The 108,173-nt window shown below is 31.7% G+C and overlaps 2 protein-coding genes and 1 long non-coding RNA gene across 8 annotated transcripts; all 3 read right to left on the reverse strand.

The window, feature by feature from the left end:
* Positions 1-8,200: 8,200 nt before the first annotated feature.
* LOC145324254 (uncharacterized) lies at positions 8,201-26,380 on the reverse strand. Its single transcript, XM_080166877.1, has 11 exons — positions 26,309-26,380; positions 22,311-22,349; positions 16,577-16,647; positions 15,388-15,458; positions 15,129-15,200; positions 14,659-14,724; positions 13,895-13,942; positions 11,731-11,770; positions 11,521-11,572; positions 10,132-10,173; positions 8,201-9,129 (listed from the first exon to the last, which is right to left on the reverse strand). The coding sequence occupies exons 1-11, from the start codon at positions 26,361-26,363 to the stop codon at positions 9,005-9,007; spliced, it is 681 nt and encodes a 226-aa protein (XP_080023003.1). The 5' UTR covers positions 26,364-26,380; the 3' UTR covers positions 8,201-9,004.
* A 14,588-nt stretch (positions 26,381-40,968) lies between these two features.
* LOC145325202 (uncharacterized) lies at positions 40,969-42,120 on the reverse strand. Its single transcript, XR_013881415.1, has 2 exons — positions 41,807-42,120; positions 40,969-41,248 (listed from the first exon to the last, which is right to left on the reverse strand). It is a non-coding gene; the product is annotated as an uncharacterized LOC145325202 (long non-coding RNA).
* Positions 42,121-43,700: 1,580 nt separating this feature from the next.
* On the reverse strand, positions 43,701-107,384 carry RhoGAP93B (MyTH4 and RhoGAP_KIAA1688 domain-containing protein RhoGAP93B). 6 transcript variants are annotated; one of them, XM_080168086.1, is made up of 31 exons: positions 107,136-107,384; positions 106,186-106,304; positions 88,810-88,862; positions 82,400-82,484; positions 67,551-67,727; positions 67,032-67,116; positions 61,294-61,415; positions 60,645-60,701; positions 59,704-59,957; positions 59,296-59,431; positions 58,894-58,998; positions 58,400-58,575; positions 57,884-57,973; positions 54,344-54,551; positions 53,754-53,829; positions 53,198-53,421; positions 52,699-52,769; positions 52,232-52,329; positions 51,423-51,516; positions 50,899-51,072; positions 49,552-49,851; positions 48,796-48,961; positions 48,472-48,562; positions 47,987-48,060; positions 47,515-47,597; positions 46,914-47,090; positions 46,084-46,217; positions 45,535-45,689; positions 45,151-45,248; positions 44,279-44,923; positions 43,701-43,846 (listed from the first exon to the last, which is right to left on the reverse strand). In XM_080168086.1, exons 1-30 carry the CDS (start codon positions 107,175-107,177, stop codon positions 44,607-44,609), a joined length of 4,041 nt encoding a protein of 1,346 aa, XP_080024212.1. In that variant the 5' UTR covers positions 107,178-107,384; the 3' UTR covers positions 43,701-43,846; positions 44,279-44,606. The 6 variants fall into 6 exon arrangements, with proteins under 6 accessions (XP_080024212.1, XP_080024211.1, XP_080024217.1 ...); XM_080168085.1 differs by having other exon boundaries at positions 58,370-58,575; XM_080168091.1 differs by lacking the exon at positions 50,899-51,072 and having other exon boundaries at positions 51,432-51,516.
* Between the last annotated feature and the right edge of the window lie 789 nt (positions 107,385-108,173).

Below are 108,173 nucleotides of genomic sequence, written 5' to 3' on the forward strand. Positions count from 1 at the left end.
ATTAACCCTTTACAGTCGGGCCCCTTGCCGCACCTTAATCAGTCGGGGGGGGGGGGGGGGCGTTCAACGCCCCCCCTTATTATATCAGTTCCTATTAGAGCTAGAGGGCTAAATTTTTTTTGATAATGAATTTCCGACCTTTTATAAGTCTAAGTCAATTTTCGCTTCCTTCACCCTTTTATTTAACAACCTTTGTTTTTAGGTCCTTTTTTACTTAAAAATTTCAAACGGCTGTAATTTTTTTATTTTTAAAGCTAGAAGAAATTTTTTTTGCAGAAAATGTTTATTTTTGTGTAAATTTTCATCATCATCATCATTGCCTTTTAGTTCTTGGCAGAACGTAGGCCATGCACAATGGTTCTCCAATCTTCCTTTGTTTCGGCACGTTTTGAGGCATTGCTGAAAGATGGAATATCCTTAGCTTTCAGTTCACTTAAAAGTTCCCTCCTCCAGGTTGTTTTTGGTCTACCTGGTTTCCTCTTTCCTATGTGGGGGTTCCAAGTCAAGGCTTGATTGGTTATATCATCATGACCTTTCCTTAGAGTGTGCCCCAACCATCTCCACTTTCTCTGTTTTATTGTCAGTTTAATGTCTGACATATCACTGCGCTCTAGAAGCTCAGCATTTGTGATCTTATTTGGCCAAAAGATCTTGTGGATTCTCCTGAGACATTTATTGACATATGTCTGTAACTTGGAGACCACTGCTGTGTTTAGGAACCAAGTTTCAGCCCCATACAGCAAAACAGAGAGAACATTTGACTTGAACAGTCTTAACTTGGTCTTTATGGAGATGTTGTTGGAATTCCAAATTTTGTTCAGGCTGGCAAAGGCTGTCCTAGATTTGTTAATTCTAGCTTTAACATCTGTTAAAGTGCCTCCAGCTTCATCAATTTTACTTCCAAGATACTCAAAACAATCTACATCCTCAAGAATTTGGTCTCCAATAGTAATTGGTTCTTGGGAATTTGCATTTAATCTGAGTATTTTGGTTTTAGGAACATTTATTTCTAGTCCAATTTTCTTGGAGGTTTCAGCTATCCTGTTAGTCCTTCTTTGCATTTGACTTCTATTGCTTGTTAACAAAGCAATATCATCAGCAAAGTCCAGATCTCCTAAATATTTGGGATTGCCAAATAGCTCCCAGCGAATGCCATCATTACTTTCACAATTCTTCATGATCCAGTCAATGGCAAGGAGGAAAAGGAAGGGAGAAAGAAGGCATCCTTGTCTGACGCCTGTTACAATCTCAAAAAAGGTTGATAGTTTACCTTTATACATTGCATTTCCACCTCCTTTATGATAGATAGCTTTAATGATATTGATTATCTTTTCTGGAATGCCATAGTGTCGGCAGATTTTCCAGAGAGATCTTCTGTCTAAAGAATCAAATGCTTTTTTGTAGTCAATGAAGTTTACAAAAAGCTCAGAGTTCCATTCCTTGGATTGCTCTATGATGATTCTTAGAGAGGTTATCTGATCAATAGTGGAACGATTTGGTCTAAATCCAGCCTGATTAGGTCTTAGCTTTTCATTAACCTTCTTCTTTATTCTATTAAGAAGAATCTTACTAAGGATACGGCCAGGTACTGAAAGGAGCATTATCCCTCTGTAGTTTCCACATTGGGTCAAGTCTCCTTTTTTGGCTAGTATTGAAATATGTCCATTCTTCCAGTCCTCTGGGCATAACTCATCATTCCATATCTTTGTGATCAAAGGTAGGAATGCCTCAGCAGATGTATCTAGGTCTGCTTTTATGACCTCAGCTGGGATGTTATCAGGTCCAGCGGCCTTGTTATTTTTCAAACTTTTAATGGCCTCCTTGATTTCCAATAGATTTGGCGCTCGACAGTCAATGTCAAGTGCATCTGAGGGTGGAATCTCAGTTTCTTCCTCTGGAACTGGAAGATTTAGCAGTTCAGTGAAGTGCTCTGCCCATCTATTTAGAATATCTTCATCAGTTTTAAGGAGTGAACCATCCTTGTCCCTGATGTGTGATCCTGATTTGTGTACTTTACCTGCAATGCTCTTAGTAATCTTATAGACATCTTTCATTCTATTTTGATTAGCAGCATTTTCTGCTTGCATAGCAAGGTTTTCCAAGTGTTCTTTTTTGTCAATTCTGACACTTCTTTGGATTTCCCTGCTAAGCATCTTATACAGGTCTTTATCTTCTGGAGAGTTTCTAGAGAGTGTCTTTTGTCTTACCTCTCTTCTTTGATCCATGAGATCAATGGATCTTTGAGTGATCCACGGCTTTTGGTTAGCCTTTTTGAAACCTAATTTTTCTTGGCTAGTATCATTATAAACTTTTTTGATACCTTGCCAAATATCTTCAACTCCATCATCCTCTTGAAGAGTCAACAACTCAAATCTGTTCTTTAGAGTGAGCTTAAACTCTTGTAGCTTTTCAGAGTTTTGAAGGGTTGTTAAATTATACTTTTTCCTGGGCACGGCTGGTTTTTTATTAAATGAATAAGTTAGGGTACAATGTTTGGCACTTTCGATATAAGTAAATGATAATAAAAAACCCATAGAATGCGATAATAACTTCAGAAAAATCGAAGAAAATAGTTTTCATACTTAATTAACGTTTTTAAGTTTTTCTTCAAAAAGTTTAGATAAGATGCCTTTAAAAGTCGTCTATGATTTTGTCAGGGATAAAAATGTAACTTTAAAATAAGAATTACAACATATTTTGTCAATTAGTACAAAGTAAAATTTTGAACATTTTATTGATCAGTATATTTTTTAAAATGTGAAGTAGAAACCTGAATATTTTATCATGAAAATTGTGTTATGATTTGATTGTCTGCTAGATTACAAGAAAAAAGATACTGACAGTACTTGTTGGTTCTTTAAAAAAAATTAGGTAGATTACTTTCAGAACCCCTCTTTTTGCAACGTTATTTTAATAGAACAGAGACGTAATCTTAGTGTACTCAATATCTAGACAGCCAACCATTGTTTTAGAATTGTTCAATTTTTTTAACTTCTGATAAAAACAGAATTAATGGTATTTTTGTAAATATTATACCTCCAAGAAATGGCTATACTTCCCAATCATATGTTGTGTGATATTTAAGAGGAATTATTTTGATATAATGTCATTAAAATATTCGTTGAAAAAAGTGCTATTCTAGCTTATACTTTACATTTTAATGTGTATGATAATTCAAATAAAAGATAATGAAGATTTATATTATATTTAATTGTTATAATTATAAAGAAAAACCTGGAAACAGTAAAAAACTGACTTTATTTTATTGACGTAGGGAAAATTTTGTCAAATATTTGAATAAAAAAGCAATATAAAACAAAATAAATTATTTTTAATATAGTCACAAAAAGGCTTAATGAGTTTAGGAAATATTTCATTCACTAATCATGTCATTTAAACTCTATTACATAGAATACAGTGTAAAAAGATGTTCTCGTTTTAATTTTAAGTAATTTCAAATGCATTTTAATACCTTTTAATGATTTATTTTTTGAAACATCTTTTTATAAAATGTTAATGATTTTTGAAGTTATATGTTAAAATGTTTTTAAATTATGTTAACATTTTGTTTTAAATGTAGAAAATTGGTAATTCTAAACATTCTAAAAATGATTTTATTAAATTTTCATCACTTAAATTGCATGTTTGATGAAATTTTCAACTGATAATTCAAGAAAAATCGTTTAAGTTTTATTATATTTTACTTTGAAATGTTAAAAAAATATATTATTGTCAAAAATGTGGAAGTTATACTTTCCTCAAAAAAAGACCTAAAACATGCAAATTAACACGTGTAATGAGATTTTTTTTCTTTCAGGTTTAATTTTAAGTAATTATTGATATTTTTTGTAAAAAGGATTTTATATAAAAAGTTTTAAAACTCGAGTTATGTAGTGGTTCTAAAAAAGGTTGCGAATTTATGCAATTTTCTTGCAAAAAAAATTTTCTAGGATTTTAAAAATAGCAAAGGATGTTATTAGACGTACTTACAGATACAATTGCTAAGTCATTTTGGCCAAACACTAAAATAAAGTTTTGACATCTGAGGGCCCATACGTGTGGGGTTATGCTTTGTGTCCTGCTTTTTAAATCTAAGCTGAACTTTAGAAGATAGAAGATAATGGTCTGAATTAACATCAGGTCCTCTTTCAACCCTGACATCAAGGAGAGACCCTTTAAAACGTCTAGATATACAGATGTGGTCTATCTGATTAAAGGTTCTTTGATCTGGTGATTGATCTGGTGATCTCCAGGTGGCAGTATGAATCTTTTTGTGTTTAAAGATGGTTCCACCTATGACAAGTTTGTTTTCAGTACAAAAACTTACAAGTCTATCACCATTGTCATTTTCCTTGCCATTACTTAAGCCTAGGCCATATCTGCCCATGACTTCTTCTAAATTCTCATTATTACTCCCCACTTGAGCATTGAAATCTCCTAGGAGCATGGTCAGGTCCTTCTCTTTATGACCATTCTTAAATACAGAGTCAAGCTGGTCATAAAATTCATTTTTGACCTCTGTATCTGCTTGTTCTGTAGGAGCATATGCTACTATTATTCTCAGATTGATGTTTTTATCTGAGGATTTGAAGTAAGCCTCCATGATTCTTGGACCATGGGGTTGCCAACTGATCATGGCCTGCTCTGCTTGCTTGGTCAGCATAAGAGCCACCCCTTGGTTATGTCCTAGATCCTCATTCATATGGCCTGAGTAAAGTATTTTCAAGCCAGAATGATGTTTAAACTCTCCATTATTTGTCCACCTTGATTCGGTGATAGCCAGGATATCAACCCTGGCTTTAAGCATTTCTCGGCAAATGTTTTCTGTCTGGCCTGACTGAAACATTGTCCGAACATTCCAGGTGCAAATTTTTGCTGGTCTGCGGGAATTCAGAATCATCCGCCTGACTGGTCCTTTAGCGGTTTCCCAGCCAAACATCATATTGTTGTTTCCAACCTCTACTTCGTTCCCGAGCCCAAAGTTAAATTGGTCTTTACTTTGTGCAGATTGAACGTGAGCAGGTTTTTTCTAGGGAAGGATTGTTAGCCCCACCCAAACCCCCTGAACTGGGGGAAGTGACCAGAATTCAGTCTGGCATCTACCCTAAGACCTTTCCAGCACAGTAGGACTCTTCTGGTGTAGCTCCTAGGGTCATTGATGCACGGTGCAGGATGGACGGCGTGCACGTAACTGTGTAAATTTTACATTAGAAATATCAAAATATAAATTTCAGCGGCCGCAGCTGTACTTGGCAGCTACCAGCCGCCGCAGTCGGCGGTCGGCGGGAAAACGGCGGCGGATCTTCATGAAATTTTAATACGTTATGTAGACATGTAAGAAAAGCTTAAGTTTAAATTTGAAGTCTCTAAGTCAAAAATTGTGGCCACAGGAGCCTTTTAAAGATTTCTGGAGACCTGGAGGATCAGGACCTGCAGGATCATACCTGGAACCTGAAAGTTACTTGAACACCTGTATTTCATATAAGGATGTACTCCTAGAGGATTTTTTAGTATTTTGGTATGATAAAATGCTTTGTTTTAGTCAAAAAAATATTTTTGCTCTTTACCTGGATGACCCTGCCAGGTTTGCTGGCATCCTGTGCCTGCCAGGATGGAGATATTCAAAAAATTCCAACTCTCAGTTATGTGTCATACCCATACTTAAAAAGTCAAGCAGTTTGGGCTCTTTATCTTTCACACACAGAAAATGAGATAGAAAAAACCGGAAGGGGGGGCGTTCAACGCCCCCCTCCCCCGACCGTTAAGGGTTAAGAATCTTTTCTATGATTAAGGTCTGTCCGTCCGTACGTCCGTAACGGATAATTCTTATCGTTACCTTAGCCTTTTCAGAATTATCCAATCAAAATGAAACTTGGTATGAGTATTCCTGTAACAGTTCATAGCTGTTTACACGTGTAGCTACTCTATAATTGTTACCCGAAGAGAGTCAGTGGGTTCATTTACAAGATGTTGATTTTTAACTCCGTAAATCCTCAAACATATCCCATTTTTAGCAATTTTACAACAAATTTACATACAAGTGTGTATTCTGCTAATTAAGTTCTGACACTCTATAAGTGTTAATATACTTCTGTCTTACCGTATGATTTTTAAGCCATCGCTTTGGTGGATGTTGTCATCCTTGTTTTTAAAGTTTTACAATTGTTTAGCTCAACAACACAGCTTTTATTCTGTTAATAATATTCATAAATGTTTTTCTCGTATTCATTTGAATCCGGTGGATAGGAACCGGTTCTCATCCATACGAAAAAACCATGTCTAGCATCGTATTATATCCAGACTTCTACGATTATAAAAATGTACAATCATAAGATTAAAATTAGTTTTTTAGCCGGTGCCGAAGGCACCTCGGGGCTAAAAAAAACTAGTTTTAATATTATAATTGTACATTCTAGATCCGCGGAAAGCCGTTTATAATACGATGCGAGAAATAACTATTCCTTTAAAATGTTGTTAGATTGTTATTGCTGCCCTATACATTGACATGATTTTTTATGTTTTATTATTATTTTTCTTCTCTGTTTTATTTTTATGATTCTTGTTCCCTGTTTTAACAAATAAACTGTGCTAGACAACGGTCAATATTAGCTTTATTACATTTTTGCATTGATAAATGGTGTCCAATCCCTTCCACATAAGTATCACATTGACAAATTTGCAGAAATTCAACGTATTATAACAGCATAAACTGCAGGGATCTAAAACAATGGCCGATAAATTCATGTATATCCCCAATGATGATACACAAAATTACAGCTTCTGAAGATTAAACTTAAAGAACGTTTGGACACTCAACTTTATAAACCAACCAATAAAAATTCGATGAAAGTCTCCAAAGTTGTTAGGTTAACCAATAACAATACGTTATTATTCAACTTTGGGACTAGTGTAATGAACAGTCAGTTGTCCTCTCTCTCTCTCTCTTTCTGATAATTGCTTCTTCTACTACGCTTCATTCTCATAAATAATTTGCCTATGAGGTTAGATGCCAATATAAAATTTTATAATGATGTGATAAAATAAATCTAAAAGGATGTCTCTCAGTAGCTTAAGATATCACTGACAGCTGAACCTGCATGGTCCTCTTTAACTATCTAGGGATCTTTATTCATTTTATTAAAATTGTTGGTTGAAAAGTTTAGACACTGATAGTTTGTACCAATCAATCAAGATCTAATTAAGTTTTTAGCGAATTAGAGAAAGTGTTTATAAAACTTACAGTCCAATGCAACAACCCATCTTATTGATTGTACGACCTTTGTCGTAGAACTGTGCATGGTAATGAGTTGCCCCTGTTTATGGCTTAAGGCAATAACCCTTCTCAAACTATTCATGTCGCACACCTGACATAACCATTTTAAACGTCTTTAGTTATGACGCGGTGTTGGGCCGAGATTAGAACCTATCACCTCCCAGACGAGGTAAAGACAAACCTCTAAAACAGCTGAAATCATAAATCCTAAAATAATGTTCTCGAATTAATTCACCTATTCCTGAGTGGATGTTACCATCCTTGTTTACAGTTTTAAAGTGCTTCCCTACAATAATATACTTTTTATATGTATATTATATTTTGCAGGATCTAAAGGGAAACGACAATGACCGATAAATTGATGTACATACCCACTGATGATACACTATATTACCCCTTCTGTAGATAACAATTAGTGGTTGAATCGTTTGAACGCTTAATGAACCACCAATTAAGATTCATTAAAAGTCCAAAGTTTTTAATAAAACGTTATAATAAAACTTTGGGGACTAGTGTAATAAACCATTCAATGTCCTCTGGCCCCCTGATATTTTGGATAGAAAACAAGGTAAGAGAGAAAAACACTTAACACATTTATATTTAATATATTTCTCCACATATAATTTTATTTACATAGGCATATAGTAAAACAGGTACAAAAACATCCATAGATTCAATAGACATCTTAAAGAATAGTTATTTCTCGCATCGTATTATAAACGGTTTTCCGCGGATAAAGAATGTACAATTATAAGATTAAAACTAGTTTTTTAGCCCCGAGCAGCCGAAAGCACCGGCTAAAAAAACTGGTTTTAATCCTATGATTGTACATTTCTATATTCGTAGAAAATTGGATATAACGATGCTAGACATATTTTTTTCGTATGGATGAGAACCGGTTCCTATTCACCGGATTCGAATGAATACGAGAAAAAAATATTATGGAATAATATTGCAAGAATATGTCAACTGAAGGTAAATTTATCTTCCCCGCTTCAAAGTTAAAATATTTTTAATTCAAATTTGTTATTGAATGCTCCTTCCATTAGAAAATACTAGTGGCTTCGCCCCTAGCCTCTAGGGGCTTTGCCCCAAGAGGTTTAATCAAACCAATTTTTCGTATTTTAGATTTAAAAGAAAAAGAAGAATAAAAAAAAAATTTGGTGGGGGAATTTATTTTTTTTTTGGGGGGGGGGGGGGGTAGTCGAACCAACTATTTTAATTTTAGTTTTAAAAAGAAAAGAAATCTTTTTTGGGGGGGGGGAATTTTTTTCATTTTTTGGGGGGGTTGGGGGTGTCCCACCCCTCAAGAAAATAGTTATAAACCTTCCCTATGAGAAGCTACCCTGTACAGGAGAACCCGATCGTTTCAGCGGTTAGCGAGATCCTTCCCTACAAACAAACAGACAGACAAACAGACAGACATCGTTCTACTTTGTATTATAGATATTGAACTTACAAAAGTCTATGCTTGAAATTATGATATTAATATATTTTTTAAAGGTTGAGGGGAAAGAAAAATATACAAATTCTGTTCAGAACTAGGATATGACCGAAAAATTTATTTCCCCTTCCAATATTTTTAATCTACTCAAAAGCAGAATTTTGTACTCTTTAAATTGGAGGAAACTTTTCATTGTCCTTCAGAAGTTTTTCCATAATTTACATTTAAATGAAAAAAATTTTATGAGTGAGGAAAGAATATAATTTTAGAGATACCTTGTATCTTATCTATAGATAAACTAAAGAAAACACTAGCATACTAAAGAATATAAAAATATTTGTGTAGGGGGAACAAGAAAGAGTTGTGGCATAGTTGCATAGCTGGCCAGAGCACAGGCATTTCCGTGGACTATCTACAATATAGATAGATACATAGATAGATAGATAGATAGATAGAATAGATAGATAGATAGATATATAGATAGATAGATAGATAGATAGATAGATAGATAGATAGATAGATAGATAGATAGATAGATAGATAGATAGATAGATAGATAGATAGATAGATAGATAGATAGATAGATAGATAGATAGATAGATAGATAGATAGATAGATAGATAGATAGATAGATAGATAGATAGATAGATAGATAGATAGATAGATAGATAGATAGATAGATAGATAGATAGATAGATAGATAGATAGATAGATAGATAGATAGATAGATAGATAGATAGATAGATAGATAGATAGATAGATAGATAGATAGATAGATAGATAGATAGATAGATAGATAGATAGATAGATAGATAGATAGATAGATAGATAGATAGATAGATAGATAGATAGATAGATAGATAGATAGATAGATAGATAGATAGATAGATAGATAGATAGATAGATAGATAGATAGATAGATAGATAGATAGATAGATAGATAGATAGATAGATAGATAGATAGATTAATAGATAGATAGATAGATAGATAGATAGATAGATAGATAGATAGATAGATAGATAGATAGATAGATAGATAGATAGATAGATAGATAGATAGATAGATAGATAGATAGATAGATAGATAGATAGATAGATAGATAGATAGATAGATAGATAGATAGATAGATAGATAGATAGATAGATAGATAGATAGATAGATAGATAGATAGATAGATAGATAGATAAATAGATAGATAGATAGATAGATAGATAGATAGATAGATAGATAGATAGATAGATAGATAGATAGATAGATAGATAGATAGATAGATATATAGATATATAGATAGATAGATAGATAGATAGATAGATAAACAGATAGATAGATAGTATTTAGATAGTATATAGATAGATAGATAGATAATATAGATACTGATAGATAGTTAGATAGATTAAATGGTTTTATATTTACCTAAACTTTTGGAATAGTAGCAAATTGAAAACCTTTCTCCTCCTAAACATAAACAATAGATTAATTAACTAGCGGCTGCGCTCCTAGGAGCTGTCGAACTATGGAACTCAATCGGTTCAATAGTTATCGAAATCTTAATCTACAGACTATTTTATGAATTATTGTCTATTCCTTGTGGATAAGGACGAAGTTTCCATAGCACAAAAATGATTGATTTTACCATGTGTGGTAGTACATTATTTATTTTTGATCACTTGCTCAGTATAATAAATTATACCCTATTTAGGAGAGTGGCTGCTCTATAATAATGGTATGTTTGTATTCTGCAAGTCTGTCATATTTTTTTTTCTATTTCATGTATTGTCACATAGCGTAATGTGTTAGCTTGCTGTCGGGAAGGTGTCGATTTCTAATAGCTACTGGTATCTACTGCTGCTATGTCAGGCAAGGGATATAAATTGCAGAATGGAGAGAATTCCTTGGCCCATGAATAGGGGCAACTTATTATGATAATACAGTTTGGACTTGCATACAAGGATTATGCAATTAAAGAATTCGATGTCTGTTGGATGATACCTAAACCTCATACTCATGGTTGGATGAACGTTTAAACCGCAACACCAAAACGGGGATCATTTTTCCTAGGGTTGATTGAAAGATGGAAATACCTTTCCCTAAAAAAGTAAAAAACCTTCCCTGGAACTATAAGGAGCTTCACTACAAAGAAGAACCATATCGAGAATCTTAGCTACAAACAAAAAAGCTTACTACTTTATAGGATTAATCTCCTTCCAGATATTTGCAGCTACATAAGGTTACAGAGAAGATTATTTGTATAAAACATTGTAGTCCTTTGAAAGGTTTCTATTATAGAGTATGTTGCTACGCTTATAATATTCTTGTTGCAGTATAATTTATCAACTTGGTACATTATGTTTGCCATTATTTAAATTATTATTTTTCCAGTACCAAATAATACAATAATATCCTTCCTTATATTACTAAAGTAACAGATGTTGTCTATCTGTCGAATATTTAGATTTAATCCCACATAACGTCAAGGCACTACAAAATTGTAAGGGGATTCCCCCCCCCCCCTCCCCATAAAAAATAATAATAAAAAACTTTGAAGACAATTTACAAATTTTATTGGTCGCTTCGCGCCATGGTTCAATACCCTTAGTTTCCTTTTTTTAAACCATGTAAATTTAGGATTTCACAAAAAAATATAGGTTTTTATTTCTCCAAAAGAGTTAGAAGGGGGAGGGGGAAGTATCCTCCCCTAATAAATGTTATTCTCAGGTTAAAAACTTAGGGGTGGGGGGGGGGGGGGGGGAGATAAATTTTACACATAATTTTTAAAATAAATTGAATACAATTAAATTGTACCTGTATATGTTTTTTCACAATTTCGCACCACAGTATTGTTGGGGTAATCATACTAAAAACAAGAACATCTAAATTCATACTATCAAACTTGTAGATTAAATTAAAATGTCCTATTTTAATTTTGAAGTAAATGTACAGTTGAGTAAAAATTATGACAAGGGATATAATTGGACGTCATTGTCTCTTTTTTAAAGAAAATTTAAAAAATACCTTTATACAAACCCATTCTAAGCTTTCTGATACAGATAGCCTAAAATAATAATAATTAGATCTTAAAATCTTCAACATGAATCAAGCAAAATCTTGAACTCATCATGCGGGGCCTATACCTGCAGTGCCCTAACCCTACAGGGCTACCCAGTACCCAATATAATCTAACCTAACCTTACAAAAAGTAATAAACAAATGAACGAAAAACTTCTCCCCTACCAATTTTAAATTTATTTCAAAATAGTAGAGGTGTTTCTGTGCTACACGAGGCTCTCTTTATGGTAAATGCCGAAATGTTTGTGTGTTTGTTTGTATGTTTTTGTGAAAAAAGACAAATAATAAACCAGCTTTTCTTGTAAAATATCTAGTTCTTTCATTTGTATTCCGACGTGCAAGCACAACCCAAATAAATTTCACTGGGAAGATAATAATATCAAATAAAGTAACTTCTAAAGGATTGAGGGACAGAAAAATAAGTTTTTAGCTAATCTTCTCTATACAGATGAATAGTGGTTCTTAGATGCCAATAATTCAGAGGTTAGTCTAATATATAGTAAAAAGCAAACACATAATTCACATTATTAATTAAGTACATAAGAGATAAAAAAATTAAAGCAAATGCCCGGATTTAACTTTACGTTTCTCAACTTTTTAAAATTTCTATACCATTACAGTATTATAGTTTGTTGATTTAGTCTGTACTATATTCTAAATGCCTATAGAAAGGAGAAAGGAGGATAAGTCGACTTTCCATTTTAGTTCTAAATAGATTTTCTTAATTTGGAGGTTTTTTTTGTAACAAAGCGAGAAAATATGTAATAGAGAACCATATCGGTCCAGCAGTTACATGCAGACGTAAGGACGAAAAAAAAGATTATATTATTTTCTATTATCATATCCCTTACACCCTGAGTGAATCCGCAGAATAATGTTGATACTTTTTATCCATTTCCTTCATATTGTGGCAATTGTCAGGGAGAGAGGGATAGATAGAAACCATTGTATTTGGTTAATATTATAAATAAAAAGGAGATATATAATTAAGTTGGATGATTATGTTGATATAGAAGAAGCAAAAAATAGACACACTGGGTGCGCAACAGTCTTAAACGCGCGTTTAACTAACATCGGAGTCGGAGTCACAATATCATTTAGTGCACTGTTCCAATTAGAGGCATTTAGAAATTTAGGAGTGTAAGATAGCCATAAAAAAAACAAGATAAAAAATAGGGTAATTAAGAACCCTATTGTTGACTGTATTACAATCCTTTTAAGCTCCCCACCCCTTCACCCCCATCAATTTTGGATTTAGTGGGATGTTAAAAAATCATAATGTGTTGTCAAATTTTTAGGTGTCACTCTGACAATATCCTCTACCCTCTTCTGGTTCCAATTGTGTATAGAGGCATTTAGCTAAAAGCTAAAAGATTGGCTTGTTATAAATTATAAAAAGATACTGTATAAAAGTAACTGATCCTACATCTTTGGGGATTTAATATTGATAGCAAAATAACAATTGGCAAAATATCCTTTAATATCTTTCAATCTTCTTCTATTTGCCATTAAATATCATCATCTATTATCTATTGATATTGTTTGGTGGGATTTGGTTTTTAGATTGTACAGAAAGAATGTACTGATTTTTTCTCATTTTATTGATAAATCATACATTGTAATTAATTATGATAAATATTAACAAAAAGCTCTTAATTCTATAAGAGATAATTTAAAAAGATGTAGGGTAAGTGCTAGGTTCAAATCCCAGCCAAAGACCGTGTTATAACTAAAAACGTTATAAATGATTCCTTCTGTTGCTATATCAGGCGAAAATCGTGGACAGTTAGGACTCCCAGACAAAGGTTGTTCAATCACAAGGTTTGTTTTCTGTGGGACTTTTAGCCGTGTATGTACTTTATTGGTAAGATTTGGTTCAGAGTTACACCAAAGTAAGGCATAATGCTGATCAATAGCAAATTCTAGGCTATAAAAGAGTTTTTTTTTAGATTTATTAGTAATAATTCTTTTTTTTAACCCATTACATTTGTTTATGGAAACTAAATCGATATCTTTAACCTTTTCATGTTATGGGCCACCTTTCACCCCCAAAATTTGAACTCCTCTGTGCATGCCTCTGGTAGCTACACTAAAAAAAAACAATACTTACGATGAAGACATTCGATAGATTTTCTCAACCAGCTCATATCTACTTAATCTGAAATAAGGAAAATCATTTGTATCTTCAGGTGTCCGTTTTTTTGTCTGTCTGTTCATTTTATGTAAACTTATTTTTTTTTCATCTGATTTATCTTTCTGTGTATCTAAAATTGATCCTTTGTATATATTGTATGACGTCTTTTTAATAGGCACTACAAAGAGCTTCTTGTGTTTTGTTTCATATCTATTTAACTATCATTCCAGATATTTATTTACCCTTCCTTTGAGAATCTTGTAACATCTATCTTTAAACCTATTTGGAAGGCTGTCTATCAATCTTTATATCCTTCTATCCACTTATGAACCGATCTATCTAGATTTTTGTCTATTTATCTAATTGTCTTTTATTTATATGATATCCAATCCATCTATCTATCTAGCTATCACCTATTTAAGTAAAGCATAGGCCAAGCACAATGGTGTTTTAGAGGCTGCACAATTTGAGGTATTGCTAAGAGATGAGATTTTCTCATTTTTAAGTTCATGTAGATGTTCTATCCTCCAGGTTGTTTTTGTTCTACCTAGTTTTCTTTTTCCTTATGGACCACACATCAAGGAATCATTTGTGGTATCATCATGTACTTTCCTTAGAGTGTGTCTCAACCATTTTAATTCTCTGTTTTATTGTCACATGTATATTGCTATCTATCTTTTAGTGTAAATAAATAACTACATTATCTATCTGTCTATCTATCCATTGTTCATAAACTTTACCTGTCTTCTAGATCTTGTTTGATACAATCCACAGACTTATAATTATCATTTACACCACTGTAACACCTAAATTCAAAATCATTGCAATTTTTCTAAGCGAAGCTTTTCTATAATTATGTTCGGTCCGTCAGTGCGCCCATTTAGACTTTTTTGAAAACAACTTATTATATGATATAATTATCCTATTCATTTGATTTCTGGAATAATGATTCCTAGGACAACGAGGTAAAATATTATATACAAAGCAACTCTATAATTGAACTCTAAAATGAAAGTATGTCCTCAAACCTGCAAAAATACCCAATATAATATAACCTTATCTTTCACTCACAGTCATATTTCCAATTCATTTTAAAACAAGGGGGGATGGGTGCTGTTCTCGACAAGGCACTTCAAGAAAAATTGCCGAAAAATTAGTTTCTTATAAATACATAATTATGTCACTTGAAGCTTTCCTGAATAATACTTACATAAATTTTCTGTTGACTTGAAGGTAGCTGAAATCACAGGCATATTCGTCAGACCCATCTTGACAATCATGTCTACAAATAAGATCCATCTTGAAAAAGAAATAGTTATAAAGTGATAGAAAGAAAGAAAGGTAAAAAAAGAGAAAGCCAAAGAGAGGATTAAAGAAGAAGAGAAAGAAAGAAATATAAGAAAGAGAAAGAAAAAGAAAGTAAAAAATTAAAAGATAATATAGCCATCTATGTATCCATATATCCATACCTTCCATCGCATCTATGTGAAAGGGGAATACATCTTGAACGTTCTTTGTTGAAATCATTGATGGTTAATATCTAAATTATAAAAAAGCGTCAATATATCTATCAATGCATCTATCTATAATTATCTATCAATGCATCTAACCATATATATATCAATGCACCTGTCCATATATCAATGCATCTGTCCATCTATCAATACATCTATACATCTATCAATGCATCTATCCGACTAATGCAATCAATGTATCAATCCATTTATCAATGTATATATATATCTATCAATGTATCAATCCATCTATCAATGTATCTATCTATCTACCAATGCATCTGACCATCTATTAATGTATCTATCAATCTATTAATGTATCTATCCATCTAACAATGTATCTATCCATCTATTAATGTATCTATCAATCTATCTATCAATCTATTAATGTATCTATCCATCTAACAATATATCTATCTATGTATATATCATCTATTAATCTATCTATCAGTGTATCTTTTTGCATCTATCCTTCTATCAATGTATCAATATATCTATCAATGCATTTTTCTATCTATCAAGTCATAGATCCATCTCTAAATACATCTATCCATTTACCAATAAATCTATCCATTTATCAATGTATCTATACATCTTTAAATGCATCTATCCATCTATCAATGTGCTGATCAATCTACTAATGTATCTATCCATCTATCCATCTTTCAATGTATCTATCCATCTATCAATGTATCTATCAATCTAATAATGTATCTATCCATCTAACAATGTATCTATCTATTTATCAATGTATCCGTGTATCTTTTTATTAATCTATGCATCTATCCATCTATCAATGTATCAGTCTATCTATCAATGCATCTATCAAGTCATACATTCAACCCTAAATACATCTATCCATATACCAAAAAATCTATCCATTTATCAATGTATCTATAAATCTTTAAATGCATCTATCCATCTATCAATGTGCTGATCAATCTACTAATGTATCTATCAATATATCATAGCATCTATACATCTATCAATGTATCTATCTATCTATCAATGCATCTATCCATCTATCAATGTATCTATCCATCTATCAATCCATCTATCTATCAATGTATCTATCCATCTATCAATCCATCTATCTACCAATGTATCTATCCATCTATCAATCCATCTATCTATCAATGTATACCTGATTATAGTTATGATTTTCGCAAGCAAACTCGTAAGGCTTGCACTGAACTTTGGGTTTGTTATTCAACCCTAAGAATAAAATGGTTGAATTAATCCTGGAAAAAGGTATAGCCAACAAGCAAAATAAATCTAAAATAATATTTTTTAAGGGGGTTTGCAGAAACAAAGGTCGTCTTTACTACATAAAATACTTTCCTTTAATTAATACTGGGATGAAATATACATACTAATCCTGTGCAGGGAGGGAGGGGACAATGGTCTGTTTATAACACTAGTCTCCAAAGTTTTTAATACTGTTATCTTAATCGTTGGTTAAACAACTTTGGGAACTTTTAATGAAGTTTAATTGGTTGATTCATTTAGTTGAGTGTCCAAATGTTTCAACCAATAAATATAATCTACAGAAGAGGGAATTTTTTGTATCATTGTGGATGTACATCAATTCATCGGCCATTGTCTTATCCCTTTAGATCCCCGGAATATACTACTCCTGTGACATGTTAGGTAAACTAACACTATACTAATTATGAATCTGACATGAGGAAAATTTTTGTTTTGGAACTTTTTTCAGGGATCATATGATAGGTCAATTGGTTTAAAATCAGTATTTTGTTATTTTGCTCTCTATCTCTCTTTTTTCTCTTTCTTTTTTCCCTCTCTACTTATCTTTTACTGTATGTCCTTATTTTTTTGAAATCATTATAAAAGGCTTTGCTCAATTTAGATTTAAATTTCTTTGACTTAATTAGTCGCTATTTTGTTTACATAGTTTTTTATAGGAACAGCGGCTAAACATCTAGTTATGTATTTAAAGGGTAAGAAAGTGAAGAAAAAATAGTCTAAAACCATCTTAAAACTTAAATCTATAATAACCCCCATTAGACATATTGGAAGCTTCTCTAAAATAAAGAACTCAATATATTCAGAAATTATCGCATTCTTATGCAACAGACAATAAAACCGTACTACTTTATATAATTGGATTACAAAACACGATAATTATTTTTTTCAAGCAACGTGAAGATAGAATTTAAAACTATTCAAAGTAATATAATCTATCTTGTATTTACCTACCCCTGAAACCCCGAAACATTTACTAATAAGACTTCTAAGGAATAACAAAATGAAAAAATAAATGAACTTTTTTATGTGCACAATTTTGAGTAGGAAAAAAACGGATTATTACTTTTTTTATTTTCTGAAGGTTTTTTTGCGTCGTTAATTATAAAAAAACATTGGTTTTGTCCATTAAGGCAATGGAGTAAAAAAAATTACTATAATTTTTGTAATGTTCGTTTGTCCGCCAGTTTTTTTTTAACCGATATCTTTGCTAAGAAAAAGATTATATAAAAGATAGGACTACAGGTAGTAGATCTGGGGAAGCCTTTTTTTATTAAAGAATTCATTCATATTTACTGTTTTTTTTTAATTTCATATTTTAAGATGTATTTTTAGTCGCTTGCCTTTTTCCGAGTTTTTATTTATGATAAATCCATAATATTATCATAATTATAAGAAAATATCTATAAAAAATTTTACTTCTATTCTTTTTCATCTACTAGATCTTTAAAAATGTTGCTAGTAGAATGTATGTATTTATAGCATTTTTGTGATTAGTTTTGTCTTTCCTTCTTTAACAAGGCTGACTACATCCAAAAAATAAACAATCAAACAAACTAACACCGACAAATAAATAGTCACAGTATTGTACATTGTATATTATCTAAAATTCAATATTATTTGATACAAAAAGTCCCATAATCTTTCCAAAACGTACTAAAATTTAAGAGTTATTAGGTCATGTGAAGGAAACGAAGTTGCGGGTTTCGTCCTATATTAACAGTAGACTTTCTCCTTTTTCTCCCGGGGGGCTCTTACCCTGCAGTGTCTACTTCCTAACCCTGCTGGGCAATCATTAATATTTACTTTATCCGCTATTTCGTTTTCTTTCCACGATCCAAAAAAAATAAAATCTAGTGTAAAAATCACATAGATATATGTATTTCTTATTGTTACAGAAATCCCTATAAACACAGTAGCAAAATTCGAAACTTACAAGCTATCCGTTATCTGTTGACGGACGTAAACGACCTAGTTGTGGGAAAGATTCTTAACTAACATTGAATGTTTTATTGACCATTAGTTACTTCTAAAGAATAGACAAATTATTTGTGTTTAGTCTTCCACTATGATTTGCCAATCTCAGCTCAGGTGGGTTCTTATATAAAATTTGAGGGAAAAGATCTTCTAATACTATGTTTCAAAAATTGTGTGATATCTAATAACCTTTCTATATAGTTTTACAACACTTTTTTAAGTTTAAAAAGGAATTATACAAAAATAATTTTGTGGTTCGGTTCATTGATTTTATTCTTTAAGGACCCGCCTCAGGACTTTTATAGAAGCGAAGCTACTCTAAAAATAAAGCAGTATAAAGTTTCTCTGATTTAGTTTCAGTATTTGAAGCGCAATATTCCCTTAAAAATGCAGCAACGGTAGATGTAGAACATACGTGGATATTATAACTGGGGAATATAGGTCGTCAATTTAGCTTGCAACCATAGAACTCGCTCATTGGTCAGTTCATAAATCCAGTATGAGAGAAGGGGATGGGGTAAAGGTGGTGGAATCGTTATTTTAGCCCTCTGCAAGTTTCACTTAATTAGAGAACATAAAAAATCTGGCGTAAGATCCAAGTAATAACAAGTAACAACGCAAATTCACAATCTTACAAAATGTATTTGTAAATTATTTGCCACTGTCGGTCTATATTTGGCGGAAATTAATTATATTCGTGAGGGGTATATTTGTTATAGTATGACTGAAAGGTATGTTCTCTTATATCAGTCCAGAGGTTAGCGTGTCAGACAGACATTTAAACAAAATTTTGATTAGTAATATAGATTAGTATGCCCTATGATGTACAAAGTTCTCCTTGTTAAATATAATCTTTAGATATTTTTCTCGTATTCATTAGAATCCGGTGGATAGGAACCGGTTTTAATCCATACGAAAAAACTATGTCTAGCATCGTATTATAAACCGCTTTCTACGAATATAAAAATGTACAATCATAAGATTAAAACCAGTTTTTTTAACCCGTGCCTTCGGCACCTCGGGGCTAAAATAACTGGTTTTAATCTTATGATTGTACATTCTATATCCGCGGAAAGCGGTTTATGATACGATGAAAGAAATAACTATTATCTCTTTTACATAGTCAATTTGTCTTTTAAAGTTCCATTATGGGGAAACAATATAGGGATATGTAAATGGCTGTTCATTCATGCCAAGTCCTAAGATAACTAACCAGGATTTTTTTTATTCCATGCAAACACTTAGGTTCTTGAATAAGGTATAACAAACAAGCGATAAAAAGGTAGTCTTTACTACAAAGTGTTGCCATTGTTAAAACACGAAAAAATCTGATGAAATTGCCAGTTGTTTGTAACAGCTCATTTAGGGTATAATTTGAAGTAACACCTTAGAGACAACCAACCGTTTGATTCAATTATCATTACACATTATGTCTTTATTTCACAAAAAATGGTATATTTCATACTAGCGGCTGCGCCCCTAGCATCTAGGGGCTCCCTATATGAAGGGGCATTGAAGGGAAGAAAAATAGCCTAAAACCATACCCAGACTTTTCTTTATAAAAATGGAACAGTCTAAAACCAACCCAGGATCTATAAGAAGCTTCACTGTAAAGGAGGACCATGTCGGTTCAGAGGTTAGCGAGATCTTTCGCTACAGACAAAAAAAGCTTATTACTTTATACACTGTTAAATAAAAAATTTTTTTTTAGCATCAGATAATACTATATATTCTTCACATTAATGTATAGTATCAATCCGTACATTATAGGAAAAAAACCTCATTACGATACAAGGAAGTTTTCAATACTGTATTGGGTATTAGATAATGTACTGTGGAGTAACATGTAGTACTAAATAATGTATTTGTCTGTAGAGTATTATCCAATACGCTCTTGGGAATAAAATTCAATATGGTAGAAGTAAGATTTTAATACTCTCCTTTGCAATTTTTGATATCCTCTATCATAATTTTTGATACGCTGTACAGTATGAAACTGTTTTACTTTGAATGAAAGATCAGTTTATAATATATGGTTATTATATGTACATATACATTTTGTTATATCAACAAACATACCAAGCAGAGCAATAAAACATTAATTTAAATGTAAATTTAGTAAAAAAAATGACTTTAAAGATGTTTAGGACTAAACATGATCCTTAAAAATAAAAACTATGGTCAGTCATAATTACAAAAATTAAAACTATAAATGTGAGCATAAACAGTAACTTTTCATCTTTGTCTAAAACGACCAAGCAGAAACACTTCCATGAGAGGTATGCACCAATGGTGTCTGTTTCAATTATTCTTTACAGTACAGATTGGTACCCTAGAACATATGAATAGTTACTATCTTAATAAACCATTCTCTTGCGTATTGTCTGATATGCTACAGCGTATGAAATAGTACTAAATTAAAAAACTTTTCTACTGCGTATTTTCCAGTACACTAGAGTCTATCAAATAGTACTATTTTAATAAACATTTCTGTACCGTATTTTCCAGTATTCTAGAGCATATCAATCGATACTAAAAAAATGTATGGGTTCTGTATAGTAATAATTATTGTGTTATATAGTATTACATAGTGTTATATATTAATTATATAGTTGTAGCGTACTTACGGTTCCAATACTCTCCAGAGTATCAATTGATACTAAATAAAAAAATTATTTTTAACAGTGTATAATAGGATTAATAAAAACTAATTTATCTTTAATTGTTATATTTCAATTCAAAGAAACAGCCAACTATATTTACAACGTGGGTCCATAGACGTCCAAGGGGTGGGGGTAATGGGGCGGTTACCCCCCCCCCCCCCAAACGATTTTAGGGGTGCCATAGGCACCACCAAAAATTTTTTCATTATACCCCCCCCCCCATTTAAAATTTACCCCTACCCTTTATTTACCCCCCCCCCAAATAATTTTGGGGGGGTAAAATCTCTAATAATAAATTTACCCCTGCCAACAAATTTCAGGGGGGGGAAATAACCCCCCCCCCAATCAAATTTTACCCCCGGTGTAAAAATGGGGGGGGGAATTCGGCCCGCTTCGCGCGCCATTTTACCCCCCCCCCCCCCCAAATACGAATTACCCCCCCCCCCCTTAAAATTTTTTACCCCCTCCCCGCTAAAAAAAAACTTGGACGTCTATGCGTGGGTCTTCATTTTTTTATATATCTATCTATTTATTTTCTATATTAAACCAAATTATCTCTCATTGAACTATCCCTTTAGCTCTATAGTGGAATAGGTAAATAATGAGAAGATAAATCTTGTAGTTGATTATCCTTTGTCTATACTATAATCTAATGTAGTAAGTTGTATGTCTGTTTGTGTGTCATTTAAGACCTATATTGCAGGTTGTGGGAAGAAAGAACTTGTCTGTGGTTTTTAAGGAAGCTTAGTATTGGTGTTATGGCAATTTAAGTATATTTAAAACTTTGGTGTCGAGGTAAATTTTGTCTATTATATCTAAAGAAATAAGACAATGGACGATAAATTGATACACATCACAAATGTTGATGAACAATCTATTACCCCATTCTGTAGATTAAAATTATTGGCTGAGATTAATTGTTTTGGCACACTATCAGTTTGGAACCAATTAATTACAATTTTCAATATTCACCTGTTTTGGAAGATTTCTGACAACCAAGGACATAAGTTCCTGAAAAAATAACAACATATCAGGGTCAGCTCTCTACGGGAAGGTAAATTGATATACATTCCAATTAGGATTAACAAAATCAGCCTTCCTCTAGATTAAAATAATTACTAAACAGCTTGGGCACTGCTTATATTAACTTCCAATTGTGCGGATAAGACAATGGCCGATAAATTGATGTACATTCCCAATGATGATATACAAAATTATCCCTTTTGTAGATAACAATTAGTAGTTGAAACGTATGGACCATCCAATAAAAATTCGATAAAAGTCCCAAAAGTTATTGAGCCAACGAATAAGATGTTATTATAAAACTTTGAAGACTAGTGTAATAAACAGCTTAATGTCTCCTCCCTCCCTCCCTGGATTGAGAGAAAAGCCTTGTTGATCCAAATATCTGGTTTCAATGTGACACAATCTACATTATTTTTATATTTTATCATTAAAGATAATTTACATATACGTCATTATCTTTTTTTATAACTTCTTTGTCCTTTTTAAAGGCGAAGGTAACGGTTAACTTTTTTTCGTTGAATTCAAACTTTGCTTCCTTATATGGATGTTGTCATTCTTGTTTTATTAATACTAATATTAAACTGTATTGATAGTACACATATTGTTTTGCTTGCCTCTAAATTAGGGTACCACAATTTTGGTAAACTTAATAGACAAACAGACCCTATAAAAAATACTTCAAGTTTGTTGTGGATTGTGTGGTTTAAAATATATATGTTTTTTTGCTACGCGTAGCCATTTTGAGTTAAAGATCGCTATTAGGTGAGCGGCTGTACCTCTGACAGCGGCGACGCCTACACTAAACGATTTAAAGATCCATGGTCCGGTTTTTATATTCCATTAAGACCAGTGGCGTGCGAAGCACTTTGTCTAGGGGGAGCATTTTGAAGATTTTGTAAAATTTTGCCCCCCCCCTAAATCAAAGTGCCCCGGGGGGGCACTTTGCTTTAGGGGGGGGCATTTTGATTATATATACTAATTTTAAATAAGGGCGTTTTAAGGGATGGGATTATTTGATTATGGGCCTCCTGGTCCTTTTCCCTTCTTCCCCATCCCTTCCCCCATCCCTATTTCCCATTTATATCCCCCACCTCTTCCCCCCCCATCTCTTATTCCCTATCCCTTCTCCCCACCCTGCAATGACCGAAGGGAAGGGAGCTAGAAAGCATCTTCGAAAAAATAGTACAGAAGATAAATTAACCTATTTATTACACTAGTCCCCAATATTTCATAAAAAATTTTCTTATTCGTTGGCTCCAGGGGCGTCGAAGCTTTTTTTTGGGGGGGGTGTAAAAAATTTTTAAGGGGGGGGGTAAAATGTGCGCGCGAAGCGCGCCGCAAATTTTTTTTACCCCCCCCAAAATTTTTACCCCGGGGGTAAAATTTGCTTTGGGGGGGTAATTACCCCCCTGAAATCTGTTGGCAGGGGTAAATTTAGTTTACCCCCCCCAAAAAAAAATTTACCCCGGGGCGAAGCGCACAAAAAATTTTTTTATTAGAGATTTTTTTATTTTGGGGGGGGGGGGTAAATACTCCCTCCTAAATGGTTGGGGGTGCCTACAGCACCCCCAGGGTAGGGGTAAATTTTAAATGGGGGGGTAATCGCCCCATTACCCCCCCCCCCTTGGACGTCTATGGTTGGCTCAACAACTTTGGGGACTTTAATGGAATTTTGATTGGTTGGTTAATTAAGTCGAGTTTCCATACATTTCATCCACTAATTGTAATCTATATAAGGGGTAATTTTGTGTATCATCATTGGGGATGTACAAAATTTCTTTGGTAAAAAGTTTATATTATACAAAATAAAATACTTCCTATAACCTGGTTTGTTATGTTCAGTGAAAAAAGATTATAACCTAATTTCTACACTAATTTAAAAATTTGGTAAGGTTAATTGAATAGTAACTGTCTGTTTGGCGCGAAGCGCCAAAATTTTTTTTTGGAGTATTTCTTGATCTTTTTTTGGAAACTGGGATAGTTTTGCTTTTTGTAGGGTAGGGGGCAAAAAGGGGCATTTTTGTTGACCAGGGGGGGGCAAAATGGGGCATTTTTTAACATTTAGGGGGGGGGGCAGGGGGGGGCGGTTGCTAGGGGGGCAGGGGGGGGGGGGCGTTTTGGTCGCTAGGGGGGGGGGGCGATTGCCCCAAATGCCCCCTTCGGTTCGCACGCCACTGATTAAGACCATAGTTACAGGTTTTGTAGTGTAAATGAATATTTATAACAAACTAATAAACTTCTTCCCAAAGGGACTTTTGTTCATCTTATAACAATTTTGATAGTTATTTATTGCATCGTATTATAGAATTATATAGTTTTCCGCGGTTATCTGTAATACAAAGTAGAACGATGTCTGTCTGTCCGTCTGTCTGTCCCTTAAGATCTCGGTAACCACTGAACCGATCTGATATTGGTGGTTTTAAGCTATTTTCTTGGGGGGTGGGACACCCCCAACCCCCCAAAAACAAAAAAATCCCCCCCCATTTTTTTTTTGCTTAAGATTTCCTTGGTCCTTTATGTTTTGTAGAAGATTTCCTTGGTCCTTTATGTTTTGTAGAAGATTTCCTTGGTCCTTTATGTTTTGGAGAAGATTTCCTTGGTCCTTTATGTTTTGTAGAAGATTTCCTTGGTCCTTAATTTTTTTTATCACCTCTTGGGGCAAAGCCCCTAGAGGCTAGGGGCGAAGCCGCTAGTTAAATAAAAAATAATAAGATTAATATCAGTTTTGTTAGTATTAACATTATGATTTTTATTTTACTATTCTTAGAAAATTGTCTACAATACTTCACGGTTCATGATTTTTCAGTATGGCTCAGAACAAGTTTTAATCCATACTGAAAAAGATATTATGTAACTGAATTATTTCTATTGGTTCATTCTAATGTGTCTTTTGAGCGTTAGAGTATATAATGTTAATTTGCTTTGGAATTACATATGTTATTGTGACCCAATATGGATAATGGATAAGAAAATTGGACAACCAATTCATGTATATCCCCAATGATTATAAACTAAAACACCCTTCTAAACATTGGACTAACCAATTGGGATTTAAGTTTTCCCAAAGTTTTTGATCCAACTTATAAGAGAATGTTTATAAAAACTTTGTGTAATGTCCCCTCCCTCCCTACCCAAAATGTGTGTAATGTCCCCTCCCTCCCTACCCAAAATGTGTGTAATGTCCCCTCCCTCCCTACCCAAAATGTGTGTAATGTCCCCTCCCTCCCTACCCAAAATGTGTGTAATGTCCCCTCCCTCCCTACCCAAAATATGTGTAATGTCCCCCCCCCCTCCCTCCCTACCCAAAATGTGTGTAATGTCCCCTCCCTCCCTACCCAAAATGGATAATTGTATTTATTTTTGATGGACAATATGTAAAATTTTCTTCTAGTCTTTTATGATAAAACCTTACATGGGTCTTTAGTTAAGGTACGGTTTTCGTACTTTAAATCTAAAATTTAGTTTTCAAATTTCAATTCAGTTGCATAAAAGAACTTTGTTCTAAATTCATAATTCCATTTTGAACTTCAAAATATTGCAAACATATACATTTTTGCATATTTATCATGCAAAATAAGTATGTATGTATTTTTTATCTTTTTTTATTTTAAAGTTTCAATTGAAAATCTCTAGGGGATGTATGTCTTCTTTTTCAGATGCGAATCTACTCTGTAATGTGAAATTCGTCTGTCAGCGTGTAAGAAACCGTTTAGGGGAAACGTAAGTTTCTCGGTTGGTTAACATAGACTGCTGACTTTCAAGTTGCTGAAAAATGGCCTTCCATTTTTTTTTCTGTTTGATCAAAAATCTGTCATTTCTTGGATCTTAAGACAAAATGTATGATGCAATGAACTTTTCATGAGTTAAATAATAATTACAAGTAATTTTAATGATAGTTATTAAAAAACAGAAAAGTAATCTAAAGATTAGTTTTGTTGACTTACCTATCTGAGAAAGAATTAAGATGTTAAAAATGCTTTTCACCCCTTCACTCAACATCTACAGTGTTTTAAACCTAGAAAAAATACATTATGGTCAAATCTAAAGAAAACAAGGTTAACAACATCCAAAAGTTATAGAGCACTAAAAAAAGGACAAACAGACAAAATGATTTCAATAATTCTTAGAAACCACGAAACCTTTTTATAATAGTAATAATAAATATTTTCAATGTCGGTATCGTTATTTTAGCCAGCTGCGAGCATTACTTCATCAGAGAACATGAAAATCTGGTATAATAATTCCACAACATTCATAATATTAAAATATTTCATATCTCGACAATAGTGTGTAATAGACCGACAGATTATTCTTATTAGACAAGAGAATCTTTACAAGAAAAAAAGTATACTTTTGCCGTACGGACAGACGGATATATGGAATCATAATGTAACTATACTAGTAATAATTGTTATTTGTCGCATAGTATTATAGACAGCTTTCCGCGGAAACTAAATTGAAAAAATAAAAGATTAAAACTATTGTTACCTCCGAGGGGACAAAGCCCGAACCATTTTATTTTAAAATTTGTGGAAATTATATATGATGTAAAATGATACTATTCATGATTTTTCAGTATGGTGAAGATCCGGTTCTAATCCAGCGGATATTAATCGGTTTCGGGGCCAGGAAAAAAGTATTAACTGTTAACATAATTGTAATTGTTTCTATAAAACTTATATCATATATAACAAGGATGACAACATCCATAAAATCGAAGCACTGAAACGGTAGGACAAACGTACATTAACACTTATATAGTGTCAGAACTGAACAATCATAATATAAATGTATAAGAGTCAAAGCAAAATTGTAAGTAAATTTGTTGAAAAACTGCTTGATTCAGGATAATGTTATTGTTTATGGACATACTTACATTTTTAGGACTTGATTATAGAGTTGCTTCGCTTATTATGTTATACTTTGTTGTCCCAGGAATCAATATACCAAAAATCAGATCAATCGGATGATTAGATCACATAAAAATTAGTTGTTATAAAAGTAAAAAAAAACAACATGTTTAAAATGGACGTATGGACATTTTGGTGATGATTATAGAGTTGCTACGCTTACTAAATCGTACCTAACTATTAAAGGAATCACCATACAAAATTTGAAATCGATAGGACAATTCTAACATGCCTAAATTAACAAAAAAAAGCTATACGTTACGGACGGACGTACGGACGGACCGACCCTATTTATAGAAAAGCTTCGCTTTTAACAATTACCCTTCATTTATAAAGAAATAGTACTTCTTAATAGCACACTAAATGACAATTAAGAAACATTAACAATGAATAACAAATTTGTATTACTTTTTTATATAATTGTACAATTTGTTCTGCTATAAATGATATATTTTTTACAATTTTGACAAACAAAGCTACTCTATAATTATAAGTTTCCCTCCGTTTTTTCGTCTCTGATATCTTTGCTACTTTGAGAGAAGCGCATTTTTTATGTTGAAAATTTGCATGAATAAGGGGGGGGGGAGTTCTGACACTTTTGCGTAAAACCTGGTATATAGGCTTTATCTTTGGACTGAGAGGATCGGTTATTAGGGATAAAATCATTCTTATATGATGAATTTTCCCAAGTTTTGAATTTTTTTGGATAGGCCTCCAGGTTCCGGAGCTCCAGGCCTCCAGGTGGTCTCTGTACAGGTAAAAATGAAAAAAAATATTTTTTTTTTAAAGAGTTAGAGGTCAATTTATAAAACAAAATATGCATCTTTTTGAATGTTATTCACATATTTGAAGAAAAAACATGCATATTTTGTTTCATAAGCTGACTTCTAACTCTCAAAAAAATTTTTTTTTTTCATTTTTACCAGTACAGAGACCTCCTGGAGGCCTGGAGGTTTACGCAAATGTGTCAGAACTCCCCCCCCCCCCTTAACTCACTCATCCATCATTAATATACAAAGAAGATACTTAATCTTATTTGGTAATATATGTGATTTAATCGACAAGCTTCAGACATTTTTGGGGAGATTCTCTTGAATAGTCATTCTGAATGTCAGATTTATATGTATATCTCACGTTTTATCTAAAAATAGCTTTTTAGACTTTTTTTATTTTAGTGTAAATTCTCTATAGCATAATTGTGAACAGATAATCATAACAACCAACAAATAAGTTATGCAGAGTAGCTTTACATTAAATTTTAAAATATGAATAATTTGAAATCAAATGGAAATACTAATTTGATTTTTGGCAATTTTGATTGCAAAAAGCTTCCAGGTTTTTGCAATATTTATTTAATTGATTAGATTAATAAATATATGAATATTAAATGGATTTTATTATCAGAGGAAAAGACAATTATTTTTAATTCAAATAAAAAGTTTTTGATTATATACGTGTTATGCATGGAGACATTCGACTGCTATAAAAGATAATGGGCAATTTTTTTGTTATGGACGTTATCGACAGGGCTCGGCAGCCGCGCATCAGCCACGTGTAAGCCTTAGTGAAATCCTCATATCCTCATAACTTCAAAAATTTAGCTGGATGTCTAAACCTATTTCTAAACAGACAATCCATATTTTCAGAATCTTTTTATGCACATAAGCGGGTTTAAATTTGAGATTTATGCTTGGCTTAAAGAATAGCTTTGTTTCCGCCAAGATAAAAATATAATCAACTTGTCAACTTCATATTGCTTTTACCTCTTTATTATTCATAAAATAATGTCAAGAAATAAATCAATAATTATCATGCATGAGAATAAAGATTCGTTAAAACTAAAACAAATATCATATTGAAACTAACACTAGGACCGTAAATATGCAAAAATCCTGTACCTTAAAATAGAGAACTCAATTGGTTCAGTTGTTTACGAGAACTTTTAAAGAAACAAAAAACCAAAACGTTTTATAAAGATGCTCCTAGAGACATCTTTAGGAAATGGGAGGGGGTCTACCCTCCATTTTAGTTTTTTTTAAAGTAAGAATTTTTGGGGGTATGCTTTTTCAAGGGGCAATTTTCTTATGAGGTGGAGGTACCCTCACCCAAAATAGTTATAAACATTCACTGGAAATAAAAAAAAATCTCAGTCCAGCTGTTAGTGAGATCCTTCGGTACAGCCACGCAGACATCCTGTTACATTTATTTAAGGATAATATAAATTATATGCAAATATGAATACCTCACCAACAAATATGTCAAATTTTTGCACAATAATGTACAATTATTTATATATGAAAAATTTATGCATTTTTAAATATTTACATATAAAAAACATTTATTGTTAAATTGCAGCTACTCTAGGATTACTTTTTAAGTGTTTTTTTTGTAAAATAAAGGAATTTCTAAGGATATGCAAATACTTTATAAGTAGCGAAAAACATATAAAATGCTTTAATGGCAGGGCTAACAAAACTGGTATTAATTTTATGATTTATATTTTATTATTCTTGGAAAATTGTCTGTAATACGATGTTGTACGTGATTTTTCAGTATGGCTAAGAACTTCGGATATCAATCGGCTTCGAAGCCATACTGGAAATTTTCCATAAAGCATCTTAGTAATGTAAATTCAAAAAGCATTTTTTTGTAATAAAACCATGCACCATAAACTATGTATAGCCTTAAAACGAGAAGGGCATTTTTGTCTGCCCTTAGTTTGTGTGTGTGTCTGTGTATGGGTCTGTTGAAATGAAAGAGCAAAACAGAAATGGATTATTCTTAAAAGCAAAATTGTTTGCTATACAGATTTGGATTTACTCTTTCTTGTTATTTATTTCATGTTTATGCAACTTTAACAATTGATTATGGTATAGTGATTTTTCAATGAAATATGTTTGTATGTGCAAATTTACATACAATAGTAAGTATCCTACAGTAAGTATAAGTAATTGTATAAAAGCTTTTCCAGTATGGCTTCCAAACTGGGTAAAATCCGATGGATAAGAACCAGTTTTCAGCCACAATGAAAAATTATATCAAGTTTTCTACGAATATAAGAATGTACAATCATAATATTAAAACCAGTTTTCTTATCTCGCGCTTTCGGGCATATTTGGGCTCATAAAACTGGTTTTAATCTTATAATTGTAAATTTTTATATCCGCGGAAAGTTACGATGCAATAAATAACTATTATAATAATTAAATGGGAAGGTTGCTGACGATATCGACATATTCCTGTATAAAAGTAAGAGGATCTATGTCTGCCTGTCTGTCTGTGTGTACTAGATCTCGATAACCACTTAACCGATATGGTTCTTCTTTACTGTGTAGCTTGCCAAAGGTCCTATTTTTAAGGAGGGTACCACCACTCTCCCAAGAGAAATCACCCCTAGAAAAAATGCACCCCCCGCCCCCCCCCCACAATTATTTTTCTTTTTAAATCTAAATTTTAGCACAATTGTCCCAGAAAAAAATCATAGGATTAATTCTGTGTAGTTGTCCCCGATGAAAAAATCAATCATAAATATTATTTTTCATTATTCGGTCCGCGGATAACTATCTATAAAGCGATGCAATTAATATATTTTAAAAAGACTATCATAATTTAACCACGGATCTTCAGGAATAAGACATTAGATGATACCATAAATTGCCCTTTCTGATTAAAAAAATATGCACACTGGAGGTTTGAACAACACAATTAAAAATTAATACATCGTTCTAGGTTTTTCAAGCAAACGTGTTTATAAAACTTTGGAGACCAGCATGATTTAGAGTTCAATGAATCAATATCCCCTCCCTCCCAGACTTTAACAATTCATCAAGCCTTCATGTTTTAATTTAATAAATCAGATTTTGTTTTAAAAGTTTTAAAATTTGAATAATGATAAAAGTGAAACAAACTTGAAATTATTTAAACAGCTTGAATCCTTTTTTTGGGGGGAGGGGTATACTTCTAAAACTATAATGGATATAAAGACCAAGTAAACAGCAAATAATGATTATTTTAAACAATTTTAGGTACTGCGATAACAATTGAATACTAGAAAAAAATAATGCCCCTTTATAAACTCACCTTAGATTTAGCTTAATTTGAAATCTTTTTTATAATTAATTCGAAACCGATTAATATCCACTGGATTAGAACCGGTTTTAAGTCATACTGAAAAATCATGTATAGTATCATAATATGTAAATATTCCTAGGCCCCTCAAGGCTAACAAAACGGGAATTAAACTTTTAAATTTTTTTACTATACGGGAAAAGCTGTCTAGATTACGACGCGATAAAAAAAACTATTAAACGTTTTAACAAATATTCAATGTTCAACATTTTGTATATGAAATTGTTAGCTCTGAAGTTGACATATTAATATTTCAAAATTCATACAAATATTTCAAAATTTAAAATATATTTACATATTTCATTTAATACTTTTATAAAATGTAAAGAATGTAAAAACTATTGAATAGAAATTTTATAATTTCTGTCTAAATTAATTTGTATTTTATTTAAGTCATTATTCTAGAGATTTTTACATCATGTAACATCAAGGTATAATCTGAAGTCCTTGCCTTCATACTTAAAAAGTTTCGTACAGTCTAGGTCTATTGGGTGTCTGTTATCTTTTTAAAAGCGAAGCTTTTCTATAATTAGGGTCTGTCCTTCCGTACGTCCGTCCGTCCGTCCGTAACGGATAGCTTTTTTCGTTAATTTAGGCATGTTAGAATTGTCCTATCGATTTCAAATTTTGCATGGTGATTCCTTTAGTAGTTAGGTACGATTTAGAAAGCGTAGCAACTCTATAATCATTACCAAAATGTCCGGACGTCCATTTTAAACATGTTGATTTTTTTACTTTTTTAACAACAAATTTTTATGTGATCTAATCTAATCTAATAATGTTATAAGCGAAGCAACTCTATAATCAAGTCCTAAATATGTAAGTATGTCCATAAACATTATCCTAAATAAAGCAATTTTTCAACAATTTTACTTACAATATTGCTTTAACTCTTATACATTTATATTCTGATTATTCAGTTCTGACACTATATAAGTGTTCATGTCCGTTTGTCCTACCGTTTCAGTTCTTCGCTTTTATGGATGTTGTCAACCTTGTTTGTATATAAGTTATTAAATTATCTTCTCGCAAAAAAGTTTTTATCTCTTTTCAGAGAAGCAATTCTTTTATCCCAGTTAAATTATAGAAATACGTCAAAAGATTTGTTAAAGGTAGAGCAAAAAATTGAAAAGTCTTTTAGTAAACAAATTTTTCAAGATTTGAATACTTTTTCTATTTCATTCTTTTCTCAACAATACAAAAGAAAGTGCTCATTCTTACAAGTAGCCTATGCCATAAATACAATACAAATAAAAAACCTAACCTAACATTTTTAAAAATCTTAAAGCATCAATAAAAATGATTATGGCTGACATATCATCAACATTGAATGAAATTTACAGTATGGCCTCGAATCTGATTAATATCTGCTCGATTAAAACCAATCCTGACCCATACTGAAAAATCATGTATAGCATCGTGTTACAGACAATTTTCCATGAAGATTGAAATAAATCATAAAAAATATTACCCTTCGGCCCCTCGGGGATAAGTATTCTAACTTTCAATTTAAATATCCGCGAAAATCTGTCTATAATACGAAGCGATAATAACTATTATGTCATTCCAAAGATATCATTTTAGTTTAGATAAAGTAACAGAAAATTGAAAAACCTAACTTATCCTTTTACCAACCTAAGGTTTTTTTTATGACCTAGTCTAATTTAAATTTAACTCTATTTAAATTCTTTTTTATTTTCCACATATGCTCACAAAATAGGAGACAATTTTAATGTCCTATTTCTAAACTTCGCCACTTGAGGCCTATATTTAAGTATTTTTAAAGGCTAAGTCTTTAAATTCTTTTTTTGCTGTACCTAGATGACTTAGTTATGTTAATTAATGTTATGTTAGTTAATGGGAGACAGTGTTAATAAAACTAAGGATAATTGTGTAATTTACTGTCCAATTTTACTTCCCTCTCTAATATACACCTCCAATTTTGATTTTTTTTATCAAATACATTAATTGTAATACAACTGGCTGCACAAATTCCATTTACAGAAAAAGTTTCTTAAAAACTGTTGAAATAAAATTCTGAAGCCTGTATTTTAAAAGCGACGCTTTTCTATAATTAGGGTCGGTCCGTACGTCCGTAACGGATAGCTTTTTTCGTTAATTTAGACATGTTAGAATTGTCCTAACGATTTCAAACTTTGTATGGTGATTCCTGCAGTAAATAGGTACGATTTAGAAAGCGTAGCAACTCTATAATCATTACCAAAATGTCCGTACGTCCATTTTAAACATGTTGATTTTTTTTACTTTTTTTAACAACTAATTTTTATATGATCTAATTATCCGATTGGTCTGATTTTTTGTATGCTGATTCCTGGGACAACAAAGTACATTATTATAAGCAAAGCAACTCTATAATTAAGTCCTAAAAATGTAAGTATGTCCATAAACATTATTCTATATCATAGAGAAAATAATAAAAGAGAGGAATCGAGGTATTTGAAGGACTAAAATAGGCAGTGGGCCTAGAGGCCTATATTGAGCAATTGCCGCGCTGAATTTTTAATGTTATTCCACCACTTTTCAAAATGGGAATATCTTAAAATTAAATGTAATTTCAAGACAATTATAGTTGCTGTTTGAAGCATACATCTGATTTTTATAGGATGATACAGAAATATTTTGAATTATCATCCATTCTGATGAAACCTTATAAAAGAATATAAAATTAGGATTATTAATTTTTCATGACTTTGCTACTGACTTTAATCATAACACTCATTATTAGCTTATAAGATTTACATTGCAGTCTATCTAACTTTTATTTCTTAATAAATAAACGTTTTTACAAATTTAATTTGAACATTTGATTGTAAATTATAATAATCAGTTTTTCAGTGCCATCTAGCTTTGGATATAGAACTAGAATATCAAAGCGTACATCAATTTTTATTTTGCCTGTATTTTTCTTGTTTTGGATTTTTGTCACTAAAGGGCCAAACCCTGAGGGGTAAATAACATCACTTGAAAATGTTAAAAATATTGTAAAAACGAGTATTGTCTTAGAAAGAACATAGATAGCATTACAGATTATTCACTTATTTAGATTATTCAGTTATGAAATTTTTTATTTAATATTTAGCCTTAGTTATAATGTATGTCTTTGAAGTAGACAACTAGCGAACCTGGTGGCTGAGAGCTAAACTATTAATTTTTTATTAGTAAACATTTTAAAGTTTTATCATGTTAATTAGATTTAAATATTACATTTTGGCTAATTTGAAAAAAAATAAATTTTTGATCAAAAAAGGTGAACCCTCCTTTTTTTAAACTAGGTGAAACATACTTTTCTGCTGCATAAAGACCGCCCACGGCTGTTTGTTTTTTAAGATTCTAAATCAAATTGTATTTTAAATATTTTCTTTAAATTTTTTTAAAAACATAATAAATTACAGAAAAATAATTAATAAGATAAAATTTTTTATATTTTTTTTACATATATAGAATAGGTTATGATTAAGATGCAAAAAGCCGCGGACGGTTTAGATAAATAGCAGACAAATTATTTTACAGCTAGGGGGGAAGTAATATTTTACAATGAAATTGGGGTGAGTATTCATCCTCTTATCCTTTTTCCTTATGTTCTATATCAAACAGTTTTTCAACAAATTTACTTACAATTTTGCATCGACTCTCAAACATTTATATTCTGATTATTCAGTTCTGACACTATACAAGTGTTAATGTCCGTTTGTCCTACTGTTTCAGCGTTTCGCTTTTATGGATGTTGTCATCCTTGTTTTTACTTAATTTCCTGTACGGAAAGAGTTCATTTTAGAAAAAAGATAAAGTTTAAAAACTGAATAAAATTTTTCCTTGTGGTAGAAAAAGGAAAGATTATGTTCATTGGTAGCAAAGCTTACATAATATTTATGTCAATATATAAAAACTATTGGCTGAACCCCTATCATCTAGGGACTCTTTATTCAAAGAGGTGAGAAGGCAGAAGATAGCCAAAAACCATACCAAGGCCTAAATATAGAAAAAAAATAGTCTAAAACCATCCCAGGACTTATATAGAGCTTCCCATAAATGGAAAACTCAATGAATTCAGAAGTTATTATTTACTTCTGTTGATTACAATTAGTGAAATGTTTGGACACTAAACTTAATGAAAAAACAATCAAAATTCAATAAAAGTTCCAAAAGTTGTTAAGCCAACGAATATCAAAACGTTCATATAAAACTTTGGGGACAAGTGTAATAAACAGCCTAATACCCCCCCCCCCCTCCCCCAAAACAATCTTACTTGTAGAGTAGCGAAGGTCCGAATATATATCATATTATTTTATTATATAGCATTGTCTAGTTTTACAGAGATCCATTGTAATAAAGTTAGTATCATATATCAATGAATGTAAAAATACGTGGATATTATGACAAGGAAAAAAATTCTAGTCAATTTATGTTGCTAACACGGATACAACTGTTTGGTACTTTGTTCATCCAGTAGGAGGGAAGGGGATGGATCTTTAGTTTAGCCAGCAACAAGTTTCACTTTATTAGAGTACATGATAATCTAGTGAAAGATCCAAGTAATAAAAAATCCATTCATTTAACATGATATCATTTTATCCTTTACTGCAGTTTTACTACTTATATGTAATAATGCTTTTTAGACACCCATTGCTGCGCTCCTAGCATCTAGGGATTTTATTCAAAGAAGGAATTAGAGGCCCATAAAAATATTCTAAAACGGAATTAAACTGAAATTTTAAAAAACCTATAAAAAGGACCTATAAAGCTTCCTAATAAGAAGGGTTCAAGTGGTTAGTGAGATCTTTCCGGACAAACAAACAAAAAACTTTGCTACTTTACATTATTGGACTAGTGGTTGTGTCTCTATCCTCTAAATAGAAAAGGTTGGACTTTTGATATCTTTGTGCTTTCCTACTTATGAATGTTGTCATCCTGGCTTTTAATTAAAAATGCTTACCAATTATTTTTTATAATATAAAGATTTTATCTGTATCATAGCATTGCATTTTATTTATTCATGATTAACATTTAATATCTGAAGATATAATAATAATAATATAAACTATATTAACTGTAAAAGCTTCTCTTTAATTTAACTTTGAAAGTATGTCTGTCATTTTTAAGTGATTTTATATTTAGGTTCAACGGTAGGAAACAATTAAATTATTAAACACTAGCGGCTGCGCCCCTAGCATCTAGGGGCTCTGTATTCGGAGGGCACAAAAATAGCCTAGAAACATACCCAGACTTATTTAAAAAAAAAAAAATAGCCTAAAACCCTCTCAGAGCCTATAAAAGGCTTCACTGTAAAGAAGAACCATATCGGTTCAGTAGTTAGCGAGATCCTTCGCTACAAACAAAAAAAGCTCATTACTTTATATTATAGGATTATATGCTTTGATTTTTCTTTTTTGCTTTAAATACATTACATTTTAACACCTTTACACTTTACTTCAAAATGGTACGCTTATAATATAGCCATTCTTGTTTTGTTCGTTTCATGACATTTTAGATAAATAAATAAACATCTTGCTAAATATTGAGGTTCTTTCATAAGATGATATTTTGTTTCATAAAAAAAAGAATTTTTTTTATATTTTAGAGTACAATAATGTTTTTTTTTAAAAACTGCAGTAATGGATGATAAATTGTCGTACATGCACAAAATTATAATAAACAAATATTACGCCTTCTATTATTAGAAAAGTGTGGACACTGAAGAATGAATTAGAGACTAGCAACAATTTATAATCCAATGTCCCCTCCCTTCCTTGATAAACATAATGATTTTTTAAATGTTAAATTTACATCAAACGCTTTGTTAACTTCAAACTGACTATAATCAAACTGCTTGCTATCTTAATGGATGTAGAATATACGTGGATATTATAACAGGAGAAAAGTTGTCATCAATTTAAGACGCTAACATGGACATAGTTTATTGGTCAGTTCGCTCATCCGATAGGAAGGGAGAATATGGGGTAAAGAGGGGATAGTTATTTTAGCAAGCTACAAGTTTCACCTAATTAGAGTACATAATAATCTAGCTAAGATCCAGGTAATAATAAATCCTTTTTGCCATCTTTTATTTAAAATACAATTAAACAAATCATAATAGTTACCTAGGTACCCTATAAAAAAATAAATATTTTTTTGCAATTTTAAAAAATCTGCTGTAAACGATTAAATGAGTTAATGGAAGAAATGTTTATTACAATTAAACGTATTTTAAAATTAAAAGTTTTACACAACTTTTGGATGTTGTCATCCTTAATAGTCCAACAGTAAAAGAATACTACTGTACTTTATACGGCAAGAAATAATAGCGTTCCGCAATTTTCTGTAGTAAACACACAACCACACACACACAAACACATACTAGCACACACACACACCTATATGTATGTTACACTCGGTGAAAACCATTCTCTTCCACTCTCTCTCAATCATCGAAGTTTTTTTACGAAACGGCAAAGTAGAGAAATTTGATCTAGTACAGTTCACGGTAAAATGTTCCTGGTAACGATTCCATATAATGACAATATACTAATCTTCAATCTAATTATCATATAATTATTTTTTCTCAATATTCAATATAAAAAAAATCTGATTTCTTTATTGTTTTATTTGGTCATTAAAGTAAAAAAATAGAGGGGGCACGTTCTATGTAACTCTACCTACGGAATGTTGACCCTGTGTCGACATTAAATGGGTCTTTGAAAATCAGCCAATAACATCGAAATATTAATATACAGCCATGTCGCTACAAAGAGATGAAAGCAACGAAAAAAGGTACCCAACACTTGGGCCAGGTATTTTTATGGGTTATACAATATAAATCTATACTTAAATATTTATTATTCTGCTAGGATTTTCCATACGATCCCCTCCTTGTAACACTAGTGATATGAAAAATGCAATTCTTTGAAACATTTGTAACTTTATCCTTGTTAACTAAGTAATTCATCTAAGTACTAAAGTGTAATATGATATCTGGGGTATAGTCTCTTTCGTGGCAACGCACCTTAAGGGGCGATTCTCCGTATTTTTCACAGTGATTTTCTTCTATTTCTAGCCCCTGCGGGGGACTCTAACCATGCGGGCCAATTGCCTAACCCTATGGGGCAATTACCTAGCCCAATATAACCTAACCTAACCTGAAATAACAAATAAAGTCATTTTAAAGATACGACAAATCACCCCTTAAGGGGCGTTGCCACGAAAGGGACTATTCCCGATATCTATGTAAAAATATTCCTAGACATTCATATTGGTATATGTATTTGATACTCCAATAACAAGTTGTCTGTTTCTGGACCGATACAATTCTCATTTACAATGTCTCATTGGTTCTGGGAAGGTTTATAATTATAAGGGGGGGGGGGGCAAATCTTTTCTTATTAAAACTTAAATTAAAATATGGAGGGGGGGGGGTGCTAAATCCAACCCCTACAACTTCAAGTACCTGCTCCATGTGTCTCTGCGCATAAAAGATTATGTATAAATAATAAAGAATTGTCCATAATATAAAAACGAGAAGTTTCAGCCTTCTATCTTTTATAGGAGCCAAGAAAATAACGTTTCCTCTTTTTGTCTCTGGCAGACGGACGGACAAATATAGAGTAGCTTCGCTACAAATAAGTGATAGTGTACATATGTGTACTAAAAATTATCTGAGGTTTGTTTTTATGGGTGGGGTTTACCATGTTTAAACCCTCTAATAAACGTCCTTGGCCGTGAGTACAACCTTAAATAAATGTAACAGGATGTTTGTCTGTATGTGTGTGTGTGTAACGAAGAATCTCATAACCGCTGAAACGATGGTTCTTATTTACAGTGAAGCTTCTCATACGTCCTCGAAAGGTTTTAATTATAAGGGGAGGGCACCACAATCATCTAAGAAGAAATTAACCCTGAAATAAAACCCCCTCCACCCAAAAATATGATCTACTAATTCTGTTTGGCATTATAACTTTTAAGGATGTTATTTGTCTCAAAATCTTAGCCTGCCTTATATGTACTATCATTAAAAAGTCTGTCGACATGTACGTACTATCATTAAAAATTTCTGTTCCTAAAATAATCAAGAGCCTAAAATAAACAATTTCTACAGTGACGTATGTATATGTTCAAAAGTAGATTTTAAAATGTAATCGGTTTTAAGTAGGGATAATGGCATTTTAAATAACAATCTATGTTAAATATAACAAAGATTTTAGTTGAAGTACTTATTTTAAAATAGAGAAGTTTGAATAACAATAAAACGTTTATGTCTATAATACAAAGTAGAATAATGTCTGTCCGTCCGTCCCTTAAGATCTCGGTAACCACTGAACCGATTGGATTCTACTCTTCAGGGAATATACCTACTGGTCCTGTTGTGATTTTAGGCTATTTTCTTGGGGGGGTGGGACACCCACAACCCTCCCCCCAAAAAACAAAAAATCCCCCCACCATTTTTTAGGCAGTTATTTCAAAATAAATGGTAGCACCAGAAATACTTCATTTCTTTAAAAATTACCTAGGGGCGAAGCCGCTAGTCATAATATGACTATAATTATGAGAATCACAATCAAGTTATATCATATGTAAATACTGAAATAAACTTTTCAGCGCTTTCACACAAAGTACAATGTTGATCACTAATTACCCATCTCTTATTTGTTAAAAAATTTTATAATAGGGAGAAGTGCAGTTTTAAGTTTTGTCAGGTTTTCTCGTAGGAAAACTCGTAGCGGGCTATAATGGCAATACTACCTATCCACGCCCTCCACATTCCTACTGGATGAACGAACAGAACAATTAATGAGTTCTACATGCTATCAACCTAAATTGAAGACAATTTTTCGCCTCTCATAATATCCAAGTATATGATCCTATATCCATTGATGTTGTGGACTTGGTTTAATAATCTTTCACGTTCTCAAATTTTCATTTTTAGTTTTGTTTCACCGTCCAAAACAAAGGTAGACAAGATCTTTTAGACATGTAGGTAACACATAAAATAAAAAACATTGAATGATATTTTACAAAAAGAATTTCTAGAAGACGACAAAATGAATAACATTCATCATATTTTCATTTTGGTATCCGACTAATATCTGCTGGATTAGAATACAATAACTACTATAGATAAGGGTTGCTAACCCATAACTAAACCCGGGGTTTATGTGGGTTTGGGTAGTCATAAAAACTAATTGGGTTTTATATTGTATATACCTATTACTTAAAGTTAGTAGTAAATGGAAATGGATTCATATATTATTTGAATTGGTTGAACTAAAAAAACGGTGTTAAATCAATAAAACCTTGTTTGTTTGCGGATTCGGTCTGAATTTTGATTTAAAAAAAACTGCTTTGGCTACAGGAATGTTAGAGAACTTTTTGGAAACCTCGTTGAGGCGACTTTGATAATCAAAAGGTAAACAACAAAATAGCATCCGTTTATTTTGGACATATTGCTTATATTTCAAACAGCTCCGCTTGCAATGACGTAAGCGTCCTTGTTAACGCATAGACTAGTGCTTGTAGAGTATATTTGCTACAAAATATTATTCAAATAAAAATGATACGGTCATAAAATTTATTTATTAATTTTATACAAGAATTACTTAATAATGAAAAGTATATAAATGGCAGATATTAATAATAATAATTATAGTTATAATTTTAAACTACCTAATATTACAAATATCAGTACAGGGGAGAATAATGAAAAAAAAACTTATTTCAATAATAAATTAACATTGCATATTTATAATTAACACCAGATTTTCAGATTGTTGCATTTTCTAATAATTTTTATAATAATTTTGGATACAAAACTGGTAAATATTTACATTTCAAAGCCTTTAGAAGTTGGATGGCTGATAATATTTATTCTCTCTAGAAGCAAATTTGAAATATGTAAAATTACTTGCATTGTGACTTAGCAGGTTGTATCATTATTAAAGGTTAGGATTATAAATCATTTGAAAAGGTTTTAAGAATAATTATTTCTCGCATCGTATTATAAACGGCTTTCCCCGGATATAGTCGTACTGATTTTAATCTTATGATTGTACATTTTTATATTCGTAGAAAGCTGGATATAATACGATGCTAGACATAGTTTTTTCGTATGGATGAGAACCGGTTCCTATCCACCGGATTCGAATGAATACGAGAAATGTTAATTAATTAAAAATAACACAAAACTCGAAATTTTTTTTTTATAAAAATTTGTCTATCTATCTTTTGATTTTGAGATATTTTAATATTATTAATAAATAAGATTTCAATATATATTACAATAGAGCTTCTTAAATACCTGTTAATGTCAATCTAAAATCATAAATTCCAATCTTAAACTGGTTAAAAAAAATTTTAATCTTTTTTTCTATTTAAGAGAGGCGAAATATTACCAACCTTCCAACTGTAAAATATTTTTTGATAATATACTATTAACTATAATACAAAATTAACTGAATTTTTTCAAACATAAGAAATATCACATAATAAACTAGGCAATAGATTTTTTTACCAAACGATTTACAAATTTTACTTTAATCTTTTAGGTAAAGTTTTATTAGTTTATAAATACTGTTTACTTTAGAGGTATTGGGTAGACAATTGAAAATTTTGTGATGCTTTTTTTAAAGTTAAATGTTATTTTCAAGTCTAATTTAAAATGTAGAAAAAAGGGCTTTGATTTTTAGAAAGCCGAAACAATATTTTAATACCTTATTAATATAGAACCAAAAGAGGATATATATTATAACATTTATAAGATTAAATTTTTGAGATCTAACATTAGATTAATTAATTTATTTACCAAAAGTGTAAACTAATCATTTTTGTCATGGCACTGCTAAGTTTAAATCAGACTAATAAATATTTGAATATTCCTAAATTTTAAAAATTATTCAGCATACCTATTAATTCTTTTTTTCTTACCCTGTAATGAAAAATAATATTTTTGCCTCCTTAAATAAATGGCAACTTACCTTTTAAATAAATAATACATTTAACTTTAAAATGAACATGAGAAAAAAGTTAAAATAATATTACTTATGATATATGAACAAAAATTAGTACAAGATTATAAATAATCAGAAACATAAAAATGATTCTGATAATAAAAGATAGAATAGAGCAATAGCATACCCAGATTTCATTAAAATTCCATAAAACAAAAACAATTTCTAATTCAAATACTGAAGTGCTAGAGATATTAACCTGAAAAGTTTACTAAAATTTAACTTTTCTGTCCTACCATTTATTATCTAGAATCTTTTATATTGCCTCTGATTTTAATAACAATTTTTATACTGAGACATATATTTTTCATTTTTGTCACCAGTGTTCAATTTAAAAATGTGCATGGCAGTTGTAGGAATTTTAACAGTTATGATGTTGAAAGAGCTATTATTTACATCCTTTTAAGTTGAATATTTGAACTTTTGAATGAGGAAAAAAAATTTAGTACATATTAAGTAGAGGTAATTTAAATTGTAAAATCAAAAATATCAAAAAAATGGAGAGAATAAAATAACAGGATTTTATTGTACTAAAATGTAACATAGCTTAACAATAGCTTTTTCAAAATCTTAACTGATGAAAACAATTTTATGCTTAATACATGTTTCTTAATGAAAAAAATGAAGCAATTAATTCTTTCAAAGATTTTGCTTTTAAATTATGTATTTCAACAAAAACTAATCACATAGGTTGAGCTTTGTCAAGCAAACTAATCTTAAGAGTAGATGTTAGAATAGGCACCTTAGAATACATTATATCTTAGTATACTTTATTTAGAGCCTTAATATACAAAACCAGCTTTCTATACACATGTTCTTAATAAAGGGATGGCCCACAAAGTGACTGATATTTTAAAAAATTTTAAAAATGACATTAAAACATGATTACTGATTGTAGATAAAATATAAAAGAACATAGATTATAGGTAGAAAATTGTAAAAAGGTTAGCAATACAAAAAGAGGTTATTTTAGTTTTTTTTTAAAATAACATTGAAAGATTGAACTTTTTGAGGTGGAAAAATAAGGACATCAACATTTAATATATCAGCTTTATAAGCTCTGAATTAATAAGAAATTTAAATAAAATTATTTGAAGTTTGAAATACTTTTTAGGTCTTTGAATAACGTTGTTTAGGTCATAACTGTTAGGGGATTTTTAACATGAGCAAAGCTTTAAGCCATATTGTACTTTTATTTTTAAATTTAAAGTTTCAATTATAATATCTTTTTTTATTGTATGAAATCTTGTTATTTAAAAGAGAAATTAACAAGATTTTTAAAAATCATCTTTGGTATAAAAATTGCAAATTTTTACTTAATTTTTCATTTCTAGTTATTTATTTTTAAAGCTCGAGTATAACAAGTTTTACTTCCATCACTTTGTGTAGAAAATCATTATGCTTTATTATCATAATGCCACTTTCATTTCTTGTATAAAGGGGACTAGCCATGAAAGAGATATTAAGTTTTATTTTTGTCAATTAACGCAATAAACCAATCGTATTATAGTATTACATAAAAAAATATAAGCTTTTTTTGTCTGCAGCGAAGACGCTAACCGATGAACCGATATGATTCTTCTTTACAGTGATGATTCTTATTGTTCCATGGAAGGTTTTTAAACTATTTTGGGGTAGGGTATCTTATCCTTCCAATTAAAATGACCCCCACCCCAAATAAGAAATTTTGAATTAAGAAGTATTTAAAAGAGGGGCCGGGGTCAACATTTCCCCATCTCATCCTAAGTGCTCCTAAAGGCTTAGAGGGGGCGAAGCAGCTAGTTATTCATATAAGTTATTGAGTATACTTATGACTTTTGGAAAGTGAGTGATGACTACAATCACTTTTCAAATCTCTTACATGGAAAGTCTCCTTTGGGGAAGAAAAAGGGATAGATTGATTTTGAGAGGTATTATCATTTTTAAATTACACATACATGAAATAAGGGGGGTGGAGGAGGTAAATGATTGATAAAAATGCAGGGTAAGACAAACAATGGCAGATTTTTTAAAATGAGATTTCCTGGATTTTTTTCTGGTAACTTTCTATTTATTGTGATGTTTATTGTTTTTCTTTGAGTAATTTTATTATATCTATGGCTTTAAATTCTCTTAGAGAATAAATACTTGAAATCTCTTGATATTTATTAAATTTTGAGACTAGTTTTGTGTGAAAAAATCATTTTTTTTTACAGAACACCTCGCATATTTTCAGTATCCAAATTATGAATTAATATCTTAACAAACGCCATCTCCTTGCGAGTATTTTCCATAATAACCACCGGGTCAGACGACGGACAGCGCAGGAAATTTGGCGCGAAAACCATTGACAAATTGGAGGCGTCCATCTTGGTGACGGCTACCACATCTGCGCGGGCAAACAGCTGGAGAAAGGAGATTAGATAGCGGAGAACAACGTTGTGCAGCTCGGGCAGGCGGTCCACGACGGATAGAGCGGCTTTGGCATCGTCGCCAGATTGTATGGCAGCGCTGTATAACTCGTCATCTGGAAAAAAAAATTCTAACAACAAAAATATAAACTTACATTCTTGATAGAAATATATATAATATTAATGGGATAAAAGAAGGTTATGTTAATAGAAGTCAAAACAGCAGGGATATAAAGGGATAAGACAATGGCCGATAAATTGATGTACATCCCAAATTATGATATACAAAACTGACTTAGGGTATATCTCTTACCCAGCTCATTTTAAGAAAATCATATTTTACCTGGTATGAGGGGGATATAAAGTTCTCTAAGCCATAGTTTAAGCAGGGCTGCTGGCACATGGGCGTCAGAACAATTTGTCACCTCCCATTGATCATACCTTAACAAATATTAGTCATTAATCTTGTACCAACAGCAATAATTACGGCACAAATTATTATACAATAAACACAAAATATCCATCAAGACCCTAAATACGTATCAGGATGTATGTATTTTCATGGGATTTAAATTGGTACAGGAAGGTTTCAGGCTATTTTTAGAGAGGTACGACATGTCCCCTTTGATATGACCTCGTAAAAAATTCAAATAAAGGCTATAGACGAATGTATTAGTAATTTTAAGTGTTGCAGCTCTATTGGTAACTTCTTTAAAAATGTACATACCTGCATTTTGAACTGGAAACTTCATCAAAATCTGCAGGTATTCTAAAAATGCCCTCAGTGGTGAGACCATTGAGCCCCAGGATTTGTTGAGTGAGAGTGGTGAGAATCCAGGGTAGCCGCCGCGTCGGGAATTTATCCTTCTGAATGTCCAAGACCTGAGAAACACATGATTATTTTTTGAGAATTCAAGGCTTACACGCACTAGGAAGTTTTACCTAGCAAAACTATAAATAATGAATATTGTGTTTTAATGTATTTTATCAATGTTATTCAAAGTATTTAATGTTTTCAATGAGTTATTTCATAATACAAATGAGAAACACAGTCTTGATATTTTAAAAACTACGTGGTAGAAAATTCAAATTCTTTCAAATATAGGTATACAATATAAATGTAGTTTAACCAATTAACTAGAAAAAATATGCGGTTCACTAAATTAAGTTCAAATGCATTTCATGAAACTACCCCTTTAGCATAACTGAATAGGTATTTAAATCCCAAGGTATTAAATGTTCGAGCGATAGCTCATCAATTGTGAAATAAATTTACCTCTTCCAGAGTGCCTCCAAACATGCTCTGTCTGAATATTTGTAATCTACTCTGGTCAATATCCTCTTCTGTTGGCTTTTTGGGATTCAACTTGCCCCCAACGCCTATTCGGCCCAGTCTTTTGCCACATATAGCTGAAAATCATAAAAAATAACATATTAAAATCCCAGATTTGACTTAAATAGTCGTCTAACAGTAATAGAATATACTTTCATTTTAGGATAAAATTTAAAGATGTCTCGCTTATAATGTTGTACCTTGTCCTAAAAATTATTATTCCAATAATTAAAATGGGATAAAAAAGGTAGGTAATGTTTCAAATCGACGTATGGACCTAAATGTTATAGGAATCAACACGCAAAGTTTAAAATCTATAGGACAATGTCAAAATTAAGAAAAGGGCTAACCTAAATGATGGGCGGACAGCCGGACCTACCATAATTATAGAAAAGCTTCATTTTTGGGAAAGGGTTAGTTGTCTGATTTAAATGAAACATCTTTCTTCACTTACTAGATCCTTTCTTCAAAAAAAGTTATATTTAAATACAATTTTTACAGTGTATATAATATGGTTGATAATTATGTTTAGGCAACTTTTTCTTTATTACTTTTTATGTGTCAATTCAATTCATTGCTATTTAAATATGTTAAGAAAATATATACTTTTATAATATTCATCATATATCATTTTTTCCCCTTACTAAATTTGTTAATTATTTAAAAAAAAAAACATTTTAAAATCTTTTTGTCTTTTAAGTGTTGCTATTGATGCAATTTTGCCAACAGACAGACATGATGAACATTGGAGTGGCTTCGCTTCCAATACTTACATGCATAATGAGAAATCTGAGCATGGATTGACCAGCGCATTCCTTCTAGGCTGTCGTGATTCATCCCGTTACCGCCGAAACTGCTAACGCCGCCCCCCGCCTCAAAATGACGCTGAATGTAGCCCAATAGGTAAGGTTGGAACCCGGCGGATGGAGGAAAGAACTGCAGGCACATTGCTGAAAAGAAATGAATTTATTGAATATATTAATAATACCTGGAAAACCTATAGAGGGGACGGTATACACTAAACCGACTCAAAATGAAAAATTGTTGGCGCACATTTCTAACTCAGTTCTTTTTATGGTATAGACATTTGATACCAAAAAAGTGTTCTGGTAGCTTTTTTTCAGCAATATGTCAATTTTGATTTTCAAAAAAAATTGGGGGGGGGGGGAGGGGGTCCCCTGTTTCATTCAAATATTGCTTTATATACCTATCTGAATTCGTCTTGAAGAGTATATTAAGAATCAAAAAACTTTTATTAAAGATATTGATCTGAAAGACTGAAAAATTTTGCCGTTTTATTGAAATCAGCTGATTATGACTGTTTTTTTTAAGTTTCTTATGGCATAATTGACCTAGCTATATAATTGAACTTACCCATAAGCTCCCAGCCTCTCCGTAAGCTTTCCTTCCTTGGATTTTCTGATGTCTGTTTGCACAACTGTATGTAAATTTCATCTCTGAAATATTAAAATAAGATTAGTATTCATAAAAACTTGCATCCCTTGAACTTAAGTTATTTTTCTACTATAAAACCAATAGAAAGACTGTAAATGATAAATAATATCTTTTTTAAAAATAAGTATTAAAGGAATAATACCTAAGAACAAATTTCAAACAGAAAGACAATGAATTTTTTTATTTTCTACCAATCAGTAGGAATAAATATTCTTTTTAAACAAGCATAAGTAAATACTTCTAAGTACTTCATAGAACTCTAGAAATCATTTTCATACTTTAAAACCAACTAAAAAATTATAAATCCGACAAAAATAACCGTTATACACAAAATTTATACAGACATACAGCCAAACCGGTTAGACATCCTATTACTTTCAAATTTGCTTACCTTAAGCCTGGATGCATGACACCCTTCTCTGCAATATCCAGTGGGACAGAGTTGATAGTCATGTCCATCTTAGCCTTCAATCATAGAATAATAAGTATTACAATATAATATAATATTAATCAAGAAAGTGAGAAGAAATCAGGGATCTAAAGGGATAAGACAATGGCCGATAAATTTAGGTACATCCCCAATGGTGTTACACACAACTACCAATTCTGTAGATTATTATTAAAGGTTAAAATGTTTGGATAATCATTTAATGAACTTACCAATAAAAGTTTAATATAAGTCCCCAAAGTGGTTCCAACGTTTAAGAAACATCGAAAACTAGTGTAATTAACAACCTAATGCCCCCTCCCTCCTTGGAATAAATATCTATAATCTACCTACTGTATCAAATGCCCTGATTTAGTCATAAGGACATTAATAAACTGCGAATCTTTTGTGTGAAAATATGCTACGAATCTAATATTATTAATCTATGCCTTGCGGTCAGTCATGTAGATTTGCACCAGCTTGAACACATTCACCGCCTCTTTCTTTAGCTGCTTCTCTACTATGGGGGTCAAGGGTTTACTGAAATTTTAAAATTTATCATAAATTACTATCATAATTATAATATATAGCCAGTGATAGGCCAGTATACATTTATATTGGCCAATGTTAATCATTGGTCATTTGTATAGTATGACGTCATTTTTTATCAGACACTTTAAGCCGCCTAATTTCAGTTTTGCTGGAAGGTTGGATTTCAGAAAATGAAAACTTCCCCCCTGGTCCCGCAAAATCAATACAATCTAATATTTTACCTGATTCCTTCCGCCTGCCAGGAAAGGATATCCTTCAACGAAACCTTTTTCCTGAACAATCCTTTCTTCTGTATGTTGAGGTTGCTGGCAGCAAAGTTCTCCAGGTCTGCTAGAGTGCTGGCGGACAGGGTGGAGTGGATACTTGCAGATACTGATAAGGTTGAACCTGCAAATAAAAAAAATAATAATCAATAAAAACAAATAACGAGTTTGTTTTGTAGAAATCATTAATATCTTTCTAAAGATTGCGAAAGCATGATACTTTAAGCTAAAGATAAATGAAATTGAAGTAAAACGTTGTTTTACTACATGATATGTCAAGCTCCATAGAAAACTTTATGTAGAGAACTCTTGGCTACCTTAGTAAACAAAGATTAAAAATTAATAAACTATGTAGGTATTTCAGTATTTTGATATTTTATCATTGTTACGTAACAAACCCATATTTTATCTTTTCGCATTTCAGAGTTATTTCCAAATTTTTCCTGCAATATTAAGGTACAAGTTACCAGATGCATGAGTTTGTATATTTCATACCAATGGATATAGAATACTTGGATATATTGACAGGGGAAAATTTTTCGTCAATTTAGGTTGCTCATTTATTTGTCAATTCATTAATCAAGAAGGGGAAGGGAATTGAGTAAAGGGGTTAGATGGGGGATATCGTTATTTTAGCAAGCTTCAAGTATCACTTTATTAATGTTCATGGAAATCTGGTGCAACATCTAAGTAATAATATATTGATTTCCATACCTGAATTGTTTTCTGAAATCTGCGAGGTTGACATAAGATCATTCCGTCCGTCCACAAAATCTCTTGTAGACGGCAGCTGCGCTACACTTCCCGGCCGCAAGGAACCACCCATTCCCCCATTTCCGCCAATCCTCTTTCCCGGCGTTGAGGACCCGATGGAAGACGACGTTGGAGTGTTGGCGCCCATGGAGTGCGCAGGACGCGGCATTGTTGAGCTAGCGGAGCCTGGTGGTGGAACGCGGCCATAGCGCATGCGTAGATCAAATTCTTCCGAGAAAGCGTCAACATCAAGCGGGTTTTCTAAATAAAACAAAATTAAGAAAAATAAATAAAAACCATTTTGGCTTAATTTATGCCCCGCTAATTTTTTTTTTCAATCAAACCAATTTGTTTACAAAAGCAAAAAGATTAGCATAAGGAATATTTTGTTATGAAATTCATTTTCACAAGTACAAAATTATTTTTACACATAATGTTAGTAAAATATGTGGGTATAATATTTATGGTTAGTTTAAAGCTGACACACAAAACCAGGAAAACAAACTAATATCATTTATTGTCCAAATTTAATGTAGTACTGTTATTTTTATTAGGCAATATGTTACAACGAAGCATCTCTTTAATCAAGTTTTATAGTGTAAGTTTCTCTGTGTTAAGTATCCTGTATTTTGAGATAGATTCACATGGATTTTTTTTATAAGATTTATAGGCATTGTTGAATATTGAATACTTTATTTTTGTATATATTTGCACTGTTCCTTAGTCTGTCTTTTTTTCTGTTCTTTATTTTTAGGGATGTTGTCATTCTTGTTTAATAAAAGAAGCATACAATGTAAGGTATTAATTTAATCAGGTTAGAACAAAACAACGTCTAAATTGCAAAAGTCATAAAATCATGTAGAGAAATAAAGTTCCGTTGAACATATATTGATCACCCGAATAATATTAATCAGAGATCTAAAGAAATAAGACAATGGACGATAAATTGATGTACATTCCCAATTATGAAACACATAATTACCCCTTCTGCAAATTACAATAATTGGCTGAAAAGTTGGATACTCAACTAAATGAACCAACTTATCAAATCCATTAAAAAGTCCCCAAAGTTTTTAAACCAACGAATATGAAAACGTTATCATAAAACTTTGGGGACAAGTGTATTAAACAATGTCCAATGTCCCCTCTCTCCTTGCGAATATTTATGTTAAAACAAATAAAAAACACACCCATTCAACACTAGATTATGTGTAGGTATTAATTTCCACTATTCATATTGATCTTTGTTAGAAAATAAACATTTGTTAGCCAATCACAAAAACCCGCACAATCACACATATTCAGAACCTGGGATAGCATACACATTGCCGACAGAAGCATAAATATTCGGTCTGGACGAGTTGATGCTCTGAGAGGAGCCATAGTTGTTTATGTAGGCCCCGTACACACTACTCTGGGAGCCGTACACCCGCCCAGGGGAGCTGTACATACTAGTCTGGGAGCCATACACCCAAGGTTGTCCTTAAATTCAATTCAGGAATAAGGTATAGCCAACAAGCGAAATAAATATAAAATAATATTTTGGGGGCAGATAAAAGTTCGTCAATTCTACTATGTGTTGTCCCCCAACGACAGCTGAAAATCACGTATAGGTTTTGTGATTTTCCCCCGAATTAATTTCATTTTGGTGTAAGCTGAATTCAATAAGTTTAGGAGTTTGTAGATATATCATTAGCTGCTATCAACAAACAAAAAATGATGAAAACAAATTTTTTCATAACAAATAATATTTGTCATATTTTTTATGTGGCCGATAAATAAACCAACACATAAGACTTGTATTGCAGATTGTCTGATAAAAATAAACATACTTCTCTTACCGATTGGAAACCCATGTCGTTGAGCCCAGATTGGATCTAGATTGTTGTATGTGGGCTCCGTCAAATATTTGTCGTCCTCTCCCACCTAAGAAAAAGATAAATTGTAGATAATCACGGTATCATACATTTCTGGAAAAATGCAGGAATCAAAAAGGATATTAATTTTAAATTAATTCGTAGTTCCATAAAAAAAAATACATATTGGTCACTTTGATCTTTAGGGATAAGACGATGACCGGTAAATTAATGTACATCCATAATGATGATAATCAAAATTAACCCTTCTGTAGAATACCATTAGTGGTTAAAAAGTTTGGACACTAAACTTAACAAACAAACACAACAACCAAAATTCAACAAATGTAACTGAAGTTGTTTAACCAACGAATAAAAAAACTTTGAGGGGCTTAGCGCAATAAACAGCCCAATGTCAGGTATAAGGTATAACCAACAAGGGAAATAAATCTAAAATAACATTTGAGGGGCAAATGGAGAGGTCGTCAATTTTACGATGTGTTGCCCCCCAACGACAGCTGAGAAACACGTATAGGTTTCGTGATTTTTTCCTGAATTAACTTCGTTATTTGTATAAGCTGGCCCAATGTCCCCTCCCTCCATTGAAAAAATGCATGGGTGGGCAAGGTTGATAAATATTTTGGGAGAGGGTACCTTCACCATCCCAAGAGAAATCGCACCTAGAAAAGTTCTTCGTCTTATTTTCTAAATCTAAATTTAAGGGTCGACTATCCTCCCCCCTTCTCCTAACAAGGCTCTAGTGATACAACAACTACAACTCTTACCGAAGAAACAGTGGAAACCAGGGAAATATCATCTCTCTCCTCATAACCCCCATCACTAGACGGAGCTTCGTCATCAGCGAATGCGTCGCTATCGTCACCTGAAAGTACGTCAAAATTTAACAAACGTTGGTAGTTTTAGTGTCAAGTGAATATGATAATGTATATTAGAGAAATATTAAGCATGACAATTCCATTTCCATAGAACAATTGAAGAAATTTTTGGAATATACAATTTACTCCAAGCAAAGCTGTTTTCCAGGAATCTATTATTTTACAACTGACTTATTATATGGATAAAATAAAAACGCTTTTTTTGTCCCAAAATATGTATCTACACAATTTGCTTTATTGAATAGTTTTATGTGATTCGTTTTCCGAATCAATGAAATAATCTGGTTTACCAGACATCAACTTCACAATTTGCTTTATTAAATAGTTTTAAATACAGATTAATATCTATTTCTTACCAGTTTTATGTGATTCGTTTTCCGAATCAATGAAAGAATCTCGTTTACCAGACATCAACTTATCACCAAATCTGAAACAACAAAAAATTGTTAATACCTTAATATTTGGAATACTTTTCAAAGTTTGCATAATGATCCCTACGACGATGAGGTAAAGTATTTGATAACATTAGGTACTTTTGTTGTATCTTGTTCTTTTTAATGAGATCACAAGAACAACATCATCATATGTAAGAATTATTTTTCAGTATAGCTTAATCAGCTGGATTTGATCCGGTTTTCTGCCTTACTGAATAATCATGTATAGCACCGTATTACAATTTTCCACGAATATTAAAATACAATATAGAATTCGTACAAGTTTTGTTAGCCCTGGACTTCGGCCCCTCCTGTCTTGCAAAACTGGTTTTAATCTTATATTTTATCACTTTAATATCCGCAGAAAACTGCCTTCTATAATACGATTTATCATAACATTTGAATCCATGAAATATCATACCTGTACCCAGAAAGCTTTGCCTGTTCAATCATATACTGTTGCAACGGTGATATCTTGCTCTTGCTTTCCCCAGACTTGCCGCCAGCCAACTTGCCATCCGCCTTGAGCGGCTGCCGGCCGTTACCGGTTTTAGACGGCGTGCTTTGTATTGATGATGGTAGGGTGGATTGGTCCAGGCTGTCACGGGATTTATTCTTGCTAGCCTTGTTCTTCCATTTCTTTACCTAATTTGAAAAAAAAGAGTTTCATTTTTTTCTCGTAATTCCGTAAAGCTAGGGTTAGGTTATAGCCAAATGCTGTTATCAAGTCTAAGTGTTCTTAATTACAATCAAATGTATATAAATTAAATGGTCTATAATTAAGAACAGTTCGACTTAACCCAACATTACGGAATTACCCTATTTTTAATATAATTTTTTGAATATCAGTCAATAGCTTCGTATATAATATATTAACACAGCCAAGTCGCTACAAAAGGGAGAAAGCAATTTGCCAGCTGACGAAAAACGTTCTCAACACTGCATGTATCAAGATAGTTGCTTTAAATAAAAATTACCTGTAAAGATAAAGAAGTAAGAGATCGTTCTTGTTTTGGTCTGGTAGGAGCTTCCATGCAAAGGTTTTGACTAGATCTAAATTAGTTAGAAAATTATTATATGCAAAGGAGGATAGAAAAGCAATTCAAAATCTGTAAAAGACTTTTATAATTTATCTTACACAAGATTATCATGTACTTTAATAATGTAAAAATTGTAGCTGTCTAAAATAACGATAACCCCCTTTCACCCCTTTTCCCCAACCCTTTCCCTCCTACTTGATGAACGAACTGACCAATACGCGATGTCTTGTCCATGTTAGCAACCTAAATTACGACAAATTTTCCTCTATCATAATATACACGTATAACAAAAAACATAACAAAAAAGATAAAAAATTTCTTTATTCATCGATTTTCACATTTTCGATACATGGATTGTGTAATTTTTTACACTTACTGTATAGGTAAGATTGACAGTTTTTTTTTCGTGAGAGATTCTTTGTAGAGATCATAAATTTGGAAAATTGTACAGGCGATCTACATTGTTATTGCAACACTATTATTGTTATTGGTAAAATCTTTAATAGTCTGCATGATTTTTTTTGTACCTTTTAACATCAGAATGGTTTCTCAGCTGAACCCCAGATGCCAGCTGTTCAGCCGCTGCTCGCCGTCGGTCCCTGTGCGGGCTGGCCGCAGCAATAGAGTCTTCAGACTCGCTGGTAACCGCCGTGCCCACCGATGGCGGCTGAAGGTGAGATGAGTTTGGCGGCGCACCGCCCTGCCGCCTTATGTCAACCGGGTTTATGCTGTGAACTAAAATAGAAGAAAACAAGAATTAGATTTAGAAAGAACCATAAATATTGCCTATAACATTTTACTTAAACCAATTTTTGTTTTGCTTTTAAGATTTTCTTGAGGGGTCTGTTTGAAGCACTAAAAATGCATGGAAGTACAAACAGACAAAATTAATTATAGTGATGTTCAAATGCAATAATTTATAGAAATCACGAAACCTTTCTGACAAAAAAAATATTTTTAATGTCTTCTTATGCATGACCGACAAATTGACGGACAAAGTAAATTATACACTTGATGCTCATTGATAAAGGGAATCTTTACCAAAAAAATCTGCCATATGAATTTAATAGCAGCGAAGAAAATAGCATTTCCCCATAGCATTACGGACGGACTGACAGACAGACAAAATGAATAAAAAGTTGGAGATGTTTAAGATAAACATAAATATTTGCTTAAGCGTATCAAATTAGCTTTCTGAAATTTCCAAGCAGGTCAAATATTTCAAGAAAGAAGGTGATAGGGAACACGGGGAGGAATAAACATAAAAAAAATCTAAAAAAATCAAAGAGAGAGGGGACAATGAGATATATATTACACTAGGCCCCAAAGTTTTATAATAACGTTTTCTTATTCGTAGGCTTAACAACCTTGGGCACTTTAGTGGATTTTATTTGGTTAATTCATTTAGCTAACAGTTCAAAAGTTTCAACCACTAATCTAAATCTACAGATGAGGTAATTTTGTGTATCATCAATTTGGATGTACATCAATTTATCGGCCATTGTCTTATCCCTTAAGATCCCTGAGGAGAGATACAATTGAAGAATTTATTTATTGTTCATGTTCTAAGTTATTAATAGACTATGTTTTAGTTGTTATTATCTTAACAAGGATGACAACATCCATAAAAGCGAAGCACTGAAACGGTAGGACAAACGGACATTAACACTTGTATAGTATCTGAACTGAAAAATCGGAACATAAATGTATAAATGTCGAATCAACATTGTAGGTAAATTTGTTGAAAAACTGCTTAAAAACAGGATAATGTTTATGGACATACTCACACTTTTGGACTTGATTATAGAGTTGCTTCGCTTATAATACTGTTCTTTGTTGTCCCAGGAATCAATATACCAAAAATCAGATCAAACGGATAATTAAAACACTTGAAAATTTGTTGTTAAAAAAGTAGAAAAATCATCATGTTTAAAATGGACGTACGGACATTCTGGTAATGATTATAGAGTTGCTACGCTTTCTAAATCGTACCCAACTACTACAGGAATCATCATGCAAAGTTTGAAATCGATAGGACAATTCTAACATGCCTAAATTAACGAATAAAAGCTATCTATCTCGGACGGACGGACGTACGGACGGACGGACGGACCAACCCTAATTATAGAAAAGCTTCGCTTTTAAAAATCATACTTAGCGTGCGTGCAGTGGCGTGTGACAGGGGAGTGTCAACACCGTACCCCTTTCCTCTAATTCAAACCGTAATGATTTCAACCCCCCCCCCCCCCTCCAAAAAAAATAAAACGCCGCTAGACGTCGCTAGTTATATTTTGCACTTTTTTTTGTGATTAATCTTGGGAGGGTGGTTCCTCACAAATAGTTTTAAACCTGCCCAGGACCTATGAGAAGCTACACTGTATAGCCCCATTAGAAACCTTTTTCCTATGTTAGCAAGAATATATGTACATATCCGTTGTCGGTAAGGAATTTCTATGCTTGTGCGTGCGTGTAAATCAATATATTGCTAAAAAGTAAGACAAAAATCTCAGGGATACAAAGAGATAAGACAATGGACGAAAAATTGATGTACAATCCCAATATTAAAACACAAATTAAATCTTCTGCAGATTATTATTAGTGGTTGAAACGTTTGGACACTTCACTTATTGAACCAAACAATCCAAATTCATTAAAGTCCCCAAAGTTAGAAACCAACGAATAAGAAAACGCTATCATAAAACTTATAGACAAGTGTAATAAACTCCAATGTCCCTTCCCTCCCTGCAAAAATGTAGAGGATATGTCAAACGTCTGCCATAAATAAAGGAACCGTAAAATAAGAACGTAAATATTTTCAAAATTTCAAAAGCAAAATGAATCGAATATAATAAAATCAATAGATGAAGAGTTATGTAGCTAATCTGGACTGAGTAGCCCAATTTAAAAAAGTAACCTATCCCTTTTTCACTACGTGTCTTGTCTACGCATGTGATTGCTTTCTAGACTAAAAACATTCTTGAGAATAATCCTTAAAAAAACATAAGAAAAATCTATAAAAAAAATGATAAAATCGTCTAATATTCTTTAACTTTACTTCCAGTGCAGTGTAAATGAATCTTTTTACTGTAATGAATGTAGTATATACTTCGATATAATGACAGGGGAAAAATTGTCATAATTTAGGGTTGCAATTTCTCCTGTCATTTAATTGTAAGTTTGTGTATCCAGTAGGAGGGGAGGGGGAAGTAATTCTAGTCCACTACAAGTTTCACTTTATTAGAGAACATAAAAATATGGTGCAAGATCCAAGTAATAATAAATCTAGTTATACTGTATATTTTTTCAGTTTAGGTGACAAATGCTAATAAAGGAATACAAATTTTTAAGTATTGGACTCCAAGTAGATAAAATACGAAAAAGTGTTCGATAGTATCTACGTCAAATTAGCAACGGGGGCTACATAAACACCACTCAAACTCAAGGATCTAAAGGGATAAGACAATTGCCGATAAATTTATGCTCATCCCCAACGATGATACACATCATCATTACCCCTTATGTAGATTACAATGAGTAGTTAAAACGTTTGTACACTCAACCTAATGAATTAACCAATCAAAATTCATTGATAGTCCCTAAACGTTATTAAAAACCTTGGGGACTAGTGTAATAAACAGCCCATTATCCCTATCCTTCCTATACATTTACACTTTACAAACTATTATAACAAGGACACATATTCTGAAAGCTAACAACCAGGAAAAGCTAACAACCTGGAAAATGTTTATACTATCTCCTACCCTATGTTATGTTCTTATATGTCCAATTTATTGTTATCTTCTAAACGTGTTGCACAATCAAAAGAATCAAATATTATGCAGAAGAGAAGAGGACATTGGGCTGTTATTCACTAATCCGCTTTTTCGTTGGCTTAACCATATTGGGGACTTTTATTGAATTTTGATTGTTTGTTTCATTTAGTTGAGTGTCCAATCGTTTCAACTACTAATCTACAGAAGGGTTAATTTTGTCTATCATCATTGGAGATGTACATCAATTTATCGACCATTGTCTTATCCCATCATATCCCTGAATCATGCTTGTACCTGTCCGCCGGTTGATCATTGGCGTAGGGAAACCGTCCACTCCAGAGTGAGACCCATTCCCTGCGGGACCGCTGCCCGACTGACTCATGCCTAAATTTAATCAAAATAAATCACTAATATATTATATGTAAAAGCTATTGATCCATCTCAACCCAAGACTACTTTATCAAATTAACATCTTTATGTCATGAAAGAGCTATCTAAGTAATCTAAACGTTGAATAGTTACTTTCCAAATTAATCACAGGAAGTATTAACTATCCGCTTAATTACTATATCTAGTCTTTATTACATAAAAGAGATAAACTTTTTTTATTTTGTTACTCTAATTAATTTCTTTGTTAAATTTTTTCTTCGCTCTTATGAATGTTGACATCCTTGTTCGAAATTAAATCATACGTTTACCTACTGTAGGCCGAAAAATTAAAATGAAAAATCTACCAAAAAAAAAAATATTCTGAAGGTGTTAATAAAAGTTTGAACTTACTAGCGGCGTTCCATATTTTCCTTAATATACCTGGAGCCGCAGGCAGCGTGCTGGCCGCTCCAGGATAGAACTGCGAGCTGCCAAGACTAGATATAGAGCTGTTCCGCGAGTGGCGGTGGTGCCCCCCTCCAGAGGATGGCGGCTGATGCGGGTGCTTGGAACTGCTGCTCCCGCTGATACTCCCGTCCGGACTCATTACAGGATATCTAAACACAAGAATGAATGCAAATGAGAGAGGGAAAGCTGATTCATAACCTTTTAATATCATCAAATTACAGGAATTTTGGATAAAACAACTTGTTGGTTAATATAACCTACAACAATCTAACTTAAAAAATCTTATTTTTATCTATTTCTTAATCTAACTATTTGTATATCTGTCTATAATGTTACTATCTATTAACCATCGATCATGTTTCTATCCATATGCATCTGTAGTCTGTACATTCATATATTTCTGTCAGCCGTTTGATTTATCAGCTGTCTTTCTATCTATCTAAGGTCAATTTCTATTTATTTCCTACCTCCTGGCAGAGTTAGGTGTAGATTCAATGGACCTGCGTCCAGAATCTGGATCCTGGTGTTTACCATCCTCTCCATTCCTCCGAGGATCATTCCGGGCCATGAAACTAAATCATTACAACGAGATTAGTTTTTACAAAAATAATTTCAACAAAAAGAAAATATCCATTCTAGATAAAACCATAAAAATACCGAACATCATTGCAAAAGTTTTTAGTCGTATCGTATTAAAGACAGCTTTCCGCGGCTGACGAAACTGGAATTAATTTTAAGATTTTTATTTTATTATTTGTGGAAAATTGTCTAAGTATGGCTTAGAGCCGGTTCTAATCCAGCGGATATTAATCGATTTCAATGTCATAGTGGAAAAGATATTCTTAAATAATTTACTAAAAATATTCTACCTTATAGATCTTGATAGAGAGCTTTCTTGGCTGCCCATGGGAGACTTGATGCTCCCCGCAGGGCTGTGAAGGACCTGCCTCCAGCTGTCACCCTCTAGGCTCCTCTGCTTGGACAATGGCACTTGGTAAACGTAACCTAGAATGTATTGCAATAAATTGTTGTGAAACAACACCATAGTGAAAGGCCAATTTTAAAGTTGTCTTGCTAAATGATGGTTTAACATTTCTAACCTTAATTAGCCAACACTGGTCTCCAAATGGCAGAGTCTTTCTTAAATTAACCCCAAATAATGAAACCATATGACAGTAATGTTTTTTGCTATAAAACTCTTAATTTAAATTACAATAAAGTAAAATCATGTATTTCATATCTTTTAAACAATTCTCATAACTTCAAATTTTCAATACCTGAATTAGCGGAATATCTAGCAGAATTTCCCAAAGCGGGTGGGTTACTCGCCCCCGACTTGGAATAATGAGAATCTCGATGGTTGGCATACTTCACCACGCCGTTGTACAACGGTTTACCGCCATTTTCCATGCCTGATCCGCCGCCAGCGCTATGCAAGGAAAGACGGTCAGCGGCCATATGACCCGTACCGCCGACAGAAAGACGATCACTGCCCCCACCCACTGATAGTCGGTCACCAATCATTGATAACCTAAAATAAAATCTACATGAAATATTTATTAGGGAGGGAGTGAACAATGGACTGTAAATAGAAGTGGTACCCAAAGTTTTATTAATGAGCTTTATCATTCATTGGTTTAAGGTACTTTTATTAAACTTTGTAAGGTTAGTTCAAAACTAAGAGTATTCATATCCAAACTTTTCAACACATAAATATAAACTACAGATGGGGTTATTTTGTTGATCATATTTGTCTTATTACATAAGAACCCTAATATGTGAGTCGAAAATTTAATTCTTCTTTTTTACTCCTTTCTTCAAATATTTTATTACTTTTTAAATTAAAATATTAATAATATTATACATCTATTGTTCTATTATTTATGTTACAAATTCTTAAACTAGCTATATCTATTTACTAAAACTTGAAATAAATTAATTAACTCAATAAAATTGCTTTCAATAAACAAGAATGACAACATCCACAGCGATTATAGAACTGCAACGTCTTATTAATTGTAGTTAACTGTTACAGAAATCAACAGGCCACTTTAAAAATCGATAAGACATTTGTAACATGCCTAAATTAGCGATAAAAGCTATTCGTTACAGACGGACGTACCTAATTATAGAAAATATTCGCCTTTAATAATCCTTATATAAAATGAGAGGGGGGTTAGTTAGCATATAAAATGCCTAGAACATAATAAAATATTACCTATCAGAATTGATATCAAGGCTTGTTTGTCCAGCACTATTTCTCTTTCCTCCTTGCCTAAAATTATTGGTTTGAAAGTTTGGACACTTGTAGTTAATACCAACCCATCAAGATCTTAAAACGTAGCCTAAGGTTTTAATTCCACGAATGAGAATATGAGAGAAATTTGGGTACCGGTATAATTTATAATTTCAATCTCTTTATCCTTGAGGTAAAACAACAACCGTTCTTTAATATTTGACTCAAGTCTCATTTTTTGCTATCGCCGGTTTTTTAAATTTTGGAAGCTTAATTTCCTATATAATTAGGTAAAGTAAAGTTTCAGTCAGCCCAGCTAGTTAAGGGTTCCCAATAGAACAAGAGACAAGTTTAGATTGAAAAAGAAGGGTGATACGATTGTAACGGTGATCAAGTAATCTATGGTAACTTCAGGGACGTCTAAGCTTTTTATTTTTAGGCGGGTAAAATGATGTGTTTTAACTTTTAACGGTTTGAGGGGGGGGGGGGGGGTAATCTTATGCATTTTTCAAATTTGAGGTCATAAAATGAGGGGTTTCGAGTTTAAAAGGGTGTAAACACCCTTTATCCCCCACCCTTGCGTTGCACATCTATGGGTAAACTATAAAACCTACATATAAAAATCCCCTACCTACTATTACTGTTGAGAGAAAGGGAAGACTTATCACTAGAGATGGACACCCTGTCACTATGATGGTGATCATGGCCGTGCTGCCCAGAGTGGTGACCGTGGTGCGTACTCTCGGATTTACTCTGAAATTAGTTCAAATTATTAACTCTAGGTGTCTCTATTTCAAACTTAAATCTTGAAGTTTGTACTCTAAAATATGCTTTTCATTTGCAGACACGCGGTATTTCTACAAATGCCCATGTCTTCCTCACTTAATGACTTGCAGTTTCACAGTCTAAATCAGATTTCAAGCTTTTTGGTAACTTATGACTTTTTTAAAAGCATTACTTAAGAAATTCTACATAAACTCCATTTAACAGTTAATATTTCTCCAGCCTTTTTTACTTATTTTAATCATTGTATGATTTAATTTAAAGGGGGAGGTCGGGTCTGGCACTTTATGAAACCCATACTAAAAGTCAAAGAAACTCTTCAAAAATTCAGTACTGAAACTCTTTTTTGTTGAGTTTCTTTGAATTTAAGTTTTCGTTTCAAAACGTGTTACACCCAACCTTCCCCTTTTATTTTATTTATTAGCTCTTAAGTCTATACCTATGCAACTATAGTTGATTTTACTCTAAAGTCTCTAACTTTTTATTATAAATAATATTGAAAGATATCTATATTGGAACATAATTTGAATACATTAAGGCATAACCGGGCTCTTATGCATAATTCAATTATGTAAATCCACTACACATATATTCTCATAGCCACAGAGATAGGCATAATGATACCAGGAATAATTTGAGAACAAATAAAATATCTTATTCTATCATACGTTGGTAAAAGTTAATGAGCATAGGTTTTTATTGTAGATTCTTACAATCCAAGAACAGAAGTCAGTAACAAATGTCACAAAAGCTACTTTGTACATAGTTTCCTATGAACAAGAATAATCGAATTTGAAATCTTTTTGAACAGGTCTTCGATTTAAAAACCTTGGATGGTATGGTTTTTTTTACTTTTGGGACAAATAAAAAAAAATATATAATTGTCCTACAGAAATTTTAAATACAAATTCCTAAGACAATTAGCCACACTTTAGTAAGAATTCTATTTACACTTCTTGGTATTAAAAGATGAGCTATCGCTCAATATCTTAATAATCTTGGGATGTAAATGGAATATTCTTTACCCTCTCCCTCCATATGCACCCATATGATATATTTTGGTAGTGCAAAATAGAGTATATTGTAATGAATACATCTATATTGAGTGTACCTCAAGAAATTAGTAATAGGTAGTAAGTCAAAATAGAAACTTTATGCACTAATTAACCCAACAAGAGATTCATTACTGTTTATTACATTCCTAAATGTCAGTGTTTAAAAGACATGCTATAGTTCTAGTGAATTATTACATGATTTTAAATAGTATATTATATATACATTTAAATTGTGTACTTTTAATCTGTATACTACATATTACTTTATTCCTGTAAACCTCTAAAGTTAACCTAGAAGCCAAGCTAACCCAAACCTATATTAATTACTTCTATATATGTGTGTTTTTAGTTACATGTCTGTGTTTATAAATGTAGCAATTTCAATGTTACATACAGTATATCAAATTATACCTGTGTAATGATTTTGGGTAGGAAGGGAGTGGGAAGTGGGTTGTGGGGGAATTTTTACTTAAAATTGTTTCCTAGTCCCTTGTCACTGGAAAAATATTTATTTCGTCTTTTAGTCTAAAAGTTGATGGATTAATCCATGATCCCTGACTGAAACTACATTGGCTCTTTTTGCTCTATTTGCTGCTTTTTAGCTGTCCCTTACATCCCTGTTTAAAACTTTGTCGGCTCATGAGATAAATCTGCAGAAAAAGTTGCTTCAACTTCTTAACTTAATTTCTATATACTCGAAACTTTGTTCAAAATCCTTTTTGGTATTTTTTTTTTCATGTAACCTACTTTTAATACATTTTTTTGTGTACAGGAATAATTCAGATCAAAGAAATTACCCCCAAGAGGACGAACTATCAAACAAAATGTAAAATAGGATCCAAAAATGTAAAGAAAACTCATTAAAAGATACAATCAAACGCTTTATTAAAGTCAAAAAGAACACAAATTAAAGTTTTGTCAATAGCATGTCCTTAGACTACAATAAAAGCAATTCTCCTGAGCCTATTTGGTTGTGCTTTTCAGGTAAGCTTTATTTAGATCTAAAATAGTGGTTTTAGGACATCTTTCTCCACCATTTTAGAAGAAAGGCTACTTGAGCTTACTAACAACACACATTTTTAAATAGCTTTATCGAGATTATAGGGGGAGGTTTAAATAATTACCATCTATGTTCAATTTATTGAGACTTTTATATAAGGATAGAGAAGGAATATTTTAGTATATAAGATATTTTTCAATGGATATAGAATATACGTGGATATTATGACAGGAATAAAATTGTCATAAATTCAGGTTGCAAACATGGACATAATTTATTGGTCAGTTCGTTCACCCTGTAAGAGGGAGCGATGGGGCAATGGGAGTGGCATTGGTATTGTTATTATAGCCAGCTACGAGTACATGATCATTAAGAGATATAAGTTTTCCGGAATTTTAATGTAGGGAGTAGATTTGAAATCTGCATCAAATTTTAAGGATTTTTTATAAAATTCATTTTTTGTATAATTCTTTATCTAAAAGCGGAAATACAAATTAAGTTAATTAATTTTGGCATCCGTGATTGGTGGATTTAAAAAATCTGCGCTCTGATTGGATGTCGTACATCATTCAACCAATTAGAGCGCAGGTAGTTTAAAATCCAACTATCCTATTGGTCAAAATTAATTACCTTAAAATGTATTTTCGCTTTTAGATAAAGAATTATACAAAAAACGAATTTTATAAAAAATCCTTAAAATTTGATGCAGATTTCAAATCTACTCCCTACATTAAAATTCCGGAAAACTTATATCTCTTAATGATCATCTGGTAAAAGATTTAAGTAATCATATATGTATTATTATTCTAGTATTTATTCCATATTCTATGAAGTTTAGAAAGAGACACATTACACATCAATTAGGAAATTGAATATAAAGTTAATTTTCTCCCTCTGTAACGTGAAACATTTCTTTGTTTGTTTATAAAAAAATCTTTGACGGGTGTAAAGAAAAAAGGCTTCTGTTTTTTTTGTTCTTGGGAAGTTTTTCTACAAATGAGTTATGTTTGTCTGTCGTTAATTTCAGGTACAAGTCCTGCTATGTGTAGATCTTTTTTTTTCTTCAAAATTTTAGTTATTTCTTTACGAAGCTTTGCTACTAGTGGAATATTCTTTTTCATGTTATTATTATTGTTAGTTAGGCTGTTAAAACGTCATAATCTCATGTTTCATTAAGGGATGAAAATAATAAAAATACTTGAATTTCTAGTTAACAGCTTTATCCATTTTCATCTAATACAAAAATATCATTACTAGTGATTGGGTTTAAAAATAAATTTTGGTATTAATGGGGTTTGTTCGTCTGTCTGTCTAAGCAACTTATGTAGATTATTATTTTTTCCTATGAATTTTCTCTTTTCTGTCTGTATAATACTTTACTTTCGTCTAAAATATTGCTGCCTACGTATTGCTACTCTACTAATAAGTATATAATTTGTCCTCAAACATTCTCAAAAGATTAATCAATGAAAAATAATATATTGGTTTACCAAAAAATAAAATACACAAAAAAACATATAATTGAATAAATAGGAAAGCTGCAGTAAAAAAAAGGCAATGAAAAATTTAATTTTTATCTGCAGCATAATAAACAGTAGAAATACAAATCCTAAAACACAGGGAATAAAGTATTTGTAAATAAAACATTTGATTTCTTTGGATTTTCTGGTTTACAGAAATTAAATCTATTTGTTAAAGCTCTCTATTTGCCCCCTTCTTACTCCTTTGAATACAGAGCAACTATAAGGTGGGTTCGCAGCCGCAAGTATATATCTCATTTTATAAAGTAGTAAGATTTTCTTGTCTCTAGCTGTGGATTTTGCTAACCGCTGAACAGATATTGGTCTCCTTTACAGCGAAGCTTTTTACAGGCCTAGAGCAAGTTTTTAATTATTCTACGAGAGGATATCTCCAACCTGCCAAAAAAATGCTAACCTACTGAAATATTTTCTTTACAAAACTTAAATTGAAAATGGGGATATGGATTAGAGGCCTCTAGGGGCGTAGCCGCTAATAGTTACATATAACATTGCTTCCTAACTTATTATCAATCCATTAACTTAACCCTTTATCCCTGCCCTTATTACTGCAGAGCAAGGGAAATCTAAATCTAAAGTTCAAGGGGAAATTTGGATCTAAATTAGTTTAATTCCTAATCAATACGGTTGCGCCTCTAGTCTCTATGGGCATCGAATTAGTAATGAACAGAACCATAGTTTTTCATAGAAAATGAAAAAAAAATATTTTTCAAAGGGTTGGCCATGGGTAAAAACTCAACTGAATAATAGACTAAAACCTCCCCCTTGCCAATACAAAACTTCACAAAACACAAAAAAAGATAAATAATTTAACAAAGGGATAGAAAATCGACAATAAATTTATCTATCCTTCTAAAATTATGTGTGCATCAATTATGCCCATGGTATATGATACAGACTATACCTAAATTAATGAATTGAATATATATAAATAAAGTTAATTTCCCCCATTTTGCTTTACAATTTATGTTAGTTTACTAAACACATATTAATGGGCAATAGTCTCCGTCTAAAATCAACAAAAATTAATATTTCCGCAAAATCAAAAGGCATATCATTGTATTGTCAAAAAGTTACCTAGATATTAGTTATTAATCGCATCGCATTATAGACAGTTTATTGCAAATATTAATATTTTGTTAGCACCTAAGGTCCTAAGACCCGGGCTAACAAAACTGGTATAAATTTTATTTCAATATTCGTGGAAAATAGTCTGTTTTACGATTCTATACATGATTTTTTTAATATGGCTGAGAACAAGTTGTAATCAGCGAATATTAATCGGTTTCAAAGCCATTCTGGAAAACATCTTAATTTAAGTTTGTCGCCTGAAATAATGTTTGGACTTTTTTGCGATTTTATTAAATTATTTGTTTTTGTGTGTGCGTGGAAATGATGGCCAGCCTTACTAAACACATATCATGTTACAGAGTAAACTGTTAAAAATATGCAAATTAGGTTCTTCTTTATTTTTTAGCTCAAAATTTGAGTTCTTTTCAATATAACAAGTCATTTTAAGTTTTAATACAAATTATGTAATCCAAATAGAAAGGTAACAGGATGTTTGTCTATATCTTTTTACCGGATGCTCTCGCTAACTGTGAACCCTCCCCCCCCTAAAAAAATGATTTGGGATTCAACTCCCCCCTCCTCAAGTGCCCCTAGAGGCCTATAGGGAGCGAAGCCGCTAGTAATCCTTACATAAAAGTAACAGGATGTTTGTCTGTCTATATGTTTGTACCGGATGATCTCGCTGACTGCTGGACAGATATGGCTCTCCTTTACATTAAAGCTACTCATAGGTCAAGGACAGTTTTAATTCTATTTAAGGGGAGGGTATCACTACCCTCCTAAGAAAATTCTCCCCCCAATATTATTTTTACTTTCAGATTTAAAAGAATTACGCCCTTGGTTATAAATTCAGCAATAACATTAAATTTGCTTAAGCAAAGCCACTCTAAAACTATGACTAAATGTTAATGTATGTACGTACCTTATGATTAGATCTGGAGTTGTTAGAAGAAAGTGAGCAAGTAGTTGAATGAGCTCTACATCTTGACCGCTGATATCTTTTAGATCTACAACAAAATATTGTATTATTTTTATACGGAGCACTAGAAAAATTAGCTAACATTTTTGGATGTTTTCAATGAAAGATTTTCTTTCTCTCAATATTTTTTAGTAGTAGAACATTGAAAAAAAAATTTAAAAACTTTTATAAAATACAATAAACCTATTAACATGTTAATCGTTAAAACGTCCTAGTACGTGTAAACATTGAAATATTAAAACATTAAAAACCTAATCTTCATGGAAATCGCTAAAACTCCCTAAAGGCCCAAAGGGTGTAAAAATGTTAATGTTTCAACTACTATCAAAAGACATTGATAATGTTAAACCCAACGTAGTTAAAAAAAGCTTGACATTACTGCAGAAAGGTGCTTTAAATAATGCAATGTACCTTTCATATCCTTGCTTTATATTTCCGCATTTAATGAAAGAAAAAACTCACTTGTTATGCTGGGTAGATGTTTGAGTATCATTATCAGTCACAAGTTTGGTCACGGACTTTCTGGCTGACGCCTGCTGACTGCCAGGTGTCCTGCTGGCGGGCTGGCCTGCCTGGCTACCTGTCCGGGCCAGGTCAAGGTTGGGACTCCCAGTTCGAGCCTCAACACTCTTGTTCTCTCTAAAAAGAAGAAATGGTCAATAAATTAAAACTCACTTTCTCCGTATGGTCTCATTTTAAATTGCTTCAGATATGTCTTTTGCACCTAACGGATGTTATCATTCTTGTTTCTATAATATTATTTTTGCAAGTTTATCTGATATAAAACTAATTAATCTTTTATTAAATAATTTTTCCATCTCAAGATTGAGAAAACATAGAAAAAAAAATCAGGGATAAGTAGAAACGTTAAAAATTCACAAAAATCATAGGTAATCAATTTTATCCAATTAGATTTTTGAAAACATAACTTTTCTTTACTCAAAGATATTTGGAAAAATATTGTGTTATCGTTATGAAAATTAGCAGAATTATTCTTTCATATAAAGTATTCGGGTTTTTTGTCTGTAGCCTAAGATTTCAGTAACTACTTAATCGATTAGGTTCTATAGTTTATTTATATTGTAATTACCAACATAAAACAAAAAGAAACCATTTTTTGTAATTCTTTTAGTCGTAAAAATTTAACACGCATAAACATATTTTTTGAATACCACTGTTTTAGAGGCTCCTAGATAAAGAAGCAATTAAATTAGTGGAAGAAGTAAAATCTATATGCCATTTTTAATGACATACATGAACAAGATGCACATATGGCCAAACATCTATGACAGTTTGCTGTCTTGTTCAATTTACCAATCCCTATTTCCACGAGAAGGCTCACACACTACAGATATGTGAGGAAATTAATGTTGAAAACTTGAAAAATATTAAATTTCGGAAAGTGATTTTGTTTCTAAAATATAATTTTATTTTTAAAAAGATTGATAATTCTTTAGAACTTATTATCATGTACTAAATGTACAAATGTATTAAGCTTTTGCTTCCTTACTTAAAATTGTAAAGAAAAAAAAATGTAAAATTTTGTAAAGTTTATTCAAGCCCTAAGTAACATTTTAATAATATGTACTCAACAAAATATTTTTAAAGAGAATATACTTCTCTGCCAAAGAGTAAATGTATGACAGCTACAAATTTTGTTTTTTAATGTTGATTAATGCATCTTTTTGACAACACATACAACACACAAATACACTTTTATTGCAGATTTTCATCAGGACTCAGCTGCTACATTTACTTGCTTTAATTTAGTATAATTTTCAGCTGCAGCCGCAAAACGTGGCGGCTGAAAGACAATATTCAACTCGGTGACATATCTGAACAGCTTACACATACAACAAACAAATACACTTTTATTGCAGATTTTCATCAGGGCTCAGCTGCTACATTTACTTGCTTTAATTTAGTACAATTTTCAGCTGCAGCCGCAAAACGTGGCGGCTGAAAGACAATATTCAACTCAGTGACATAACTTAACAACTTTTGCCGGTTAGTCCTTAAAATCTTTTTGAATAAAAATAGAATTAAAAAATACTAAAAAATATCAAGCAGTTTGAAGATTTTCTAAATAATTTTCACAAGATTTTTAAAAAGTAAATAATAAAAAGGGTAAATTAAATCCAGCCATGATTTAAAACAGCTTAATCTAAAGACTTTTTCCCTAGTAAAAACATTTAGTTTTAGTAGTTTGTTCTCGATATATATGTTTCCTATTTTATGAAGAAGTAAAGATATAATGTATTTCTTTTAAGATCTCGATAACCACTGAACCCATAAGGTCTCTATTTCATTGGTTCTGGAATGATTTTAAGGCTTGATTTTTCTTGTGATGGTTTTGGGCTATTTTGAGCCAACCCGCCCCTAATATTTTGTATAGCTTTTTCAAAGCACACAAATGTAATTTTAGCTATTTAATACATATGCTTGCATTGTACAAACATTTAATATTATCAGTTATACACTTAATCCAATTCTTAACTCAATAAACTTGTCAAAAAAAACAAGAATGCTTAAATACAAAGTAATAATAAAACAGGCGTTTACCTCAAAGGGCCTTATTTTTTTAAATTGAAACTAAGAGGTGGGGGCTGGGTTACATTTTAGTTTGGTTGGTTTATTTATTTAGGACAGGCCAGGTTGGGTTAAATTGAGAACCCCCCTCCCCCACTTTTTTTAATTTGTTACAAAATACGAGGCGGGATGGATGGAGCGACTAGGCACTTTAAGGGAAATCACCAAATAATCTTTTACCCATTATCAAATTTCGTACATCTCATTTTTAAAATTTTAACAACATTTATTAATAACTAAAATATTGGGAGTTAAATAAATGTAAGTCATGTAGTAGCTTTGCCTCTACATAAAAGTTGTCAGAAAAAGTGGAACCGTGTGAAATTACCGCATCAAACCCCAGGAAAGGAGGGGGGTAAGTGAATAATTAGAAATCATATAGGTAGTCAGAAAAATAAAAAAAATCTTAACATAAAAAGGTCACACAGATGTTTTGATATTTTAAACTAGGGAGTTTTTCATTGTTTCAGGTATAAATCGATAGGAAATGCCTAAAGAGGACTATCCACGAACTAGAGCAAGTGATTCTAAGCATCTTCCAGCATTGACCCATAGTATTTTTTTAGTGATTATACTAGGTTTATGTTTAATATTTGCTTTATCGACTTAAAAGTTAGGTTTCACCATGGTTTTGTATGAAAAAAAACTTTGAAATGTATAGCAATTTTTAAAGCAATATCATCAAATGCTTTGTTGAGTTCAAAGGACAAAATAAAATAACACTACAGAAAAGCATTAAATGTTGTAAATTGCAAAAGTACAGTGATTAAACTGTTTACAAGTTACTAACCATTTTTCTAAATATACATTTTTAATCACAATAATATACTTTTGTGTCAAAGCTATTAGACAACAGTTTCAACTCATCAAAACATTCAATGATATAAATATGCTTAAAAATAAATAAATAAAAAATGCTTAACATTTCATTTTTTTTCATATAAAACCATGGTGAAACCTAACTATTTAGTCGATAAAGCAAATATTAAACATGGATAGTCCTCTTTGGGTATAATTAGAGCTTTATTAGAAAGATTTTATATCTGTATTGCTATCCCTCTTCCCTGATAAAAACAAACAAACCAACTGTTTTCTCTGTCATTAATTCTGCTGTGTTTATAATTCTTAGTATTTCTAGCCTGAATGGACCTATTTAAATGAAATTAACAAAGGGGGTAATTCTTCATAATAAACAGAGATTGGACAACGGAAGTTATATCCAACTTCCATCAAATATTTATCTGAGTGTAAATTTTGCCTCAGATAGCCTGCCTTTATTAGAAAGGATTGTAAATTAAGGTTATTATTCCAAATGCAGTTGCTGTAAATTAATGTGTTCTAGGACTTTAACATAGAATTATAACAAAAAGAGTTCCCCTTCCATTTGCACTTAACACTTATGATTTAAATGGTAGAATGAGTAGTAACATGTTTAAAATATCAAATAAATTTGAATCGCTTATTGTCTATATCTGTCCCGGGAGGAAAAATAAGTATATTTATTACACTAGTTCCCAAAGTTCTATAATTACCTTTTCTTATTCGTTGGCTTCACAACATTGGGCGCTTATATTTGATTTATTGGTTCAATAAGTTGAGTATTCAAACATTTCAACCAATAATTGTAATCTACAGAAGGTTTTATTTAGTGTATAATCATTGGGGAGGTGCATCAATCTATCGGCTACTGTCTTTTCTTTAGAACCATGGTATCTGTCCCTGTAGAGAACAGTAATTTAAGATTTTAACTCGTTGTAGAAGGAAATTAGCCTTTGTTTACATAAAATTGCATTTTATTCACTTTTTATATCAAGTATTTTGTTACAAAAAATTGTTGAAAATCTAATCCAAAAGATATATAATATGTATGTATCACTTATTCATCCTTATACTAAAGTAACAGGATGTCTGTTTGTCTGTGTGTTTGTACCAAAGGATTTCGCTAACCGCTGAACCGATCGGGTTCTCCTTAAACAGGGTAGCTTCTCATAGGTGCCGGTAAGGTTTATAACTATTTTGAGGGAGGGTACCACCACCCTCCCAAGAGAAATCTCCCCTAGAAAAAAATTACCCTTCCCAAAAAAGAGACGAAAAATAAACCAATTATTTCTCTAATTAGATATTTGTAAAAGCATTCAAAGTGCCACTAGAGGCCTCTAGAGGCGTAGCCGCTAGTTGATACATAAAGGCATTGGCACAAATCTATAACATAAAATAGTAAGGTTTTTGTTTGTAATTTAAGATCTTACTAACGAATGCATCGATTGAGTTTTTAATTCAATGTAGCTAGCTTTATATAGATTCATTATTAAATATAATGGCTCTATTATAAGCTAGGATTGTAGCCGCTAGTTATAAATTAAACTAGACCAGATACATCTAATAATTTTTATTATCAATTTGCCACAACTACCATTACTATAACCATTAATATTACTAATATATTATTAAATTAAAATATATATCAAGTCAGAATAACTTTTGATCCCATTAACAAATTTTCTATACTTACTTTAAATATTGTAAAACAGTAACAAATCATTAATATGAACAAATGCAACATAAAAAAGAGGGTTCAAAAAGTACATTGTGCATTAAGGGAAATGCTCGGCAAGCAGCTAAATTAATTATCCTGACTTGCATAAAGCTTCCATAAGAATCCATATAGTCTTTTGTGAAATGATTAAAATTGCCACAACCCTATCCTATCGGGAGAAATAGATTTAAACAATTTTCCAACTGAATTACAATTTCTCAGTGCTCAATTTTCAGGGATATGTGGATAAATATTCACTTTAAAATTTTGACATTTGCACATTTGAAACATTCCATAAGATTAATTGATCAATGAGAGCCATAAGTTTGGTGCTTTCCCTCAAAGTGCAAGTTGGGCACTAACCCCCCCCCCCCTTGTTAAAAAGAGATGTTTGCAGTTTTTTTCTTCTTCAATATTTAAAGATAAATTTGTCACATTTACTGATCCCTATATCCATGACAACTTTGCAAATTAAATGTCTGAGGCTTCTTCCTAATCTTAGATTCTGCAATCCCTATCTAAATGGATAAGGCAATGGCCAATAAATTGTTGTAAATCCCCAATATTGATACACAAAGTGACAAATTACCCTTTTTGTATATTAAAATTAGTGGTTGAACGTTTGAACACTTAAGTTAATAAATCAACCAAACAAAATTCACTCAAGTCTTCAAAGTTATTAAGCCAACGAATAAGAAAACGTTATTATAATAAAGCTTTGGGGACTAGTTTAACAAACAGCCCATTGTCCCCCCTTTCTCTGAATTTTAGGTATATTAAATAATATCTCGTTGCTCAACTTGGTTAGTCTTGTTCTAAAACTATTTCGATGAATATCAAAAATACAAAAAGGAGAAATCAAATGTTTTTTGTTTAAATTCATAATAAATAAAAGGATAGGTATGTAGCTTAAGAGTCTAATGGACTAAAGATAAAAAAAAATTACAATAAATATGACTTCAATTAAAGAAGAAATTGAAAAATATGGGTTTAATTTTCTTGGGTCTACTTGACTTCTTTGTGAATTAATCTTAATGTTAAAAATGAATGAAAAACTGAAAGTAAATAACTAACAACTTAAGGGGGGGGGGGGGGTTTAATGCAACCATCTCGTAATCAGTGAGCAAATGGCACTTAGAATTCGAATTTCCATCTGAAATTTTGCATGAGTAATCCTTGGTAGGTCTATTTTCCCTAAATCTAACAAAAAGTTGGAAAAGTAACGGCTAACGGCTGGCGGCTCAGCCGTTTTGGCATTTTTTGGATATCTATATTGCAAATTAGTCACGAAACCTATCTTCACATAATACTCTTTTCTACTCCAAAAGCTATCAAACGGTTCTAGACGGTAGCTGTTGGTACTAGAAGTTTTAAAAATGGTTATTGCTATCATTTAAAATGAATTAAACCAAAAATATGTTTTAAAAAGTTGATTCCTACGTAATTGATGATGAATTTACCCTGAAAATAGGCAAAAAACGGCTAAATGGCTGAGCCGCCAGCCGTTACTTTTCCAACTTTTTGTTCTATTTAGGGAAAATAGACCTACCAAGGATTACTTATGCAAAAGTTCAGATCGAAATTCGAATTCTAAGTGCCATTTGCTCACTGATTACGGGATGGTTGCATTAAAACCCCCCCTCTTATTGAAACTTCAATTTTCTGTTTGATTTGTCTGTCCTCGTTGTTCATAAAATAATATAATTCAGTTCAATTCTAAGATTTTATATTATTCAACTACTTTTTACAGTATTTTCCCTAAAATGCATTAAAACTTCTTTCCTTATTTTAAAAATAAATTAAAATTCAGAGGGTGCGGTAATTTATGCAAAACCCCTTCGGATCCTATACCTGCGGAGTCCTTACCCCACGGGGCTACATAATACCCAATGTGACCTAACATGACGAAAAACCACTCACTCATCCTTATTTTCAATTTTTAACAAGGATGACAACATCCATAAAAGCGAAGCACTGAAACGGTAGCACAAACGGACATGAACACTTACATAGTGTCAGAACTGAATAATCAGAATATAAATGTATAAGAGTCGAAGCAAAATTGTAAGTAAATTTGTTGAAAAACTGCTTTATACAGGATAATGTTTATGGGCATACTTACATATTTAGGACTTGATTAAAGAGTTGCTTCGCTTATAACATTAAACTTTGTTGTCCCAGGAATCAATATACCAAAAATCAGATCAATCGGATGATTGGATCACATGAAAATTTATTGTTAAAAAAGTAAAAAAATCAACATGTTTAAAATGGACGTACGGAAATTTTAGTAATAATTATAGAGTTGCTACGCTTTCTAAATCGTACCTAACTACTAAAGGAATCACCATGCAAAATTTGAAATCGATAGGAAAATTCTAACATGTCTAAATTAACGAAAAAAGCTATCTGTTACGGACGGACCGACCCTAATTATAGAAAAGCTTCGCTTTTAAAAAGGTGGTGTAGGGTTTTTGTGCCCAACAAGGCACCTTAAGGGAAAACACTGAAAAATCTTTGTAGCAGCTCTCCGAAGTTGAAGTGACACATTCTTTAATGTTTGAACTAAATATGTATTACATTAAATTCTTTTAATAGTTTCGAGAATCTTGCAAAATGTCAATTAAATTGCAATCAAGGTTGCTTAAGGGACGGGAAAAGGTATTTAAAGATTTAATTTATATCATGTTTTGTTTCTGAAAACTAGAATATTTTCTGAAGTGTTTTTTCCAAATATATATCTGATTAATATTGATAATCTGGGAACGATTGAACGTAGGTCCCCTGATCTTAACACCCTAACTATTGCAGACAACCAACACTTCGATTGCACGACATTAGTGTGGAAGACCAACAGTACATGATAATGAGTGGGGCAATTCCTCCACTCTTAACATTAAAACACACATCTGGCGTAGCAGAAGTAGGAACTATTGTTAACGTTTTTAGTTATGGCTTGATTTGGGCTAAGATTCGAAACCCATGTCCTCCAAAACGACGATGTTTATTTTAAATTAAAATTGAAGAATTTAAACTTATTTAAATCTAAGATTATTTGCCCATGTCGCTGTGTAAAAATAGTTAAAAGCTATTAAGTACAAGAGTTTCACTAAACAAGAATGACTCCATTAATAAAAGCAATACTTAAAAGTGAAAAGCAGAACTTTTAATTATCATCTTTTAAATAACCCTGTTTAAAAGATTCTTATTTCTGCTTAACCCAATCATTATGTATGAATTCATGTAAAAATTTTTCAATTCTGAAAGTTGTTTTAATATCCATTGTTTAAATCCTTCCTTCTTAGAGCATGATCTTGATATTTTCATATCTATATGTCTGGGCTTTAGGTATAATAAAAATAGGAAAATTTAAACCACCTGTAGTCAAATTTAAGTAGGTATATTCGGCAGTTAACCCCAAAGTGTCTTGTTGAGCAGAAAAACACCTTCCCTCTTATTTTCAATAGTTAAAAAGTTAAAATAAGAAGGAGGGAGGATATTTTTATGTGATTTCGTCTTTGTTTTATTTTAGGTTAAGCATATACAGAAAATACCATTGCAATATTTTTCAAAATTAACAATATGAAAAGCGGGTTTCTGTGCTCGTAATGCTCATGGAGGAAAAGCACCATTATTTTTTTCATGTATTCAAACTGTTAAGAACAATCGCAATTAAGATTTAAAATGGTTCGAAATTTAATCACAAACAAAAAAGAGAGAAAGACAAAATTAATAAAATTCTAGGATACATCTATGATCTATTTGTCCGTACATTCTATGAATACAGGGATAAGACAATGACCGATAAATTCATGTACATTCTCAATGATAATAAACAAAATTACCCTTCTATAGATTACAATTAGTGATTGAAACGTTTAAACATTCAACTTAATGAACCAATAATCAAAGTTCAATATTAGTCCCCAAAGTTGTTGATTTAATTGGGGACTAGTGAAATAAACAGCCCAGTGTCCCCTCCCTCCCTGCTATGAATATCTTTCTAAGCATATTTGTTGAAAAGCAATATTTGAAAAGATGAAAAATGACAAGGACTCTTCTAATATATAGTAGTTGTAGGGACACGTGAATTTCAGGGATATAAAGGGATAAGACAATGACTGATAAATTGATGAACCCGAATCCGTTTTTTAATAGCGGATTCGGATTCTTAATTGTTAGGCTAAAATTAGCATCTGGAGTTTTTTCTTTCTACCCCCCATCTCCCCCCTACAACACCAAGAAATAGGAGAAAAGCTACTATGAAAATATGAAAACCACCAAGAAATAGGAGAAAAGCTACTGTGAAAATATGAAAACCACCAAGAAATAGGAGAAAAGCTACTGTGAAAATATGAAAACCACCAAGAAATAGGAGAAAAGCTACTGTGAAAATATGAAAACCACCAAGAAATAGGAGAAAAGCTACTGTGAAAATATGAAAACCACCAAGAAATAGGAGAAAAGCTACTGTGAAAATATGAAAAACGCAACTTTAGATTCTTCCCAGTACCCGGTATAGTTTAATCCCTTAATTTATTTTTTTAAAGCTCTTTAAAATATTGCTAGAATCCGAAACCCGTCAAAAAAATAAGAATCCGGAATCCGCGGAGAATCTGTTTAATTTTGGACAGATTCTTGTAAGAATCCGAATCCGGTCCTAAAATTAGATGGATTGCCAACTCTAACTGTTATGTTGATATAATTAAAAACATGAATTAATAATTACCCCAATAATAACATACATAATTCATATATAATTATCCATTCACATTAAGTTAAACTTTAGTTTTTGGGGAGAAAGCAAGGGAAAATAGAAAACTATAACTTAAAAATTAGTTTATATTAGTTATTTATCGCATCGTATATCGGTTCCTCGAGGCTAACAAAACTGGTTTTAATCTTATGATTTTTATTTTAATACTCGTGGAAAATTGTCTGTAATACAATGGTATACATGGTTTTTCAGTATGGCTAAGAACCGATTTTAATCTAGCGGATATTAAACGGGTTCGAAGTCATACTGAAAAACATCTTCAGTATGGCTAAATACCGATTTCAATCTAGCGGATATTAAACGGGTTCGAAGTCACACTGAAAAACATCTTTACTTATAAAGTGTTTTTTTTTTATCGGATTACGCTTTATAAGGAACTTCAAGCCACATTTTTGACATTCAAAGGTTTACTCTGAAAATTAATGAAACTAGCTACAAAAAGATCTAAATGGACAGACATTGACAAAGTATGAGACAAAGATAAATTACAGACAAATGAAGTTAGAAGATATAAAATTGCATAGCAACTTAGTTTGGCCAAAACCAGGGATAGAAATTCATAAAGATATTTTAATCGATTTGAATCATGTAAAGTTTGATGAAAATCATGACTTAAACCTTAAGAGGCGGTTTCTCTCTAAGCGTCTGGTCATCTTAAGACCACCCCTTACTCACATACCCCCACCTTTTTTGAGATAAACTATTTTTTGGAGGGTTTTGGTAATTTTAAGATACCCGAGAAGAGCTATTTGATTTATAAATCTTCCATAAATAATTTTTTTAAAATTATGAACAAACAAACATTGCATGCTCTTAATTTATATACAAATGTAAAATGTCCGAAAATCTATGTATGTCACTGAGTGGGGCACACAGACATATTTCCTTCCATCTACAAGTTTAAGAGAATTACAAAGAAGATCCAGGGATTTTAGTGGATAAGGCAGTTGCATAGAAAAGAGTATTTCAAATCTAAAGACGTTGAAAATGGTTCCTAATGCTGCTATGCCATTAATAGTTAGAGTAGGGAGAATGCTTTGGTCCAAAACAGGAGCAACTAAGTGCTATACTCAGTTAATTAGTACTTCTAGACAAAGGTCGTGCAATCAAAGAGTTGGTTGTCTATTGGGTGTTTTCAAACGTATGTTCAAGGTGGCGTAGAGGACTTGTGCCCAAAGCGTCAACGAGCTCTTAAGAGGTTCATTTAATATTATTTTTAATGTTAAACATTTAGTTTTATTTTGCTTATAATGTATCCATGAAAAAGGAGCTTCTAGTAAAAAGATACAAAACAAATTAGTGCTCAATAAAGTTAATATTCCACTAAAAAGGATTGATACCATAAATTACAAGAGTTTCATTATAGTCTTTTACAAAGTAGGATCAAATACAAAAAAACTAGCAGAGATAAAAAATGCTTCCAACTCCTTTACATCCTTGAGAGAATACATTGATATATATGCTAAATGTACATTTATCCCAATAAAAGCAATTTGTCTGACACTAATTCAACCCTTGTGTATGTGTATGTGTGACTATATATGTGTTTGTGTATGTGTGTGTGTGTGTTTCTGTGTGCGTGTGTGTAAAGGCATTCTAGTCTAATTTAATTGTTCACATTACTTCTATGAATTTGCCAACTTAAAGCAATTCTGCAGCAGTTAAAAACTGCAATTCAAAGCCATAGCCAAGACTGAAAATAGAATAATTCAAGTAGGATTTTTGTTGCATATGATCAACACAAACGCCCTATTTGAATGTAAATATTTCATTCAGGTTTTAATCATTCAAAGGCAAAATTGAATGAACTTTAACTAACAGTATGAACTTTAACTAACAGTATGTTCTAAAAAAAATTTTTTTTCTTGAGTCATGCAGTTATGGACAAACAAAAATATTGATGTTATTAAGCAAGATTTTATTATGATTTTTTCCAGTTTGGCTTCGAAACCGATTAATATCCACTAGGTTAGAACTGGTTCTCAGCCGTACTGAAAAATCATGCATGAAATCGTATTATATACAATTACTCAAAGATTATTGAATAAAAATCGTAAAAGTATTTAATCCTTTAATTTTTTCAATTTAATAACCGCGGAAAGCTGAATTACTATGAAATAATTAATTGTTATCTGATAAACTTTGATGATAATCATTATGATAATATATCTAAAATAAGTTCTAATAAACTGTAAAAGATTCTAATTATGGCTAACACCTTTCTTGTGGATCACACTGTATTTTTTATCCAATTTTTTTATAAAAAAATTAAGATTTTTTTGGACACACTGTTATGATAAAAATCTACCTAGATATATGATGAGACAGACAGCGGTGTTCCAAAAAAGTTTTTATCCCGCAAAGTTTTCATCCATAAAAAGGCCCACGCTTCTTGTCCCATACCCCATTTTATATACCCCTTTCATCTCATTTTATCAGGGATCTCAAGGGATAAGACAATGCAAGTTAAATGTTGATTAACAAAACTACCCCTTCTAAAGATTAAAATTACCTATTGGTTGAAAAGTTTTGTCACTTTTATTGCTAAACTAATCAATCAAAATCTAATAAGGGGGGGGGAAGTTTTGACACATTTGCGTAAACAGGGAGTATAGGCTTTATCTTTGGACTGAGAGGATAGGTTATTAGGGATTAAATCATTCTTATATGATGAATTTTCCCAAGTTTTAAGATTTTTTGGATAGGCCTCCAGGTTCCGGAGCTCCAGGCCTCCAGGTCCTCTCTGTACAGGTAAAAATTAAAAAAATATTTTTTTTTGAAGAGTTAGAAGTCAACCTATGAAACAAAATATGCATATTTTTGAATGTTATTCACATATTTGAAGAAAAAAACGCATATTTTGTTTCATAAGTTGACTTCTAACTCTTCAAAAAAAAAATTTTTTTTTTCATTTTTACCTGTACAGAGAGGACCTGGAGGCCTGGAGCTCCGGAACCTGGAGGCCTATCCAAAAAATCTTAAAACTTGGGAAAATTCATCATATAAGAATGATTTTATCCCTAATAACCTATACTCTCAGTCCAAAGATAAAGCCTATACTCCCTGTTTACGCAAATGTGTCAAAACTTCCCCCCCCCTTACCCAAAGTTTTTAAGCCAACGACAAAGATGGCGTAATTATAAAACTTTGGATTAAAGTGAAATTTACAGCCCAATATCCCCTCCCTCCCTGCATTATATTGAGACGGGGCTACTCAATAATCAATTTCTAATAAATGAAGGGTTTAAAATAATAGCGTTTTTAGTATGAAAAATTTTCTTTTTGAATTAGAGGAAGTTAAATAAGTTCCAATTCAACATTTAATATCATATGGGGTGTAAATTAATTTATCAGCCATTGTCTTATCCCATTAGATCCCTAAAAGGGGGGAGGCGGATGTGCCACTTTTTGAAACCAAAACTAAAAGTCAAAGGAACTCAACTAAAAAAAGAGTTACAGGTCTGAGATTTTGCATGGCAGTTGCTTTATAGGGTTACAATATGGAACAGTGAAGAAACGGCGGCGCATCCGCCGAAAACCGCCGAGAAATTGCAAAAAAAAATCGGCGGGAAACGGCGGTTTTCGGCGGTTGCGCCGCCGTTTCTTCACAGTTCCATATTGTACATCTATAAAGCAACTGCCATGCAAAATCTCAGACCTGTAACTCTTTTTTTAGTTGAGTTCCTTTCTTGACTTTTAGTTTTGGTTTCAAAAAGTGGCACATCCGCCTCCCCCCTTTATTTCTGTAACTCTTCCCGGCCCCCATTCCATTTTTTAAAAATCTACTATTCATAAATAAAACAAAACCAGAAATAACTGCATTTTAGGCCGTTCTACTTAACCATTTCATTTTAAGGCATTTTATTCAGGGAAGGACGGGACATTGGGCTGTTTATTACAAAAGTCCCCAAAGTTTTATACTAACGTTTTTCTATTCGTTGTCCAAACGTATCAAACACTAAATGTAATCTACAGTTGGGGTTATTTTATGTATGTAGATTTAAGGGGATTTACATCGATTTATCTGCTATCCAGGAACGCTTACTCTATAATAATATAGCAAAGAAACGACAAAGGGTGTTTGAAAGAAGGACTACATAATCTCATAGGATATTACTTCGCTGTTGTGGTTATAAAGGATTTATAAAACAGATCTAGCTCTTAAATCAAAATTAATGGCTTTAAACTTCATTATATGCAGAATACCGAAAAGAAAACCATACAGAAACTCTAATACTTTGTATAAGTGACTTCGCCTTTAGCCTCAAAAACGTGTTTTTTTAAACTTCATACCCAAAATTCTTGATTTGACCATAAATAAATATTAAATTATAGCCAGAGCCTAATTGGTCCAGCGATAACTGAACAGACCTACTGAGAGATATTATTATACTTTGTGTATTAAAAGTTTTTATAATAAATTGGTTTGTATTACACTAACTAAGCCTTAGATTTAAAGTACCGACAAGTGATTAATAGGACAGATTAAATACAAGAAAAATAGAAACATTGGCTCTAATTTAGATAATAATGGTTTCCAATATTGCTTCGAAACCGATTAATATCCGGTGGATTAGAACCGGTCCTCACCCATACTGAAAAATTGTGCTTGGCATTGCATTATATCCAGTTTTCTACGAATATAAAAATGCACAATCATAAGATAAAAACCAATTTTTTAGCCCTTGCCTTCAGCATATCGGAAATAAAAAACTCGTTTTACTCTTATGATTGTACCTACATTATTATATCCGCGGAAAGCTGTTTATAATACAATGCGATAAATAACCAAATGTTGTGCCCCAAAAATTTCTAATATAGAATGGTATTTGAAAGAAAAAGGTTTGTTTTATATAAATAGTAAATAGGTAAAAACAAGAAGAACCATATGTTCCAGATTTACAATGCAATCCTATAATTTTATTTAGAATAAAGGAGATTGTGTAAAAATATTTTTATTATTTTCATTTCAGGCAAAGAAATGAAAAATATTCCTTAAACATTTAAAGGTTTAACAAAAAACTTTTACAGCTTAAGAATTAGAGTAAAATAGATTTATTTAGACAATTTTATTTCATTGAGAATGAGGTTTGTGTGGGGAGGGAAAGAACATTGGACTGTAAATTATTATGACACACAAAGTTGACTCAACAACGTTTGGTACTTTTATTAGTCTTTAATTGGTAAGTTTGAACTAGCAGTTATCAAACTTTTTAAACAAATGATAAAAATAATGACAAATAAACTTTTTATACTAAAATCTGTTTTACATAAAAAAACGTTTCCTAAATAAATTTCAAGTAGAAAACTATTTTTCATCCCTGCAATCACCATTTTCATTGTTTTACATTTGGAATGGCCAATTATCAATACTATCTATCCCTACAACTCCTGTTATTTTCTACTTACTTTTGCTTAGGTTGGGTAACTGTTTGTTTATGCTCTGTATTTTGCTTCAGGGTTTGCAGCTTAGCCAAGGGAATTATATCACAGCCTGAAAATAAACAACAATTTAATCATTTTAAATTAGCAAAAATCAAACTTTAAGTTTAGTAAAGCACTTAAGGAATGAACATCTATTCGGTGTAATTTATGAGCATTTTTAGTTCTTGTATATCTCCATTTATTTGTTCATAGTCTTTCTATAACAAGATTCAAATCGCAGAGGGTAAGAAATAACATTCGACACGTAAATATATTAAGGAGGGAGGGGACATTGGACTGTTAATTATACAAGATCGGAATCCAAAATTTTTTAATTCCGTTTTCTCATTCCTTGGGTTAAAAACTTTGATTGATATCATTAAATTTTGTTTGGTTTGAACTATTAAGTTGTGTTTCAAAACGTTCCAACCAATAGTTTTAATGCACAGAAGTGGTACTTTTGTTTAACCTCTTGAGGTTTAATCTTATATTGTCTTATCCCTTAAAATCCCTGACAATATATGCATTTCATTGTAAACTTATGAAAAATTAATTTAACTTTCTTAGTTTACTTCTCAATTCTCAAGTTGTTAAGCTAATCTTAGCAGAGATTCAGGGATACTGGCAGTGGTATATCAAGAAAATTATTTTATTTATTGATGTGAAAATCCATGAGAACAAATGAAAATTATATTTGATTAGTTTACCAAGGCCTAAAAAGTTTTATATAGTGACAGACACACAAACATCCTGCTATTTTATGTACAAACAATAGAAAACCTACACCGACCAAAATATTTGTTGACGAGACCTTAAAGTCTTATAAGCTAGGATAGTATTTTCTCTTTTCTTTAGTAGAATATTACTATCTACTGTATAACTAGGTAGGGTATGTCTGATATACCTACCATTAAAACCATTCGAAAACCATTTTGGTGGATTTTTAAAATTAAGGGGGGGGGGGGAAGTTTTGCCACTTTCGCGTAATCCGTGATTATTAGGCTAGGTATTGATGTGAGACTATAGGTTATTTGGGATAAAAGTTTACTTTTGGGTAGTACTTCACGTATATTTAATCATTTTTTGGATAGGTCTCCAGGTTCAGGTGCTGCAGGCTGGAAGGTGGTTTCTGGACAGGTAAAAAAAATTTAAAATTTTTGTTTGAAGAGTTAGAGATCAAATTATTAAACAAAATATGCATCTTTATGGATATTATTGAAATACCAGAAGAAAAAATTAAAATCGGCCTCCAGGTTCAGATGCTGCAGGCCTCCAGGTCCACTCTGGACAGGTAAAAAAACAAGTTTTTTATTTGAAGAGTTAGAGGTCAACTTATAAAACAGAAAATACATATTTTTTTATATTATTGACATATTTGAAGAAAAAATTAAAATCGGCCTCCAGGTTCATGTGCTGCAGGCCTCCAGGTCCGCTCTGGATAGGTAAAAAACAAGATTTTTTTTATTTGAAGAGTTAGAGGTCAACTTATTAAACAGAATATGCATATTTTTTGATATTATTGACATATTTAAAGAAAAAATTAAAATCGGCCTCCAGGTTCAGGTGCTGCAGGCCTCCAGGTCCACTCTGGACAGGTAAAAAACAAGTTTTTTTATTTGAAGAGTTAGAGGTCAACTTATAAAACAGAATATGCATCTTTATGGATATTATTGAAATATCAGAAGAAAAAATTAAAATCGGCCTCCAGGTTCAAGTGCTGCAGGCCTCCAGGTCCACTCTGGACAGGTAAAAAAACAAGTTTTTTATTTGAAGAGTTAGAGGTCAACTTATAAAACAGAATATGCATATTTTTTGATATTATTGACATATGAGAAGAAAAACTTAAAATCGACCTCCAGGTTCAGGTGCTGCAGGCCTCCAGGTCAACTCTGGACAGGTAAAAAATCAAATTTTTTATTTGAAGAGTTAGAGGTCAACTTATAAAACAGAATATGCATATTTTTTTTATATTATGGACATATTTGAAGAAAAACTTAAAATCGACCTCCAGTTTCAGGTGCTTCAGGCCTCCAGGTCAACTCAGGACAGGTAAAAAAATAAAAAAAATTATTTGAAGAATTAGAGGTCAACTTATAAAATAGAATATGCATTTTTTTGTTATTATTGACATATTTGAAGAAAAAATTAAAATCGGCCTAAAGGTTCACGTGCTGCAGGCCTCCAGGTGCACTCTGGGCAGGTAAAACTATCAATTTTTTTATTTGAAGAGTTAGAGGTCAGTTTTTAAAACAACATTAACATCTTTTTAGATGTTACATGTATATTTGAAGAAAAAAAATAAAATTGGCGTCCAGGTTCAGGTGCTGCAGGCTTCCAGGTGAACTTTAGAGACTATTTTCAGGTATATTTCCTATTTATTTGATTTCCCCCCTACTTTTTTTTCTATTCTATATTTATTTAAACCTGGTAGTTATCATATTTATTGAAACTTTTTGATGGATCCCAGTGACCGCTGTTGACCATTGGCCAGGTAAATATCCAGGTAATTTTTGAATTTAGAGTAAAGGTATGTATTTAAAAAATGGTTAAAATAAGATAATATAGTAAAATTAATCATTTAAGGCTTCAAAATGTGTGTCCAGACAGGCTCCAGGTCCTTTAATTTCACTATATTATTATATTTTAAGTTTTAAACTTATTCTATTTCGAAATCTTTCTTATAAATTCCAAAATAACCATTTGAGATATTCACCTGGCCGGCAACAACCAGCGTTCACCAGGATCCAGGTAAAAGTGTCACTGTCCATATAAAAAAAGTAAAAATGTATGATACCTACCTACCACGTTTTAAAACAGGAAAAAAAGCAAAAATACCTGAAAATGAAAGCCTGCAGCACCTAAACTTGAAGGCCGATTTTAATTTTATCTTCAAGTATATTTATTATATCCATAACAATGCATATTTTGTTTTATAAGTTGACCTGTAACTTTCCAGATAAAAAGACTCAATTTATACCTGTCCAGAGTGGATCTGGAGGCCTGCAGGATCTGAACATGGAGTCCGATTTTAATTTTTTCTTCAAATATGTCAATAATATAAAAAAAGAAGCATATTCTGTTTTATAAGTTGACCTCTAACTCTTCAAATAATTTATTTTTATTTTTTACCTTTCCAGAGTGGACCTAGAGGCCTACAGCACCTGAACCTTTAGGCCGATTTTAATTTTTTCTTCAAATATTTCAATAACATCAAAAAAGATGCATATTCTGTTTTTAAAGTTGTCCTCTAACTCTTCAAATAAAAAATTTGATTTTTACCTGTCCAGAGTTGACCTGGAGGCCTGCAGCACCTGAACCTGGAGGCCGGTTTTAATTTTTTCTTCTTATATGTCAATAATATTTATTAAGATGCATATTTAGTTTAATAATTTGATCTCTAACTCTTCAAACAAAAATTTTAATTTGATTTTTTACCTGTCCAGAGTGGACCTGGAGGCCTGCAGCACCTGAACCTGGGGGCTGATTTAAATTTTTTCTTCAAAAATGTCAATAATACAAAAAAAGATGCATATTCTGTTTTATAAGTTGGCCTCTAATTCTTCAAATAAAAAAATATAATTTTTTACCTGTCCAGAGTGGACCTGGAGGCCAGCAGCACCTGAACCTGGAGGCCGATTTTAATGTTTTCTTCAAATATGTCAATAATATCAAAAAAGATGCATATTCTGTTTTATAAGTTGACCTCTAACTCTTCAAATAAAGAACTTGTTATTTTACCTGTCCAGAGTGGACCTGGATGCCTGCAGCACCTGAACCTGGAGGCCGATTTTAATTTTTTCTTCAAATATGTCAATAATATTAAAAAATATGCATATTCTGTTTTATAAGTTGACCTCTAACTCTTCAAATAAAAAACTTGTTTTTTTACCTGTCCAGAGTGGACCTGGAAGCCTGCAGCACTTGAACCTGGAGGCCAATTTTAATTTTTTCTTCAAAAATGTCAATAATATAAAAAAAGATGCATATTCTGTTATATAAGTTGACCTCTAACTCTTCAAATAAAAAATTTGATTATTACCTGTCCAGAGTTGACCTGGAGGCCTGCAGCACCTGAACCTGGAGGCCGGTTTTAATTTTTTCTTCTTATATGTCAATAATATTTATTAAGATGCATATTTTGTTTAATAATTTGATCTCTAACTCTTCAAACAAAAATTTTAATTTTTTTTTTACCTGTCCAGAAACCACCTTCCAGCCTGCAGCACCTGAACCTGGAGACCTATCCAAAAAATGATTAAATATACGTGAAGTACTACCCAAAAGTAAACTTTTATCCCAAATAACCTATAGTCTCACATCAATACCTAGCCTAATAATCACGGATTACGCGAAAGTGGCAAAACTCCCCCCCCCCCCCTTATCTTTTTATCCCTGCCATTTAATTTAATTCTGCTTTAATTTGCCTATTCTAATTTAGACTAATTCGCCTATAGCCTCATGAGGCTTCTTCTTAAGTAGGAATAGTGGTAAACCCCAAAATCAATATCTTTTTAATAATTTACAACATGTGGAGCAACATTTGATGCTACTTCCTATACTGGTTCATTACATGGGTTACATGTATATTATGGGGCGCAATTTTTTTGGGAGGGGCATAACCCACCCATCAAAAAATAACTTATATTGTACATTCTTGAAGTGTTGTCCTCATAAAATGCTTTTAATTTAATTCAATATTAATAACCCAATAAATGTCATTTTGTAATTGAAAAAAAACTCTCAAAACATGTTACATATAACAATTTTTAAACATTTAACTTTGAGAGATTTATTTGTGTAAGCTTTTAATAATCTTTACATTATAGTGATTTATTGGACAATCAGATACAATACTATAAAAGTATCATATTGCTATCAAACCTTAAAAATGTAAAAATTTAGATAAAAATTACAAATTATGTTTATATGTCTATTATGCTACTTTGTTCTGAATTGTTAAGCTTTGCTTAAACGGATGTTGCCATCCTTGTTGCTTCTTATTTTGCCAAAGAAACTTAGTACAACTATTATTTACATTTAATTTCTACTTTGATGCGGAGCTGATATTTTTCCTAAATAAAACAAAGCAGCCAGCCAAAAGAAATATCTTAAAATACAGAAATAAACAAAAAGAGTACCTACATATGTAAAACATGTATTTCTTAAAAAAGCATTGTTTTTTTCAAAAGAAGCTTTGCCCCATGAGGTTGGGGGATACAAACGCTTTTATTTTTTTTATATCATTTTAAAACTAAATATTTTTTGTGGGTGAGGGGACGAAGGGTCCCACCATTTATAACAGTCAAAAACCTTTCCTAGCGCAATGAAAAACTTATCTAAAAATCGTGAAACGATTGGATAGTCGTAAAAGAGTTTTTGAGAACATACATACAGACAGACTTCCAGTTACTTTTGTAAATGTATAAGAATTGTTCTGGATCTATGGTAATCTTATGAGACAAAGAGGATGGTAAACAAAAACTTTGTTCAACCAGAAGTAAGCAAAAACAGGAACTTTTGTTCTCATATTCAAAGTAATTGTGTACATCACTTATTGTTGATCAAAACTTCTATTTTATTAGCAGATATTGTCAATAAATTATTTAATATGATAATTTCGATGAAATAAATTCTTTTTTTCATTAATATTTGTTCATTTCATTATTCGTAAGTTATATATTTTCAATAAGGGGAGGGGGGGGTATTTTTTTATGTTTTACTGCTGAGGGAGATTCTAACCCTGCGGGGCATATCAGTGTCATAAACCTGTTCCCAATATGACAATTCAAAATGAGAGTATAATTGAATTCATTTTAATTTGTTCTGTTTTTTAGTTTTTAAAAATGTTTATCCATAGTCTCGTGCTTAGAAGTAGGTAAATGAAAATGTAAATGAGTGTTTTTCTTATAAAGAAAGTTATACACACTGACACGAATATATTATGTATTTGATGTAATGTTTTTTTTCTTTATTGGGTCAATAGCGGTTACGCCACCAGCATTTAGGGGCTCTATATTCAAATATGCAGAGAATAGCAAGAAAATAGCTTAAAACTATTCAACGTCTTAAATTTGAAAGTAATATAGCCAAAAAACATCACAGAACCCATGTAAAGCTTACCTGAAATAGGGAACCCAACCGGTTTAGTAGTTATTGAAATCTTAAGCTTCTAACAAAAACCCTTACTTTTTATATAATCGGATAACAATGCATATCAAATTATATGAGAGACATTAAGTAGGTATATTTGGCTTAACGCAGTGATAAAAGTTTTAGAAAAATATGAAATGTAACTTAAAATTGTGTTTTGCGAATGGAAAGACAAGATAATTGTAGAAACCAAATGATAAACCAACAGACAAACGGAGAGTAGCTACTCTAAAATATATATTTACCTTTAGGTTTGTTCCAGACAGTTTTCTGTGATGTTGCATTGTAGTAGTAAAACCTAAAATAAATATTGTAAGGTAGTTCAATTTCATCATAACCTTTTCTAATGGACCTATTTCTGTAATCCGTTTTTTTCCAGTGATCTTAATTGACAAATCAACAAAAAATGAATTGATGTACATCCCAATTGTAATATACAAAATTATCCCTAATGTAGATTAAATTATTGTTGAATTTTTTTACAGTTAACTAGTTTGTACAAAACAATAAAGATTTTTAAAAAGTTGCCAACTGTATTATGCCAACGAATAAATAATGGGCTCCCTGGGTTTGAGAAAATATGAGAAAATAGCTTAAATCTGCCAAAGACCAATGCAAATCCTTCAGAAAATAATAAAAAAAATCAGTTCAGAAATTTTTGTGATCTTATTTGAAATGAAAACAATGAACAATGATAAAAAAAAACAAGAATGACAACATACACAGAAGTTGCTACTTCGTTTAATAGCTTTCTGAGAGTGTTATAGAAAGCTTAAACATTCCTTAATCGCTGGAAAAATCTTGCTTTTTAATTTATTAGGTAAAACGGACGGACATATACTAGAAATACTGCGCTACTAAAACGGACGGACATATACTAGAAATACTGCGCTACGAATAAGTAACTTTATACAAGGATTTAAGGTGTTTAAGAATTATTCGATTAATAGTATAATAAAATTCAATTCATAATATTTTCCCAAAGTCTTCAAATTTCAAATGAAAGTTAAATACTTTTCAAGAATTATTTTGTGTTCCCATTGATGTAATCCAAAGAATACTTTATATGGATGGTCGGGTAGCTTATTTTTCTATGCTAATCTATGAAGAAATATGAAACCCCCATGGCCACAGATTTTTAAATCAAAATTTAAGAATGATTTTTAAATGTTTTCTACGAGCAAAATCTTTAAGGAGTTAACTACATTAATGCAATGGTGCTTAAATATTGACACGTCCAAAACAAATATTCTTTTAAAATATTAGACCAATCAGTGATCATTCAATAAGGTTCCCTAAATCTTACAGGACACAAACATGCAACAAATTGAATGAAACCGCCGCTGAAAATTTGTTCCTTTGCAGGGATCTAAAGGGATAAGTTAATGGCTCATAAATTAATCTACATAAATTAATCCCTTACCAGTCACCCTTCCTTCCAGGGATATGAAAGGTTTGCGTAGGACTAACTATCCTACCTGTAAAAATCATCACAGTTACAGAAACCACCCACAAAACCTCAAACACTTATGGCTTTAACACAGCCAGAGGTGTGCATGAAACAAGAACTGTTGAAACTGATGCTCAGTTTACTGAGAATATGAAAGATGATGGTGAAACCCGAAAGGAAGCTATCAACTTGATGACAGGACCAATAAGTTCTAAGCAAAGCTGTAAGATAGGAACCTGGAATGTTAGAACAATGTATGAGTCAACTAAAACAGCCCAAGTAGTTAAAGAAATGACAAGTTACAATATCGGAATACTTGGAATTGCAGAATGTAGATGGACAGGACAAGGACAAACCACAACCAAAGATGGCCACCTAATACTTTATTCTGGTCATGAAAGTCAACATATGTATGGGGTTGCTATAATTATCCAAAAACGACATGTCAATTCACTAATAGACTGGAAACCTATATCAGACAGAATAATTAAGGCTAGATTCCAATCAAGGCACTGCAAGTTGACCCTTATCCAATGCTATGCCCCAACAAATGACAAAAGTGAAGAAGTAAAACAAGAGTTTTATGATCAACTGCAATCAATCAGAAACTCAGTACCCAAACATGACATGTGTCTAGTTCTTGGAGATATGAATGCTAAAGTAGGAACTGACAGGACTGGAGTGGAAAATGCAATGGGACACTTTGGCATAGGTACAAGAAATGAAAATGGAGAACTTTTACTTGAATTCTGTTTAAATAATGATATGGTCGTAGGAGGTACATTATTCCAACACAAAAACATTCACAAATATACCTGGACAACACCTGATGGACAAACAAGAAACATGATTGACCATATTATGATCAATAGAAAATGGGTCAAATCAATGCAAGACTGTAGGAGCTATAGAGGAGCCGACATATTCAGTGACCATGAACTAGTTGTCAGTAAGATTAAATTAAAGCTGAAGCGTACTGGCCATGATAAAAAGAGTGAGATTGGCAGACAATATGATTCTTCAAGATTAAAGGACCCAGTGATAAAGAATGAATTTGTCTTAAAACTCAGAAATAGATTTCAAGTCTTAGAGGACCTAAATGACGAGACTGAGATCACATGGACCTCAATTAAAGAAAACTTTCAATCTACTGCTAAGGAAATCCTAGGACACAAGAAACCAGAGAAAAAGGACTGGATCTCTGAAGAAACATGGAACAAAATAGAAGAGAGAAAGAATCTTAAAAACAAAATTCATAATGCTCAACATTTGGCTGACATGGGCAATTTAAGAGCTGAATATACTGCTAAAGACAAAGAAGTCAAAAAGCGCACAAGGAAAGACAAGAGAGATTACATTGACAATCTGGCTGAAAAGGCCCAGAGAGCAGCTGACTTCGGTAACATGAAAACAGTATACAACATAACCAAGCAATTAAGTGGCAAATATAACAAAAAGAGTGGTGAAACTATCAAGGCTAAAGATGGTAAATTACTCACTACAGAAAAAGAAGTTGCTGAAAGGTGGAAATCGCATTTTGAAGAAGTGTTGAACAGACCTGAACCTGAAATTACTGCTGAACCAGAACCAGGACATGAAATAGACATAGACACAAACCACCAACTATTCAAGAAGTTAAAGCTGCTATACATAGTCTAAAGAACGACAAAGCACCTGGACCTGACTTGATAACTGCTGAAATGCTTAAGGCAGACATAGATCTTTCTGCTAGGACTGCTAGGACTGATCTCTTTGATAAAATTTGGAGACAAGAAAAGATACCAACTGACTGGTCTAAAGGTATAATCATAAAACTACCTAAGAAGGGAGATTTGAACAATTGTGATAATTGGAGAGGAATTATGCTGCTTTCTATCCCAAGCAAGGTCCTATGTAAAGTTATTTTAAACAGAATTGATGAGAAAATTGACAATAAACTAAGAGAAGAACAAGCTGGGTTCCGTGCTGGAAGAGGCTGTGTTGACCAAATTTTCACCCTTAGGACAGTTATTGAACAATGTGTTGAATTTAACAAGCCACTCCATGTAAATTTTGTTGATTTCTCTAAGGCCTTTGACTCCATACACAGACAAACACTCTGGAAAATACTAAGAAGTTATGGTATACCTGAAAAGATGATAATTATGATAACTAAATTTTATGACAACTTCCAAGCCTGTGTTTCAGTTGGAAACAATAAGACATCTGATTTCTTTAAAATAAGCACTGGAGTTAGACAGGGATGCATTTTATCACCTATTCTATTTATATTGGTCATTGACTGGGTGATGAAGAAAACCACAGAGGACAAAAAACGTGGTCTCCAGCTGGGCATACTAGGACACCTAGAAGATCTGGACTTTGCTGATGATCTGGCACTGTTTCAGAAACAATTAAACATCTACAAGCTAAGACAGATAGACTAGTCAAATACGCAGGACAAGTCGGGCTCTTTGTTAATGTCAAGAAGACTGAAATTATGAATATACCTACAAACCCTGATCAAACTATAACAATAAATGGTGAACAATTGAAACAAAGCAACAAATTCACCTATTTGGGGAGTGTTATCAGCAGTGAAAATGGCTCAAAAGCTGATATTAAAACCAGGATTGATAAGGCTAGGGTTGCTTTCAACAGTCTACACAATGTTTGGAATTCAAAGAAACTCGCTCTGAAAACAAAAATCAGACTTTACAACAGTAATGTAAAATCAGTTCTTCTTTATGGAGCTGAATGCTGGAGAACTGTGAAAACTGAAACAAATCAACTTAATGCATTTCACAATAGCTGCCTAAGAAGAATTTGCAAAATATTCTGGCCAAACAAAATATCAAACATTGAGCTGTATGCTAAGACCAAGTGCAATAGTATTGAAGCAGAAGTGAAATTTAAAAGACTAAGATGGCTAGGACATGTGCTCAGAATGGAACAAAATAGGTTTCCAAAAAAGTGCTTAAAATGGAACCCCACCACTGGTAAACGTAAACGGGGACAACCAAAAATGACCTGGAGGCGGAGCACTGAAAAGGACCTCTTTGATTTGAAATTAACATGGGGAGAAGCTGAAGCACTTGCCAAAAAAAGGAATTCATGGAGGAGCAGGGTGGCCGTATTCTCTGGACTCCACAGTCCAAAAGAGAGACGCGACTGAACTGAACTGAAATTAATCTACATCTCCAAAGTGGTTGAAACGTTTAAACACTCAACTTAATGTATCAATAAATGAAAATTCAACAAAAAACCCAAAGTTATTAAGCCAACGAATAAGAAAACTTTGGGGGCTAGTGTAAGTAACAGCCCATAGTCCCCTTCCTTCCCGTATATTGTAAAGTACAAGAATAATATTTTCAATATATTCAAATTGGGAAAATACAAATATGAAATTCAATCATCTCTCTATATGAGGAGGATAAGATGTTGTTCAGCGATTTAAATCATTCAATGTTTGTGTGTGTTACTTCTACTTTTATCCCCTGTTTTTATTCACATTCCATTTCAACTTATTTTCTTTAAAAACCATAAAATAAGTCTTGGTTGTTTGGCATGATCAATTTTTTTAGGCTTGTTTTACATCCATCAAAAAAATACCTATCTTTTTGTTGAGATCTTTGTTGAAGAGAGATAGGATAGGCTTAGGTATCCTAAAAACTTATGGTGGAACAGTAAATAGCAAGAGTACAAGTTTGACAAAAGTCAACTAAAAGCAACCCCTATTACTCCATTAAAACTTTAGGCATATCTTGCAAGGTAGTATTGGGACAGTTTAATCTAGAATGTATTTCTTTCACAATGTATCTTTCATAATTATTTTAGAAGATATTTCCCTGCTCCTTAAGTTGATGTGCTCTGCATGTCTTTTTGGTGACTTTATGTTAATTGTGTGGTTGCAAGTAGCGTAGCTACTCTATTATTGCATTTGTTTCTTGCAAGTTTTGGTTAGCTGTGAAAAATAATCCTATAAATTGGGCTATAACTGGTTGATTCGAGAGAGAGAGGGGGGACAATGCGCTGTTAATTGCACTAATCTCCAAAGTTTTATAATAAAGTTTTCTCATATTCATTCGAATCCGGTGGATAGGAACCGGTTCTTATCCATACGAAAAAACTATGTCTAGCATCGTATTATATCCAGTTTTCTACGAATATAGAAATGTACAATCATAACATTAAAACCAGTTATTTTAGCCGGTGCCTCTGGCACCTCGGGGCTAAAAAAACTAGTTTTAATCTTATAATTGTACATTCTATATCCGCGGAAAGCCGTTTATAATACGATACGAGAAATAACTATTCTTATTTGTTAGCTTAACAACATTGGATTTTAATGAATTTTTAGTAATTGGTTTAAGTTGAGTGTACAACGTTTCAACTACTAATTATAATCTACAAAAAGGGGTAATTTTGTGTATAAACATTGGAGAATTTATCAGCCATTGTCTTGTCCCTTTAGATTCAATGGTTTATTGCGTGTTGAAAGCTATCATTTTCAAAATTATAAATTTTCACGTTACACCTATATGAACAAAATAGGCTTTTGATCGATTTTTACAAGCTCTGCAATCAATGACATAAATATCCTTGTTATTACGCTGCTTGTTTGTAGCTGACATGAAAACATTGTAAATTGATAGATGACAGGACACGTTATGCAATCTAATTACATTTTTAACAGGGATTGTAAGAATTACTCAAATAAACTAAATAAACAATGATTTCGGTAAACAAAATTAACCTTTCTGTAAATTACAATTATTGGTTCAAAAGTTTAGATACTGCTATTTAGGAACCACTCGAATCAAATTCAATTTTTAAGCCAACAAATAAGATGACGTGCTTGTGACACTTTGGGTACCAGTGTAATTTACAGTCTAATATCCACTCCCTCCCTGACTTTTACTTAAATCTTTTTAAAACCCTTTGTCTGCCTTGTTCAACTTAAAAATGCATGTAACTTGTACAAATTTAAATATACAAGTCAAAAAAAAGACTTTACCATAAACAATATGATGAAAAATAAAATATGAATTAGATTTTATGAATTTATGTAAATATTGAAAACTAATAAACTTAATTTAACAATATTGAAAACAATAAAATATTGATAAAAACAAGGACGTTTATTCGCCTGTTTAGGAAGCTAAACAGTTGAATTGTATACAAAAGAGATTAATAAAAGAGCCAATTCTATCCAAAAAAAAAACAAGAACATAATTTTAATTATGTTTTTAAAAAATAAATATCTGCAGAGGAAATCCCAATAGCATTATGGGCCTCTTGTGGTTTTAAGCCATTTTAGAAGGGTAATAGCAACAGGAGCTTTAATGCAACCATATTTTTAAAGTCCATTTTTATCATAAATTTTGATGAGGGTTACATTGTAAACAATTTACTGTCCATTGCCTTACAATGAACTACCTGACGATAAAAACTTATAGACAATCTTTGCTCCTAAAAAGTAGGTAATGATTTATAAAAAAACACATACACATACAAATAATAACAATTCATTAAATTGAAGCTCACAACATGAAATAAACAGTTAACATTTTCGTTATTGTAAATTGCAAACTTTTTGTGATTGCAAAAGATAAGCTTTGAACACAGACAAGGAAAAGTACCTATTTAGTAGAAAATATCAATTCACCTATGTAAAAAGGCAGCTATAATATGGCTTCATTTCGGGAAATTAAATGGTCCAAAAAAATAATCGCGAGTAATTTTGGATTCAATCATATGTGACAAAAAATTAACTAATTTCTTTGTCTGCTAGAAATTGCATTGTGTCTTAATTGACAATTTAGTCTTTTGAATCTATTAAATTATCAAGTACCTCTAGAAAAGGGGGGGGGTGGGATTTCTACAAAACACGATCGTACTTAGGTGTACCAAGGCAAGATATTACTCATTACAGTGCAGGTCCATATGACAAACATCATACAGACAACCAACCGTTTAATGTAATATTATTGTAAGGAATCAGAAGTATGTATTTCAATAAATAGGAGTTTATTGTTTGAGGGTAAAGGCAACCATTTTTATCCCTCAACTGATTAAATTTTCGATATTTTTCTGTTCTCATCTAAAGGGGACTTAAAGCCATTAAAGTTCTTTAATAAACTGCTATTAGTCTATATTATTTCAATATGCTTTAGTTTTTCAAAATACTTGTCTGTGTAAATTAGTTTGCATGCAAATAAACAATATTTTTCAACATTTTTTATTATATTGGTAATTTTTGTTTTATATCAAGTACTAACAATATAATTACAGATTTATTTTCAAAAGTAAGGCTTCTCTTTAATTGGGATGTGAATGTAACGGATAGTCGAATGGTTGGAATTGTTCTATTAAGTGCAAATCTTGTTGTAATTATGAGGTAAAATGTTGAAAGAATTGCAACTATGGAATCATTAATCAGAGGTGGATTCTTAAAAAAAATTTGCCCCACTAATCACTTAGTGGGGCAAAATTGTTTTCGTGAAGAATCAACCAAAATCACATTAAAAATCTACAAAAATTGAACAAAATTAACGTAAGATTTTATTTAATTTTTTAATTTTTTTAAAGAATCCACCTCAGATGTCCGGTCCGTACGTCTATTTTATCCTTTTTAAGTCCTATGATAAAATTTTATTTCTATGTGATATCAAAATAATACTATCTAAGGCTTTTTTTATTAACAATTTTATGATCATTTAATTTCAACAAACAGTCATTCAAAAAAAGTTTATATTTAATGTGAATTTTACCATCAATATTAAAGCTAATCAACTTGCGGATTTAAAATATTGGACAAAGATAAAGTTTAAGTAAATAAGTCATTTGTAACCTAACTTATAAAAAAAAAACTATTTTTCTAGCTCGTTTAGGTATGTATATTATTATATATGACGAAACCATCTACTGTTAATTTAATCTAGTAACATTTGTGGCCATTTTCAAATAGGGCCCAAATATCCCAATCTTGCAATATTTGTAAATTATGTGTCAGAACAAAAAGTTGAAAAGTCTTCCACATATGCTTTAAGATCAGGGACAAGGATAGATTGAATTAAGCTAATTTGTCCTTTAAGATCCCCAAAAAATAGTACTGGTTTAAGGGAAGTTTCACATAACTCACTTTGTGGTTTTTGGCTTATTTCTATCTAACAATAGTTTTCTGTCCTCTATATTCTCCTTCAAACTTAAATCCCCCTAGATGTTAGGGGCTGAGTCAAGCAAAAATTCCTTTACCACATAAAGGAACATATCTTTGCAGAATAAAAGGGAAAGGATTAGATTTAAAAGAAGCTACGCTACTTAAAAGAAATTGAATTTGAATCCCACTAAATGTCAATTAATCTCTGACTTAACATCTAAGACAGGGAGATATGTTTAGAACTTAAATTATTTTTTGCTTTAAATCTTTTCTACAATATGATTGTTTATTTTGTATGCCAATGGCCAATATTAGGATATCTTTATGTAAAAGTAGCAAGGTGTCTATGAGTGTGTTTGTCTGTCTATTTTAACTAGGTATCTTATTCTCCAAATTAATTTTCTTAATGTTTATATGTAACTATGCATAAGAGTAGGCTAGGTAGCACGATTATGTAAACAAATATTGTTCACACACTCACATATTTATAGGAAAGGTAAGTGGGTTGAAAATTACATTTAAATTGTTTTTTTTTAAGCACAGCAACTTTACATTTAGGTTATATCAGTGTGCATCTTTTCTTTACAGGGAGGAAAGGGACATTAAACTGTTCATTATAGAAGTTACTATGATTACTTGAATACATTTTCATTTGACTAAAAAAACACTGGGTACTTTTATTGCATGATGCATCTTGAAAGGTTGGTTCGAATTAGCAGTGTCCAAACTAAGCAACCAATAATTATAATCTTCATCCATAATTAGTATAGGCACAACTCATAGCTATTCAAATTTAAGACCTACTGATTGAAGAAATGCAATAAAATGGTTGTTTATCTTAAATAGTTGAGGGATGTTACAAAGCCAATCTACTTATTCCTTTATTTATGCAATAGCAGACATAAACAAGTTGCACAAAAAGCGCGTAGGTATATTTCTCATTATTACATCACAGTGATAAGCTAAAATTTGAGCTAAATTGCCACATATTACAAGCGCAGATGCCCAATAAGTGGAGCTAGAATTTAGTACTTTTAATTAACAATGCTACTCTGTAATTGAAGTCTATTTAATGTCAGTATGTTTCCATTTATCATCTAGAATCATTATTTTGATAGTGATAGAAAATGGACTATAAAAAATCTTTCGAACAAATATTATGTATGCTTTCCTAATGCCTTAAGTAATAAGAAAATGAAAACGTTGTGTATTAAAACTGCGAATTTTTCGCAGCTTAAATACAAAATACTTTTACACTTGTAAGGGTTCTTAATTACAAAACAATATTAATTTTTATGAAAATGATGCCTTTAAGAAATTAAGAAAAAAATATTTAAAAACGAAAGTCTTTGAACAACTTTGAAATTTAATTTGGGTGGGGTTAATGCCTCCCTCACAAAAAAGTTTTGGATAAAAACTTTTGATAGCGGGGTAGGGAGGAGGATTAATATTTTGGCATAAATATAAAAGCATATTATTGCTGCGCTACAATACAACATAATTGTCCCTGTTTAATTTTCTAAGCAACTTTGCTTTAGAAAATTTAAAAAATTTGTAAAGCTATGTAAATGCATTAATAACCTTAAACCTTAAGAAAACAAGAAAAGTAGAAATGTTTATTGAGAAAACAAGAGTACATGTATACATTGCAGAGGATTAGGAGGCAGTCAGTGGCTGATTAATTTCTAATTTATCCAAAGATAATTCAGTGTTTATAAGAATACGGGTTTAAGAATTTTAACAATTTAAATATTAACTCTTAGTAAAATAACAGGATTTCTAAAAATAATTTCATTTAATACCTTTTGTACTTCCTTATTTAACTTATTATTCTACTAGTGATTCAGACTTTGTTTAAAAGTATTTTTTTCCAAGTACTTACTTACACCTACATCCCTTGAGTAGGCAAGAAAGTTAAAGTTTATTAAAAATTAAAATACATCTAATTAGCAAGCTTAAAATAATGTTAAAACCAGGATGACAACATCCATAAAAGCGAAGCACTGAAACGGTAGGACAAACGGACATTAACACTTGTATAGTGTCTGAACTGAATGATCCGAATATAAAAGTATAAAAGTCGAAGCAAAAGTGTAAGTAAATTTGTTGCAAAACTGCTTGATACAGGATAATGTTTATGGTCCGACATACTTACATTTTTAGGACTTGATTATAGAGTTGCTTCGCTTATAAAATTGTTCTTTGTTGTCCCAGGAATCAATATACCAAAAATCAGATCAAACGGATAATTAGATCACATAAAAATTTGTTGTTAAAAAATTAGAAAAATCAACATGTTTAAAATGGACGTACGGACATTCTGGTAATGATTATAGAGTTGCTACGCTTTCTAAATCATACATAACTACTACAGGAATCACCATGCAAAGTTTGAAATCGATAGGACAATTCTAACATGCCTAAATTAACGAATAAAAGCTACCTATCTCAGACGGACGGACGGACGTACGGACCGACCCTAATTATAGAAAAGCTTCGCTTTTAAAAACATTTATTTTTTTCTTCTTATAATAATGAATAAAAACGAGGATTTTTCGTATATAACAAAAAACGGAATTTATCTGTCTTATTATCCTATTTGTTTGATAATGTTTAATTCTAAAATCAAAATAAATTGTTTCATACCTATGAATTCTAGCTAATTCAGGATTTTCTAAGAAATTGTCGAAAAAAAAATAAACATTAATCTTTATCATTTATGACAAATTCTGTATTTCAGATTTTGTTTTGAAAAAAATAAATAAATAATGTTGACATTGAATTTTGTTTATTTACAAATATATGATTGTCTGTTTTTTTTTAATTCTTAAACTTTAAGACGTTTTTTATAAAAAAAATATTAAAATAGAACGAAATCAATACGTAGTTTTATAAAGTTACTGAGATCTCTATATTGTATAAGAGTGCAAAATGAAGTCGATGGAACGCTTCTAACATGAACCAAAAAAAAACGACAAAGCCTATGGACTTTCTGACGTCTTTGATGAAGAAAATTGTATTTTTTAGATATAAAAACCTAAAGATTATTTACAAGAGAAGTACGATAATATTTAAGAAAAGTTTTCAAAGTTATTGAGCTAACTAATAAGATATCGTTGCTAAAATATTTGGGTATCCGTGTAATTTATAATCAAGTGTCCCCTCCCTCCCTGGAAATAATAGAAAAGCCATTTCTCCCCCTCATAATGCTAAACACTGTTCAACAATGTGAAAAGATAAAAACTTTAAGAGGTAGGGGAAAAGAAAATCTTTATTATGCACGAAAACTGACAGAAATTCTAAAAGTAAAACAATCTAAAAATCTATATTTAAAGATTGTATGTTGTTCCATTTAGAAACGGATTTACTTTTATTTAATGAGATTCATTACTATGAAGGTTCATATGTATTTTCATAGAAACTAAAAGGTTTTTAAAAAACGATTTTGACTTTTCCTCCAATTCTTTGCTTTAAAAAAATACATTTCAACTTTCTCGTAGGTTTTGAGTGTGTGTGTGTTTCTGTGTAATTTTCTGTTTATTTTTATTTCTATTTGAAAATTGAGTGTGTGTGTGAGTGTAAGTGTGTGTATTTTTGTGTACTAAAAATGTGCACGATAATAATAGATTTTTTAAAGTTTGAGAATTATACAGGTTTGCATTTAATTAAGGTCCCATTGCTTTGGTTCGATATTTTAGAGAATAATGTTAATGGGCGATTTTTCAAAATCCTATTATAATCTATAATACAAAGTAGAACGATGTCTGTCCGTCTGTCCGTCTGACCGTCTGTCCGTCTGTCTGTCCGTCCGTCCCTTAAGATCTCGGTAACCACTGAACCGATCGGATTCTACTCTTCAGGGTATATACCTATTGGTCCTGTGGTGGTTTTAAGCTATTTTCTTGGGGGGTGGGACACCCCCAACCCCCCCAAAAACAAAAAAAATCCCCCCCCATTTTTTTTTTTTTTTTTTTTTTTTTTTTTTTTTTTTGTAGAATTCTTTTGTAGAAATATTCTTTTGTGAAGAATTCTTTTGTAGAAGAATTCTTTTGTAGAAGATTTCTTTTGTAGAAAATTTCTTTTGTAGAAAATTTCTTTAGTTCTTCTTATTTTTTTTTTTTATTTTTTTTGTTGTCATCTCTTGGGGCAAAGCCCCTAGAGGCTAGGGGCGAAGCCGCTAGTACCTTATATTGCTAAGGTTTTTTTTTGTCTGGCATTGTTTAAAGCTATTTCATTTTTAGATTTTAGACTTTAGATTGGGTTTAGGTTATTTCTCAAGCCCATTAATACCGCTATAATTGGATAAATATACCTAACCTTGCATTGGTATAAAAATATTTTTATGAATCCTATATATTTTATCTAGAAACCCCTTTAATGTGTAGAAAAATGCAAGAAAAAAAAACTAGGGAAAATAATAATGAATTCCCTTCTGGACACCAGGTAATTTGTGCAGTAAAAGATGTATGTAAATGGAAATTCTTTTGATAGAATGGAAAATAATGTTTAACCGCCACCCTGCATCTACAAAAAAAAACACTAAGTTCTATTTTATTAAAGGACACCCTGTGTGTGCAGAAAAAGATGTGAGTGAAAATGCTAGGGAAAGAATTGAAAAAGGATAATGGAATTTATCGACAAAATAAAATTGTTGGGTAAGGAGCAGGGATTTCAGGATATGTCAATGATAGAATAAAATGCATTAATGTCTCTTTGAATGTATTAAAAATATCAACAACAAAATCCAAATTTAAGAGTAAACATTTTTCCCCTAGCAAAATTGATTTGAAGCCCTAGGAAAAACTTTTTAAAGCTTAATCTTCGAAGTATTAAAGGAAAACAAGTGTTGAAACAAAATGAATTATAGTTAATTTAACAAAACACGGCTTTTCAGGTTTACACAAAATGAAATTAGGAGTTGGAAGTTTTTAAGTGTTACGAGCATTATCTCAGTCTAATTTTGCTACACATCTAGATTATTTTTCACTGCAATGACTCATCTCTAAATGCATGAAAAACCAAAAAAAAAGTTTGCATTGGGTTGAAAAACCAATGTTTTGTGACATATAACTGCATTTCATAGTTAATTATGCACTTTTTAGCTTTACATTAAAAAAATATTAAACCCAAACAAACAAGATTAGTTTTTATAATAAAATAAGCCGTTTTAATTTAAAAAAAAAACATTTTTTTTACATTATTTAGTCTTAAACAGATTAAAAACGCTTTAGTTTCGCTTAATTTAACTAGTTACTAAAGCTTGAATAAGCCTAAATAGAGGAGTCCTTTTTCAAGAGCTCGCACTCACACCTTTCAACAACCCGCACCAAGCCATCCTATTATTCAAAGTAGTATTGTTTTTTGTCTGAAGCTTAAGATCTCAATAACTATTGAACCGATATTGTTCTCTATTTTATGTAAGCTTTATGTAATTTCAGATTTAAGTCTCGGAAAAGTTTTAAGTTGATTTTTCTAGAGGCTATAGGCGCATCTGAAAAGAAATTCTTCCGAGCCTTTGTTTTCTAAATCATTACAGAGGAAAATAAGATTATGTTAGAACAGATAAAAGATTATCTTAATATAATCAAATCATGGACAGACAATGTAAGAAGTGGCCACGAAATAATACAATTTTTAATGATACAGAAAATAAAAAAGTTTTGAATAAACTAATAATCACAACAATAGAATGTTAAAATAATACATATTCTATCGATTATGACAATTTATACAATTTTAAAACATATATGCAATGCAATCATAAAGGAAGGATCACCTTTCCCTAGTATACTGAAAATATACTAAAGAAGAAAGGGGAGAATTCGTTTATTTTCATTTACCCTAGCCATGTTTTTCCTATAAGAATATCATAGTAGGGGTAGAAAGAGTTTTAAGTAAGATAATTATTGTTACTATTTGCATATGGGATAAACAAACAAACAAACATCTACAAACACACACAAGGTAAATTAATGTACATCCCATTCCCCAATGATGATCAACTAAATTTTTCCTTTTTGGATTGAGACTTCACTCTAGTTTGAACTAACAAATTAATATTTAATAAAAGTTCCCAAAGTTTTTAAGCCAAAAAATGAGAGAACGTGATTATAAAACTTTTGGTACCAGTATATTCTACAGTCTAGTGTCCGTTCCCTTCCTCCCAGGTAATTTTTAAGGCTATAAAGTTTGTGCTAAAGCACTTGCACATATCTTTTCCTCACACTTTGAGACTATTTTACTTTATGGCGCAATTTATCTTCCTGCATTTTCTATCAAGAAGTGAGCTAAATATTTTTATTCAAGGGGCAAAATCTTATAAAATAAAGAAAAAAGGCTTTTCTATGTCTATTAAGATCTCGCTGACCACTATAACTATTGATTTTTTCATTTTAAGGAATCTTCACATAGTTCCCTGGATGGTTAGATGCCATTTTACTGCCAATCCTGCCCTTAAATGTTTAGCATAAAAAGTTTAGTCATATTTGCCGTTGCGTGAACCTAGGCCCTTGGTTTTATTATGTACATTTTCGTGTGACCAAAAGTTTTACATGAAACTAACTTTTAAATAAACATTAAAATCATTAATCTATCAAACTATGATTTATTTTATATCATTTAAGTATTGTTTATTTGAATAAAAAATTTAAATGCATTAACATATGAGGGCTTTATGTGATGTTTTGTTTTGATTGATTCATATTAATGTTATTGTTTAATTTTATTGATGGGTTAGCATATCTAAAGTAATTTTTTATTCTTGAATAAAAATCCAAATAATATACGACAATATGTTACGTATATTCCCTGGAATCTCAAATTAAACGTTCATAGCTGTAAACTTCAGTCTTACATTCGTTGTTGTTGTTTTAAAATTTATTTCAATGAAACAAATCAAACACATTTAATATTTGGTATAATTATCATGTTATGATAATACAATATTGTAAATTATAATATCTAACTAATGCGAAATAAGTGGACATTATTTTTACTGAGCATTAAATAACCAATAAATTTATCAATTAAGTTACTATTAATTCCAGTGTTATTGAGAATTTTAGAAGCAAATTGAGCAATAAACATTGTCTGAGCAAAACAATTAAAATCGCTGAATTTCAATATTTGTTCATCCTTGCTTATTTTTAATGATCTGTCTTTTGCTATAAGTGTTAAAATACTAATTTGAATATATTCATCATTTTGATATACAGGAAAATGTATATTGAACAGATAAAAGTTTTCTTTCAAAAAAATAAAATCTGGTTTACCATCATTGTAGTAATTATCAAGAAATAATGCGAGACAATGCGTAAAATAACTAGGGAAGTAGCATTCCATAATTGAATGATCAGTGTCTGCTTTTACGTTACATTTCAAGCAAAGATTATTATCCAATAATTTCATTTCATACAATTTGTTTCTACTTATAAGAGTACGATTAAATTGTTCAAACAGGAAACTTTTATAGTATAAAACAATAGGTAGCGACAGAATTTTATTAAAGCTATTTTTGAAAACCTCAAAATCTGGATTTTATTTTTTATCCATTTTTCTAGTTTTAAATGAAGGGGGGACAAATTGATCTTGCAATAATTCTTTGTTTGTTTTTTTAAAATGAAAAGTATATATTCTGGGAGAGTTTTCAAAAAGCTTTATGATAGGCTTCAAAACAAACTTTTGTTTTGATTCAGTTAAACAAATTAAGTTATTAAATTCAAAACCACTACACATATTTTCCACCACTTTTCGTAGTTTTAATAAAACTGGTTTCTCAGTAAGATTTTCTTTAATTGCAGAATTTAACAATGGCCGATATAAAACTTTGTGCTGTATTTTGATGAAATCAAGAATTGATGCAATGGTGTTTAGTCCATGCTCGTTTAGTTCCATTATATCAACATTGTTAAATTTGACATTTTTTGCCCAAACAGATGAAGTAATATTTGAATGAAGAAAGGTTTCTCTATGCTTTTCTAAAAGTACTAAAAATCCTTTGGCTTTTCTAAACATTAGTCCACTTTCTAATGGATAAAAGGCTTTAAAATTTTTAATATATTTATGAAAGATTTCAGATCCAAGGTTATCAAAAATACTACTTATTGGTACATGTTTGTGAGACAAAAGTCTTGCAATATTTGAGTTTGGAAAAAGATGGGCGTGCTTGATTAAATTTAAAAAAGCATTAAACCAAATAATAAATGATTGTTGAGATGGTAGCAACATATTTAGCCCACCGTGAGAAAAATCCATCTCTATTCTATTTTTTGCAACCTTGTATCTATAAGAATTGTTGCCTTCATTGCTTTTTGAAGACCAAAGAAATTTTGCTGTTATATTCCAAAGTTTTTTTTATTTGCTTTTGATTAGGAGCATAAATTCTAAAAATATGAAAAGCCATGGTGTTCATTAAGGAGAAAGTAATATTTCTACGTTTAAAAACATTATCACTGCAAAAAGATGCAAATTTTTTAGATTTTGTGTTAAGTTTTTCAAATAACTGTTCATATGTATAATCTGCTGCTTGAGTCAAATTAAAAGATAAATATACCCCTAAATGTTTTACTATATCACATTTAGTCCCTAGAATTGATATGTTAAGAGGACACTCCCCATTTGTAAGAATTTTAGTTTTTTGAAAGTTGATTTTGATGTTTACTGTTGACTCTAATTTTTGAAGTGAGTTGGAAACCAATTGTATGTCTTCATTTGATTTTAATTGAAAGGCATTAAAGCCATCGTCAGCAAAAAAAATTGGATCAAATGGTTTTCCATCCAACTTCAAAGTTAGGTTTTTAATTTTAGGACTTGTTAAACAACAATAAAATATGTGGTTGTAAATATCAAATAAACTTCCACTTGAAGGTGCCCCTTGAGAGAAACCAATTTTATTTTTATATTTCTTAGATGAGTTTCCTTTTACAACAATTTTAAAGCTTCCGCCATTTGTAGTCTTACATTCGTATTGTTAGGTCCAGTAAGAGTTAAGAAAGTCCTGTAGGGTCTGGTAACAGTATTTTTTTATCTTACCTAGATGTATTGATGTCAAACAATTCCCACCACTGGTTATCATTGGTTTTCTTGACGCTTGCTCCCGTTGGGGGGTCCCATACACACTCCCCAGTTGTAAGGTTAGCAAACATGTGCTCCTGGATAAAAAAAAATCGTGGTAAAATAAAAGTCAGTGAACTAATAGGTGACATCCAGTTGCAATCAAAGTTAGGTTTGTAAACTAAAAGGAAGGGTCCATAGAAACGCAAAGGCATAATTGTCAATAGAAACAAGAACCTCAAAAATCAGAACATTCTATAAAATAAAATAAATAATATGGTACATGGCTGACGTATAGAAAAAGAGACAATCTTAGAAAGCTACGCTGCGGACTACTCAAAGTATAGGAAACTAGTGTATTTGTTTAAAAGGTTATTCAACACGCTTTTAGATGCACGGGGGTAAATATATAGCATAGCTCAATGACAGTTTTAGTGCCCGTCGAGTTTTACAAAATTAAAAATATTCTTGCCAAAAGACGACTTAAATATTTCATGAATTTTTCTGTCCATTCCTCTCATTGATTTATAGAAAATAAATAATAACCCACTAAACTATTAAGGAAAAGTATTTGAGTGATTAATGAAGAGTAAATTAAAAACATGACATTAAACTTAAATCAAAACTTTCGTTTGTTTTTAATTTTATATTGCCATCTATTTTCTAAAGAGTATAACTTATCCCTACGTTTACAATTTATCATATATTTATTTTTGTTTGTTCTATTAAAGTATAACCCCTGCGGGGCTACCCTGTACACAATAGAACCTAAACTTGTTTAAAGTATTAAAAAACAAACGAAAAACAATCTTATTTAAATTTTTTTTTTCAAAATAAGGGGGAAGTTTCGGTGCCCTACACGTAACTTTGAGGGAAAACACCGTAACCACATATTAACTATTCGGTAATAACAAGATTGAACTGCCTACCTTCGTTTTGGGTTCTATAATTTCCACCCACTCTTCTGTCATCTTGGACTTTTATTTATTATGCAATTTCTTTCAAATTCTTCATTTAACTATTTACATTTTTAATCACTATTTAATTTGCATACGTATGTTATTATTTCACATTTTTTATATCTTCTGTATTATCACTTAAATTCATGGTGATTTTTGTTCACATTATCTTGGCTTTTTTCTTTATTGCTATAATTACATTTTCATAATCATATTTCTGAAAAAGTATATTTTATTAGATAAAACAACAAATCCTTGTTCCTTTAAACTTTGCTTTAGATAATTTTACGAAATCATGTTATATTCATAATAAAATGTGTACCTAAAAATTTTGTTACGGACGAACAAACAGACAAGCGAAATAAATCAAAATAATATTTGGGGGGCCGATGGAGATGTCGACACTTTGTTTCCCTAAACGACAGCTGAAGAAACACGTATAGGTTTCGTGATTTTTTCGAATTAATTTCGTTGTTAGTATAAGCTGCGAACAGACAAACTTTTGGAGATCATCGTTTTCAATGTCCAAAGGGACATACAAATGACAAAAAAGCACTAAACAAAATTGCCATTATTTCAAAAGTAGGAAAACTATAACTTCTTAGATAAACAAACAAAAATCTAAGTTAAACAACAATGACAATAAACAGGCGGACAAAACAAACAATTAGTAGCTGCACTTTTACTAATGAATACATAGACTTTAAATCTACCAGATAACTTTCCCAAATTGAAAAATTCTTTAGTCAATTAAAGGGAATATTAAAGCGAAGCTTTCCTATAATTAGGAAAAGTGTGTTAAGACATTAGGAACATTTGAGAATCGCATTTTTAAGCAAGAAAGAATTGTCTGATCGTTTTAAAACTGAACAAAATTGTTAAATATGTGATTTCAGCTATTTATATACCTAGCGAATCTACTCTAAAGATAAACCAAAATTGTTATAAAAATTTTCGCTCATGACCTTATTGGCAATCTTATTTGAGAGAAAGGCATTTTTTCCTTTC

This window comes from Acartia tonsa, chromosome 7 (genome assembly GCF_053477335.1).
Source record: "Acartia tonsa isolate MP-2025a chromosome 7, ASM5347733v1, whole genome shotgun sequence".
In the NCBI taxonomy this organism is placed as follows: domain Eukaryota; kingdom Metazoa; phylum Arthropoda; class Copepoda; order Calanoida; family Acartiidae; genus Acartia; species Acartia tonsa.

Excerpts from the sequence above, each read along its gene's own strand:
- LOC145324254 (XM_080166877.1), bottom strand. The coding sequence starts at position 26,363 with ATGTTGAGTGAAGGGGTGAAAAGCATTTTTAACATCTTAATTCTTTCT. Across the intron at positions 15,201-15,387 it reads TCACATAGATGCGATGGAAG|ACATGATTGTCAAGATGGGT; the intron begins GTATGGATATAT and ends TCTTATTTGTAG. Across the intron at positions 11,573-11,730 it reads TAGAATGGGTTTGTATAAAG|TATGATTACCCCAACAATAC; the intron begins GTATTTTTTAAA and ends TCTTGTTTTTAG.
- RhoGAP93B (XM_080168085.1), bottom strand. The coding sequence starts at position 107,177 with ATGACAGAAGAGTGGGTGGAAATTATAGAACCCAAAACGAAG. Across the intron at positions 51,073-51,422 it reads GTTTCCAATCGGTAAGAGAA|GACAACCTTGGGTGTATGGC; the intron begins GTATGTTTATTT and ends ATTGAATTTAAG. Across the intron at positions 45,249-45,534 it reads GTTTCCAGTTCAAAATGCAG|GTATGATCAATGGGAGGTGA; the intron begins GTATGTACATTT and ends ATATTTGTTAAG.